The sequence below is a fragment of the Pseudorca crassidens genome, chromosome 3 (assembly GCF_039906515.1).
Source record: "Pseudorca crassidens isolate mPseCra1 chromosome 3, mPseCra1.hap1, whole genome shotgun sequence".
Classification (NCBI taxonomy): domain Eukaryota; kingdom Metazoa; phylum Chordata; class Mammalia; order Artiodactyla; family Delphinidae; genus Pseudorca; species Pseudorca crassidens.
Genome location: NC_090298.1, coordinates 81,753,335 through 81,897,513, shown reverse-complemented (window position 1 = coordinate 81,897,513; position 144,179 = coordinate 81,753,335). Strand labels below are relative to the sequence as shown.

At 36.5% G+C, this 144,179-nt stretch overlaps 1 protein-coding gene across 1 annotated transcript; it reads left to right on the top strand.

The window, feature by feature from the left end:
• Positions 1-28,970: 28,970 nt before the first annotated feature.
• On the top strand, positions 28,971-136,137 carry ST8SIA4 (ST8 alpha-N-acetyl-neuraminide alpha-2,8-sialyltransferase 4). Its single transcript, XM_067731324.1, has 5 exons — positions 28,971-29,435; positions 35,894-36,025; positions 44,873-45,130; positions 70,996-71,289; positions 131,794-136,137. The coding sequence occupies exons 1-5, from the start codon at positions 29,323-29,325 to the stop codon at positions 132,074-132,076; spliced, it is 1,080 nt and encodes a 359-aa protein (XP_067587425.1). The 5' UTR covers positions 28,971-29,322; the 3' UTR covers positions 132,077-136,137.
• Positions 136,138-144,179: the final 8,042 nt, after the last annotated feature.

Here is a 144,179-nt window from a genome sequence, read left to right as displayed (position 1 = left end):
TTTGGAGTAAGAGCAAAGGAGGATAAATAAAATGAACAGTGTTTCTCCTCTAGAATGTTTGAGAAGTTTAAAAAAATTAAGAATGTAAGATTTTTGAAATGACTCTGGACTACAGGACTGCATTCGACTGACACCAGCACCACTGGAGACTGAACCAAAGTGATTGCAGCTTTTCCATCTGAGTCAGACATGCTCAGGGCAGAGAGACCGAGACAGAGATAAAGAAATATAGTATACATTATATAGCATATACGTACTACAGAATATACTAAGTCTGTTTCATTCATGTTAAAATAAATGGATTCAAAGCTAGAAAATAATAAAAACTTTTCTGTATAATAAAGAGAAAACTTTAAAAAAAAAAGGAAAAAAGTTTTCAAATGTCTTCCTATTTCCTCAAATTCTTTCAATTTGCCCAATGTTTGTTTGGAAATTAATAGATTAAGTTCCTTCTTTCTAGGGAAAATAAAGGCTTAAAAGTTATACAACCATTATTTCAGTTATACAGAAATGACTACAACATTTTTGTACCCCTGAGTTTGTGCCACTGTAATTCATTATGAGATATAAACTGTGACATTTAAAGGGAACTCAGTAGCTTTCAAAAGAATTGTTATGCAAAGCATAACTTCACCACAAAACACAACAAAGTTAAACAAAACAAAAAACGTGTACATAGAGATAAGTTATCTTGAGTCTTGGTGATGTATAGTCTCTATCTGAAAGTCTGAAGAGCTAACGGAACAGAATGTCTTAATAGAAAAGAAATACTAATTCTAAAAAAACGATTTCAGATTGTAAAGTTGGTGACTTTGGGCAAATTGGAAGAGACAGTACTTTGAGGAAACAGCAAGACCGTGGGAGAAGAACCCACGGCCATACAGCCAACATTCATGATGGTTTGGAGCTCCCAGGACCAGAGACTGCAGACCCCTGTGGAGTCCATGGGAGCAGAACATTAGCCAGTACTCATATCGCTCTCAGATCTGGATGATTCAGCACAAAAAAATTTGTTTTTGCTGTAGACCATAGCCTGAAGGAGAATTTATGGTAATGTGAGGTCATTTTGCCAAGCCCAAAAGAGAAAATAGCTTGACATGTGGCAAGAGATTGAGGATCAAAGTGGATGTTCATACAGAAAGCAAACTTGCATCTCCCCCTATCCTTTGGGCTTATTAGGGAAGTAGGTTTCAGGAGATAAATCCATATAATTTTTTAAGGATTCTGGGTAAAGAAAGGTGTATACCATGTGAAAATTGAGGAAACAAAACTAAAAAGCAAATAAAGCAAAACAAAGACATTTTAAAAATTCACTCTCACCTATCACCACCACCATTTCCTTTTGAATCTGAAATAGCATGGGAGAACATCTCCAAGTATTCTGCATCCACAGGACCTGGGTGAGAGCAGAAAAGTAGGCATGAAGAGGCCTCTCTATGGGTAAAGGTAGCCGCACTGACATGGTAACTGGAGAACAAATGTGAGGACAGTTCAATGGCTGGCATGTAAGTCCCTGCCCACCTCACTCACGTTCCAAACTCGGAAGAGAGGAGAAAAAATAATGAAGGAGAATGGAAAGTACTGAATTGACTGATTGTCTAATCTCTAGAAGAGAGGGACGGGGAGGGAGGGGAAGACTTAGACAGAGAGAGACACAGAGAACTGCTTTTACCTTAAGTGGGCACTAATTTTTTAATAAAAGCAGAAATTAGGATGCAATACCTAAGGACATTTATGAAAAACAAAGTTTTACTTTGGCAATTTGTCTTGGCAGACTACGAACTTTGCACCTGTTCTACCAGTGAAGACATCTCAATACAATAATGGTCATCTTATATTGACCACATAACTTATAAAGTTAGTACCATTATATGACAGCAGTACTGACAAGTTGTTCCTCATGTTTTCGGAATGTTTGGACAAGAGAAAATACTCAGCAAGTATGCCTAAAAGAAGGAGGAGGAGAAAAAGAAGTAGTTCTTTGTCAGTATTTAAATATTGGAATAGGGTAACTTGTGACATGGTGGAATGCCATCCATGTCGGCTTGAGTAAAAGGAAAAGATAAAAATGTATACAATAGACTTACCTGGACTGCAGTTATTAACCTTTTAGGAGAGGGATTAAACTAGATGATTTCTCAAAGTACAATCTAGGGCTGTCATTTTATCATTCTATAGCCCTTTGATGTCAAGATGCAATTCAGAGCTTTTGAAATACATTTAAAAACCCAGTATAACTTGCTGTATCCTGGGCCACAAGCCAACACGAGTCTTATGAAAGAAAGTATCAAGGATGGCATTCACTAAGGATGCAAAAATCACCCAAAGAAATAGATGAAAGAGGGAATGAGATAGTGAAGGATACATTAGGAAGCGAAGTAAATTGTGTAGACATAAGAAGCTCAGGCAGAAACAACCTGAATTAAGATGGCATATATAAAGCAGTAGTGCTTATCTGGTTTTATCCATTTCAGATACCTGAATTTTGAATGTTCATAGACAAGTATGTTTCAGATATAGAACAGGAAACTATCAAACTCTGTCTAGAGGAATTTCTTAAACAGTGTGCTGTGAAGAAAAAAGGTTTATTGAGAATATCTGAAATCCTAGAAATAAATTATGTGTGTGGTAAAATACATACATATATATGAGGACACTGGTATCATTAATCTTTCAAATAAATATTTATGAGCACCTGCTGTGAACTAGGCACAAGGCCATATTCTGAAAATCAATTAGGAAACAAGGAAAACAGTCTTTCTGCTCCCAAAACATACAGTCAGTGCTCATCATTTGTATCCCCTTTCTTCCCCTCACTCTCTGTACCACAGTGGGGCTGATGCTCTCAGACAGCATCTCCCTGGCTCCCACGTCACCAGTCTGGGTCCCGCCACAGAGAAGCACTGGTGGGAAGTAGGAGGGAGAGAGAAGATAGGATATTCTTTGCCCTCGTACTCTACCTCTATTGCTGTTATTCTACCTCTTCAGTGGTTCCCACTTCTTCCAAGGGCCACTCTGAGCATGGTCCCAGATGAGACCATGGACTCATGAGAGCTTCCTCTGCATGTTTTCGGCTCTCAACTGGTCATCCTGGATTTTGAGCTCTCCTAGCACCATGTTTTCCTTTTGTTCCTCAAGATTCCAGTTGCTACTAATATCTTGTTAGCTTTATTATCCTCTTTTTGTCTTCTCAGCTCTTCTAAACCTCCATAAATTGTGTCATGTAGATTCTTTTCCTGACTTAACCCCAAATGATCCACTGATTAATAGAATAATTAAATAAGATTATAGAAGACTCAGGATGCTAAGGACACATTTCCTCAATGGGGACTACCTTATTCTTAGGTCAAGGAAATGTCTCTCAAGGCATCTGACATTAATGCTGGGACCTGAAGATGAGTGGGCATCATGCCGTTAAAAGGAAAGGAAGATTTCTGACCTGGCAACAAGAGCACCCTCAGAATTCCCATTTGTGAGTGCATATGTGTTGAGAACACTTAAGATCTACTCTCTGCAAATTTCATATATGCAACAGATTATTAACTGTAGTTACCATACTGTACCTTAGATCTCTAGAACTTATTCCTCTTAAAAGTTTGTACCTTATGACAAACATCTCCCTGTCTCCCCCAAAACCCCCAACCCCTGGAAACCAACATTTTTCTCTCTGTTTCTCTAAGTTCAATTTTCTCAGATTCCACATATAAGTGATATCATGTAATATTTGTCTGTGTTTGGTTTATTTGGTTTATTTGGACTTAGCATAATGTCCTCCAAGTTCATCCACGTTGTCAGAACTGGCAGGTTTTCCTTCTTTTTTCTAAGGGTGAATAATATTTAAATTTAGCTATCAGGTTTCAAGAATTGTGGGGATGTAAGACAGGACTGGCTGAGTGCTAGAGAGAGTGCAAGGTAAGCAAGCGAAGGGATTGAACAATGAGAAGTGGGTGAGGAATGGACAGGTAAGGAGCTCTGCATTTCACCTCACTATGGAAGTAAAGAGATGTTAACCCATGTTATTCACCATAAAATCTCTATTATAATCTTTTCTAAAACTCATTTTTCATTTTCTTTCCCCAGATAACTAGATGCTTCACTCTGTCAACTCATTCAGGTGTTAACTCAAATATCACCTACTCCTTCCTTCTTCATCCTGTTGAAATCCCAAACTCCACCCAGAATTACCTATTTCTTTTCCTGGCTTTGTTTTTCTCCTTAACGTTTCTCATTAGTAATGAAGAAGATTTTTATTTTATACTATGTGCATTGCCTCTCTGTTCCCAGCATCAGAACAGTGCTAGAAAAATATAGTAAGAATTTAATAAGTATTGCTTTAATTGAATTCAATTAAATTATCCTAACTCTGCTGATCCTTTTCCTTCTAACAATGATTTTATGAGCCATTACCACTAAAAATTAGCCTTTGAAATCATAAAAGACCACAGTTCACTTTAAGCAGAATTTACATCAGTTGATTTCCACAGGGACTTTGCTTCCCCCTGAGATGTTCTGCAATATGCCGACTAACAGCCTGACTTGTTTTCCACAGGAATAGTGTCTGTCTGGCAGCTTTGGCTGCAGCTCTGTCTATTCTGAAATTCCCTTCCTATGTTAAGTGTGAGGGCAAGAGAAAGAGACTTCTCTCATGAGGGATTTGAACTGAAAATGGGCTCCTCTTCTTATATAGGGCCTTACATTTCCCAATAAATTATTCCCTGGAAGCAATTCTGTATCATCAGTTTGACATGTTCTCTGCAAAATAGACCCAGACACAGAGATGTGTGAGCGGTAACTGTATGGGGCCATGTTTTGAGGGACAGTATTTGTGAGGAAATACATGAGGCAGGGTTGGGAAGAGAAGAGGGAGCAACTGGATGTAGAAGGAACAGAAGCTTCAGACAACCCAACAGGGAACCTGAGACGGGGAAGGCCCTTGAGAGAAGTCCTGAACCAAGGCACAGGGGCTGGCCACCTGTAGCCCCACATTAGCCATCATTGGACTCTGGCCATTCCACGGGAGGGCTCGTCAAATCTTGGGTGGCTCAATTCTCTTCAAACAAAGGCATTTCTGAGGGAAGTGCTCAGCTGCCAGTAACCGTCATGCAACACTCCCTGTTTCTAATGGCGTGAGTCTCCTGGGGCACACCCAACATCTACCACAAACTTCATATGCATTTATGGGAGTAACAAGAAAAGACAAGATAGAAGAAACAAGAGGTAAAAGAAAGAACAGGATTCCTTTCTTGGAGGTATATAGAAAAATAAGTATAAAATGGAGCAGATGAATCTAGGAGTTATAATTTTAAGATATAATAATATCTTATTAGTAATTGGTTAATATTTGTGTCTATTTTTTCTGTTGAAATAAGCAATTATTAGTATAGTATGTATTAAATAGTTAATAACAATTTTTTACAATCATTAATGAATACTTCTCTTGCAATTATCACTGTCTTATTATAATGGTCATACACATTCATAATGAAAACTTTAAATATATTTTAAAAGCATGTGAAGGGAAATAAGAACGCATAACCCCACTACCCAGATGATGCTTGTTACCATTCAATTATCATTCTTTCAGGATGCTAACTAGCAGTCTTTCTCTCATTTTCTACATGCACTCTTCATGTACATGTACACACACATACTACATTTACCCATGCTATTTTTGCCATAAGGTACATATTGTTTTATACCAACTGCATTTTATTTAATACATCATGAATATTTTAATAACTTAAGGTATTCTTATACTATTCTACTGGTTACACATTATTCTTTTACACAGATGCATCTTAATTTCTATATTTCACAAACTTACCATAATTCATTTAAGTGATGAGCTCCTGCTTTTGATGTAGACAGATAACACTTTAAACTCTTTTATTTTTTCCTTAAGCCTTGGGCAGGTTTTTCTGAAACCCACTTACTGCAGAATATGTGACAACATACTTTACACGACACCTTTATAATTCTTCAGTATGTTCCTCAGCATGTAAGGAGGCTTTGAGGCAGAATGTATCTTTGAAGGTAATTAACACACTAAAATGTTGAAACACTAAAATATATGATTATTTGTATTGTTTAAATTTTGTTGAATCCAATTTTTCATTATTAAAGAAATTCAGCAATTGCTATCAAGTTCCCTAAGAGAGAATATGAACTGCTTTAATCTTCATTCATATAAGTGAGGCTTATTAGATATAAAGTTACTTTTGCTTTATTTAAATACTTCCTTTAATAAAAAATGCACAATTTCATTTAAATATTTAATTCTGGTAGCTTGTCTGCACCATGTATTGCTATTGAAGGTACATTAACAGTAGGTAATTAAAGAAATTGGTGATGCACTAGATAGAAATTTTTAACATTCTTTTACAGTAAATTCATTTTGTAGAGTAATCAGCTTTGTCACTGCAAATGAAAGGCACCACCTGGCACAATTAGTGTTATGCCTCTTATTTTTTTAGTACATCTCAGAACTGTAGTACAGTGTTATAATTTGCATTGTTATAGCTCAAACAAAATGCTAGAACTTGATTCAAAATATGTCTTCCATACCAGGGTCTGAGGTCATTTAATATATCACTTACCAGTTAGGTGCCATGAAATTTTTACAGACAGCACAGTGTTGGTAAAATTATGGCAAAAATTTATATATAAGTAGCTAAATCTTTTAGGAAAGAGTACCTGACTCATGTAATCTAGTGAAAATGAGAATGTCATATTAAAATGTAACATAATACAACTAATCATGTAAGTATATTAAACAATCTAAAAGTAAAATTGTAATAATAATATGCAGCCAGAGCATACAGATTACCTTTCCAACATGCTGTGGGAAAATGGAAAGAAACCTAAAAGGAATGGTCTGTTTAGCAGACTGGACCTTATTAACTTGAGAACAGTTCTTAGTAGGATGAATATAGCAGTGTAACCATTAAATTTAAGACAATGATGATGCCAATAAGGCAACTATCAAAACTACATGTAGTAGGTCTTCCCTGGTGGCACAGTGGTTGAGAGTCCGCCTGCTAATGCAGGGAACACTGGTTCATGCCCCGGTCCAGGAAGATTCCACATGCCGCGGAGCGGCTGGGCCCGTGAGCCATGGCCGCTGAGCCTGTGCATCGGAGCCTCTGCTCTGCAACGGGAGAGGCCACAACAGTGAGAGGCCTGTGTACCACACACACACACACAAAAAAAATATATATATATATAGTAAATCTCTCAATTATGAGGTAGGTTACTAAGAGTATTTCATTCTCTGTCTTCCAAATTCCATTTAAAAATCACTATGGAACATATATATATATATATATAAATGAGAATAAAAATCACAAGCCCTGACATCTAAAGATAGAAATAGGAAACAAAAGATCGATAGATAGAGATAGAGATGTATGCTAAATTAGAAACACAACTCTTATATAGTGCCTTCAAAGTATGCAGATGGACCCCTCTCAGGAAAAGACTGGGAGGTGGGTGATTTTATCTGTTCCCTCTACACTGAGCCCTGGGTGGAGCCGGGAAAGCACTGAAATGAGAGTGCCTTTGCCTTCATTAACAACTGCTCCCTTGTTTGCTATAGCCTTGTAGGTTTCATGGACACAAAGCTCAGTGAAGGTGGGAGTTGGGAGTTCCTTCCCAGTTGTATGGGGCTGTGCTGGAAGACCTCAGTCTTTCCTACCCATTTTGAAGTTATTTTTTCATTCATCCATGGGAAGAGTGAGTTTGAGAGCTTCCTACGTTGCCATCTTGATCAAAACCTGAAAATTGTTTTGATTGGATGACAGGCATTGTAAATTTTAAATTGTTGGTTGCTGAATTTTGTTGTCTGACTTTTAATAATGTTGGACTTTGTTCTGACAGGCTGTTGAGTTGCATGGAAATCATGAAAATTCTTTTTTTTTAATTTTATTAAAGTATAGTTGACTTACAATATTGTGTTTAATTTCTGCTATACAGCAAAATGACTCAGTTATACATAGATATATTCTTTTTCCATTTTTTTTGCATTATGGTTTATCATAGGATATTCAGTATAATTCCCTGTGCTATATAGTAGGACTTGTTTACCCATTCTATATATAATAGTTTGCATCTGTTAATCCCAAACTCCCAATCCATCCTTCCCCCAACCCCCTCCCCCATGGCAACCACAAGTCTGTTCTCTATGTCTGTGAGTCTGTTTCTGTTTTATAGATAAGTTCATTTGTATCATATTTTAGATTCCATATATAAGTGATAGCATATGGTATTTGTGTTTCTCTTTCTGACTTACTTCGCATAATATGATAATCTCTATGTCCATGCATATTGCTGCAAATGGCATTATTTCATTCTTTTTAATGGCTGAGTAATATTCCAAAGTGTGTGTGTGTGTGTGTGTGTGTGTGTGTGTGTATGACAACTTCTTTATCCATTCATCTTTCGACAGACATTTAGGTTGTTTCCATGTCTTTGCTATTGTAAATAGTGCTGCTATGAACATAGGGGTGCATGTATCTTTTTGAATTATAGTTTTGTCTGGGTATATGCCCAGAAGTGTGATTGCTGGATCATATGGCACCTCTATTTTTAGTTTTTTGAGGAAACTCCACACTGTTTTCCATAGTGGCTGTACCAATTTACATTCCCACTAACAGTGTAAAAGGGTTCCCTTTTCTCCACACCCTCTCTAGCATTTATTATTTGTAGACTTTTTAATGATGGCCATTCTGACTGGAGTGAGGTGGTACCTTGTGGTAGTTTTGATTAGCATTTCTCTAGTAATTAGCAAAGATGAGCATCTTTTGCATGAAAGTTCTTTTGATCAGGGTAATTCTAGAGGAGGAATCAGCAAACTTCCTGTAAAGAATGAGACAGCATCTATTTTAAGCTTTGCAAGGCCTACGTTCTCTACCTCAGCTAAACAAATCTGTTGTTGTAACACAAAACCCTCCATAGATAAAATATAAATGAATGAGAATATCTGTGTTCCAATAAAACTTTATTTAATAAACCAGGCAGTGGGTCAGATTTGGTTCTTTGTTTGCTGAACCTTGGTCTAGAATAATCTATTCTGTAGGAGTAGTTCAGCCCAATTACTAAAGCATGGCCTTTCTTGTATCTCTACTAAATGGCTCATGTATTTAATAAGGTTTCTTCCTTTGGTTTCTGGGTTTTGGAAGGATCCATGGACCTCTTTAATGTATAGCAATTGTTTGGCTTATGAGTACCTGGCAATTATTCTTTCCTCTGGATTTTTTCTGTGTCTGCTCTCATGGAGTTTCACTGTACACCTGCAGATTGGTATTCAGCCTAAGACTCCAAGAGATCCTTCTGTAGATCTCCAGAGCTCTTTCTCTATGTAATTCCCTCTTTCTTCCTTTTCCGTTTGCCATTGCTGTTTTTGAGATTTCAAATATTCAATAAACTGCTTTTATTGTCACTTTCTTGAGAGAGATAGCTGTTATGCAGTCATAAACCTGCCCTGGCAATGCAATTAGCGATGTAATATCTCCATTAAGCAAGCTCTGCTATCCAAGCAGACAGTATTTAAGGGCCTAGATGTAACCATAGAGAGAAGCTAACAATGTAATCACAATTAAATTTCTGAAATATACTTTTACCTAAATTTGAATATCCAAGTTTCATATGATAGCTCTATTAGTCAAGGTTTTCCAGAAAAGCAAAACCAATAAGGTATATATGTTCAGAGAGAGAGAGAGGTTGATTCACTATAAGGAATTGGCTCACACAGTTATGGAGGCTGGTGAGTCCAAAATCTGCAGGGTGGACCAGCAGGCTCAAGGCATGGGTGAGCCAGTGGTGCAGATGAAGTCCAAAGGTAGTCTGCTAAATATTCCCCCCCTGCTCAGGCAGGCTATTCTTTTTACTCTATTCAGGTCTTCAGCTAATTTGATGAGGTCCACCCAGGTTATAGAGGGCCATCTGATTTACCCAAAGTCTACTAATTTAAATGTTAATTTCATCCACAACACCTTCCAAGTTGACATATAAAAGTAGCCATCACAGTAACATTTATATTAATCCCTTAGGCCTATTAAAATACTAACAAGATAGACAACTTACAATGAAAATTTTTGATAAGCTAACAAAGACATGCTCATTTTATAGGATGAAATGGAGAAGAGGTGTTGCGAGGAGGTAAAGGTGTGGATTAAAGAAAATGCATTAGAATGGGAAATACTCAAGAGGTTGTGATAAAGGAAAAAGTGGTATATTTGTTGTATTCTATTATTGAATGTCTATCAAGTACCTAATGTCCCAAAGCCTTACATGCCAGTGGCATAGAAGGAGAGCTGTGAAGACTTGTGAGAACTAATGACAGCAGATACTTCAAAGAGTCATATGTGAAAACCCTACAATTAATTTATGTGACAATTAATTAGCAGTTTTAATCACACAAGGGCTAAGAGATTTTTTAACCTTAGCCTTTGGTGTAAACATTCCTAAACAGAAAGCAATATTATACACAGCAATAGTTAAATAATTAAACTTTGTTGGAAGAGTTCCTTTTCTGCCTCCCAATCCATAGCAACTGGATTGATTTTTTTTTCTTTTTTGGCTTTTTTGAACCTCTCTTATCAGTCCTAAGGCAAGAACCGAAAAATGAATGTGTTCCTGAATGATTTGTAAGGAGTTTTCCCTGGCTACCTTACTTTCTTTCTTCTTCTCCCAGGATGCTTAGAATGTGTAAAATTCCTATGCTCCCTTGATTGTTATCCTCCACCCTCAAAGATACCTGCTCCATCCAGTGATTAGGAATATTTTAGTTCAACTCTGCAGTCACACTGGGTGAAATGGGGAATAAAGAACAGAATCTTTTGCCTTTCGTGTCAAACACAGCACTCTCCCAAGTACTCAAAGGTAATTGAGCCACCTCCATTATCACAAGGTTCTAAACAAAATAACACTCTCTCTTTAATCTATGAAAATATCATAAAATGGCTCCTAATTCATTTGTCATTTTATTTCTTCATTCTTCAGAATAACCTGTAAACTATTCTTATAGCTTTTATACAACATTTTATTTTGATGTTTGGAAACAATACAAAGACATATGGAAACATTAGAGTGAGTAGGTGATGCTAGGATAATATCAATTAGATCTGTTTTCATTAATCATTCATTCAAATGTGACTTTCAGGCTTTATAGATGAATCTATCTCACACAATATGAAAACATTTAGGTAAGTGTAGCTGAACATTACGTGCAACCATGTGATAATTCATGAACATTTATATGAATCTTTCATTGCTCATCCAAATAAATGCCACATTGAGCATTCAATATGTTTGAACGTGCAATCTCGCACAAAAAATCCTCTTTCTTCAAACCATAATGTTACATATTACTTTACCATGGGGCTTTTAATATATTAGAGTGTGATTCTGCACATATCATCTTTGGGATTTTGTGCTATGAGCCATGGGATGCTCCTATACACCACTGCCTGGATCAGCGGACCTGAGCTTCATTATCCCACTGCAAAGAGAAAGTAGAGCAGAGGTGTTTGTCACTTACATGACTGTCTCTTATTTTGATTGTTTCACTTAGACAGTAAATCTCAGTGTCATTAAGGGTGATCTGAAAGTTAAATATTGTAAAGCATTTCTAAAATTAACAATGGGCTGCTTCCCACAGCAAGATGAACAAAATCCACTTAAAACTGTAGGTGGTGTTTGTTTTTTCTTCACTTCTTTTTATTTTCCTTTAAGCCTCCAAGAATTAATTAAATAGCCAGTTTTTCTAAAGCCTACAGAGATACTGAGCTTGCTGAACTTAGCCTTTGTAAGAAGTGTCAGACATAATCTTCCTTTTTACTATAAAATCCCGGGTTTCTTGAAAGGAATATATTGTCATTCTCAGAGAAATATAAAGTAACAAAACTCCGACATGTGTAACTTAAAATAGCTGTCACATGAATCAACATTAATGACAGTACAGAATAAACCTAAAGAAACCTGAATCAATACTCCCAGAAACTACAGTAAAAATAGGAAAGAATAAAGGTCCTAAAATTCTTAGGAATGAAAAATCAAGAAGGAGTGACCAACAAACACAATGTCATTCTCAATCACTTTCAATAGTAGATAATACGATGGACCACCCAAACTCCCCCTGCAAGACTGAGACACTCATTCCTCCACCTTTTGGGAATGCCAACAGCTGTGTCCCTCTCCAGAAATTTCCTTTAGCTCAAGTGAGCATCTAAGCTCAAGTCAGGTCCCATCCCAAAGTGGTGTCAAGCCAAGGCCACTCTAAAGGACCAACCCAACTCCAGTGCTTCCCATGAAACTATATGAGTTCATCCTTTGTAACTCACTGAAGTTCAGCTTTCCTCTTTGCCTAGTTCTAGTGCCTTTATATCTAAATATTGGTATTGAGGGTGCTGCCCCAAACACTTTCGACTTGCAAATCTCAAAGTCTGTTTTCCAAAGTTCTGACTTAAGACAATCAGTGTCAGCAGTGGTCTAAGTAAATAGTTCTTATATGAGATACTGAAGCCAGATGCCCTGCCAGCAAGCTGGCAAGGAGGACTCCATCACTGGTAGTAGGCCCAGCCCTACAATTATAGCAGTGCATTTGTTAAAACTCTCACCTGTGGTGAATTGGTTGGGTATGCTGGTGCAAATGAATGCATTGACAGGTGCAGTATCTCAGGCTTTTGCATGGCTAAGGGAAGTATTAGAAGGAAATCACATCAGGTGTCTCTTACTGAATGACTTTGATGCATCAGAGAAGACCAATAAAAGGCTGTGGGTGATTAATCACCAATTGACGGTGAAGTGTAAAATTTAGAGGGCCTCCTTTGCAGCTTGCAAAGGGGCTCTTATCTCCTGCAGCTGGAGACAGGAAAATAACTGAGTATTCGGCCCGGGAATTAATTACAATAATAGCCTAGAGCCTTCCAGAGGAGGTTGAATTGTCAGTCTTTCCAGCAAAGACTGTGCCAGTGATGGATTCCTGTTTGGAAAGAGTGAGATACTGAGGCTTGAGCTGGGGACATTTGGGTTGATGAACTCATTATGTTAACTCCAGATCCCTTGAATCCTTTGGACTTGAAGAAGAGGCCTTCTCCTTCCTAATAAGGGCCTGCATGCCTGCATTGCTTGAAAATGATTGAGTGATCACTGCTGCACAAGACAACATGAACACCCTTCAGCACCTGGCTGTCGCTCCCCGTTTAGATTCCAAGCTGGGGAAGTGCTGGGCAGGCTAAAGGAGATAAGGACCTGTGATCCCTGTGGGCACCTCCCAGTAGGCTTCTAGTGGGTCTGCAGGAGCTAGTCAGTATGCACTGGATGGAGTTGGGACAATCTTATTGAGATTGCATCCTGATGATCCTGTACCAAGAATAGTAGAACATGAGTTGGGATAAGGATTCCTTAGTTTATTGATAAGGGAGAACTATCTTGTGATAAAGGGTTTGGCAGCTTGACAAGACCTCAGAAAATAGTGCTGATACACTATTAAGATGGTTCTTGGAAACTTGGAGAAAGTGATAGCCCATAATAAGTACAGTAGAAAAGCCAAAACTGCCATGGCAGACATGGAAAAAAGGAATTTTAAAAATTCACAAAAGTTGCCAAGCTACTGGGTATATTATTTAAGGCCAGAAAACCCACCAGTTAACCATGTTCTGAGGGAGAGCTTGGAATACACCTCAATTACAAAAGCAATAGTAATACACTGGTGAAAGAAACACCATCATCCTTGAGAAGCTCAAGGGCAGCTGTGGTCTATTAGTAGGGCTCGTGGAAATAAGTGCTGTTACAGAACCATGTTTGCTGAAGGTAAGAATGATGATGGAATCTTGAAAACATAGAGGTCAAAGGTAGCATCTAACCATCAGAAGCAAAGCGGGCTGCCATAATGAGTAGCAAAACTGGTGTGGCTGCCACAGGCGCTGCCTATCTGAGAGTTACCTTTCAGACAATGTGAAATAATGCAAATAGTACTGGTATTAACCCCCAAAAAACATGTGATAAGACCAAGGTTTGGAACCCAGCAAGCAGAGAAAATGCAATCCGGAATGCAAGGTGGGACATTGGTGCAAGGTGTGGCCCAACCCCTAATAATCACACCAGTGGTGATCTGCAAAAATGGCCTTGCAGAAGAGAATACGTTTGCAGGTGTGATGATACACCTGTTGCGGGCAGGGAGGAATAAATGTGGAATTCATGTGACCCACTTGGACACTTCTGTTGCTCCTTTCCTCTAATGTAATTGGGAAGAGACACATGCAGCAACCCTGTTCTAGGAAGATCATGATCACCAAGGGGTTGGAGCCCTCATGAATGGAGGTTTGAGTCAAACCACTAGTTAAGCCATCAAGACCTTCAAAGGTGCCTGCTGAGGGTGAGAGGAGGGAGACCATGAGTACAGGATATGGCCCTGTGACCAACAGCAGTGACGGACTATATTTGTTCTACCAACCACTGTCTTCTAAGGGTCCCCTCAGAAAGAGAGGCCCATGGTAATCATAGAAGGACTGCCTCTTGAACATGTGTGGAGAAGTAAATCTTGGGCCAGGGTGGGGGGCTAGGTGGGGATGGGTAGAGGTGAGTGGTCATGAAAATGTCCCCTCACAGCTAAAAAAGAGTGGATACACAACACTGTAAAGCAACTATACTCCAATAAAAAAATGAGATAAAAATAAAAAAGAGTGGATATACGTATATGTATAACTGATTCACTTTGCTGTACACCTGAAACTAACACAACATTGTAAATCAGCTATACTCCAAAAAAAAAAAGAAAAAGAAAATGTCCTCCTCATATATCCTGCTACAGAAAGCATAAATGGTAGAAGACCCCAGGTGCTACACTCTGAATTCACTGCCGCAATCCTGCCAGGACCCCACTTCCTATGGGCTGCTCCCAGCTAATGAGTGATTATGGCAGAAATACTAGTGTCTTCCAGTGGGCAACTTCGTCTTAAGGATTCTTCATATCCTTGACTGAAACTCTCATAGAGTTTTTCTAAAGCCTGACATTTATTTTCCTGCACAGCTCGCCTTCCTTCCCTCTTCCTTCACAGAGATAAGACTTGCATAACAGTCTGATGGACCCCCTGCCTCCTCTGGCTGCCTCCTGGCATTCCTCACAGTCCCTTCCTCCCGTACATCTTTTGCATGTCTAATCCTGTCTTGGCGTCTGCTTCTCAGAGGAAATGAACTAACGCATATGTGATCCCTAAGAGAAGGGAAATGCTTAAGGTGAGCCTCATGTTCACACTACTTTCTGAATGCATGCCACTTTCTGAATTAAAATGCAGGAAATTAGAAGCCAAACAGAATACAGTTTGCTGTAACACAACACTGAAAACTCTCAAAACCAAGTCAGGAAAGAGTATGTACTGCGTTAAGTCCATCCCTATGGAGCTCAAGAACAAGGTAACTAATGTATGGTGAGATAAATAATGAAGAATCATTGCATTTGGTAGATGGAGATTGACTGGAGAGAGGAACAAAGTGCATTTCCAGGAAGATGGAAATGTTCTGTGCTTTGATCAGAGTGTTGGTTATTGCTTATAGACTTTACCAAACTCATCAAATTTTACCCTTTATAATAGTACATTTCACCGAATGTCAGTTATTATGATATATTGATAATGAAATAAAAATGATGCTTGCTAAAGTCCACAGTGGACCATGAGAGAGAATAGCTAACTCATTTTTATGCCTCTATGAACACCTCAATTCTCATAGCTAATTACTTCTTTGTTTAATTAAGTCTTTCTGCCTTGATCAGATAATTATTTAGGTTCGTTGGTTTGATATTGAAGAGTTTTGAAGTCTATCTTCAAAAGATATAAACATTAATTTATGTTAATATGTTTATATTACTCTATAAATGTTATTAATTTACTAAGGCAATATAGTCAAGGGAAAATTTTCTCCAGGTTTAAAATTCAGGAATATGTGTATATCATGTTGGTTCTCTGGAATTACAGGATAGCTACATAGCTGTGAATACATAAATGTAACCTGATTATATGCGATAAGAATGCTAAATAATAAACATGCCAATCAGAAAGGGTCAAGATTAAACCAGAAATACTACAGAAAAGAAAATTGAAGATAAAAGTTTTGGCAGCCCAAGCATAGTCCTATGGAAAGAGGGCTTTGGCCATCAACCTTCAAACACATTTAGCCCACTGGCAAAACCAGCCCTATGCTGAGATGAATAAAACAAGCTGTTAGCTTCTAGGCTTTAATAATGTGGGTCTGTTCTTTGACACACAGAGCATTTGTGTAGTGACGACAAAATTCATATATCAGGATCAGTAAATTTGGTGGCTAAGTGTTGGATCATTAAAAATTTACCATGAAAGAGTTGCCAGTTTGTAAGGGTTTTAGGATATGGACTAGCTAACCTTTCTTTTCTAACAGTATTATTCCCATTGCTTCACCTGCTTTTATTTTCTGTGATTTTTTACAGAAAAAAAATATTGTTGACATTTATTCTGTCTTTAAATCTCCTATCCCTTTGGACCCTGCAGACTTTGTCAGCTTGGATTTCTATCCATGACAGACACAACTCTATCTGCCCAATGTGGATTTATCTCCTGAGTATTCGTCTCTTAATGATTTATTATTATATCTTTTAATCTTGTGTGAGGTATTAGATTTCCCAGTGGTAGATCTTATTTTTCTGCTGAATTTTCACTCTCTTCCTAGTACGGGATTTACCCTGCCTTATTATGGACACATGGCATGCAGGGCCCTACAGTACTGACTTATTGATTTGGGTCTTGGCTACAGTACAAGCTGTAGCTAAAGGAATGTGAGAGAACATAGCATACAGAAATATCTGAGAAGGAACTTTAGGAGGCATCAGGAATTCCTGCCAGCTGTCTTTCTGAATGTCCCAAATAAGGCCAGCTCCCTGAGGCTGGAATCTGGAATGAGAAGACATGTGGAGCAGAACCACAGAACCTGACCCAGGCCACTGACATCTATCATGAGCAAGAAATAAATATGTGTTGTTGTAAGTCACTGTGATTTTGGGGGGGGTCACTTGTTATTAATAAAGCTAACTAACAAAATTCATATGCTGGATTAGGATTATCAAAATGAAATACCGTAACAGCAAATGTGAATCCTTTTTAGATGATGTATCACATAAGAATGAAGAATATACTGTTTAAGCAAAAATATTAAAATGAATACAAATAAGAAAAAATCTTAAGTATGACAGCGTCTACCATCCAGAGTTACTAAAAAAAATGCTTTCTTTGTCTTTTGGTTATAATAATTTAAGGTTAAGTAACTTGTCTCTCATCACTTAATGATTACTTCAGAGCATTTGAGAGGGGGTCTCTCTTTCTCCAACAAGTCCTCACAAGTGAAGGCTGTTCTTCTTTGACATGTTATATAAATCATGGCCAGTAATAGGAAAGATATCCTTTTTGGTTCCCCATTACATATACAAAACATCTCTCCATCTCCTTTGACACATATGCCATCATTGGTATCCTCTTCTACCAACCCTCATGCTGTCATCTACAGAGCACCTACTCACTCCCAGTAATTAAAGGCCTGCTCAACTCATGCAATTTATACTTACTCCTGTTGTCATTCTTGGTGATTTTCAAATAATCGTGTAAATTATCCATCCAAAACTCTAGTCTTTCTCTGCATTTTTTCTCATGTCTAGCAAAATTTGGTTTTACTTCAATCTAGTCTCCCATTCCCATAGAAATTCTGTATCTTGCACTGCCATTAACTTATTTTCCCCTGAAATCCAAGTTGCAAGTACCTCACTCTTTGAGTACTACCTCCCACCTTTTCAGCTAACTTTCTCCTATAGCCCCTTAAAATTATTTCATTGTATTGAAATTTCATCCCATTGGGTTGTAGACTTTATGCATCTGTGCCCTTCTGTTTTGACACCCTTTTCCCCATCTTAGATTTGGTAGCCCTTTCAACTCTTGTTAAATGCTGTCAACTCTCCCTCTGCCATCTTGTCTGGCAAAACCTCAACCCTGGTTGAACTCAAGTATATACATTCTGTGTCTGAAACCTGTATAACTCAACTCAACTGGAAATAGTCGTATAACCATACTGACAGGTCTCTGCTTAAATTCATGAGCTCAGGCCTCAAATAGAGAAGTAACATTGCCTAAAAATAATACTACATGTCCTAAATAAGTTTGTTTTCACAGACTTTGGTATAAATATTTCAGAAATTTGTTTTCCTCAAATACCTTCTTATATGGTATCTTCTATTTCCCTTAATTTATTATGCATGATATAATGACTGCCATTGTATTCTTTATTTTCTAACATTTCTGCCTAGCCGTTTTCTACTTCCTGGCCTTTTGACTTGCTATTCTCTTAGCCTATAATGCTCTTAAACCCAGTTCTGTGTATTGCTATATTCCTCTTATTCTGCAAGTCTCATGTCAAATGTCGTCTCCTCAGAGAGCCCTTGCCTGACCATCTTGTTCAAAGAACTCCTTTATTACCGTCTGTTACATTGCCCTGTTGACTCCTTCACACACTAATCACAGTATGTAATTATTCGATAAATATTTTGACTAGATTTCCAAAGATTCTACTCATCTCTTTAACCCCTTAACTGTAAGTTATGAGTAACTATCATGGGATTAGGTGGGTAGTTGAATACCAGTTGGAGTGGTAGTTTGACATGTCTTTTTGTGCTTGTTCTACCAGTTGTCATCAGAGAACTACATAAGGCTAGTTTTAATGCTCTCTATACATGACTTCATCTTCAAAGGGATCTCAGCATCCATGGACAAGAATCATCAACTGCCCAAACATCTCTGCTCACCTCAACAGAGCTATGACAGATATCTCTAATACCAAAGACACACATTCAAAATCTTCATAGGTTCTAGGTGAGTCTCCACAGGAATTCCATACACCATAAATGTTATAGTCATAATCCACTCACTTCTGAGAATTCTCTGTAAATTTACTACTCCTCTGCCAAAAAGATGCTAAGTGGATAAATCCAATCTACTTCCTTCTTCCTATCTCCATCTAAGACATGTGGTCAAAAGGTAAATAGTTTTACATTTAGGTCACACAAGAGGGGTAAAATCCCCAGATATTTTTGATCTTCCCAGTAGAATTCTAAAACACATTTCTTTATTTTTCTAATGATAGGATCACAACTGTAACTAACATAAGCTATCACAGTTTGCATAAGCTGCCTATTTGTGAGCATGTGGTTAGCCACAATGCCTCCGGTATCCATAGCTATTTACATAAAGTTTTCTGGTGGAATGTAGGGAAATACTATAGTGCTAATGCAGAAGACAGATCATTTATTTATATTGTGAGGCACAGGTCATGCGTGAATTACACTCATTATTTTTCCTTTATTCCCACAGGTTTCCTCCAGTGAGTATCTTGATTCATTCTCCCAGAGCAACTTTCTCCTGCTGACAGGTTAGGCACTTCTAGACTTGGCATTCAAAATTTTAGTTAATAGGGGCTTTATTTAGTTACTTTACAAAAAAAGCTGAAATTATCTAAATTTCAATACATTAGACAGGTAAATCGCGAAGTGTATATCTTCTAATAGAATTACTTACTTGAAGGGCTGCAAACTCAAATACCTGCAGGGGCCAAGAAGCTAAAGTATAAATAAATTTTAAAATTCTGGAATAATCACAAATTACAGAGATGAAACAGCTGCTACTCAACTCCCCCTAATTGTTACCATCAGAGTAGATGAATCTGGTATTAACAAGTCTTCTTATATTTTTGAAAATAAATTTGAAGTACTGGCAACTAATTGTGTGTGTATGTGTGTGTGTGTGTGCATGTGTATGCATGTGTGTGTATTTTATTTCAATCCATTTTGCAGGAAAACAAAATGTCTTCTGCAGGCTATGTCGATCACCAGTTTACCAGTTAGTGATGACCTCAATATTATTTTTCTTTAAAATCTTCAAATGACAAACATTAAAAATCATTTAAAATGCTTCACAAAACTCAATTTACATAGGACTGTTCCACGTTATAACAGTATATGTATATCAAAGCAATATTTTCCAGAGATACTGTAACTATTGTAACTATAAAAAGTTACATAGATATAGATATCTAGAAAGAGATAGATTTACAGAAATAATTTTTAGCCATGAACAAGTTTTACTACTATTTCTCTTTTGCTTTTATTATGATGAATTGAAAATAATATAAAAGGAATGTGGGTTCCATTAAAGAAAACATTAAGTGGGTGATTACATTGGGCAATTTAAGAAAATAAAGAGAGGAGAACAGAAACTGTTTAAATCAGATACAAGAGAGATTTTTATTGTTTTTTAAAATTTATTTTTGGCTGTGTTGGGTCTTCGTTGCTGTACACAGGCTTTCTCTAGTTGCGGCGAGCGGGGTTGACTCTTCATTGTGGCGCGTGGGCTTCTCATTGCAGTGGCTTCTCTTGTTGTGGAGCATGGGCTCTAGGCATGCGGGCTTCAGTAGTTGTGGCTCGTGGGCTCTAGAGCGCAGGCTCAGTAGTTGCGACGTGCAGGCTTAGTTGCTCCACGGCATGTGGGATCTTCCTGGACCAGGGCTTGAACCCGTGTCCCCTGCATTGGCAGTCGGATTCTTAACCACTGTGCCACCAGGGAAGCCCAAGAGAGACTTTTAGAAGGTACACAAAGATTGAAGAAATTACAAACCCCAAACAGTAAATTCCCTAGGTAGTGACACACACAATTGCCTATGAAGTGACCACTATTCAATAGCTGACCAGTTTGGAGTAATATTTAGCCTGATGGTTATTCTCTTCCTACGAGATAGTTTCTCCTGTCACTGTTAAGCACAGAAAAACAGCAAAAGGAGAACACAAAAAAAATCAGTAGGTAATAAGGTAGGGTATCTAGGACTTGCCAAAACATGTATGGGATAGTGTGCCTGTTTATTTTAACATTTCAGGGGTGTGTGCAGTAGGAAATAAAACACCAAGAACTAGGACTGTAGAACTGAAAGAGATAAGAGTTGATAAACAATTAAAATGTGGACTTGTGAGCAGCTGAAGTGCTTATTTCAGAATGAGGCATATTTAACTGGCAGGGGTTACAAGATGTCAGAGGACATTTCAAATGGATATTAAAAATTTTTTAATATTTGACTAACAGTATGTAAGAATTGTCTCTTCTAAGGACATTCATGTTTAAATAGAGATTAAGTATTAAATGCAAAGGATGATGTAAGTGACGTGGGTTAAATAACGGGGAAGAATTGAGAATGGCAATGATAGGATTTTTCCTGTTGTTCCAGAAATTATACTAGATTCATGATTATATCTTGTACCTAAAGTCAAAATCACCCTTCTGCTGTAAGCCTACGATATTTGGTTACTATGGATGAAAAACAGAGTAACAAAAGGACAATGAACATACATACAGAAAAATATGTGACGCTTTTATGAATATTTACATGGGCAAAATGAATTAATTCGGAATAAATTTTTAAAAACTAGATATTTTGTCCAGAAACAAATAAAGAGATTGAGTTGCCTGTTGGTGAACAGCTGAATTTTCGCATTAATATGCTTCTTGTTCTTCTTGATCATTGATTCATAGGTAAAAGGCTTTGTATGAATAATTCTCACTATATTGCTAGGTCATAAACAAGACCTTCAATCAGCTCATCTGTGATGGTTAATCTTATGTGCCAAGTTGATTAGGCCAGACACCCAGATATTTGATCAAACACCAGTCCAGATGTTGCTGTGAGGTGTTTTTTAGATGAGAGTAACATTTAAATCAATAAACTATGAGTAAAGCAAATTACCATCCATAACATGGGCCTTAGCCAGTAAGCTTAAGACCTTAAGGAAAAACAGACAAAGATTCCCCAAGAAAGAGGGATATCTACCCCCAGATGACCTCGGATGTGAGCTGCAACATCAACTCTTCCCTCTTCCCAAGTCTCCAGCCTGCTGGCTTATCCTGCAGAGTTAGAAATTGCCAGCCTCCACAATCGTGTGACTGATTCCTTAAAATAAATCTCTTTATATCTGTATATACACACATTCCATTGGTTCCTTTTCTCTCGAGATTCCTGACTACTACACCAACATTCCCATTATTAAAATATCATGGGTACTAGCAAGGAACATGTGGAATTTGAAATGGAAAAAAACCATTTATATCAGCATTCAAAAAATGAAATACTTTGGTATAAATCTAACTAAACATGTACAAGATGTACATGAGGAAAACTATCAAATTCTGATGAAAGGAATCACAGAAAAACTAAATAAATGAAGAAATGATCCAGGTTCATGGATAGGAAGACTCAATATTGTCAAGATGTCAATTCTTCCCAGCTTTTAACAGATCAACACAATTCAATCAAAATCACAGCAAGTTACTTTGAGGATATTGACAAACCGATTCTACAGTTTATATGGAAAGACAAAAAACCCAAAATAGCCAGCACAATATTGAAGAAGAACAAAGTTGGAGGAGTGACACTACCAGATTTCAAGACTTACTATAAAGCTATAATACTCAAGACAATGTGATACTGGTGAAAGAATAGACAGATAGATCGATGGAACAAATAAAGTACCCAGAAACAGACCCATACAAGTGTATTCAACTGACCTTTGATAAAGGAGTAAAGCAAAAAAATTAAGAAAAAATAGTCATTTCAACAAATGATGCTGAAACACTAGACATCCACATGCAAATATACCTTAGGTATGTTCTTCACAAAAATTAACTCAAAATAGATAATAGACCTAAATGTAATTTGGGAAACTACAAAACTCCTAGAAGATGACACACGAGAAAATCTAGATGACCTTGGATTTGATGATGATTTTTTAGATAGAGCATCAAAGGCATGATCAGTGTGAGAAATAGTTGATAAGCTGGACTTAAACAAAATTTAAAACTTCTGCTCTGTGAAAGTCAAGAGAATGAACTGGAAGACAATATTGCAAAAGACATATATGATAAAGGATTGTTATCTAAAATATACAAGGAACTCTTAAACCCAGCAATTAAAAAATGAACAACCTAATTTAAAAATGAACAAACGATCTGGACATCTCACCAAAGACGATATACAGATGGCAAATAAACATATTGTATGTCATCGGAGAAATGCAAATTAAAACAACAGTGAGATACCACTAAATACTTGTTAGATGAACAAAATTCAAAACACCAAAAACACTAAATGCTGGTAAAGATGTGGAACAACACGAACTCTCATTCTTTGCTGATGAAATGAAAATAATACAGCCACCTGGAAATCACTTCAGGTTTCTTACAAAGCTAACCATAGCCTTACCATCAATCTTACCAGCAACAGCGCTCCTTGGTATTTACCCAAATGTTGAAAACATGCCCACACACAAACACAAAAGACTGTACGTTTATAGCAGCTTTATGATTGCCAAAACTTGGAAGCAACCAAGATGTCCTTCAGTAGGCATTTGGATAAATAAACTGTGGTACATGCAGATAATGGAATATTCAGTGTTAAAAAGAAATGAGCTTTCAAGCCATGAAAAAATACGGAGGAATCTTTAAAGCATATTACTAAGTAAAAGAAGCCAATATGAAAGGGCTACATACTTTATCATTCCAACTGTATGTCTTCTAGAAAAGGCAAACCTATAGGTACAGTAAAAAGATCAGTGGTTGCCTGGAACTGGCTGGGGAGGGGGGCATGAATAGCCAGAGCACAGAGGATTTTTAGGGCAGTGAAACTGCTCTGTATGATATTATAATGGTGGATATTATACCATCATTATATTGGTGGATATCATTGTACATTTGTCAAAGCCCATAGAATATACAATTCCAAGAGTGAACTCTATTGTAAACTACAGACGGTGGGTGACAATGATGCCACTTTCACTGTACTTTCACTGACTTTGACAAACGTCAGCTCCATGTTAGGCCCATAGTCCTACCCATCCCCCTTTCCTCAGGGCTAAACTTTTGTCTACTCACAGGGAATGCACCCAAGCCAGATGAGTTCCCTGTCAACTTTTACTCTTGCCTTCACCTGACATGAAAGCTGAAAGAATGCCTTTTGCTGATGCAGTTGGTTAATGGTCATGAGACCTTGAGGGGAAGGAAAAACCCCTGGTTACAGTTCCAGTTCGTGTGGATGTGCTTCTCACTTGGTAGTCAGATTCTGTTTTTAGCTTTGGCCCCTTTCAATCCCCCTGTACCCCTTCTGGTGGTGCTGAATGCAGCTACAATTGTCTCTGGATCATCTGTGTGGGGGATCCTTCCTGCCTGTATGTAAATTACCCACAATAAGCTTCGTAGTTGCACTTTATGGAGTTGCCTGCTTTGTTTTTTGGTCTCAAAGTTCCTTTTCAGTTTCGAGGATATTATTAGATATCTCCACCTCCCACCTGGGTAAGTGTGTAACTTGCTTCTCAATATCACTGTAAACCTAAAACTGCTCTAAAAAATATCCTATTAAAAAATGTCATGGGCTATTAAAAACCCCACTATGAGATTGCAAGTGTCTATTCATTTCTTTCCAGCTGAAGTTGAGGGCACAGCCAGCAATTAAAACATGATTTACATTAAGTTAAAGGATAAAGTAGCATTTTAAAACCATCTGCCATTACTTGCATTATTTATTCAAAGGGTACTACTGTGTAATTGCAGATTTGTGCTGAATAAAGACAAATGTGTTCTCTTTATTGAAGAACTTACAGTCCAAAGATAGCATGGAAATTTAGGAACAACTTTAATTTTTCAGGATCATCAAAACAGGCATTCTAATGGAGGGAGGTAAGTCCAAAGACACTGCTGTGGGTAAGACTTTTTACCCAACATATATATTTATAGTTCTTGTACCTAATAGCATATTGAACCAGACTGTCCTCAGTTTGGCCATAGTGTTGGTCTATACGTATTTTTAAACTTGGCAAATTGTTATGGATGCATATTTCATGAATCTAATAATATCAAATAAATGACATTAAATTACACTCTCAAAACTTAATTGTTCAACTCTATGACATAAATCACAGCAAGATCCTTTTTGACCCACCTTCTAGAGAAATGGAAATTAAAACAAAAATAAACAAATGGGTGGGACCTAATGAAACTTAAAAGCTTTTGCACAGCAAAGGAAACTATAAACAAGACGAAAAGACAACCCTCAGAATGGGAGAAAATCTTTGCAAATGAAGCAACTGACAACGGATTAATCTCCAAAATATACAAGCAGCTCATGCCGCTCAATATTAAAAAATCAAACAACCCAATCCAAAAATGGGCAGAAGAGCTAAATAGACATTTCTCCATAGAAGATATACAGATTGCCAACAAACACATGAAAGGATGCTCAACATCACTAATCAGAGAAATGCAAATGAAAACTACAATGAGATATCACCTCACACCAGTCAGAATGGCCATCATCAAAAAATCTAGAAACAATAAATGCTGGAGAGGGTGTGGAGAAAAGGGAACCCTCTTGCATTGTTGATGGGGATGTAAATTGATACAGCCACTATGGAGAACAGTATGGAGGTTCCTTAAAAAACAGAACTACCATATGACCCAGCAATCCCACTACTGGGCATATACCCTGAGAAAACCATAATTCAAAAAGAGTCATGTACCACAATGTTCACTGCAGCTCTATTTACAATAGCCAGGACATGGAAGCAACATAAGTGTCCATCAACAGATGAATGGATAAAGAAGATGTGGCACATATATACAATGGAATATTACTCAGCCATAAAAAGAAATGAAACTGAATCATTTGCAGTGAGGTGGATGGACCTCGAGACTGTCATACAGAGTGAAGTAAGTCAGAAAGAGAAAAACAAATACCGTATGCTAACTCATGTATATGAACTCTAAAAAAAAAAAAAAATGGTTCTGAAGAACCTAGGAGCAGGACAGGAATAAAGACACAGACGTAGAGAATGGACTTGAGGACACGGGGAGGGGGAATGGTAAGCTGGGACGAAGTGAGAGAGTGGCATGGACATATATACACTACCAAAGGTAAAATAGATAGCTAGTGGGAAGCAGCCACATGGCACAGGGAGATCAGCTTGGTGCTTTGTGTCCACCTAGAGGGGTGGGATAGGGAGGGTGGGAGGGCGACGCAAGAGGGAGGAGAGATGGGGATAAATGTATATGTATAGCTGATTCGCTTTGTTATACAGCAGAAACTAACACACCATTGTAAAACAATTATATTCCAATAAAGATGTTAAAAAAAAACTTAATTGTTCAAATATGGGCAGGGGAATCTCTTGAGTTCCACTGAACCATTATCAGTCATTCAGAAGTGTTCACTTCTATGTATCAATAAAATGTGCTATGCTTAACAAATTCAGAAGCAGCAGCATTATACGACTGGAGAGTTCTTTTTTTTTTTTTTCCCTAGGCCTTTAAATCTGCCATGTATTCCTATAACTAGTTCTTGGTTTGCTTTAGTTTTGCTGTTGTTGGATTTGTTTTGTTTCATTTGGGCCATGTGAACCGTTTCGCCAAACTTATAGCTTAATACATGAATTAAACCCACTTTGCTCTTGAAGATTTTCATGCTGCAACTTTCCCATTAGAGAAGACAATTTGACATTGTGTAGCTATAGATTATTATGATCACACTGAAGACTTATGTCCACTACTTTCCTTTCCCATTCCCTGTTCCAACAGTACTGATCTACCCCAAAGCTCCTGCATTTTATTCCTCTCTGTGTATATATACTCTTTCCTGTGCTTGCAGTGTTCTACCCTCCCTCTGCCTGGCTTACCCCTTAGCTTTGCAAACCCCAGTTTATGTGTGCCCTTTCCTAGGAAACTCACCTTCCTTGCTCCCCAAGACTTAAACACTCTATCTGCTTCCATCCAGTAGCTTACCCAGATACACGATATGTACTTCAAATGCTGCTGTTAGTTCATGGTGCCATATTGCAACTTATTTTTATTTATTTATTTTTCACAATCTGTTCCCCTCTGAGTGCGTGATCTTTCTGTCTGGTTAGATGCTGTATTTTATTCATCTCTATGTTCCCATGCCCACATGTATTTTCTGGCCCATAGTAATTGCTTAAGAAATGTTGGATGAATTTAATTAAGTGATACATATTACTCCATCAGCAGCAGCAGGTAATGTTTTATTTGAAATCCAGAATATATTTGTTTACTGCTTAAAAATCAAAAGTTAACCTAGAGAAGTTAGCATCCTAACCATGCATTGCCCACCCCCTCCGCACCCCAGTACCCTTTTCACTTAAATAAGAAGCTGTTTTATTCTTGCAGTTTCTGCTAATTGAGAAGGCAGTGTGATTGAGCTGCATTAATGCAAGTGGGATTTGCCTAGACATCAATAAACTCGAAACGCTCCCGGTAGGCCACTTGTAGTGTCAATAAATGTTCATAATTACTTGCTCCTTTGAGTATTTTAGACCCAACCTCCTATTCGCTCTGCTGTGAGCAGAGACCTGAGAGGTTCTTAACTTTCTACATCTTAGGGGAAGAATGTCAAACATTGCCAGGGCTCTCGGGTTTTCAAGCAAAGGTGTTGGCTGTTATCCTTGTTATTTTAAGCTGTCAAGGGACTGGAAATTGGAACAGCCACTCTTGCGCCCCTCCAGCAGAGGACTGGGGGTGAACCTCACCGTTTCTGGGTTTAGGAAGGTGTAAACCCCAGGGGCCAAGAGTGGATGACAGCTGGAGACACCGCTCAACCTGAAAGAACAAGAAAATGAATTGAGAGGCTCTGGGGGAAGGGGTGGAGGTGAAGAGCTTGGGACCTGCTCAAATAGATAGGGGAAATCCTGGCTTCCAGGCACTATGTCACCCGAGGAGTGGCTCCCGACCCACCTCCACCACCCCTCAGTAAAAGCCAAGCCAAGGCATGGTACAACCTGAGTTGCAAGCTTCTCTCTGGGTGAGGGCGGAGATTCAAGACTTGGAGAAGGTCTCTGAAAACTAGAACCTAGGACGGGAAAAGTGCCCCTGCCACACAATACAATAGAAGTAAAAACAAAGAGTAAAGGGGAGGAGAGGGTGAAAATCAGGCTAAATGCACATTACTAAGACTTTCAGAGAAAAGCTGGCTCTTCCATTTTTTCCTTCTTTTCTTCCTTCCTCTCTTCCTTCATTTCTTTTCTCCTTCCTTCCTTCGTGTGTGTGTGTGTGTGTGTGTGTGTGTGTGTGTGTTGTGTGTGTATAGGTGTACTTGCATTTGAAAAGGAGGTCCTACTTTTCTCAGAATCCTGTCTCTCAGCAGGGAAGTTCAAGTGGGATTGGAGTCTTGACTCCTGCGTGAGGAGTTTCCAAATGGCAATGAACGAGTCACATAAATATCCATGAAGTTCCGAATGACACCTCTGTCATCAGTTGTTTCCTGCAGAATCCTGAGTCGGGGTCGTCATCCACCACCCACGCTGAGTGGGCGATCGGCTGATCTGCTCGCGTGTGTATTTGTACTTTCCGGATTGAGCGGTGCACGGAATATAAACTCCTTCCCTATCCCTCCCCGCATTCACTCCACTTAAGAGGGCGTGCGTGTGTGTGTGTGCGTGCGCGCGCGCGCGTGTGTGTATATTTAGCAAAGACGCTTGGAAGAAAGTACCCCTCTTACTACCCACCACCAGCTCTATCCGATAGAGCAGGCATCTCCGATCTGTCCCCAGCTGAGGTGTCCTCTCCACGCTGATACGGACTATCTCGGTGCTTCCTTGTCCACAGAGCTAACGCTTTGGTGTCCCGAGAGGGCGACCTGACTTCTTAGTGCGCTGCTCTCTTCCCACGGTGTGCGAGCACTGGTGCGTGCGTGTGTGTGTGCGTGTGTTTGTACACGACTGTGGGCTTGTGAGCTTCCTCTCTCTGCACAGTTCAGGCAAGGCCGGCGACGTTACTCTCCAAGCAGCCGCCAGCGACGAAAGGCAACAGCAGCCTCCGCCCCTGAGTCCCGTGATTGGCTGGTTTTGTTCATCATTTCCATGCTAGGAAAAGGGAAGGGCCAGTGACGCCCCCGAACCCGGCTGCAGAAGCGGCCGCCACCTCCAATGTACAAGGTGTCTCTTCGGAAAAAAACCTGAGCCCCAGGGAGGCGGCGAGGAGCGACCGGGTTAGGGCTGGCGGGAACCGCGAGAGAGTGCGCTGGGCAGCGCTCGAGGACCAGCGGGAGCTTGGCCGCAGAGGACCCTCGAGACCTGCTTCTGAGATCCCAGCTCCACGCTCTCCTCCCATTTTACAGATCCTCCCCCCCTCCCCGCGACTACATCTCCCCAAAACGGAGCCTTTATATGAAAAGAAGGTGAGGGAGCTGGGGCAACCAGGACTTTCCCGGGCACCCAAGATGCGCTCCATTAGGAAGAGGTGGACGATCTGCACGATAAGTCTGCTCCTGATCTTTTATAAAACAAAAGAAATAGCAAGAACTGAAGAGCACCAGGAGACGCAACTCATCGGGTAAATGCAAAGCTTCATTTTAGGATATGATAAAAAGTCAAGCCATAAATGAAATGTGAATATAGACGACAGAGTGAGGGTTGGGGTAGTATTTGTGTTGATGTCAGCTTGTGAGTGTTTAGTCTCGTGAATTAAATAACAAAGGCTGTTGTTGAGGTGTGTGTGATTCTCTACAGCGGGTTCTCAGTACGAGTTCAACTTGCCCTGTGCGGTGATAGTGACAGTTGTGTTGGTGCTGGGGCTCGCACGCCAAAGAAGTCACTGCAGAAGTGTCAACAAAGAATGGGTGCCCTTGTCCTTTTAGTCCCAGGGCAGAACTCAATCTAGATGTCTTTATTCACCATCTGGTTGCCCTTCCTTTCTCTGCCCTATCACTCTAGGGAGGTACTAGAGAAAGCTGGCTTCCTGAAAGGCTGAAGTTAAAGCTCAGAAAGCAGGAAATGTGTCTCCTCTGTTTCTTTACAATTCTTTGTTGTCGGGTAGATCTGTGTATCATAATTTGATTAGAAACTCCAGGTCAAACAACTATACTTCCTTATTTGCTGTCCGTGGGTAAAACCCATGGGCGTCATGGTTACAGTTTTGGAAACTGGGTGCTGTAGCTTCACACAGACTATATTTCTGCTCTTTAGTTTGTCTAGATGAGTTCAGAATCTTCCTCCACCCCAGTAAGTTCTCTAAATATCACACTTCCTTCCTCCCTCCCCCCTGGCCTCTGTGTCTTTGAAGTTTACCCAGGAGGTGGTGGCAACTTTGTGTTGCTTACATAGCTTGGAAGCGTTTTCTGAGGATGTGAACCTGGTTGTCAACTCTGTTCAAAGTCCTGTTTCGGAAATCCTGCCTCATCCGGAGGCGTCTGCTATCGCTATCGGAAACTCCACACTGGCAGAGATGCCAGCCTGGTTTTTATTTTCCCTAAGATTTATGAAAACCAAGATAGAACCCTTGCCGTTGGGGCGGGTGGGGTCGGGGGTGGGCGGTGGACAGGACTGCTAAAACGTGTGCGCGCGTGCACACACACACAAACTTAATGCACTCCGTTACTTAATATTCCTGCTCCTCCCTAAGTAATGAGAATTTAAGTCAGCAAGACGCCGGCTTAAATTTACAGAAGAAATTGTTATTTTATAGAAAATTAACATAGAAGTACAGTCGAAAGCGACTGGAAGAGAATGAAAAAGCTAATAAGGGATGGGCTGGCTGATTGTTATTCATCAACAAATCTCTAAATGGTCTATGTTGGGGGGAAAAACGCCGAACTGTATGATGTTAACACAGGGAGTGGGTGGGTTGAAAATTCAGCCTAGCTCGATTGTCAGAAAAGAAGGACTCTGGGCGGGGGTGTGGGCACCCCCGGTAGAGACCTGTGCTTCCCAGGCAGACAAAGGGGTCTTCAGGAAGGTGGTGAACCGGCGCGTGGGGGAGAGGCGGAGGCTGGGGCGTGGGGGTCGAGGCTCTTTGTTCCCTTCCCGGCTGGTGGGCTCCGAAGATATGCCTGAGCCCAGACAAAGCGGCCAAGCCTCGCCAGGACTCTGAGGTTCGGGCCCTTGGCTGGCAACCCTGGAGAGCGAGAGTGGGAGGGACGAGGCAGGCGAGAGGAGGCGCCACACGCCACCCAGGCGTCCTCTCCGGGCCTCCCTTAGCCGCCGGCAGGAAGGAGGAGCGTATCCCGAGTACTCCGGGTCAAATAACCGACCTGGGATGCGCCTCATTTCCCGGGCGACGTTCCTCCCGTGGCCTTTCCTGGACGCCGCCGGCCGGTGGGCGCTGCCCAGGGCGCCGAGGAGGAGTAGGAGGCGGGCGCAGGCAGGGGCGCGGCGGTCGGGCCAGCTGGGGGTGAGGGGATTCTCTTGCACCTTTTTCGGGCTGAGCCTGCTTTCCCTGCTCCTTCGAGATTGCGCGGGGTGGGCGCGGGTTCATCAAACAGAAGGAGAAGTGCGCGGCGGAGCAACTGCTGCTCTGCGAGAGCTGGCCGCGGGGGTGGAAGAATGAGTGAGGAGACGCGGAAGCCTTTACTGCAGGAATCAGGCCCCCTTTAAAAATAAAAATAATAATAATAACTGCTGCTCAGTCGGCAACCGGGCTCCTCCTTCCTAATTAAATCCCGCAATTACGGCCGTGCAGGCGAGACAGCGCGCGTCTCCCGGTGCCCCGCAGCGTCGAGGCGGCCGCCGCCAGCTCTTCCCTGAGCCCTTGGGGTTGGCGCTGCCGGGGGCAACGTGAGGACAGGTAGTTCCCCCTGAGCGCTGTTTCGCTTTTCCCTCACATGAAACGTTCAGAGGAAAAGCTTGTGATACCAGTTTATAATTTCGTTTCAACTCCAGAATAGTGCTTCTGGTGGAGGAGTTGACTCATCAAACGGCCTTCTTCTCCTTGACTCTCTTTCTACCCAAGCCACGTGGAGGGACTCGTTTTGAGATGAGTAAACTAGAGTGGCGGTTTGGCCTCAGAACCCAGGCCAGTCATCAGCAGTGAGGTAAACGGCAGTCCCTGACCTTTTGGGGGACACTGCGTGCCTTGCCAGTGGGCGGCGGATTCAATTCTTAGAACATCCTCCTAGATTCATATTTAGCTTCCCTGCTACCATTTTGCAATAGGCAGCAGTTTCTTTATCTATTCGACCTGCCTCCGTTTTAACACTGGAGGCCCCATCTAGAGTCAGTGTAACAAGGTTCTTGTATGCAGTATGGAGCAGTCATTCCACAGAGAAGGAAAAAGAACAGCAGCCCAGCTTTCCTACCAACCATCCACATTCTCGTTTCTCCAGAGGAATATTAGCAGCATATTTGTAATATGGAATTATTGGAGAATAGGTCAAGTAATAATTGGACATTTAAAACTGTTTCCTTCGAAGCTAACCTATCAATTGCCTGGTCTGTTGACTAGTGAAGTTTAACTGAAAGGGCATTAGGGGTATGAAGTGGTCTATTCTTAATTGATATTTTTTTCTTAATGGGAAAAATGGCACTTGTCTCACAACTGGCCTGTAATTTTACTGGCTCTGTGTGCTCTTTGGTATAATTAGAAATATGTTAACTTAAGGGTCCTACAGGTAAAAATATGTGGGTATACGCATTTAATGAAATAATGTATTTGAAAGTGTAACAAACTTTAATACCAAATAGACATTTGCTTTGATTATTATTCCTTAAAACTTGCTACATACTGTTTTCCTGGGTGACTTTAAATGACACTTTAACTTACTTTCCTTACTATCTACAGATTTCATTTTTAATTTGACTGTGTACTTTAGGTTGTCTCACTAGATGATCAGCAGTATTAGTTCTGAAACTTATGATAGAAGTGACAGTGGAGATAAGCATTCATACTTAGAGTATTATCACTGTTAGCAATGGTAGTTCCAGTTTGTTCTAGGGTGGAAACACACTCTTGTAACTCAGGAAACCAGAATCTGCATGTTACTTCATATGTTATATTTGGAATTCTACTAAAAGCCATAGGCTGTAAGTTAAGGTAGTACATCGCATCTTTATTTTTAGTTGTTTGGCACTTAGGGAATGAAAACACAGAATTGCCTGCTGTTTGTGTTCAGGCTTAATTTGATGCAAGTTCTTTTCATTTAAATGACTTAAATTTTTATATTAAAGAGAAAGTTTAACCTAAGGGAACACATTCATTCCAAAGCCAAGTCAAGAAGAGCTTACAGTGGGGTTCATTGCAGGGCTTTTGGGGACCTAATTTCATGAACGAAAATTAATCTTGTGCGTTATGTACTTCAGAATTAATAGAATAAATTGTAGTGATGCCTGGCAACTCATATTTAAAAGAAAAATATTTGTAAAGACTAGTAATATAACTGCTGATTAGCTTCTGTCACTGGTATCGCATAGATGACCATCTAACTGGGTTTTTCTTAGCTCGATATAAGCAGGGATACTTTATAATATATATTGCTTTATTTCTTTTATATGTTGTGTAATTATCCCTTTAGAAGTACGTGTTGAATCTTCCTGTATACAGCCCCATCAGAGAAATGTTTTCAGTGCAGCTGTTTAGCACTCGTCTCTGATCTGGGATGAGAAACTAGTAGGGGGTGGCAACATCCTTCATGCCTTGCATTCACAGGAAGGAAAAGCCTATTCCAGACGGAGTACTACCAAGGTCACAAGCAGAAAAACCCCTTGGGACTCATTTAACCTTATACAAAGAAATTTGCTCCAGAGCCTCAGGTTGCTGGCAGCCTGGCCTTCTCACACATGAATTCCATTGACTTCAAGAAGTGTGACTAGTTGTAAGCTATTTTCATTCAAAATTCTTTCCAGTGGTAAAAGTCTGAAATTTGACTTATCACCAGTTCAAAGAGCAGAGTAATGTGGTAGCATTTCATTAATATAAAACTGATTTAAACTTTTAAAGCACTTTTTTTTAAATCTTAGAGGTTCTGAAAAGCCTCCATACAATATCATAGCAATCATTCTGCCTTATAAAAATGTATCTTTATCTACCTGTCAGTAAAGCAATCTCCCACAGATATTTAAAATGCCAGCTTACTTCTTCTGTAAAAGTTTATTGGTGGTGAAAGTAATTATTTTAATTGTAGCAATCTGTGGTTAGAAAAAGATGATATTGACAGGACAGTTAGTTATTAACAAGATGAAGATGGGGAAGGTCCCTACCCCTAGAAATGGTGAGAGTTTGTGTCCATACTCTTGAAGGCGTATCTCCAAAAGTGTGAAGGTTAACTCCGTATATCCACATTTTCATTCATATGTAATAGTTATTATCATTAGACGTGTAATATAAAAATTGACTCGGGGCTACTGAGTAGTAATTGCACCCTATGTTTCCTTGCATCCTAAATGACCTCTATAAAATGACTATGATTAGCCATGCATAGGCATGCAAGTGTATCATTTTCATCAGTAGGACAGTTTAAAATATTAATTTTTATAGAGTTCTAAATTTCACAGGGAGTAGTTGCATTTGATGCTTTGAGTTGCTTCAAATTGGAACTACATGTTTAAAAAAGAATGCAAACCAAAATACCAAACTATCAGCCTCCAATTACAGAATTCATCTAGCAGCTGTTGCACAGGCAATGTTTCCATTGATAGTAGGGGAGGATTGCCTACATAATAAACACAGATTTAGACTTTGTGACTGAGCAAATAGTCGTGTTACTTTTTTTTTTTTTTTTTTTTTTTAATTTTCGGTACGCGGGCCTCTCACTGTTGTGGCCTCTCCCGTTGCTGAGCACAGGCTCCGGACTCACAGGCTCAGTGGCCATGGCTCACGGGCCCAGCCGCTCCGCGGCATGTGGGATCTTCCCGGACCGGGACAAGAACCCACGTCCCCTGCATCGGCAGGTGGACTCTCAACCACTGCGCCACCATGGAAGCCCTAGTCATGTTACTTTTTAACCATGTTTTTGAGATTCTAAAAAATTGAGGTGACATGTAATGAAATACAGATATTGAAAGGACTATGCCTAGAGAGGTGGCTTTTTTATTCTCTGAATCCGGGTTTACTTGTATAAAGTACCAAGGAATAGTCTACTGAACAATGAAGAGGTTCATCTATAAAGGTACTAATGGTATAAATGCGATCATAGGTGTCTGTCACCTACCACCAACACCCCTGCTAGTAGCATGCAGCATGATATACTTGCCTATTGCTATTAATTGGTGGGGATAGCATAGTTAATTATTTGATATAACAGAAAATACCAGTAATAATGGCTACTGAATGAGTTTTCCCCCCATTGCAATCTCTATCTCCCCACCACCAACTATCAGGGAAGCATCTCATTGTTGAGATGTTTTGAGACCAATGTAATTTTAGAATTAGCACTTCAATTGTGTTTTATAAATTACTTTCACGTGCAGAGCTCCACTTCTCACAAAGTCAAAGCATATTAGATAATGTTTTTGCAATTTTCAAGGTAAGGTAAAGTCACGGTGGCTTTACCACCGTGAAAGAGAATATTGTCAAAGGACATATGGGCTAGCAAGTGATAGAATCACAAACATGCCCAGATCACCTGACATTCAAAGACTTCTTACTCCAAAACAAAAGCTCTTTCCATTATGTCTGTATGTCTTCTGTGACAATCTTAGGAGTCACAGTTACCCAGATGCAGGAGAATTGGCCAAACATCCTGTCTCTATTGTTAAGCACAGCAGGGGAGGGAGGGGCTAAAGGGGAACAGAACTGCGATGAGAATTTTTTTCCTGAAATACTACAAAGGTCTTTTCTTTGGATAAAAAGTTTTATTTCAAAAATAATAAGTAAAATAATAAGTGTAAATGATTCTCCTGATAAAGTCATATTCACCTAATCTTTATAATACCTTTCATCATGCTTACACCTCTTCTTCTAACAGGTAGAAAAAGTTGTATCTACAAGTTGTCACCAGTAACCTAAATCAAATTATGTATTATGCTGTTTATACAAAATGCTTCTTACTTTCACAAAGCTGCCATTGTGATTTGTTTCAGAGATGGTGAGCTGTGTTTGAGTCGATCACTTGTCAATAGTTCGGATAAAATCATTCGAAAGTCTGGCTCTTCAGTCTTCCAGCATTCTCTAGAAGGTTGGAAAATCAATTCCTCTTTGGTCCTAGAGATAAGGTGAGTTTCTTTAATAAGGCATAATAAATTTCATATCATGTTCTAGAATACATTGGGCTTGGCAAACTTATATTGAATGCTTGATTTATAGTTTAAGTATGAATACTTTAGTAAGAATGAACAGGCTGTTAATGTTTCTCACTGAAGGATGTGAAACTATAAAACTGAAATCATTATACAGCCAGAAATATAAGGATGAATATGTGAGTTTTTAATATACTGTCTTTATACTAATGAAATAAAATGTTCGACAGAATCCTAATGTTTAACACACTTTTCTTTATTACTCAGGATGGACGTATATTTTGAGAATTATCTTTAACTTCTCTAAAGTCTTCATACTGATCTTGTGTTTTCTCACACTGGATATAAGTAGAGCCTATTCAACTGCCATTTAGCCAACAATTATAAATAATTTTGACTTATTCTATGAAGGGGTATTTCTATGTGTGCTCCTATAATAAAAGTCTCAATAATTATACCCTAAATAGGTAACAATTAGCAAATAAGGCTTCTAGAGTACAGGTTTATTCTCTGTAAGATTCTGGTATTTTCGCTTAGATAAGCTCTTGAAATCAAACTCAGTGCCTACATATATCCATTATATTTTGTTTTCTTCAATTATAATTCTCTAATAAGAAAGTTAGGGCCAGACCTTCCTAATTATGGAGGAAGCAAGCAGATCATTTTCTCTATAGTTACGTTGCTCTATTGGTTGGTATGTTTAAATCAGCATTTCAGTAAATCAGAACTCTTTAAAAAAGTTCAAGAGAACAGCCGTCCTCTACATAATAAAATCATTGCATTTTTCTAGTATTGGCAAAATGCTAATTACTCCACGATTGGATACGAACACACAGATTTTGTAAGAGTAGGTTAGTGGTTACGAGGGTAAGCTGCTGATCTGCTGGGGTTTCTACCTCCTCACTTCTTGGATCACACGTATGTATAATGTAGATTATAAGCCCCTTTAAGGAAGAGTCTACTACCTTCATCTTTAGAGTATGCATCGCAATTCATAGAATGCATTGCAGCAAAGGCACTCACTACATGTTGAAATATAGTTGAAAGAATGTCTGGAAATTAAAAAGAAATGGGTGCCATGGAAATGCAGGAATGGTTAGACTACTTTGTTTTAAAGCTTTCAAAGTGACTGGAATGGAGACAGGAATCAAACCATGGCAATGTCAAGTGGTGTATGTTTGGCTGTTTTTAGTTTAGGGTGAACTTTGTGTATTTGTAGGCAGAGTGCAAGAACAGTGAAATGAGTAGCGTGTGATGTAGTGCAACTCTGACAGAGTTTATAAGTTGGTGTCTTCTGTGTAGAATATGTTCAGAAAGCAATATTTATTTCAACTGGGTGAAAAGAAACTTAAAGCAGTACTAAAAATTAGCAGATTCCTTATAAAAGTACAGATTTTCATATACTCTTAAGAAATTTTAAAATGTGACAACTCTGGACCTGTGTTCCTCCTGAGAACTCTTTGGCCGAAGCCAACACTAACCACGAGCTCTCCAGTTTGACAGTTTTACACCTGGAGCTCCCTTTTCTCATGATACCTACCTAGTGTCTTCCTCACTAACTCATACTCCTATACCCACATTTGAATTTAGAAACCCTGTAAGGGAGGAGATAATTATGAGGAAAAAGCTACAGGATATGGAACTAGATGGGGCCATAAATACAGTGTGGTTGAGTTTAGCACAGAGTAAGGATTTATGTTTCTTAGAAGTAGATTGGAAAGAGAGAAATATGGGTGATTAAAAAAGAAAATATTTGATCTCTGAGGATGCCTAGAAAGAGAACCTTCAAGTTTGAATGATTTGGCAAGAAAGGTGTCAATTATGTAAGGCTCTGTAGATCAGGTAAAGGAAAGTAATGGAAGAAAGTAAAGTAAAGTAAGAAATTGTAACAGTTTAATATATCTAGCCATGCTAAATAATATATCAGATAAAGTCTAATAAATAAATTAAATACATAATTAACAATAGTTTAATCAATATATCTGGCCATGCCTTCCTAGTATGTATGAAAAAATGAATACTATAGATGTGCATGAGGCTATATCTATTGCTATTTTTAAGATATTCAAGCTAAGTAACATAAATTGACCCAAGCAATTTATTATTGCAACTTTACAAATTAATGAGGGTTGCATTCATATCTTTGAGGGTGATTTATTTTCAATTATAACAGCTAATAATATGAATGAAATGTTAGTACTCTTCATATGGTTCTCCTTAACAGATAAGTAAACAGTAAAACAGTGAGCAAATATTGAATAAGACATACAAAGTTGTCACTTCCTTACAAGGAAATAATAATTTGTAAAACCATTACTGTACAATGTACAAACAGTTCATAAAAATTATAATTGCCTATAGCTGTAGTGACTAGTAAGTATCAATCAATTTGACACCTATAATAAAAAATTTAGAATATAAAAATACCTGATTATTGGCTTAGCTTTCTTTCTAAGTCATACTTGAAACTAATCTTAAAGTATTTTGGTTATTTTCCTTTGTTTTTTCCCCACATCTATAGCATTTATGAAGAACCACATTATTTTGTGTCTATGAGTGGGTATGGGCATATTTTACAAGTGTTTTCAAAATTCTACTTTGAAGCTTTTGATTAAGATGTTACAACAAATCATTTTTGATCTTACATGATTGAACTCTGCTTACAAATCTTTCTCATTTAAAAAATCTCATTAAACTTAATAATGCACTTGTGATATTCCTAATAAATTATTTATCTATTTGCATTAAAATGTGAAACAGTCACTGAAGATAAATTGTTTTTCCCTATATGTGTAGACATGATTTTCTTTCTTATTACTGATTCTTCCAGCCCTATATGCACTCTGCCGCTTTCATAAGCACATCAAGAATTGATTCATATATATTCATCAAACAACTGTACCTCTGGGGAGTTGTCTGAGAGAGACGGTTTCATGTATTAGTTCATTGTACTTTGAAAATTCATCAAGATATAGGGAAGTTCATGAATTCCACAGCTAACTTCACAATTAAACTACTTAGCTTGGTTAAAGGCTTGATGTTATTGGTAGTAGTTCTTTATTATTGTAAGCTAAGAAATGATACACTTAAGATGTATCAGATGTTGTGAGTATATCTGTGAACATTGTACTGAGAAATTATCTAGTCATGTCCAACACTTGTGACTTGACTTTTTTCATCTTCGGGTTGTTTCTTTCTTTCCCCCTCATTTTTCATATGTTGGATAGAAACATAAAGAATTACATACAGTACCAGATATGGATGTATAGAAATGTATGAGCTCAGCTACTCATCAGGACCAGAATAAGCACATCATAATTAGTCAGCAAAAATATTTTCAACTCTTAGTGTCATCATATATTGAAGTTCTTAACCAGATAAGGTTTGCAGGTTGACTAAACATAATTGCAAATTTATATGTGCTTCACCTGTCAAAAAGAATTTGCTGTTGCATGGATTTACTTTAGAAAAAGGTCCACATACAATTCAATAGCACACGTCGTGGGTCACACAGCTTGTTAGTCCCAGAGTCAAGCTTCAAAGCCAGGCCTGACTGTGGAGCCAGAGCTCTTATTATGAGATAAATCTTCTGGAAGACTATTGTTTAATACTAAAAATGAATACTATTAAAATGCATCTTTATGAAGTACAGAGAAGTTGACTTTTTTGCTCTAAAATAATATAAGATAGTATTCATCCAATATTACCAAATGCTGGGCCAAATATCAAATGTCTGTCTGAGGTGTAAACTAAAAAGTGCTTTCTTCAAGCTTTTTTGAGACAATTTTGCCTTTTCATTTGGTTGTGCTCAGGGTTTTTCTTTTAATACTAACTAGAATATTTTTCCTATAACAGCTAAGACCCTTAGCTCAGAAGCCCTAATAAGCTATAGGTTATGTTTTTTTCAGAGCTTCGAGGCATATTGCCTTGCAGAAATAATCTCTTGAGACAAAAAATTGTGTTCTGTCTGCTTTTTGTAGGCATAATGAAACACTTGGCATTTCTTAAACTTTTTTTTTTTTCTTTTTAGTAAACTATGTCAGTAACAACTGAACTGATTCACTGATTTTTGTCTGGAGTCAAAAGTTTGCAAAAACTGATTCCTAATATATGTATCACTACCTAATTTGTTTCTCAACTTGAGATGCATTCCAGCTGTAAGATTTGCCTCACAATACTTGCTGATGGAGTCAACAATGTCATTTAGATTAAATTTTAGTTGCCACAGCACATGTGCTTGTTGTTGACAGGAAACCTACAGAGAAGAAAGAGTGGCACCTGGTGATAGGTTAGCTATATGTAACATTTCACAAGTGAAAACAATGTTTAGAAAATTAATTCCCCAGGACTCTGCAGCTGCTATTTCAAGTGGTGGGTGATGTTGAAAGGGAAGTTCTACTTGAAAATTCAGCTGAAAAGTTTCTGTATAGAATCTATTCCTGTCAGTTTCACAGTCTAAACCAGTCTTTCAGTTTAAGCCAGCATTGCCTAACAAAAAATATAATCTTTATGACTAATTTTTTAGTCTTACCAAAAGTGAAGCATATTTCCTGATTTCTATCAGTTATCTTTATCGTTAAAACAGTTGCTGAACTTAGGTGTTCGCTTTTCGAATAGGGTTTCAAAAGTTACATTATGCTTAACAGAATGACAGAGACCTGTAAGGAATCTTTTGTTGTTACTGTTCTTTTAAGTCACACACAAAAAACACAATCCTCTGCTTTAAAAATCTGGTAGTAACTCAACCACATATTACAAAAACTTATTCTGGTACAGCCTGCATATTAAACATCGGCTTTTGTTGATTCATGCTTCCTTAGAGCCCAGAAGTTAGAGTTTTCTTTCTATCTCTCTCATTCTAAAGTAATTTTGTTTAACTTGCTGTTTTCATTTATATCAAGTACCTTTTGAGCAAAGCGTATATATTCTCCTTGGTAGTACTTAACGTGTTGTTTCAGTTCAGCATAAGTACAAGAGTTTTTCAGGCTTCCAGTGATATTTAGTTAATTACATTTAAGCACTAGTTTTCTTCTTTGTTTTTTTTTTTAATAGATTTACAGTATGAACAACAGTTAGACTTAGCAAATCCATAGAACTTTTACAGTCCATTAAATCTATAATCTAAAAATACCTACAGCCTACTAGGGAGAAAAAAAAACTAACTTTACTGTTACCAGAAAATATTAAGCATTTTATCAATATATTCACTCATAGTAATTATTTTCAGTCTTTCTTGCATCCTACACCAGGAATCTTAGCTCAGATAGTTTTCCATGTATAGATTTAAGCCCTAAAATAGGAACAAAAGTTTGGTTCAATGCAGGATAAAGAACAAACTAGAGACATTCAAGGTCCCCCCACCCTTTTCAGTTTAAAAAAGCAAATTCAACACTAACAATTGTTCTGAGTTTTCTCTAAGAAACTTACATTTTTATATTTTGATTAGACTGGGTGAATTGGTATTTTGTATTCTGTCTTGGAAAATACTTTTACTATTTTTTACTGCTTCCATTTAAAAAGTAAACTGTTGAGCCTGTAAGACATCATTGGAGTAATACATACAATAGTATCATCTGTACTTAATAATTATTTATCACATTAAGCATTATTTTCTTCCTGAACTCTTACAGTCCACTTTTTAAATATCAATTTTCCCTAAGAATGAATAAATTAAAGGTGTTCTCTTATACTCAGATTTAGAAGACATATGTTTGAAAATATTTTTGCTGCTAACTTTCTATAACACAGCAAAGGTTCTGTGATTGCAAAATCCCTCTTGCTATCAGTTGACAAGCATTTAAGTGTTAACTTTATGAGTAAGGGGATTTTCCGTTTTGGATTTCCAAGCTAAAGAGTCTTCTTTGAAATCTGGACCTCTATTCACTTCATGCTTGCAAACATGCCACTACTTGTGAGTGGCATCTTCAAATACTTACAGCAACCCCTTTAAATTATGTTCAAAGGAAAATAACACCATCTAGTTTGGCGATCTGACCACATCCGTGCAGTCTTCATTTTAGAGTCAAGCTTGTCATTTTCACAGGAAATGAAAAAAATTTTTTTGTTGAAATACAGGTGTCAGGCATTATTTAATTTTTTCACCAAACGAGTAAGTGGTAGTTAATTTGTACAAAAGTTGATTGCTGCTCTTGGTGCTAGCTGTTAACTTTTGTGAAGAATCACATGTGCTTAACATAATGAAAGAGTTCTCAATTTTCTGCAATTCATATGCTCTATGGCTGCTGATTTCACCAGCAATTCTCTTCTTATTTAGTCTGTACTTTGTTAAGATTATTATAATGCCTGATAATTTCTATTAATTTTAAAATTTCATTTGTAGGGCATTTATATAGATTTTGCTGTACAAATTTTACTCCTTGCAAACCTGAAATTCCAAACATTTGAGAAAAAAAATTGTTTTTTTTTTTCTTCTGCGGTGTGTGGGCCTCTCACTGTTGTGGCCTCTCTCATTGCGGAGCACAGGCTCCGGACATGCAGGCTCAGCGGCCATGGCTCACGGGCCCAGCTGCTTCATGGCATGTGGGATCTTCCCGGACTGGGGCACGAACCCGTGTCCCCTGAATCGGCAGGCGGACTCTCAACCACTGCACCACCAGGGAAGCCTGAGAAAAAAATTTTTTAAATGGTCTCTTTTTCAGAGAGTTGATGGGTGTATTCCTTGTGTATAAAATCTAGCCAAATAAAGTATTCAATCATCTGGTTTCCTAATTAGATCACACGTTAAAGTGGGACCTATTTAAAGCAAACCAAAATAAAGAAAACAAAAAGAAAGATGAGTTAGTTATTTTACATCCCTCCTTGCTAGTCATGCTTCTGGTTTATGAGTATGATTTGGGGAATTGCCCTTTTGATGGAGTGATAGGAAGAGATCATATTTTGTGCGTAATAATAAAATTTATAAATAGTGATGGAGCTTAAACAATAATAGCATTAGAGGAAAATGTCTATCTATCATGAATGTTATAATAATGACATTGTTTTGAGCATTCTGAAAATTCAAGCTTGCCGTTAAGAGCACTTCAGTAAGTATTATCCAACTTCCAACCGAGAAGACTGCTTTCTCAGATTACTTCTGGGTGGTATATGTTTGGTAGCATGAGGATCAAGCAATCCCAAACTTTTGTAAGCCAGATTCATAGATTTCTTTGTCAATATAATTCTCTCAAAAACTTACTAGGCTCCTGAGCTATTTCTTTGGAGTTTGTTCCTGGTATGAATAACCCCACCTAAAGATTGCTTCTGAACACAGTTCTTTAGGCTTCGGATTCTCCCCTAATTATTCTGACCTAACCCTCCTTTTCTACAGTTTATTGGCAGCTACTCTTAAAACGTTTGAATCTATAGACTTAGGGGAGAAGACAATATCCTTCTTACTGCTGGCGTGGCTCTGATTTATAGTTGTATCTCTTGCTAATTGTATTATTGGAGTCATTTAGGAGGTCCCAGTTACTGGACTCTCACACAGTTTAGATTATAGGCCGTTGCCAGAGATATTCTCCTCCACTCAACTTTCAACTTGGGTATTTCATATCTGACTTTGCCTCTTAGTTCCTTGCTAAAATGGGTAACCAACATAAAACAACATACTAGCACCTTTTAACCAATTATCCAAGAGCAACAAGCTTATTACATATAGGGTATGACTCCTAAGTTATTATAGACCACAGTTTTATAAGGTGCTATTCTGTATCATGCCAAGAGTCACCAGCTTTCCAGGCAGCCATATCTATTTTCTTATTTTCCATCATCTAACTTAATATGTGCATATATGTGTATGTAGTATCTCATATCTTTTATCAGGTTCTTTATTAGTTATGGGATAGGCTAAGCTTCCATAAAAAAGGAGACTTTAAAATACAGTGAATCAAACAAATCAGAAGTTTATTTCTTTCTCCTATAGTGATGCACTTGATCCACTCATATCCTGTTTAAGAAAACCAATTCATGTGACCACACCCAGCTTCACTTGGGTTTGGAAACTTGGAAATGTTCTAGCTGAGCATCAGTGTGGCCAAGTAAAACTTAGAAGATTCAAATAGGAAAAGAAAGAAGGGAAGAAAGAACACTGAGGAACAGTTAGCTATCTCTGCCCTGCAAGGTCCAATGTTCTATCTGTCCATCTTTTCCTCTAATATAGCCATCTTATTTCCTGGATCCTTGAGCTTGGAAGAAAACTTTCATATATATGTATATGTATATGTATATGTGTATATATATATATATATACACACACACACATATACACATATATACACATATATATATAGTGCTGTAGTTTAACTTTACTTCAAATAATTATAATATACACATGATTTCGATAAATGTTAATAATTTTATTAGAAAATTCAATCCTTTTAATAGAGTTAACTAAATTATGATTCTAAACAATTTCAAGTTTTTCTATTCACCTTAACTAGACAACACTGAACAAAATAGATGATTATGGATAATTAAGGCTGGCAGAATACTGTCTAGCTAAGGAAAGTCAAGTCATGGCAATAGTATTTCATTTAATAAACTTTTCTATAAATTTTGATAGGGGGCCTTTTTCACTCCACAGATAGGTGTGTATACTATATATCTATTTACAAAATCATTGAAAAACTATGTACAAATGACGTTTTAAAAATATATTTTATTTCCTTTAGAATCTACTTAATTGGTTGGTTTAGTTACCACCTGAATATTAAAGTTTAGTGATTTACCAATTTATATCTTATCATATGTTACTTTGTAAATGATATTACCAGTCCTTGGACATGTTGTCATTAATGGAAAACTTTGCTTGTATCTCAAATATAGGAAGAACATTCTTCGTTTCCTAGATGCAGAACGAGATGTCTCAGTGGTCAAGAGCAGTTTTAAGCCTGGTGATGTCATACACTATGTGCTGGACAGACGCCGGACACTAAATATTTCTCAGGATCTGCATAGCCTCCTACCTGAAGTTTCACCAATGAAAAATCGAAGATTTAAGACCTGTGCAGTTGTTGGAAATTCTGGCATTCTACTAGATAGTGAATGTGGAAAAGAGATTGACAGTCACAATTTTGTAATAAGGTGAGCTTTCTTTTGTTCCTAAAGATTGTAATTTCTTCAAAGACCCTTTATTTAGGAGTAGAACACTGGCAGAAATGTTTAAATCTAATATTAATATTATGAATTATTGAAATCTCAAACAAATATTTATCTTTTATGTCTTTATTTGTGTAGTATCCAAATTTACACTTATCCTGGCATGTAAAATTAAAATTATTATATCATTGAAAGAAAAGATGATCTCATAGCAGTAAGATTCACACCAGCTTTCCTTTTTGGCCAAATGACAATTTTATTAAATATAATACACAGAAAAACTATTTTATTCACGAATAGAAATAATTATTTATTTCTATTAGTGAATGAATTAATTCACTTAATTAATTACATTCATAATCCTATTTCTATTCAATAAATTGTATTATTTTATTTATTCATAAAATTATGAACATTACTATACAATGATATAACAGATATAAGTTAATTTTAGTTTTTTAATGACAACTATTTAGCATAGTCTAAGAACATAATTTAACAAGTTTATATTTGATACCTTGGACCAAATTGCTTTCATCACTCTTTATACATGGTACTTGTGTATGGTAGTATATTTTAGTTTTTTAGTTTTCTCACAAAATTAAACATAGCTATTTGTTTTTCATTGATGGTCAGCAGATATTTGATGAGTCACGTGTTTAGTTCTAGCTTTTGATTAACTGAAAAAAAGACAACAGTAGACTTAAGGTTGTAATGACAACAGATATTAATTAGCACTTTTTAATTCTCAGTATATCTAAATAGAGTTTTTTGGCTTGTTTTAGTTCTTCAGAAATATTTGCTGAATAAATGAAATGTGTATTTTGAAATATGAAATACTGCAATATAAAGATAGATTGGAAAGTATGCTGATTTGCCATGTTGACAAATAACTTGAAGTCTTGAAGCTATGCTGGAATCCAGCCTTTGAAAGTATAGATCTTGAAAAAAATCATTTTGAACTATAGTATTAAAAATAAATACAATTATATAAGTATTAATCATAAATAGGCAACAGTTTTTTATAAAAGAATAAATAACCATGAAAAATCATAAGAGAATACTCTCAGGGAATACAATTCATAACAATGAATATAACTACAAACATTTTGCCATACTATCGTTTCTCAGTTGGATGCAGGGTCAGAGATTGATTTGACATCAGTTGAGCCTTTAAAAACCTGAACTTTTAAATTGATTGAACTGAAAGAAAACCTTGTCAATATGTAGATATACCAAGAAAATTGTGTCCAAAGAGGAGACAAAAATATTTGACAAGGGAATGACAGTGGAAGTGGAAGTAATGAGCTTCAAACTTTGAAGTCTGTGTGAAGTATGGCTCTGAAGGAAGAGTAAGGCTTCTAGAATTTCTGAAGAGATTAAAATCAGGGGGCAGATTAAGTGAAGAGGAAAAGATTTTAGAGCACAGTAGAAATTGTTGCAAGGTGAAGAAGAGAATTTGTAAGGTTGATTAATCCCGGAGGGCTACAGGATCCGAATGTGACTGACTCCTTGTTCCTACACCCCTTTAAGCTTTAGCATTGGGATCTACATAACCCACTAGATTCAGCCTCACCTTTAACTCTGAAATTAAGACTGTAGTGTCAGCTAACACCTCAATCAGATCACATAATTATCTCCTCTCTTTTTTTGTGATGAGAACAGTTAAGATCTAGTATTCTAGCAACTTTAAAGTTGATAATACAGTATTGTTGGCTATAATCATTAGGCAGTGCATTAGATCTCCAGAAGTTATGTTTGTTGTAAGTCACTCACTGGTGTTTGAGCATAATCAAACTTCAAGAGGTTCTTTATACTTTTCTAAGCTATGATTATTTTAAAAACTTATTTAACAAGAGCACAATAGTGACCAATCCTGAGTCTATAATTGTTATGCTCTTACCAAGAAGTATAAAAAAATGAGGATAAGCATCTTAATGAAGGCATGAAAATTATTGCCATAATTGTTTTTTATTCTTTTCCTCCTATTTTTACTGCTTTCCAAAATTAGAAGTTGGAATGTTGTAGATTAAAGTATATGCTAGGGAAGTGTAGCCCATGATTGGGATTCTGATTTTCCAGGTAAACTTTGGCAGGAGTACATTTTGCATTAGAAACAAATAATCCCTGGAGAAAAACCTTTTTCTTTTGTAATAATACCTAGTTTGGAAAGTCATCCCTTTGAGTCTCATGGACACAAGGGACTTCAATGACATATCACTACCAGACCTCCATCCTTCCTAAAATTCTAATCTTTCTCATGGCATCTGACTCATCATCTGTGTGCCAAATATCTTTTCCTTCCCCAAGAGTATATGACCTTTTGTTTCTGTACATGTGTCCATTCTACTCTAGAACATCAAAGAGGACTTTTGCATTAAACCTCAATCAAAGCCCTATTCCTTGAAATAGTTTGCCATCCATGTCAAACTGGTTAATATTGTTACAAATTTTAGTAACAATCTTTAAAAATCTTTCAAATTTCCCACCTTCCCAGAGCTCTATTGTGTGTATGCATATCAGCATAGGTATAGATAGTTTTGGTTGGTTGGTTGCATGTGTAACCTGTTGTTCCCAGTTTGTTTGTTTCCCATTTTTCTTGTTAGATAGTAAGTTTGTTATGAGAGAGATAACTGACACCTGATCTGCTTGCAGAGGGCACTGTTAATTCAGTGACCCCCTCAAGGATCAGATTCACCCAGGTATTATGTTCAAGTTGACCTCTAACTTTATAAAGCAAAGCATTATCTTTAGATAATATCTTCATTCAGCATTAGTTAGATTTTAAACTTTATTTTTTCTGAAAGTACTTTAAAGAAATAAAATGCTATCTTCTTTGTTTAATGATGTACAGAATGCATTATCATATGCACACAGGAATCTCTTGCTCCAAACAGTTGTGCTATTGAGGAGGAGGGCAAGGTGCAGATACATGGCATTATTGTCCTGTGAAGTGTAGTTCTGGAGAAAGTTATTTTTAATATCCCACAATATTTTTAAATAAGCCAGTGAAAAGTGCTCACGTTGTATTTTTGCCCATGTAATGATAACTATACATAAATGCAGACACACACACAATGTCATGCATTTCCTCTCCTAGAAGAGATATTCCCTCAGTGGCTGTTTGTATCATAAGTTAATCAATTAAATTAAATGCTGGGTTTTGTGGGATATCATACAAAATAGGAGCTTAAAGGAAAAAAATGAGGATAAGAAAATCAATTAAAGCCTTACTTTTATTCTCTAATTACTGATTAAATATTGAACTGATTTGTAAAATCTAGGTTTCATATGTACCTAAATAACAGAAAACTGGACATAAGAGAAATAACTTTATTTCTTAATAAAAAATGCCTAAAATCATAATTCAAATAATAGTGTTATGTCCACTTGATCAGTGATTTTTATATGTGCAACCCTCAAGACAGTTAGTCTATAGTTCCTCAATCAGCGAGTGCCATGTTGTAAGGAAGAGGCCAGGATCGAGAAACATGGGTGGTCAGTCACTCACTCAGGTTGAAAATATCATGCTTTTCTTGACTTGCAATTCTGTCTGATAGGGAAAATTCATAAAGGATAGTAAAGTTCTTGTGATGTTAAAGATCTTGTCATACAGCTCCAGATAAGCAAAAATTTAGTTTAATCTGGCATTGATGTGTCAGTTATAAACCTTCTCTCACCTGGTAAGCATTAGAGACACTGTCCTATTGATATTAAATTCTATATTTTATATTTGGATGGCCTGACATATGCTAAATATTGGAAAGAGATGGAGTCAGTGCTGCAGAGGAAAACCGTCACCCAATATATGTTCCAGGGGTCCGAGGAGAGTTCATTGTAGGTGATATTGGATGAAGTTGTACACCTTGCTGTACTTTAGTTTTCTAATTTAGAAACTGAGATTATTGTATGAACTATTCCTTTCTTCCTTAGAGTGTTACAACTTACCTACTCACAGAAACCACAGAATTGTCTCTACGAAATCTCAGCCCTAAGTTTACCCCATGTATAATTACTTATCTAAAGGTTTGCTATAATATTTCAAGAATCTAGAGTTTTGAAGACATAATATGTCCTTTATATATCACTGTAGGTAAAGGAAAACAGGGTTAAAAAGCTCCCTTTGTGCAATCTGTTTAAAAGTATCTTTGAATCCTTTCTTGGGTCTTTTTTTTTTTTTTTTTTTTTACTTGGTGTTAGGTGTAAAATTATTGTAACAGTGCATATCTTACATTAAAGAATACAACTATTTAGTGGAGAAAATTGTTTTGGATTTTGCAAAATGATATATAAAGTGCTTTTCAATTTTCCTGCCTTTATTTTTCACATTTTTTGGATATTTTAGTCCCATATATATTTACAAAAATGTACATTCTAATATCTGTATTGTCTATACTCAAGAATTTCATAAACTTAACAATTGTGGTTTTCTAATAAGAACCAAAAAAATCAGATATTTCCTAATTTTAATGCTGAAAGGTGGTGGAGAACAAATTCTCATTCCACCTTCCCTGCTCTTCTCTTCCCCCCCAGGTAAGAATGATGGGGCATTCTTTCCATTCTCTGGGCTGTCTGTGGATAGTAGGAAATGTCAGGCAGCCTGTCAGTACTGGTTTTCCATAGAAGAGGGATCTTGTCCAGCCTCATCTAAAGTAAACCTGGTCCCACAGTGTACTAGCTTTGATGTTATATAGAGAACCCTGGGGGAGGGGTTACTTAACAGTTGCAATTGGCAACTGATATTTTTTGACCATCAAATGCCACTCCTCACTGTGCTTAAACAGAGATACTAGAAATAATGAGTATGACTTGAATAATTCAGAAATGGTTAACTAAGAGCTGCAAAACACTTTGTTGTTGTTGTTCTGGCTGGTTGGAATTCCAAATTTAATTTTGTTTGTTTATTTCTCTCTTTCTACCTTCCTTTTCTGCATTCTTTCTTGTCCCCATCTTCTTCTAGCCTAGACAACTTTGCTCGTTTTTCCTTTGTTAATCAACATCTTCAGTTCCTGCAGTGCTTGACCAATTTCCTTCTAATTTCCTCTTGGTTCATAGTTTTTTTCTTAAAATATAGGAACAGCAATGAAAGATCACTTAAAATAGCCATTTAAATATATACATATTTATATAAGTAAATCCTTGCTATTCAGATTGTGGTTCTGAACTACCAGCATTAACATCACTTGGAAGCTTGTTAGAAATACAGAATGTCAGAACTTGCACCAGACCTGCTGAGTCAGAATGTGCATTTGATCACAGTGCCCAGGTGATTCTTATGTGCATTAAGGTTTTCAATGTTCTGGAATTCTCAATATGCCTAAACAGTATGGTCTAGGGAAGCTGGGACTCCCCACCATGTCTGATTTAGTTAGCCTGTATCTTTAGGACCTAGTACCAAATTTGATACATTAAGGTATGTGCTATTTATTTATTGAATGAAAGAATTAATGTAGGAATTGAGAAAATTTTGGTTTGTGTTCATGTATTCTTGCCTTAGACACTGAATACAACACTGGATTCCAAAATTAATATGTAAGAGGAGTCATATATAAGGTCATTTATGGTCATTTAAACCCTTAAAATTAAAAAGAAAATACAGAAATATGATGAGTAGTATAGTGAAATGTCCTAGATATTGGGAATCAGAAAAGCTGGGTTCCTGACAATTACTAGAATCACTATGTTGTACACCTGAAACTAATATAACATTGTAAATCAACTATACTTCAATAAAAAATAAAATGAAAAAAAAATAAAGCCAGGAAATGTAGTATTGGACAAATACCTTAGGTTCTAAACATGATTATTTCCAACATCCAATGATATTAATAATAATAATAATAGGCCTATTATTTCAAAGTGATTTTCTAAGTATCAGTTGGGAAAAATAAATAGTAAAGAAATGCATAAACTGTAAATCTAAACTAATGTCGACTGATATTAAAGCACACCTAGCTTGAGTCAAATGTTGTAGTTGAAAGTTAAATTTATTACCACTTTTTCTAATAGCCATGACCATTGGCTAGAAATGCAAATTCTCTTTGTCTTATATAAACAAGAAGTCAAACCTTCCTCAAATTTATCAAATATATCAAACGTGTATATAGTTGACACTGAATAACATATTAGATAATATGAAATGTGAAGACACAGGAACACTACTCAGATAGGAGTGTCTATAAAATCTGAGTGTATAAAATTAGAAAGAATTGTAGTGAAGAGATATATTTCTTCAGGAAACCAAAGGAATAAGATAAAAATGTTTTACTTTATGATGATCTAGCTTCCTAAGAGAAGGGATGAGATGTTTCACAAAAGAAAAAGATGGAAGAATTTACTTACCTTGACTGATAGAATACATTTTTATAACTCAATGTTTGATTCTTCACTGGTGGATAATTTATGGCAAACTTTAAATCATCTTTTTTGACCTTCTATGAATGCTAACTCTTTTATAGAAAAATAGACTCTTCTCTGGGAGAGAAAAAATATGCCTACTTTTCTACATGTTCACAAAAATGGCCTTATTTTTTTCCCTTGCACTCTCACTGAGAATGTTTGTGCTTAAATAAAATGTTTTAACTGCAAACAACTAAGTTTCTGGTAGGGAGACTGGTGCAGGCATTAGAAAGATATTTTAAAATTCTTATTAAAATAACCGCTTTATATTTTAGAAATACCAACATTGCTTATGTGATATTTGCTACATATATTTTCTACCTTATTTTTACTTAATGGTTTATTCATATTTTTAATCTGAAATTTTATAGTTTTAAAAAAACTGTTTATCTTTGTTATTTCTATTGATTTTAACCATCAAATTCATATTCTGGGTAGAAATGAGAATTTCTATTTTATTCTAATGATTTATGGTTTTTAAAATTTTACTGAAAACTAAATATGGAATTGTTATGGATTGTGATGTGAGGTAAGGCTCTAACTTTTTCTTCCAATCATGTCACTCCTTGGAAAAAAAAGATTTTATCTACAAGAGATACTTTTTTTTTAAATGGAAATGACAATGACTTGACAAACTATTTTAAAACGTTGTTTTAAAATGACTATCCCATTTTCTAATTTTATTGATTTGAGTCCTCTTCCCTTTTTTCTTGATGAGTCTGGCTAAAAGTTTATCAACTTTGTTTATCTTTTTGAAGAACCAGCTTTTAGTTTCATTGATCTTTGCTATTGTTTTCTTTGTCTCTGTTTATTTCTGCACTGATTTTTATGATTTCTTTCCTTCTACTAACTTTAGGTTTTGTTTGTTCTTCTTTCTCTAGTTGTTTTAGGTGTAAGGTTAGGTTGTTTATTTGAGATATTTCTTGTTTCCTGAAGTAAGATTGTATTGTTATTAACTTCCCTCTCAGAACTGCTGTTGCTGCATCCCATAGGTTTTGGATTGTTGTGGTTTCATTTTCATTTGTCTCTAGGTATTTTCTGATTTCCTCCTTGATTTCTTCGGTGATCTGTTGGTTGTTTGGTAGCATATTGTTTAGTCTCCACATGTTTGTGGGTTTTTTTAGTTTTTTTCTTGTAGTTTATTTCTAATCTCATAGTGTTGTGGTCAGAAAAAATGCTTGATATGATTTCAATTTTCTTAAATTTACGTAGGCTTGCTTTGTTGCCCAGCATGTGGTCAGTCCTGGAGAATGTTCCATGTGCACTTGAGAAGAATGTGTATTCTGCTGCTTTTGGATGGAATGCTCTTTAAATCTCAATTAAGTCCATCTGATCTAATGTGTCATTTAAGGCCTATGTTTCCTTATTGATTTTCTGTCTGGATGGTCTGTCCATTGATGAAAGTGGGGTGTTAAATTCCCCCACTATTATTGTGTTACTGTCGATTTCACCTTTTATGGCTGTTAGTATTTGCCTCATATATTGAGATGCTCCTGTGTTGAGTGCATATATATTTACACTTGTTATATCTTCTTCTTTGACTGATCCTTTGATCATTATGTAGTGACCTTCTTTGTGTCTTATAACAGTCTTTATTTTTCAAATCTATTTTGTCTGATATGAGTATTGGTACTCCAGCTTTGTTTTGATTTCCATTTGCATGGAATACCTTCATCTGTCCCCTCACTTTCAGTCTGTATGTGTCCCTAGGTCTGAGGTGGGTCTCTTGTAGACAGCATGTATACAGGTCTTGTTTTTGTATTCATTCATCCAGTCTATGTCTTTTGGTTGGAGCTTTTAATCCATTTACATTTAAGGTAATTATCAGTATATGTGTTCCAATTGCCATTTTCTTAATTGTGTTGGGTTTCTTTTTGTATATCTTTTTTCCTCCCTTCTTCTTTTATTCTCTTCTCCTGTGGTTTGATGACTATCTTTAGTGTTGTGTTTGGGTGCTTTTTCTTTTTTGTGTGTGTATCTATTGTAGTTTTTGGGTTTGCTGTTCCTGTGAGGTTTTGATATAGCAGTCTATGTATGTACCAGGTTGTTTTAAGTTGCTAGTCTCTTTCCCACCTAGAGGAGTTCCTTTAGCATTTGTTTCAAAGCTGGTCTGGTGGTGCTGAATTCTCTTAGCTTTTGCTTGTCTGTAAAGCTTTTGATTTCTCCATCAAATCTGAATGAGAGCCTCGCTGGGTAGAGTATTCTTGGTTGTAGGTTCTTCCCTTTCATCACTTTAAATATATCATGCCACTCCCTTCTGGCTTGCAGAGTTTCTGCTGCAAAATCAGCTAATAATCTTATGGGAGTTCCCTTGTGTGTTATTTGTCATTTTTCCCTTGTTGCTTTTAGTATTTTTTCTTTGTTTTTAATTTTTGTCAGTTTGATTACTATGTCTCTTGGTGTGTTCCTCCTTGGGCTTCCTGCCTGGGACTCTGTGCACTTCCTGGACTTGGGTGACTGTTTTCTAAAGATGCAATATTATAAACAACTACAGTTTCTCATCTATCAATCTAACAAGGATATTTAACATTCTTAGTATTCAGCATAAAGTTATACTGATGTTGGCACTCCTTTGAAATGCTTTTAAAAATATAGATTGATACAGCTTTTCCAAAAATCAGGTTTATAATGTCCCCCAACCCTTAAAAATAGCAGATTCCTTTATTTACTATTTCCAGTTCTAGGAATCTACCCAAATGTGAACAATTGTTGAAGTATAAATGCATTTTATAACACACAGCAAGAAAGGATGAGTAAATCATTGTACATCTGGATGATTAGTCATTCAACACATGGAAAAGAGGAATCTCAGGCAAAGGGACCAGTAAGCACAAAGACAAATGCTTTCAATGGTCTTATGGTAAGGCAGTGTTTGGGACTACTCTACTATTAGGTTCATATTGAAGGACAATGTGGAAGGGGGAATGACAGGGTATGTTGGCCTTAAATAATGAAGGATCGTTTCACCATGTTAAGGATTTACATGGTATCCTATAGTCCAAGAAAGATCCTTACAGTTTGTTGTTTTATTTGTTTGTTCTTGTTGGAGTTTTGTTGTTGTTCTTATTGTAAGCATAAGAGGAATGTAAAGGTATAGAAGCATGAGCAGATTTGCAGATGGAAGGACCATGGTAATAAATAAATCAAAGGTAAGAAAGAGAAAGAACACTCAATAAGGAAGATACTAGAGGAGGCAAATGTGATGAAATCCAAATCATAGGACAGAGTAAGATGATAAACTTCAGTGGTAAGGTTCATACTAATGTAAAATATGGTAGAAATCATCCTTTCCTGATATGAAAGGAGCATTAGCAAATGGGCAGTTGGTCATTCCATGGATTTTCAAAATATACCTTCAGTTTTGGGTTTAAAGCATTTGTTATTTGTCTACTATTAAACTCATCTGTAAGTGGACATCAGCCCAAAATATGTACTCCAAAGCCAAACACAATTGAACTTTTCAGACCTATTGTTTTCAGGTGATGCATAGCATAGCTTTGGTCTTCCTTATAATTTTTTCATTAATTCCTTCACTCTTTTATTCACCTATTTATCAGGAAGATACAAAAATGAAGATCAGTTCTTTACATCTGAGATGATTGTAGTCCTGTAAAGAAAACAAAGTAACGAACTGATAATGCACAAATTACTTTATTAGAGGTACTCACAGAACTAGGCACTGATAATGAGGCAGAGAGGATACATAAGCTGGATGGTCAAGGATGATTTCCTGAGAGAAGCAACACAAGTTAAATTATGATGAAAACTGAAGAAGTAAGGAAAGGAGAGAAAAGAGAGTGAGACCTAGTCCAAACTGGATCTATGATGCACCAAGGAACCTGGGTATAGGAATGAGTGGCTTTTCTGGGCCTGTGAGTAGTTTCAGTATGATGGAATAGAAGGTTGTGTGGGTCAAAAGAAGCAGAAGCAGGTAAGGCTGGAGAGGGAAGCTGACAGGTTATGCAGAGTCCATTGTATCTTGCTAAGGAGATTGGATTTAATTTTTCAAGTAGTCTGTGGAGCCACTCAGGAGAGGAATGTCATGATCACATTTAAATTTCAGGAAGATTTTTAGGTGATCAATTACAGGGGGACAAAGATGGGAATACTGAAAATAGTCTAAAGATGGAGATAATGAGGGGCAAAGTAGGATAGAGACAGTGGGGATAGACGGTGGAAGGCAATTTAAGAAAATCAAGGACTCTATGAATTATATAATACATGGAAAGGGCAAATGATAGTGAATATAAATATGCCACATTTTAAAGTGTAACATTTTTTGGATGACGGAAAATGAATCTTGAATAATCCAAATTGGTTCCCATTGTTTCCTCTGAAGAAGTTAGGCTTAGGGGTTCCTCTGTAGAAGTTAGGCTTAGGTTAACAAACCACATTTTTCCATAGAACAGAGAGTCTAAGTGACTTTCCTGAGTGTACACAGTAAGTTGAAGAAGGAAGCAGCAACAGAAGTTTTTTCTCTCATACTCAAAGTCCAATACTTTATTTTCAAATGAAGATTGAAAACACTTATCTTTTTAAATTAAAAATAACAGTCAGTGCCGCACTAGAGTGTGAACTTTTTAGTTGTACGTTTATTCTGAAATGTGAAGACCAGTGAGAAATGGTCTTAATTAGTGTACATTTCAAATTTTCGTGACTTAGCATGAAAGACAGAAGAGGGAAGGTCATTTTAATGTCTGACATTTCCACAAACTACCAGCCATTCTTCAAAGTCTAGGCTAACAAAAATTGAACAACAAATAAAATCACACACACACAAAAACTGGTAACTGTGTGAATGGTAACTATGTGTGGCAATGATTTCACAATATGTACATATATAAAATAATCATGTTGTACACCTTAAACATACATAATGTTATATGTCAATTATATCTCAATAAAGCTAGGGAAAAAACAGTAAAAACTTAAATAAACACCAAGCTGACTTTATAATGTTTAGCATTTTCTCCAGTCGTGGTCTGTGGACCATCCTGTGAGAATTCCTTTCTTTAATTAAGCACTTACTATGTGCCAAAAATATATGTCAAAATATTCTAGAGACAGATAATCAAGCAGGAGACTCATTTATCACTCATGTGATAAACGGGGCTTCCCTGGTGGTGCAGTGGTTGAGAGTCTGCCTGCCGATGCAGGGGCGGTCCGGGAAGATCCCACATGCCGCGGAGCCTGTACTTCCGGAGCCTGTGCTCCGCAATGGGAGAGGCCACAACAGTGAGAGGCCCGTGTACAACCCCCCCACCCAAAAAAATGTGATAAACCTTTAAGTCAGGTAAATCTAGTTTCAAGTTCCATCTTTTCCATCTAATTTATATTCAGTCTTAAATGATTTATTTACTTCTCTAAGCCCCCGTTTCTTTATATATAATATGAGGAAAATAGTCTCTATCTTCCCTTTTTTGTGAGTATAGAAGTAAATGAGATAATGTGTGTGAAACTGTCTAGAATAAATCCAAGTACAAATCAGTTATTCAATAAATGTAAATTTTTCTTCCTTTTGATGGTTTAGGATTAACGTATTGGTGGTATTGTATATTCATGGTAGTAAAATTATATCTGTGACCCAGGTACACAGAAGATGTAAATATTTGCACTAAAATGGTCATTGTTGCTAATCAGTATATATTCTCCCAAAGAGTGTAGTTGAAATAATACTCATGAGAGAATTCAGAAACTTGGATCCTCTTGCTGGTATTGCCACTAAATATAGCTGTGTGACTTTGAACAAGTAATATAAACCATTTTGAGCTTCAGTTTTCCTCATATGCCAAATCTAGCCATTGAACTAGATGGACTCATAAATACCTTTCTGGCTCTGAAACTCTATGACTCTATTTCCTTATGATTCAGTAGACATCTTTGGAATAGAGCCTGTCAACTTGCATTGTTGTGTGATTTTTTTTTCCCTTCTGGTTGCCATGTTCTATGAATAAATTTCCTTTTCATCAGTCAACTTGTGGAAATAGCATTCTCTACTTAATACTGTATCCTCTAATCTGGCTTTTTGTTTCCTTTGGTCCAGGAGTGTTGCCTTTCCTCCTGATGTATGCAAGCCAATGTTAAAACTTAAAATCGGGGGAAGGGTATCACTTCTTAGCCAAAGAAAAACAAGACTAAGTTTCTGTCTGTTTGTTTATTTTTAATTTCGGTTGAAATATAGTTGATTTACAATGTCGTGTTAGTTTCAGGTGTACAGCAAAGTGATTCAGATATATAGATATATATATATTCTTTTTTTTTACATTCTCTTCCACTCTAGGTTATTACAAGATATTGAGTATAGTTCCCTGTGCTATACAGTAGGTCCTTGTTGGTTATCTATTTTATATACAGTAGTGTGTATATGTTAATCCCAAACTCCTAATTTATCCCTCCCCCCCTTTCCCCTTTGGTAACCATAAGCTTGTTTTCTATGGAACAAGACTACATTTTAATGATTCATATGAATTATTGTAAGTGTGATGAAGTCAGGGCCTTGGGAAGTCACCATATGAACAAAATATATAAAGAAGAACCAGTGAATACAAGCATTATCAAAAGGGAGAGAAATTGTTTTATAGCAACATCATTTAGTATAGTTTTGGGGAAAGGACCTTGACATTTTTCTGGGAGATAAGATCTCCTACTTCCCATATCTATTTCACTGGCATCCACCAAAATTCTTGGAACCACAGCTTGACTTATGCCATTACTGGAAAATTTTATTTAACATATTAGAAGTCAGTATGGTACCAAATGTTAATAGTGATTATATTTTAGAGGGAGACGTACAAGTGTTCTATATTTGAAAAGTATTTTAACTTCTCTTTTTGTTAGTGTTTGTATATGAACACAAATACTGTTTTTAAATTGGAAATGAAAACAATTTTAATTTTGAAAATTATGTTAAAATTCTGGAGTATAGATGAGAAGAGTAATATATATGGGAGTTAGGAGATTTGGGGTCATGTTACAGCTCTAGCACTACCTGAGTGATATTAAGCAGGAAATATGTTTTTCGTTTAAACAAACACATAAAAATGCAACTTATAGTTTTGTAGTCTAGTTCTGAGTATTCTATCATTAGTGTCAAGTGTAGTGTATGTGTGCATGGGCGGGGGGAGAGGGAGAAAATGAGTATGTATTTTGGACAATGAAAATCATTTGAACCTGTGGTATCGTGCAGTAAATTTTGGATTCATAGTGTTTTAGATACAAAGTTGGATTTAAATCCCAGCTCTGAGGATTTGTAAACTGAATTTTTTTTCCCTCATTTGTAGAATATGATTACTTATACTTAATTATATGGATGTTCTTTAAAGTTTGAATAACTTAGATATGTATAATATCTTGCATAAGGTAGTAACTGATAGTTCTTATTATGTTTAGTGAATTATATAAATGATCAGACTGAACAACATGGTCTTGAGTCAAAAGCATGTGATCCTATAAAGAATTGAGAGGGATTTTTCTATTGTGATTAAGAATTGTTTAGAAAAACAGTTCAAAATTAGGGTCCCATAATTATTTCTTAAGTACTGGTATCCTTTGGCATAAATGTATGGCTCCTAAATATGATGATTTTAAAAAATAAAAAACATTTATTTGAAGTTTAAAAATGGAAACAGTGGTTCCATTAATTTGTAGTCCATTAATTCAACAAGTATTCATTCAACAAACAATTATCAAGCAGCCACTAGATGGCAAGTTCTGAGGGGCTTCATTGGGTATTAAGGATATAAAGATAAATTACATGGTCTGTTCTGTTTGGAGTTTGTAGTCTGATGGAGGAGACAGACATGGAGGGAGGAATAACAAAATAGTACAGTGACAGTAATAAGAACTAAGAACAAAGCATTGCTGCCAGGGAGACAGAAGGAACTAATTATAAAAATGAGTGAAGCTAAGTTTTAAGGCAGTTCAGTTTGGGACAGGAAAATAATTCCCTTTCCAGGAATGTTATATTTGTATGGATATTCTTGCCCTTATTCTTGGCATATATCATTTTACCGAAGTATTGTGTGAATGGGGCTTTCATGCTTTTTAAGCTTCGATGACTGAGATCATTAACAATAATCCTACTTACCTTTTAAACATGTACATACATTCACATTAGTGAAACAGATTGTATTTCTTGTTGTAATTTAAATAATTCCAACGTAAAAGGATGACTTTTTTCAATTTTTGTGTATTTTAGTTAGCACACCTTCTGAGAGTTAAATATTTTAACAACTACAGTTAAAATGCAGTTTTCAGCTTAACACATATTTATTAGTACCTTTTGTGTTCCTTAATTCACCTCCCAAAACACACATTGTATCAACTTTCTAATGAAACATATTTAACATGTTTAACAGAACATACATGTTAAAAATAAAAATTGAAGTGTTTGTACAGGGAATCAGAAGATTTAGTGCAGAGCTCACAAACTGACAGCCTCAGGGCCCAAACCAGGTGGCAGATATGTTTTCTTTCGCATTTTTCGTCACAAGCCCATGAAAGCCTGTCCCCTTTAAATGGGGAAATAGCCCAGCAAAATTGCCCATTTTTCAGAGTTATGTTAACCTGTGGTCCAGGGGCCTGTGAATTTTCAGGACTTGATTTAAACGCTCAGCAGCGCTCCTAGAAGACTGAGAGATCAAATACCATTGTAAACAGGTTCTCAATTCACCTACACAGAGTAACCGTCATTATTATTATGGTTAGCTTGACTAATTGCATTAAAGATATCAACCCTATACAAGCAACTAAATGTAATCAAGTTCCATACATTGTAGAATAAAGATATAAGTAAATATTTTAGAACAGTGCAGCAGAAGCAATTAGTTCTGCCAAAGAAATCATGTGAAACATTGCAATGGATATTAACCTTTGAGTTTTAAGAAAAAGTAGGATTTTTTGAGGTTGGAGGCTAGAGTGTCTTAGGTAGTCATTTCAGGCAGAGGTATCATCATAAATAAAGGGACACAGACAGAAAAGTACATGGAGTAGTCTGATGCCATTGGGATCTAAGACAGGCAAACGTATAGAGAAAAAATTCTGGAAAGTAAGGGTAGGGGCAAATTATGAAAGCCCTTGGACTGATATCACTGAAGGTTTTTGGTTAGGATAGTATCGTGGTCAAATGTGCATATTAATAAGATGATACCATCCTTGAAACAGAGGATGATCAAGCTGGAGTCCTTGTGTTACAGAACTGGTTAGAGCAATGTTTTTCAGTACTGTTTAAAAAAATGCATAGCAAGAAATACAACTTATATCATGATATACTCCTGCTATTGCTTCCTCAGCTACAATTACTACACACACACGTAAATCTGAAATAAATTTCCATAAAATTATGTGCATGGAACACTGTCATTTTCTATTACAGACAGTTTTGTTCTTTTTCATTCTTTAAAAGTTGCAGATCAATTTATGATCCACCAATTGTTCCAGCTAACAGTCTGAAAAATAGTTAATTAGGAAATTATTCCAATGATAGTTCAAAAAAACATGGTGGTACCTAAGCTGAGAAAATATCAATAGAAATAGAGAAGAGAGAGTATATTCAGGAGGAATTTTCTGAGATGAATTTTTAGGGCTTTGTGATGAATCAGATATGGAAGATGAAAGAATTATGGAGATCAAGGGCTTTCCGCCAGTCAAAATGTTATTTTCTACTAAACAGAGTATGAGAAAGATCCACTTAAAATAAATATGATGTAATGAATGTGAAGTTGCCTTGGCCTGCCTTGTGATATTAGAAAATGAAACATTCATTTTTATCCACTCATGATATGATACTTTTCTGAATGCTTGATGGTATCAGAATACCTAACTCTTCTGAACATTATACCAACTGTCTTTCCAGGACCAAGTGTCAAGTAAATTATATATACTAAATTAGAAATCATTTTTCAATCTTGGATTATACTTTCCAAAAAATGAAAAGAAAAAAAAATTTATAATTTAGAGTGACAAATCAAAAATATTTTTGTTTTCTTAAACAAAGAAGTTAAATGTCAACGCACTGTTACTGTGACAGGTTTGCTGGTGTAATCACTAAAAGTTAGAAAACTCAAGTATGTTTCCCACAGCCACTGTGATGACCGCATTGTACTTAGTTTATTAACACCATGAATTGCAAAGAGAAAATGTTATAGTCCTTCTGCCTTGGTTTTCTGGCATGGGTAATTAAAGTATCAGCCATAATATTTCATGAATGCTGTTTCTTTCCTTTTAATGTACAACATAATTTTTAAGACCATAAATTCCATGCTAAATCAGTTCTCTTCCCTCTGTAAAACAGTACTAACTGCTCAGCAACCACTGATCAATGGAGTAGTCCAGTTCCCTGACTAGGACAAGAGTACTTGAAAATACATTCTAAGATCTTGCTTGGTTTCCCACCCCCATGTCTGAAATATCCCAATAATGAATTTTTACCCAAGACAATGAACAGGAAATTTCTCAACAGCTGCCAGAATTTTCTCTTCATACCCTCTTCAGAAAAGTTAAAATGATCCTTCATTTTTAATTACAAAGGAAGGATTTAGAGAGTATCCTTAATATTCCTTTATTTGAATTTTCCAGAAACTTAACATTTATAATAATTCAAATAAATATTAGTCTTGCTACTATATATATTCACTTTTGTGAAAAAGAAAACAATCACGTGCATGCAAGTTTATTTGATTTAAGCACAACATATCCATTCCTTGGCATACCTTTCCCTCTCCCCCCAAACAAACTAAGTTATTGAATAATATCTGTGCAGTTGTAGCAAATTTGCCCAATGACTCTATTTTGATTTTGACTGAAGTGTGGGAATGCCATAGTCTAACATATTTCTTTGGTATTTGGATCTTCGTTTTCTAGAATGAGTTTAATTTTTTTTTCATTCTGTGATTTCCGTAGAAATAATATGACACTGTTCTTCTCACCCTTGCCAAATATGTAAACAAATCTGCGTTTGTGAAAAACGTCTCTCTGCTGTTTAATCACTTAGTTATTTTCATGATATGTGTCATTTTTGTATTTATTTCTATCAACTTGAGGATTTGTTTATTTTGTTTACTACATAATGATATACCACATATAAGTCATCTGTTAACCCTAAGCTTCATATTTCAAAAAGTCACATCAATTAGATATTCAGTCCTTTTACCAGCATTTTTTGAAAATTCTTTCCCTCAAGAGATCTGAAATATAAGTATTATTTTTATGTGTTAGATACCTATTGTTTAATAACTGCTCAGGATTTGGAGAATGTCATGGCTGAATGGCCTTGTATAATATGCTTAAGACCAAATGGTAAGGCATTCCTTCTCTTACAGGAAGGTTGGGGTGAAACATGAACATACAGACATTTTTCGCTGATTCTGAAAGAAATCAATGTATAAGTAGTGTCAATTAAAACTCCTGTCCTGGAGTCATTTTTAAATAGTTATGCTTTTATTTTATATGTGCCATGTCCTTGGACATATTTCCTAATCACCTTGACCTAGTTCCTTACCTCTAAGTGGAGATAATACTACTCCTTACCTCAAAGTATTGAAAAATTATTGGTTTCGGGTCTACTAGCCTCACCTCAAGAAAGTCAAAGAGGCTCATAGGTTGCATGTTTCAGCTTCCCCTAGAAGTTTTGAGAGGGTAACCACAAAGCCTAAAACAAAACCAGGTATTAGAGATTCTTTGTTCTCTTTCTTGGCTCTTCAAGCTCAAAAACAGGATGGGAGCAGATAGGAACCATATGCTTCCTCTGAGGGCAGAATGGAGAAGAGGTTATCTCTCATTTCATAGTCAGTTGACAAATGTGGTTCCATTGGCAACGATGGTTTGGGCTGAGGGATTTCAGTGTTAGTACAGATAAATACACAATGAGATTGGCCAACAAAAAAAGGATGTGTTTGGAAAATTGTGTGATGGGAACTTGTCTGAACATTAACTAATGGTGAGAAAGAATAGAGATAAGGCTGTAGTGCACTCAGTATTGTTCCCTTCTCATTTAATCTATGTTGTATGTGTAAAGAAGTAATTAACCACCTCCTATATCACAGTACATGCTGTCGTACCTCAGTATCTCAGATGACTAGTTCTATAGGTAGCACAAATGTGGGATACATAAACATGTAGCTAATTGAATGAGTATTATCTTATCGCTATTACTAATAATAATTGTCAAGATCATGTTTTGGCCAGGTTATATCATTGTAAATTAGCACAAATAGTAAGATAGCTGGAAAAAGAATTCTGAGTACTGTGCAGTATTTGCGCAATGAACTCTCAAAGCATATCTGTTGAGCTATTGAAAGAGGGACCTCCTAGCTGCTTAGACTGTTGAGCCATGATTTAAGGGACATGCAGAGAATACTAACAAATCTAAGAGATATGTCTTGCTAGAGAACTGAGTGGTCTTGAGCTATTATACATGAAATAAACACATCTTTCCTTAAATAATTAAGTGAATTAAAATTTATTAAAAACATTTTATATGGCTGTGAAATAAATGAAAGTGCCTTCAGTTCTGCATAAAAGGAATGTTGAGAGGCAATCACATCTAGTTTGAGATCACAGAGGAAATTTCAGAGGTCTAGAGCAGGGGTCCCCAACCCCTGGGCCGTAGACCGCTACTGATCCGCGGCCTGTTAGGAACTGGGCCGCACAGCAGGAGGTGAGTGGCAGTTGAGCAAGCAAAGCTTCATCTGCAGCTCCCTATCTCTCCCTATCACTCCCCATCACTCTCATTACCGCCTGAACCATCCTCCCCCCCACCCCATCTGTGGAAAAATTATCTTCTACGAAACCAGTCCCTAGTGTCAAAAAGGTTGGGAACCACTGGTCTAGAGTACAAGTGGAGCTAGCTGCCTTCCCAAGGATTTTTAATCAGTGATGGAAAATAAAAACAAACAAATTGAAAATCGGGCAGCTTAGAGTAAACAGGGAGTTTGGCCATCAGACCTAATTCTGTGTATATGTTTTCATGTTTTTGATATGTCAAAATAGTTGGTCAGTACAAAAATTTAATTTGGCTAAAGAAACAGAACTTGAGTGTATTAAATATTCTGGTGCCCTCAGTAGTTTTGACTCACAGATATCCATCATTTAAAAATTGGGAACTTCACTTTTATGAGATTAAGAATAACATGTGAAATAATGCTTCATAAATGCTTGCTACACATTCTGGATACTTCTGATGATTGTAATCCCTGAGAAGATTTTTTAAAAAGGAAAGTTAAGAATGTGTGATTGCAAATCTATTTATAATCTTGCTCAATCAGCAGTATTGCTACTAGTAACGCTGTGAAGTTCACAACAAGTCTACTGAATTGCTGGAGTGTAACACAGCTGGTTGGTTATTTTGGCTTCCTTAATGCTTGCCCTGATTATGTGACATTCAGCTAATTATATGACTAGATATCTAACTCAACTACAGAGAAATTAATTTGCTGGCCACATGTGGACATGATGTTAATCTTTCCTTCCAGTGAAAAATTAGACATAGTCACTCCAAGGAAAATGAACAAGCAGGCTGTGGAGCCAGCATAGTTCATATTTTACAGTGTGTCCTTCTGTCATGCTATTTATTTCCTTTACCTCTGTTTCCATCCCTCACAAACTCTGGTTGGGCTGTGCTCAGGTCATAAAAACTTTATAGTAAAGCTCAGGTGGATTGATTACTCTTTGATCTCCTGGTGCTCTTTCAGTTTACATCACAGCCATTTAGCATTCTTTGACTACATCAAATATATTGGCTCCTCTCCTAGATCCAACCCTATTCTCCAGAAATATTGTTATTCTGTTCGTTTCCTTTTGCTTCCAAGGTGGAAAGTCCCTGTCTTTCAGCACCCAATTTTATTGATGACTATCTTATTAGCTCTTTTTTTTTTTTTTATTTTTTTTTTTTATTTTTTTTTTTTTATTTTTTTTAAACATCTTTATTGGAGCATAATTGCTTTACAATGGTATGTTAGTTTCAGCTTCACAACAAAATGAATCAGTTATATATATACATATGTTCCCATATCTCTTCCCGCTTGCGTCACCCTCCCTCCCACCCTCCCTATCCCACCCCTCCAGGCGGTCACACAGCACCGAGCTGATCTCCCTGTGCTATGCGGCTGCTTCCCACTAGCTATCTACCTTACGTTTGGTAGTGTATACATGTCCATGCCTCTTTATTGCTTTGTCACCGTTTACCCTTCCCCCTCCCCATAGCCTCAAGTCCATTCTCTAGTAAGTCTGTGTCTTTATTCCTGTTTCACCCCTAGGTTTTTCATGACATTTTTTTTCTCTTAAATTCCATATATATGTGTTAGCATACGGGTCTCTTGTAGACAGCAAATATATGGGTCTTGTTTTTGTATCCATTCAGCCAATCTGTGTCTTTTGGTGGGAGCATTTAGTCCATTTACATTTAAGGTAATTATCGATATGTGTGTTCCCATTCCCATTTTCTTAATTGTTTGGGGTTTGTTATTGTAGGTCTTTTCCTTCTTTCGTGTTTCTTGCCTAGAGAAGTTCCTTTAGCAGTTGTTGTAGAGCTGGTTTGGTGGTGCTGAACTCTCTCAGCTTTTGCTTGTCTCTAAAGGTTTTAATTTCTCCATCAAATCTGAAGGAGATCCTTGCTGGGTAGAGTAATCTTGGTTGCAGGTTTTTCTCCTTCAACACTTTCAATATGTCCTGCCACTCCCTTCTGGCTTGCAGAGTTTCTGCTGAAAGATCAGCTGTTAACCTTATGGGGATTCCCTTGTGTGTTATTTGTTGTTTTTCCCTTGCTGCTTTTAATATGTTTTCTTTGTATTTAATTTTTGACAGTTTGATTAATATGTGTCTTGGCGTATTTCTCCTTGGATTTATCCTGTATGGGACTCTCTGTGCTTCCTGGACTTGATTAACTATTTCCTTTCCCATATTAGGGAAGTTTTCAACTATAATCTCTTCAAATATTTTCTCAGTCCCTTTCTTTTTCTCTTCTTCTTCTGGAACCCCTATAATTCGAATGTTGGTACGTTTAATGTTGTCCCAGAGGTCTCTGAGACTGTCCTCAGTTCTTTTCATTCTTTTTTCTTTATTCTGCTCTGCAGTAGTTATTTCCACTATTTTATCTTCCAGGTCACTTATCCGTTCTTCTGCCTCAGTTATTCTGCTATTGATCCCATCTAGAGTACTTTTAATTTCATTTATTGTGTTGTTCATCGTTGCTTGTTTCATCTTTAGTTCTTCTAGGTCCTTGTTAACTGATTCTTGCATTTTGTCCATTCTATTGTCCATTCTAGCTCCAAGATTTCGGATCAACCTTACTATCATTATTTTGAATTCTTTTTCAGGTAAACTGCCTATTTCCTCTTCATTTGTTAGGTCTGATGGGTTTTTATCTTGCTCCTTCATCTGCGGTGTGTTTTTCTGTCTTCTCATTTTGCTTATCTTACTGTGTTTGGGGTCTCCTTTTTTGCAGGCTGAAGGTTCGTAGTTCCTGTTGTTTTTTGTGTCTGTCCCCAGTGGCTAAGGTTGGTTCAGTGGGTTGTGTAGGCTTCCTGGTGGAGGGTACTAGTGCCTGTGTTCTGGTGGATGAGGCTAGATCTTGTCTTTCTGGTGGGCAGGTCCACGTCTGGTGGTGTGTTTTGGGGTGTCTGTAGACTTATTATGATTTTGGGCCGCCTCTCTGCTAATGGGTGGGGTTGTGTTCCTGTCTTGCTAGTTGTTTGGCATAGGATGTCCAGCACTGTAGCTTGCTGGTCGTTGAGTGAAGCTGGATGCTGGCGTTGAGATGGAGATCTCTCGGAAATTTTTGCTGTTTGATATTATGTGCAGCTGGGAGGTCTCTTGTGGATCAGTGTCCTGAAGTTGGCTCTCCCACCTCAGAGGCACAGCACTGACTCCTGGCTGCAGCACCAAGAGCCTTTCATCCACAGGGCTCCTTAATTTGGGATGATTCGTTGTCTATTCAGGTATTCCACAGATGCAGGGTATATATCAAGTTGATTGTGGAGCTTTAATCCGCTGCTTCTGAGGCTGCTGGGAGAGATTTCCCTTTCTCTTCTTTGTTCTCACAGTTCCCAGGGGCTCAGTTTTGGATTTAGCCCCGCCTGTGCGTGTAGGTCGCCGGAGGGCGTCTGTTCTTTGCTCAGACAGGACGGGGTTAAAGGAGCCGCTGATTCGGAGGCTCTGGGTCACTCAGGCCCGGGGGTAGGGAGGGGCACGGAGTGTGGCGCGGGCCTGCGGCGGCAGAGGCCGGCGAGAAGTTGCAGCCTGAGGCGCGCCTGTGCGTTCTCCCGGGGGAGCCGTCCCTGGATCCCGGGACCCCGGCAGTGGCGGGCCGCACAGGCTCCCCGGAAGGGCGCGCGGCCAGCGACCTGCGCTCGCACACAGGCCCCCCGGTGGCGGCAGCAGCGGCCCTAGCGTCTCATGTCTGTCTCTGGGCTCCGCACTTTTAGCCGCGGCCCGCGCCCGCCCCTGGAGCTCTCCCAAGCAGCGCTCCCAATCCCCTCTCCTCGTGCACCAGGAAACAAAGAGGGACGCAAAAGTCTCTTGCCTCCTCGGCAGTTCCAGACCTCCCCCCGGACTCTCCCCCGGCCAGCCGCGGCGCACCAACGCCCCGCAGGCTGTGCTCACGCCGCCAACCTCAGTCCTCTCCCGGCGCTCCGACAAAAGCCGGAGCCTCAGCTCCCAGTCCCGCCCGCCCCGGCGGGCGAGCAGACAAGCCTCTCGGCTGGCGAGTTCCGGTCGGCCCGATCCTCTGCGCTGGAATCTGTCCGCTTTGTCCTCCGCACCCCTGTTGCTGTGCTCTCCTCCGCGGCTCCCAAGCTCCCCCACTCCGCCTCCCGAAGCCTCCACCCGCGAAGGGGCTTCCTAGTGTGTGGACACTTTTCCTCCTTCACAGCTCTCTCCCGCTGGTGCAGGACCCGTCCCTATCCTTTTGTCTCTGTTTAGTTTTTTCTTTTGCCCTACCCAGGTACGTGGGGGGTTTCTTGCCTTTTGGGAGGTCTGAGGTCTTCTGCCAGCGTTCAGTAGATGCTCTGTAGGAGTTGTTCCATGCGTAGATGTATTTCTGGTGTATCTGTGGGGAGGAACGTGATCTCCGCGTCTTACTCTTCCGCCATCTTCCCGGAAGTCTCTCTTATTAGCTCTTAAATGGCATATGGCCAGACAATCCTGTTTCAGAAACATGCTGAATCAGTCCTAAAAGAGTGGGTGTTAGCAAACATGGGTGTGGAGGGGCTTTTAAATATGTCATAAGAAAAAGTAATGAAAAGCATAAAGTAATTAAGTGATTTTTTTTCCTGAAAAGATAATTCAGTGGGATGTTATTTTGGCTTTAACAGGGTTGGCTCTGATTATTTTTATAATTATAGAGAAAATGAAGTATAGATATTTTTTCCTATGGTGGAAATCCTCTGAAAAGAATCACTGAGGAATTATTACAGCAAACAGATCTGTCTGAAGCCATCTCCCCTGACAGGAACGTGTTAACTGTCATGTTAACAAGTGTTGTTTATTTTTTACCTGAGGAATGAGAAGTGTTTGTACCAATGTTGTTCAGAAAGCATTTCCTCACAGTATCCAAATTCATCTTATAATCAGCTTGCTTAGAATTTTAGACTATTTTTAAAGCTGGTGTGGAGCACATTTTAGGACTTCAAAAATTATCATATCCTCAGTCTTCCATGAGTTCCACTATAAGATGTTCAGTTTGCTTCTGTTCACATGTAGCTGTTGTTTCCCAGGGCAGTCCCATTCCTAATATTCTTACTGTGAGGTGAGTGAATAATAACTAATCTCCAGTAGTGCATGGATCATGGATAGAGACAAATAAATACTCTATCATATAATATAGTGGGTATAATTAAAGTTATATAACTTGAAATGATTGTTTCTAAATAATATGTGTTAACTTTTATTTGTTATCTCTCAGTAGTGCATGGATCATGGATAGAGACAAATAAATACTCTATCATATAATATAGTGGGTATAATTAAAGTTATATAACTTGAAATGATTGTTTCTAAATAATATGTGTTAACTTTTATTTGTTTTCTCTCAGTAGGTTATCCTAGATAACATAGACTTTGCTTAATTGTGTGAGATGAAAGATACTTGTTGCGTTAGATAAATGTTGTCAAGATCTAGGAAGTAATAAGATATATTAATTAAGAGAGATAAGGAAGGATATATAAACCAGTAATTTTAATAGCAGAGCACACACTTTACTTTCTAACTAAATTTAACTTGTTTGAGAATTTAATTAATGTGGCAAAATGCACAAGGAAGAGAAATGTGAGAAACTTTCATAATGCAGTCAAACCTGCAAAAATGCAGAAAGAGGAAATTAGTTTCTCTTCCCTTCCCTTGAAAGGCTGATATAAACAATGAAAAAGAAAAGAAAAAAATCTGTGTGTGTGAGTGTTTTCATGAATGTATAGATTCAATTGGTTTTTCTCCAAATTAGTAAAGTCTTGTTTGTTAAAAATCTAATTTTTCACTTATCAACTAATTAAAATGTGCCCTTTTTAGCAAGTTAAAATATTGTAAAATTAAAAAGCTATTTTTTAAGTTACATCAAATCCAAAGGTCTATGTGACAGAATCAAAGAAGCATCACAAATTGGTTGAAGGCAAAATTCAAGGTGCTTTCCAAAGCTTTCTTGTAATACAGGAATGAAATCAGGTTACGAGAATAAAATCTGACCCAGGTACTTTCTGAGGCCCTGGAGCTTTGGTAGTGAGAACAGGGCAACAAATTCTGTCCCTTCTCCACAAACGCACATGGCCTCTTAGTAGGGAAAACAGGCATTTTGAGGAACAGAAAGATATTTGATCCTATAGTAGAGGCTTTTCTGCATTAGCTAACATCTCAAAAAGGCATATTAAATGTGATAACTCCATTTTTCTTCCTTTTCCTTCACATTTAGGCCTATAGAAGGCAATTACAAATATGTCTGTGGAAAACGTCATGAGTTATATTTTTCCCTTAACCTCAGGGTACAGAAAAGCCATCTCCACTTACTTATGTTCATAAGCTTGTCGAAATGACTTAAGCTTGACAAGTGGTGCAGATTGGAGTATCAGGTCAAATGTGGTTTACTTACTTATGGAACAGCATGTGGTTTAGACTGCCTACTACGTGGCAGAGCTCTTGTGAATTTACCATCATAAATTCACCTATTAGGAATTCATATCATGTGGTTTTATGAAGATAACAGCAATGAGTATTCTTCGACAGCAGAGTGAATTAATATAAATGACAATTTGAGCCCCATTACTAGGAGTGCACATCTTTATTGAAGACAGCATTCCTGAATGTGTGTTGACTTACTGAAAATGTAATTTTACCAGGCAGATTATCTTTTTTTTTTCCACCTGGTGAAAAAAAAAATGCTCATTCCCCATTCTTCTCTTCATGCACACCATTTTAGGAGTGACGGTTTCATATTTACTTTTCATTTGTCCATTAATTTTTTCCTCTTCAGGTGTAATCTAGCCCCTGTGGTGGAGTTTGCTGCAGATGTGGGAACTAAATCAGATTTTATTACCATGAATCCATCAGTTGTACAAAGAGCATTTGGAGGCTTTCGGAATGAGAGTGACAGAGAAAAATTTGTGCATAGACTTTCCATGCTGAATGACAGTGTCCTTTGGATCCCTGCTTTCATGGTCAAAGGAGGAGAGAAGCACGTGGAGTGGGTTAATGCGTTAATCCTTAAGAATAAACTGAAAGTGCGAACTGCCTATCCATCACTGAGACTTATTCATGCTGTCAGAGGGTAAGTGTCTGGAAAGGACCAGTCTGTCCTTGGCACATGGTACACATAACTACACATTTTCCCTAGACAGGAAGGAGCCTCAGTAATTTCCCAATGGATATATGTTTCCATTGTTTTATAATGACTGCTCTGTTTACCAACTTGAATTTCGTTTATGTGCTGTATTATTTTAGCTCATTCTCTTTCTTGAAAAAGCAAATATTTGAACTTGGCACTTATTTATATCTGCTCATGAAGAAACTACTGATTTTTATATTTTGCTACGTTAAAGAGTAATAAGAATTCATAGTATAATTCATGAATTTGGGGTAAAAACTACAAACAGAAGTGCTAAATGGCTAGTGGGCAATCTTGTGGAAGCTTAAACGTTAGATGTATTTAAGGAGCAATTAAGTCCCATCTGTAGTTAAGAGGCCAACTAGTGGTAGAGAAGGCTGGCTGAGATATGCCTCAATGCTTCCCCCCAGAAGTCAAAGATGACATTTTTATGAATTAAGTCAACATTTCCCTTTTATTAATACAAGCTCAAAAGAAAGACCTAAGAAGCAGACTCTTGTTTAAAAGTGGTAAATGACCAAAAGGCTAAATTCAGTCATGCATACATATAAGTGTGTGAGATATGTAACACAAAGATAAGCAATACTGTATATTTATTAGATATCTACTTAATGTCAAATGCTGTAGATTCACAATGGAAGAGCTGATCACTGCTTTAAAGGAATGCATAGGCTTTATGGTAGAAACAGAGGCATGTATAGCTAGGTAAGGTATAAACAAATGGTAAGGGGGTATATTGTCCGAAGTGTAGAATTTGTTCCTCAGGTTAGCAAAGAAGTCCTAAAAATCTAAAATTTGAACTAAACCTTTAAAGCAGAAAATGATTTTAAAGAACTTTAAGCGATTCTCAGGGGGCAAAAGACAGGGAGAGAGAAAAGAAACCAGAAGGAAATGTATTGCCTCATTAGAGCAAACTGATGCAAGAAAATAATTAAATTCACTGTAGACTTGTGGAATAATGGAGTCCATTGTGGTGCATTGGAATACAAAGTTGGAAAAATAACTTGTGATCTGGTTGGGAAGATAATCATGAAGCACAATTAGATATGTGAATTTAGGAGAGTAAATCTTGTAACTACAGACTCTGTTGACAAGCAGAGATGCTAGAGATATGAAGGCCATTTAGGCTTTTGATTAATTTACTCATAAGATGATAAAGACATAGGGCAAAATCAGTGGACCTAAAAAGGATTGGGCAAGTTCAGGGGACCAAGTAAATACAATGGCTAGAACTCCTAAAAGGAAAAGCTGTCAAAACCCAGAGTTAAAAATAGTTTGCTTTATATACTGTCACTGGGACTGGACTAAAGTGTTTTCATTTTGTTTTGTTTTGTTATTGAGATATTTTCCTTCAAGGATTTACCATTTCCTTGTTTAAACCTTGAGACAGTTTTTTGAATTGTTATTCTGCACGCAACTAAATTGCATTCTTATAATTAGATCCTGGTTATTCAACATTCATTCTCTTGACATTTGGCATGAATTTCCAACAAAGTAACATAAAATAATGCATTTGGAAGGTAAGCAATTTTTTTAAGCAACAGAGTCCTGAAATTACAATTTGCGTCTGAAAAAAAAAAGATGCGTTCTTGATAGAGAGCAGGTTCATAACATGTTGTTCTAAGAACACATCTTTTTAATTTTTTTAAGTTTTTATTGATTACAATGTACTGCAGATATTTTTCCCAGTCTGTGGTGTGCCTTTTCACTCTCGTAATGTTGTCTTTTGATGAACAAGAATTTAATTTTAACAAAATCTAATTTGTCTATAGTTTTGCTTCTTTTAAAAACTGTGGTAAAGTTTACACATAACATAATTTACCATCTCAACCATTTTTAAGTGTACAATTTAGTGCTTTTAAGTACATTCATATTGTTGTACAACTATCACTAACATCGATATCCAGAACTCTTTTCCTTTTGCAAAACCGAAACTCTATACTACCTGTTAAACAATTACTTCCCATTCCCTTCTCCCCCTAGTCGTTGGAAATCACGATTCTACTGTCTTTATGATTTTGACTACTCCAAGTACCTTATATAAGTGGAATCATACGGTATTAGCCTTTTTATGACTGGCTTATTTCACTTAGCATAATGTACATTGTTTCTTGTGGGTTTTTTTAAATTTAAATTTTATTTTGTTTGACATTAGTATAGCCACTCCTGTTCTTGTATTACCATCATTTTTTTTTTTTTTGGTTTTGTGTATGTGTATGGTGAAACATTTGAATTTCTTTCTTTCTTTAAAAAAATTATATACTTTTTGAGATATTTATTGTCTAACAAATTGGTTTATTATTATGGTGAACCTAAAAAATAACATATCTGACATAGTGAAGTGTATTTTTTTATGTTTCTTTTTTCTTATCAGTGATCCATTTTATACACATCAGTGTATACATGTCAATCACAATCGCCCAATTCATCACACCACCACCACCACCACCCCCACTGCTTTCCCCCCTTGGTGTCCATACGTTTGTTCTCTACATCTGTGTCTTAATTTCTCTCCTGCAAAACAGTTCATCTATACCATTTTTCTAGGTTCCATATATATGCGTTAATATACGATATTTATTTTTCTCTTTCTGACTTACTTCACTTTGTATGACACTCTCTAGATCCATCCACGTCTCTACAAATCACCCAATTTCGTTCCTTTTTATGGCTGAGTAATATTCCATTGTATATATGTACCATATCTTCTTTATCCATTCATCTGTCGATGGGCATTTAGGTTGCTTCCATGTCCTAGCTATTGTAAATAGTGCTGAAATGAACATTGGGGTGAATGTGTCTTTTTGAATTATGGTTTTCTCTGGGTATAGCCCAGTAGTGGGATTGCTGCATCATATGGTAATTCTATTTTTAGTTCTTTAAGGAACCTCCATACTGTTTTCCATAGTGGTGGTATCAATTTACATTCCCACCAACAGTGCAAGAGTTCCCTTTTCTCCACATCCTCTCCAGCATTTGTTGTTTGTAGATTTTCTGATGATGCCCATTCTAACTGGTGTGAGGTGATACCTCACTGTAGTTTTGATTTGCATTTCTCTAATAGTTAGTGATGTTGAGCAGCTTTTCATGTGCTTCTTGGCCATCTTTATGTCTTCTTTGGAGAAAAGTCTATTTAGGTCTTCTGCCCAGTTTTGGATTGGGATGTTTGTTTTTTTAATATTGAGCTGCATGAATGTTTATATATTTTGGAGAGTAATCCTTTATCTGATGATTCATTTGCAAATATTTTCACCCATTCTGAGGGTTGTCTTTTTGTCTTGTTTATGGTTTCCTTTGCTGTACAAAAGCTTTTAAGTTTCATTAGGTCCCATTTGTTTATTTTTATTTCCATTACTATAAGAGGTGGATCAAAAAATATCTTCCTGTGATTTATGTCAAAGAGTGTTCTTCCTATGTTTTCCTCTAAGAGCTTTATAGTGTCCGGTCTTACATTTAAGTCTCTAATCCATTTTGAGTTTATTTTTGTGTATGGTGTTAGGGAGTGTTCTAATTTCATTCTTTTACATGTAGCTGTCCAGTTTTCCCAGCACCACTTATTGAAGAGACTGTCTTTTCTCCATTGTATATCTTTCCCTCCTTTGTCATAGATTAGTTGACCATAGGTGCGTGACTTTTTCTCTGGGCTTTCTATCTTGTTCCATTGATCTATGTTTCTGTTTTTGTGCCGGTACAGTATTGTCTTGATTACTGTAGCTTTGTACTATAGTCTGAAGTCAGGGAGTCTGATTCCTCCAGCTCCGTTTTTTTCCCTCAAGACTGCTTTGGCTATTTGGGGTCTTTTGTGTCTCCATACAAATTGTAAGACTTTTTGTTCTAGTTCTGTAAAAACTTTGGTAAGTTGATAGGGATTGCATTGAATCTGTAGATTGCTTTAGGTAGCATAGTCATTTCCACAATATTGATTCTTCCAATCCAAGAACATGGTATATCTCTCCATCTGTTGGTATCATCTTCAATTTCTTTCATCAGCGTCTTATAGTTTTCTGCATACAGGTCTTTTGTCTCCCTAGGTAGGTTTATTCCTATGTATTTTATTCTTTTTGTTGCAGTGGTAAATGGGAGTGTTTCCTTAATTTCTCTTTCAGATTTTTCATCATTAGTGTATAGGAATGCAAGAGATTTCTGTGTATTAATTTTGTATCCTGCAACTTTATCAAATTCATTGATTAGCTCTAGTAGTTTTCTGGTGGCATCTTTAGGATTCTCTATGTATAGTATCATGTCATCTTCAAACAATGACAGTTTTACTTCTTCTTTTCAAATTTGTATTTCTTTTTCTTCTCTCATTGCCGTGGCCAGGACTTCCAAAACTATGTTGAATAATAGTGGTGAGACTGGACATTCTTGTCTTTTTCCTGATCTTAGAGGAAATGCTTTCAGTTTTTCACCGTTGAGAATGTTTGCTGTGGGTTTGTTGTATATGGCCTTTATCATGTTGAAGTAGGTTCCCTCTATGCCCACTTTCTGGAGACTTTTTATCATAAATGGGTGTTGAATTTTGTCAAAAGCTTTTTCTGCATCTATTGAGATGATCATATGGTTTTTCTTCTTCGATTTGTTAATATGGTGTATCACATTGGTTGATTTGCATATATTGAAGAATACTTGCATCCCTGGGATAAATTCCACTTGACTGTGGTGTATGATCCTTTTAATGTGTTGTTGGATTCTGTTTGCTAGTATTTTGTTGAGGATTTTAGCATCTGTATTCATCAGTGATATTGGTCTGTAATTTTCTTTTTTGGTAGTATCCTTGTCTGGTTTTGGTATCAGCGTGATGGTGGCGTCATAGAATGAGTTTGGGAATTTTCCTTCCTCTGCAATTTTTTGGAAGAGTTTGAGAAGGATGGGTCTTCTTTAAATGTTTGATAGAATTCACCTGTGAAGCCATCTGGTCCTGGACTTTGGTTTGTTGGAACATTTTTAATCAGTTTCAATTTCATTACTTGTGATTGGTCTGTTCATATTTTCTATTTCTTCCTGGTTCAGTCTTGAAAGGTTATACCTTTCTAAGAATTTGTCCATTTCTTCCAGGTTTTCCATTTTATTGGCATACAGTTGCTTGTAGTAGTCTCTTAGGATGCTTTCTACTTCTGCGGTGTCTGTTGTAACTTCTCCTTTTTCATTTCTAATTTTGTTGATTTGAGTCCTCTCCCTCTTTTTCTTGATGAGTCTGGCTAAAGGTTTATCAATTTTTTTTATCTTCTCAAAGAACCAGCTTTTACTTTTATTGATCTTTGCTATTGTTTTCTTTGTTTCTATTTCATTTATTTCTGCTCTGATCTTTATGATTTCTTTCCTTCTACTAACTTTGGGTTTTGTTTGTTCTTCTTTCTCTAGTTCCTTTAGGTGTAATGTTAGATTGTTTATTTGAGATTTTTCTTGTTTCTTGAGGTAGGCTGGTATAGCTATAAACTTCCCTCTTAGAACTGCTTTTGCTGCATCCCATAGGTTTTGAGTCATCATGTTTTCATTGTCATTCGTCTCTAGGTATTTTTGATTTCCTCTTTGATATCTTCAGTGATCTCTTGGTTATTTAGTAACATATTGTTTAGCCTCCATATATTTGTGTTTTTTACATTTTTTTCCCTGTACTTGATTTCTAATCTCATAGCGTTGTGGTCAGAAAAGATGCTTGATATGATTTCAATTTTCTTAAATTTACTGAGGCTTGATTTGTGACCCAAGATGTGATCTATCCTGGAGAATGTTCCTTGCGCACTTGAGAAGAAAGTGTAATCTGCTGTTTCTGGATGGAACGTCCTATAAATATCAGTTAAATCTATCTGGTCTGTTGTGTCATTTAAAGCTTGTGTTTCCTTGTTAATTTTCTGTTTGGATGGTCTTTCCATTGGTGTAAGTGAGGTGTTAAAGTCCCCCACTATTATTTTGTTACTGTTGACTTCCTCTTTTAGAGCTGTTAGCAGTTGCCTTATGTATTGAGGTGCTCCTATGTTGGGTGCATATGTATTTATAATTGTTATGTCTTCTTCTTGGATTTTTCCCTTGATCATTATGTAGTGTCCTTCCTTGTCTCCTGTAACATTCTTTATTTTAAAGTCTATTTTATCTGATATGAGTACTGCTACTCCAGCTTTCTTTTGATTTCCATTTGCATGGAATATCTTTTTCCATCCACTCACTTTCAGTCTGTATGTGTCCCTAGCTCTGAATTGGGTGTCTTGTAGACAGCATATATATGGGTCTTGTTTTTGTATCCATTCAGGAAGCCTGTGTCTTATGGTTCAAGCATTTAATCCATTCACATTTAAGGTAATTATCGATAGGTATGTTCCTATTACCATTTTCTTAATTGTTTTGGGTTTGTTTTTGTAGGTCCTTTTCTTCTCTTGTGTTTCCCAGTTAGAAAAGTTCGTTTAGCATTTGTTTGTAGAGCTGGTTTGGTGGTGCTGAATTCTCTTAGCTTTTGCTTGTCTGTAAAGCTTTTGATTTCTCCATTGAATCTGAGTGAGATCCTTGCTGGGTAGGGTAATCTTGTTTGTAGGTTCTTCCCTTTCATCACTTTAAATATGTCATGCCATTCCCTTCTGGCTTTTAGAGTTTCTGCTGAGAAATCATCTGTTAACCTTATGGGTGTTCTCTTGTATGTTATTTGTTATTTTTCCCTTGCTTCTTTCAATAATTTTTCTTTGTCTTTAATTTTTGCCAGTTTGATTATGCTGTGTCTTGGCGTGTTTCTCCTTGGATTTATGCTGTATGGCACTCTCTGCGCTTCCTGGACTTGGGTGACTATTTCCTTTCCCATATTAGGGAAGTTTTCGACTATAATGTCTTCAAATATTTTTTCTGGTCCTTTCTCTCTCTCTTCTCCTTCTGGGACACCTATAATGCGAATGTTGTTGCGTTTAATGTTGTCCCAGAGGTCTCTTAGGCTGTATTCATTTCTTTTCATTCTTTTTTCTTTATTCTGTTCTGCAGCAGTGAATTCCACCATTCTGTCTTCCAGGTCACTTATCCGTTCTTCTGCCTCAGTTATTCTGCTATTGATTCCTTCTGGTGTAGTTGCCATTTCTGTTATTGTACTGTTCACCTCTGTTTGTTTGTTCTTTAATTCTTTTACATCTTTGTTAAACATTTCTTGCATCTTCTCGATCTTTGCCTCCATTCTTCTTCCAAGGTCATGGATCATCTTCACTATCATTATTGTGAATTTTTTTTTCTGGATGATTGCCTGTCTCCATTTCATTTAGTTGTTTTTCTGGGGTTTTATCTTGTTCCTTCATCTGGTACATAGCCCTCTGTCTTTTCATCTTGTCTATCTTCCTGTGAATGTGGTTTTTGTTCCACAGGCTGCAGGATTGTAGTTCTTCTTGCTTCTGCTGTCTGCCCTCTGGTGGATGAGGCTATGCAAGAGGCTTGTGGAAGTTTCCTGATGGGTGGTGGGTAGAGCTGGCTGTTGCTCTGGTGGGCAGAGCTCAGTAAAACTTTAATCTGCTTGTCTGCTCTGGATGGGGCTGGGTTCCCTTCCTGTTGGTTGTTTGGCCTGAGGCAATGCAACACTTGAGCCTACCCAGGGCTCTTTGTTGGGGCTAATGGCAGACTCTGGGAGGGCTCATGCCAATGAGTACTTCCCAGAACTCCTGCCAGTGTCCTTGTCCCTTGGTGAGCCACAGCTGCCCCCCGCCTCTGCAGGAGACCCTCCAACACTAGCAGGTAGGTCTGGCTCAGTCTCCTAGGGGGTCACTGCTCCTTCCCCTGGGTCCTGACACGCACACTACTTTGTGTGTGCCCTCCAAGAGTGGAGTTTCTGTTTCCCCCAGTCCTGCCGAAGTCCTGCAGTCAGATCCCACTAGCCTTCAAAGTCTGATTCTCTAGGAATTCCTCCTCCCATTTCCAGACCCCCAGTTTGGGAAGCCTGACGTGTGGCTCAGAACCTTCACTCCAGTGGGTGGACTTCTGTGGTGTAAGTGTTCTCCAGGTTGTGAGTCACCCATACAGCAGTTATGGGATTTGATTTTATTGTGATAGTGCCCCTCCTACTGTCTCATTGTGGCTTCTCCTTTGTCTTTGCATGTGGGGTTTCTTTTTTGGTGAATTCCAGTGTCTTCCTGTCGATGATTGTTCAGCAGCCAGTTGTGATTCCAGTGTTCTTGAAAGAGGGAGTGAGAGCATGTCCTTCTACTCTGCCATCTTGAACCAATCTGGAAACATTTGAATTTCTTTCTCATTTCCTTTGTGTGTATTGTAGAGCTGTTTTCTTTGTGGTTACCATGGGGATTTCATTTAAAATCCTAAAGTTATAACACTCTTATTTGAATTTACACCAGCTTAACTTTAATGACATACAAAATGTTCTTTCCCCACCCCTTTCCATTGTTGACATCACAAAATTATGTTTGTATATATAGTGTGTCCCAAAACATAAACTAATAATTTTTTTAATGCATTAGTGTCCTAAATTATGTAGAAAACAAGATTTGGAGTTACAAACCAAAGTTACAGTAATACTAGATTTTACACTAACGATTTTTTTAATGTATTAGTCTCCTAAATTATGTAGAAACAAATGAAAAAATAGTTATGAATCCTTGTTGCAGTAATACTAGCTTTTATAATTGCCCATGAATTTACCTTTAGTGAGATGTTTATTTTTCCACACATCTTCTTTTTTGATATGTTAAAAGTTGAGTATCATTGATTCATAGAAAAATAAAGAAGTCACTTTGTCCTATCTTACACACACACACACACACACACTCACTCTAACACACACATACAAATATATATACACACATGTATACACACTCCAGTGATATTTTATTAAGGTTAAAATAAATATTTTGAAGTACTCCTTGACTATAGGAAACTAATAAGAAAATTTAAGATTACTGTGGATTAGTACTTTTTTAATAGACTATTTTTAGAACAGTTTTATGTTAACAGAAAAAATTGAGAAGATGGTGCAGAGATTTTCCATATACTCCCTGCCTCCACACATGCATAGTCTCCCACATTGTCACCATCTTCCACCAGAGACCTACATTTGTTACAATTAATGAACCTACACTGAAACATTATTATCACCCAAAGTCCATAATTTACACTACAGTTCACTTTTAGTTGTACATTCCATGTGTTTTGACAGATGTTAAATGACATGTATCCACCATTATAGTATCTTACAAAGTAGTTTCACTGCTCTAAAAATCCTCTGTGTTCAGACTCTTCATTCCTTTCTCTCATTAACCCATAGCAAGCATTGATCCTTTTACTGTCTCCATAGTTTTGCCTTCTCCCGAATGTCGTATTGTTGGAATCATACAGTATATAGCCTTTTCACATTGGTTTCTTTCACTTAGTAATATATGTTTAAGTTTCTTCCATGTCTTTTCATGGCTTGATTACTCATTCCTTTTTAGAGTTTAATAATATTCCATTGTTTGGATGTACCAGTTTGTTTATCCATTCACCTATTTCTTCCAAGTTTTGGCAATTATGAATAAAGCTGCTGAAAACATCAGTGTGCAGGTTTTTTGGGTGGACATAGTTTTCAACTCATTAGATTGCGGGACCTTATGATGAGTATGTTTAGTGTTGTAAGAAATTGATAAACTGTCTTCCAAAGTGGCTGTACCATTTTATACTCACGCTAGTAATGATTGAGAGTTCCTGTTGCTCTGCATCCTCACTGGCACTTGGTGTTTTCACTGTCGTTTTGGTGATTTTGGTCATTCTAATAGGTATATAGTGATATTTAATTGTTTTAATTTGCATTTCTTTTATGACATATGATGTGGAACATCTTTTAATATGCTTATTTGCCATCTGTGTCTCTTCTTTAGTGAGGTATATGTTGAAGTCTTTGGCCCATTAATTTAGTCAAGTTGTTGGTTTTCTTACTGGAGAGTTTCTTGTATATTTTAGGTAACTGTCCTTTATCAGATATGTCTTTTGCAAATATTTTCTCCCATACCATTGCTTGTCTTTTCATTCTGTACACATTGTCTTAATGAAGTCCAGCTTATCAATTATTTCTTTCATTGATTGCACCTTTGGTATTGTATCTAAAAAGTCATCACCAAACCCAGAGATATCTAGATTGTCTTATATATTATCTTCTAAGTGTTTTATAGTTTTGCACTCTACATTTAGATCTGTGATCCATTTTGAGTTAATTTTTGTGAAAGGTGTAAAGTTCTTTGTCAAGATTCATTTTTTTAATGGGAATGGACAATAGTTCCAGCACCATTTGTTAAAAAGACTGCCTTTTCTGTATTACCATTACTTCTTTCTGAAACATCAATTGACTATATTTATGGGGGTCTATTTCTGGGCTCTTCATGTGTCATTTGATCTATTTGTCTATTCTTTGCCAGCACCATATTTTCCTGATTACTGTAGCTTTATAGTAAGTCTTGAAGTTGGGTAGTGTCAGTCCTCTGATTTTGTTCCTCCATCAATATTGTGTTGAGTATTCTGGGTCTTTGCATCTCTGCATAAATGTTGAAATTAGTACTTTTGTTCCTTAGATTCTGGTTTATATTTCTCCATTTACTACCAACAGCAAAACAATAAGAAGCATGGTTGAAATAGAGCATTTTCAGTAAATTAGAATCTAGATAGGATTATATATGATTAACAACCGTGAATTCATATTGCCCTTTTACATTTATTTTAAATATAGAAAGTGCAGAACCTTTTACTAATTAGTTCATCAATACTCTCTTATGTTTTGTCTTATTTACTTTTCTTCCATAAACATTATAAATATAAACTGTTTCACTATTTCCTAAACAGTTTATTCCAAAGAACAACAGGGCCAAACTTCTGACTACTGGTGAAGTTAATGGTATGCTTTCTTTTGATTACTATATTTTCGGTATTTTTGAGAAGACTTATTTTGAATTCTCCAGAAAGAACTTAACTTGCAACTTTCCTGCTTACACATCTACATCTTTTCCCTAAAGGTCAAGTGATTGAGTTCTAAACGGTGGCCCAGGGTATAAAAAGTAGCTCTAAATTTGCCTTTCACCTTTCAAATACGTTGGAAATTTGTACTCATGATGTATGTGAAAGGTAATATCATTTATGGAACTAGTGAAATTAACACATTAATACATGCAAATGTAGCATTTCAACATAATGTTTAAGCTACTAAAACTTAGAAAGAAAATAAGGAAGTGGGAACACTGATGAAACAAAGATGATTCACATGATATGAAAGCAAGAGCAAAATCCCCAAAGATCTATTCTTTAAGTATCTTTTTTACGTCTCTGAAACCCTGTGGTTAATACAGTTCAGGAAAATAGTTTAGAGAGTTTCATATCCTCTGTTGATTAGTAGAGTTTGTTGTCTCTCGTGACAGATCTTCGTGCAGTCCATGCGTTTTACAGTGCACGTAATCACAATGTTAAAATGCAAAGGTCCTTCCAAATACTGCAGTTACAAGTAGAAAGTTTAAGTGATTTGGAAAGCAAAAAAGTCCTTGAACACTAGGAGAATCCTTTAGTTTTCATATCGTCAAGCCTCATCATTTAAACTTTTTCCTCTCCGAAAATTTTGATGGCTTACCAACTTTAAGCATCCATTTAATTGTAGAGTTTTTCAAGCTCTGAAAATATAACCATCAATCACAAAACTCAATGATGTTTTTTAATGTATGGTCATTCTTCCCAAGCCATGTTAAGTGAAACAGGAAGGGAAGGTATTGCAAGATTCTAATTTTAAAACAATCTTACCAAATAATGAAAGAGTAGCCTAATGGGGACAAATTTTAAAAACTATAGTTACAAATTAAAGTGAATACATCAATGTATTACACTGGTTTAGGATTGCAAGCTTTTCATTCATATTTATTCAGAAGCCCCACATGTCCAATATTAATATTATTATTTTGTAATTTTCTTGTGAAGAATGGAACAATTTTCCTAAGACTTTAAGAGTGAAGAGGAGATTTTGAAACATTAAAATGATTTGTTGAAACTTTAAAAATGTGTGACTACAAGATATAAAAATCAAGGTTTTTTCTTTATACATTGATAACAAAATTATCAACGTATAACCTAAAATCTGAAAAAAACATTTAACCCAATGATGTCATTTAATATGCAATTAAATTATTATATAAGATGTATTAAAATATATTTTTACAAAATATATAATGTTAGACAAAAAAATTATAGTTACTATAATTTGATTCATAATAGTCAAGTGCTGTTTTTTTTATAATGGGATGATTATATTTTATTTTCTCATTTTTTTAACATGGTGTAAGAAAAATTAAACAGTGCACAAAGTAGATCATCAGTTCCACTACCAACTACCGTAGATAATTTCTTAAGAATTCTTCCAGGGGTCACCTTATCTTTGATACAGGAGGCAAGAATATACAGTGGAGACAAGACAGCCTCTTCAATAACTGGTGCTGGGAAAACTGGACAGCTACATGTAAAAGAATGAAATTAGAACACTCCCTAACACCATACACAAAAATAAACTCAAAATGGATTAAAGACCTAAATGTAAGGCCAGACACTATCAAACTCTTAGAGGAAATCATAGACAGAACACTCTATGACATAAATCACAGCAAGATCCTTTTTGACCCACCTCCTAGTGAAATGGAAATAAAAACAAAAATAAACAAATGGGACCTAATTATACTTAAAAGCTTTTGCACAGCAAAGGAAACCATAAACAATACCAAAAGACAGCCCTCAGAATGGGAGAAAATATTTCCAAATGAAGCAACGGACAAAGGATTCATCTCAAAAATTTACAAGCAGCTCATGCAGCTCTATAACAAAAAAACAAACAACCCAATCCAAAAATGTGCAGAAGACCTAAATAGACATTTCTCCAAAGAAGATATTACAAATTGCCAACAAACACATGAAAGAATGCTCAACATCATTAATCATTAGAGAAATGCAAATCAAAACTACAATGAGATATCATCTCACACCAGTCAGAATGGCCATCATCAAAAAACCTAGAAACAATAAATGCTGGAGAGGGTGTGGAGAAAAGTGAACACGCTTGCACTGTTGGTGGGAATGTAAATTGATACAGCCACTATGGAGAACAGTATGGAGGTTCCTTAAAAAACTACACATAGAACTACCATACGACCCAGCAATCCCACTACTGGGCATATACCCTGAGAAAACCATAATTCCAAAAGAGTCATGTACCAAAATGTTCATTGCAGATCTATTTACAATAGCCAGGACATGGAAGCAACCTAAGTGTCCATCAACAGTTGAATGGATAAAGAAGATGTGGCACATATATACAATGGAATATTACTCAGCCATAAAAAGAAACGAAATTGAATTATTTGTAGTGAGGTGGATAGACCCAGAGTCTGTCATACAGAGTGAAGTAAGTCAGAAGGAGAAAAACAAATACTGTATGCTAACACATATATATGGAATCTAAGGAAAAATAAATGTCATGAAGAACCTAGGGGTAAGACGGGAATAAAGACACAGACCTACTAGAGCATGGACTTGAGGATATGGGGAAGGGGAAGGGTAAGCTGTGACAAAGTGAGAGAGTGGCATGGACATATATACACTACCAAACGTAAGGTAGATAGCTAGTGGGAAGCAGCCGCATAGCACAGGGAGATCAGCTATGTGGTTTGTGACCACCTAGAGGGGTGGTATAGGCAGGGTGAAAGGGAGGAAGATGCAAGAGGGAAGAGATATGGGAACATATGTATATGTATAACTGATTCCCTTTGTTATAAAGGAGAAACTAACACACCATTATAAAGCAGTTATACTCCAATAAAGATGTTAAAAAAAAAGAATTCTTCCAGGAAATAGACAAATAAGCATTTTTAAAATTATATTTTATATGCATAAATATATTATATGTAAACTGTTCTAGATTAGAATCATGTGTACTCATCTGCATTTTTTTTGAAGTTTGTACTTTGGGGAGTTTGCTCTTGTAGTTCTCATCTCTATTCCCTTATATTATAATGCTCTTATCTCTACTCAGGTATCTATACTAGAGCTTAATTGATTTAAACTTTAGATTTCTTTATAATTAGTTCTGGAAAAAATATTCAAACAATTCTATTTGAAATCTTTGCCCCTTGGCAAATATTATGAACTATTATTAAAGTATTTAAACCAAAGATAAAATATCTCCCTTAATTATTTTATAAATTTTTATGATCCATTAGTTTTATTATTTTAATTTTACTGTGACAAAAATGATGTCTTTGCCCTATTTTGTCACCACATTCTAATTATTAATTTGTTTTAATATAAATATTCCTATAATAGGACCTATACTTATTAAAATGACAAGCTAATACTTTGTTTTAATCAGGATAAATACTTGGATTGAGAATTCACTGGTCATCATTGAGATTGATAAAAATACATAGTGTTCAGTGATGTCACCTCCTTCATAGTTAATAATTCTAGAGTTATTCAACAATTTTGTAAACAAACATCTTCACCAAAATGAATTTTAAGGAAAGGATAAATTCAATTCTTATAGATTTTTAAAATTTCTATATGAGTTCTACTTCTTTCTTCTTTATCTTTTAGTTTAGAATACATATGCTACCCTTGTATTTGACAAATCTTCCAAAATTTTTTTTATTAGAGGGATAATTTTACAACTACAAAAGAAATGTGCAAGTGTGAGATAAGTTGACTATATGACTGCTTTAAATTTCCCTGGAATTAAGAATTTCATTTGAAATGCTTGATATAACCCTCATGACTTACAGCAATGTTTCTCAAATTGGAGTTCACAGATGTATTTTGCCGGTTCTGAGAAAAAATATTCTTACTCCCTTTAAAACGTGTTTTTACATTGATCCAAGCTGAGAACACTGGCTTACAGAATTTTTAAGAATGACTTAAAAGTTTGATCAAAGAAGGTCAGAACAAACCCTTCTTATTCTGACCATAGACAAGACTATTTACAATCTTGAGTCTCAGATTTGTAGCCTTTGAATTGTGGGTATTGACATAAATAATCATTTAGATCCCTTGGGCTTTGAGTTTCACTTGTTCTGTACTTTAGTTGTTCTTACTCACATGAATATTCAAAATGCCACAAACATTTGTACTTAATTTTCATAAACGTCCTCAGGAATATCTTCTCTATAACCTAAAGGAGGTTCATTTAACTTTTGATCATCACTAACTGAGGTAGCTTACTAAAATATTCCTGCTTTAAAGTCTGGAATTTAAATATTGTCTAGGAATTTGAATATTCTTCGCGTTCTTCAAGACCATAATTAAGCTAACGCACCCTCACTAAATGTTTCCTGTTTACAGTAAAAATACACACAGGCAAACACACACACATATACACACACAAATATGTATATGTGCATGTGTATATATATATGTATATAAGTAGGTATGGAAGAGATAAGTATATATCTTTGTTATGGGGCCATTCATTCTATTGAAGTTATTCTTTCTTTGGATTTCTACAATTATTAAGTTTTTAAAAAGCATAGATCTTTCTATAAATGCAAATTATGGAAAATTATTTCTGGAGAAGTGTTTATTTGTTGCATATATGAAAAGTAAAAGCGTACACATATGCTATATATTACTCACAAAATACAATATTTAATATACTATTCGGATCTTGCATATATTTACAAACTATATAATGTATAATACACAGTTATATAATACAGTATACTAGTGATATATATATATATATAACAACTTATTCCATGCAAGTTGCTCTGCTAGACCATGAGTGTATCAAACAATATTCAATAATACATTGTCTTTTTTTATAATGATGATACATTGTTGATTTATATTCAACATGTCCTCGCTTGGATTTTCAAAAATTTATTCACCATGCTTAATATACAGCAAATCTCCCACTCTATATTTATGTTTTTGGCTATCTTGAATTTATTATTTCTAGTAATTTCATCTTGTATTGGGAGACTGAGTATTCTTTTATACTATTACTGTGTCTAAATAACTTGAATTTTTTCCTCTTATTCAACATATAAGATAATATTCTAATTAATCTGAATATTTCATGTCCAATGTACTCATTTCTTCATTTTTGTTATTAAATAAAATTATGTTGAGCAATGGGATATCCCTTAATGTAACCTCCTAAGTTTTCCAGGGTTTTACTGAATCACTGATGTTTTCTTTTATCATTCAGCCTGTAAACTAGCTGAGTATTTGATTCTCAATGTAATGATCAAGTTCATAATTCCTAGCTTGTAGATGTCAATGTAGGAACAAGCCTTACAGAAATTATATCCAGTGACATCTCTAGCTCACCTCCTATCTATGTAGCTGTCAGTCTGTTGTAAAATATTTTATTGGTCAAGTATACTTTTCTATTAAAAGAAAAGAAGCACACATTAGTTTCTTTGTTACAGCGCACGATTTTCTATATGGTTCTTACAAATAAACAGGTTGTATTTTCATACATCTTCCAGCATCAACTTTTATTCCAGTTTTAAGACTAACACAAAAATACCGTATCTCAGACTTTAGTTTCTGAACTTATATTTCAGATGTGAAAATTTGCCACTTTTAAATGAGTATAGAGATAAAAGGCTGTATAAAATTAGGTTGATCCTCTGCAGGCTAAATTCATGTGAATGGCATGTACTTGCAGAAGAAGTTGAATCAGACCAGGCTTCCAGTAGAATCCCTGGTAAAAATATAAGCTGAAACAGACCATTAGTAGACTTCAGGAAATTTGAGTAAATTACCTCTGTTATTCAAGTGGATTATTTTAGAGTATTGAATCAACTCAAAGTTGCATAAGGAAAAGCAATTTTAAAAAACAACTTTGAAAATGGAGAGATTCACTCCAAATGCTTTCTGAAAATGGCTTACTTGTTTTAAATTTAGTCTTATTCCAAAAACATTTCCATATGGTTTCCATTTTGACTAATGAGCAACACAGCTGTAATACTTCTTTATAAAACATGTGTCCTTCATTAATGCTTTTGAGTAGCTAGAAACTGCTTAATAGGTATTTTAAACCTCATGATATTTCCATGATGGAATATTTCTTCCCTCACTGGGGACTCTGATATCCACCCTTCTGCACTGCAATGTTTCTTGATATCTTAATCTAGTTACCCTTGAGTCATGGTATTATTTTCTAGCAGCTCCCATCATTCATATTTCATTGTGGAATATGAAAATACAAATGGCTTGCATCTGAGAAGTCATTCATAGGTGTATGGCCCAAACAGGACCCTGTGGGAAACAGACCTGCCAGGCTGCCCTTAGCCAACATGTTTCCCAATTCTTGGTTCTCTCTCATTGAGATGAAAAGCTTTTGCAAAGTATTTAGGGTGTCTTCTGAGGAGTGGGGAAGCCTTCATGGCACTCAGTGATATTGACATATCCTGGGGTTTCTCCTTGGTATGCTTTATTTTCTCTTCTCTACCTAGATCATTCCTACTTCTTCAGTTTAAAGGTTAGTTCCAGTTGGGCACAGTTCCTCACTCTCCTTCCTTTCTCTGAAATTAACCTGGGTATCCTTTCTCTGTATTCTCTTCACAAGGGATGTATGTTTCAAACAAACAGACAAACAGAAGCACAGGCTCCGGACGCGCAGGCTCAGCGGCCATGGCTCACGGGCCCAGCCGCTCCGCGGCATGTGGGATATTCCCGGACCGGGGCACAAACCCGTGTCCCCTGCATCGGCAGGCGGACTTTCAACCACTGCGCCACCAGGGAAGCCCTGTTCCATAATTTAATAACTTAATGTTATTCAATTATTATCTTTCAAAATCTCTCTCTGTATATATATTTATTTATTATGATGCTTTCTAGAAGAAAATGGTTATTTCAAACATGTTAGCCGAGGAAAGAAATTTATTTTCATCATTTTTTAAAATTCATATACTGACATTTAGTATTCAGAACAAAGGTTTATACTGCTATATTTAAGAGCTGCAGGAAAAATTCATGAATTTACTTCATGGATTGTATTCATTACATGCTTTTTGTTCTTTTATTGCCTTTCTACTCTCAAGACCCAATCTTGTAATGAGTGGTAGGAAGTACATAAATAACTTTAGAAATTCCCTTGTTTCTCTGACCTTTAAGGAAAAAAGACTAACACTGATCAGTATGCAAAATGTCTTGAATTGAATTCAATATGAATATCTTGAATTAATCTGCATAAAGCTATTGTAATTTAAATTCAAGTGATCTGGAAGTGACCACATTCAGAGATTTCTTATATACATTAAAATAATTAGTTGTGAATTTAAAATAAAAGGCAAATATATAATAATAAATTTTTAAACAGTGCGTATGACTAGATACAGTCTAAGTTGGCTGAGGAATTGTTATTGAATCAGGTATCCCAAAAATCTTTTAAAATTTACAGTTTCTTAGCTCCTCAGAATAATTTAGATGTGGTTTAGCTTGAAGGAAATAGTTTAGGTTAAGTGTTTGCATTTGTTTGATCATAGTCAGCTAACTCTAGCTCCTCATATGGTTGATCACATGATCACAGCCTCAAGCTACAACTTCCAAATTATGCTATAGATCTTTGAAATGACACCAGGTAACAGTAATGTATACAAAGAGAATAAGGCAAGACTTGGGGCTTGACCACTAGAATTATCGTGTGGGAAACAACTTATTGAGAGAGTCTTTTGCATATTTCAAAGGCCTGTGCACCAGCACACCATGATTCCTATTGGCAAGAGATCAAGGAAAAGGCCATCTCTTTTTTTTCTCTCTTCTCAGCCTTACCCCCAAATCATGTAAAAATTTGGGTGAATAAGTAAGGATGTTGTACAAGAATAAGGACTTTTGACTATATTTTTAAAGTCCCTTGAACAATTCTTTCTGGTTTTGTGTTTATATACAAACAAAGAATTGGAAAGCACATAGGCCAGGGGCAGACTGGAAGTTCTGTTTCCTACGGATTCCAGTTGCAGCCAGATACCTGGGATTGACTTTTCAGAAATGACATTTACATTTTCACACCTCATGGATGAAATAAGTGAAGAAGAGTGCTCACAGAGACAAGAGAAAAATCAAAACCATAGAACCCTAGTAACAACCCATATTCAGTGGTAGGCAGGGAAATCACATGGCAGTGATCTGAGTCTGATACCTCTGCCAGCTTGTCCTCATCAATGCATATCCCAAGAAGCCAGGGCTGTTCTTTGTTCCCCACTAATATGCTGAATGGTGTTCCTTTTTATGTATTAATAAGTGAGTGTGCTCTCCCTTGAAGGTAGGGCATTCGTGGTTCAATATGGTTTTCTGAAGACTGTATTTAAACACAATGTATATGTGTTGATAGATGTGGGAAATATTGTTCAGTAGTTTATTTTGAAAACCAGTCAAATCACATTATATAAGTTGCAAATTCTTACACTTATTTTTTCAGATCAGTGTTCACTGTCACAATCCTTTCCTCCAAATGGTATTATACTGGGACTCCCACTTCATGGGCCTAAGTGAAGGTAAAATCCTAAAGTATTTTCTCCGTTCTTAAGGACGGATAGTTTTTATCATATCTTAAGAACTTTAGCCTTCTGATACACCATTGTTACGCCTTGTCCATAAATTAAGTTTCCGTCTATATGGTAGAATTTTTGTATATGCCATGAAAGATTCCTGATTCCTCAAAAGACTTTACTTCTGTACAATATGAGCAGATTTTTGTCTCAATGAGAAATAGCCACCTAAACTTCACATATTCAGGAGAGAGAGCAGCTTCGATAAGCAGTAAGGTACACATAACTGATAAGTAATTTTTACTTAATGGCAAATAGGTTGTTGGGATTAAAAGAAAGTAATCGTAAAGGCCCAATGAATATACATTGGGAGCAGCAGTACTGCTGATTTCTGTGCTAACGTTGCTCTTACCCTGTCTGTGCGTCTTTATCCAGCTGGATCATGAAGTTAGGTCTCTCAGATAAGGTCAGTACCAAAAAACTGTAGGTGACAAGTCACTGCTCTGTATTGGTTAAATGCCTGCTGTATTCTTGCTTTTACATGAGTTTTCAGAATAAGATCTCATTGCCACAGCAGTGGTATTATTTAGCTATATTCCCTGATTAATGTTCCTGGAGAGAATATCAGTCGAATGTTAGTGTATTAAGAACTCAGTTACAATCACTCAATCCTACCCTGCTTTAATTTTTATCCTCCAAACCGTCATCCAGTGGCCATGTTGGCAGTCAAATGAAATGTGTTGCAGAGAGATTGGGCTGGCAGTTGCTATCTTATCATTAATTCCTTACTAAAAAGAAACAGGTTTTATTTCAGGCAATATACATTTTCATTGTCAACACCAAATTGTTTTCATAATGAAAGTATGGGTCATATTGCTTGTCCTAGTCTCTAATTACTCATTGAAAGCATGCTTTTGAAGAAAATATTGTCCTTTGATGTCAGTCTAGAGATAGCAAAATCAGTGGGAGAATTCATTTCTTCTTCTTTAAAAAATAAAATGTAATAAAGTAATAGTGCAATAAAGTAATTAGGAATTCTTGGATACTTAGCTTGTATAGATTCCACTGAATGAATTATATGGACTGAGTTTCCTTGGCCTTTGCAATAAAATCAGAGAAATTGGCCAGAATTAATAAAGCTGTAGCACCAAGCAACTGAGTTCAGATTTAGAGCTTCCTTGTTTCAGGTATCCAATGGTATTTGTGCCAGTCTCAGACTTGGATGAAATTAAATAGCTAAAACAATCATGTGACATCTGGATATTCTTACATGATCTAAAGTGCAAGGGATTCTGTACTACACTACTAATATTTTTTGATGATTTAGTCTAATAGAATTTAACTTCATTTTTTTCCCTTTGCTCCAATGGATCTTACTTAAAGTAAAATTATTACTTACAGCTAAAGTTATAATTTTGCATTTTATTCCATTGATCATCTTACTCTTCTCAAGAGAATTCTGCAAACTTTCTGCAGAAATTATTTTACAGCCATATATAAAATTTTTGCAATATGACAACCTGATCTTGCATTAAAATATCTGTTTCTCTGTAGTGCTTGGGAAAATGGTACCGTCATAAATAGCATCTATTTTAAAATAATAAAAATTAAAGGAACAGTGTTGGGGTGGAATATGGGCACTTTCCCAAAACTCTCATGTTTGTTTTTGCTCCTTGGTAGTCACCATTAACGAAAAAGGAATTGATACTTTGTGAATTCACAGTGTTGTAGTCATATAATCCGTCAGTAGGTCTCCGTTAATAAAAGTCACTTCTAGGCAGAATCAGTGCTGCTAAGCACATTTTGTAGTTTATTCAGCTGGCAAATATTGTCTTTCTTTTTTCCCTAGAACAGATGCCTACAACAGTATTGCTGTCAGTTTCCAAATTAGTAAGCTAATTATTTTATGGGAAATAATTAACACAGAATATGTTTCATACAAATATTTTAGTAATGCAGAAAGCATGGCATTCCTATCAGAGTGCACAAAAAAATGAAATACAAAGTTTTTCATTAAAAAGTTTATACTGAAGTGGAAAAATACTTTAAATTACTTAATTCCACATTTGGAAAATATGAATAGATGTGTTTCTGCATGTTTACCCCTTCAACACTTATAGATGCATCCTGTGCCAGGAGCTGGGCTAGGTCTGAAGCTTGCAGAGAAAGTAACAAAAGCATGGGCTTCCTCAAGTGGTGGAATCCCCTCCTTCATAATCCAGAGATTCATTTAAGGAAGAGACAAGGTAATTTGGAAATGCTAGCCCAAGGGATTTGGCAAATGCCTAGAATATCTCCAGTGGGATATATGAGCTGAGCGGGATCACTGAGCAGAGATGCACAAAACAGTTTCCAAGCTGGATTAAAGCTTAGCTAGGCGTATAGACCAAGAACTCACAGTAGTGCCTGTTCTCTAATTGTATCATAGCTAAATACTGCATAATAGTCCTGGTTTTTTTTGTTTTTGTTTTTGTTTTTGCGGTACGCAGGCCTCTCACTGTTGTGGCCTCTCCCATTGCAGAGCACAGGCTCCGGACGTGCAGGCTCAGTGGCCATGGCTCACGGGCCCAGCCGCCCCGCGACATGTGGGATCTTCCCGGACTGGGGCACGAACCCGTGTCCCCTGCATCGGCAGGCGGACTCTCAACCACTGCACCAACAGGGAAGCCCAATAGTCCTCTTTTGAAAGAACTAAACAGAATGACTTCGATACCTTATGGCTTGATTTTTAATAAAAGACTATACATCAGAATCCCAATTTACAAAAAGCTTCAAGATCTGAACAGTGATTCCACATGCTAAAATTTATTCTAGAAAGGGATGGAAGGTGATAAAAGGAAACAGGTATACAACTACTAAAATGAGTAACCTGTTTAGAAATAATTCAAGGTAACAGAACAAAATTTTATTCAGATGGATTTATGAATCTCTCTTCTTTGTCCACCATGATATATGGTGGGTTTGACATTTCCCTTGTTCTGGTTTTCTCATTTTACTTGGTGTGCACAGGAACTAAGTCCTTGGATTTTTCACAGCGTGTGAGACACTGAATATGAAGAGGAGGCATACTGGGACTGCAAATAGATTAGGTGGATGGCAGGGATGTACTGGAGAATAGAAGAGGAAGAAACAATTACAAAAGAAAAAGAAAAAAAAGGTGACACACCACTATTTTCATTCACTTTATTCTTTTGGATCTATATAATAGGAAAACTTTGGAGACTGGCTTTCTTATATCCTTAAGAAACCTGGGGACAGGAAAGTCACAAGAGCAAGCATAGGCTTTCTGGGAAGGAGACTGAAAGGCAGACCAGACTATTCAAATGTGATGCTGCCCTGACTGGCCAGGAGATGATGGAGGCATGCAGTTTCCTCTCCAGCAGTTAGTGTGCTAGGAAATGACTGCATTGCTCAAGCCTTGTGACTCACGATGAAATGACCTGCTTGGGGAATTTGGCATCCTCACTCAGTGTTCTGGACCTTTTAACACTTAGGTTTGATTGGGGACTTTCTAAACAAGCTGATGGTTGATGATATTAGGGAACATTTTCATAGCTTGTTCTTCATTTCATTGTAGTAATACATTGAAAACAAGTTTGAAAATCCCCCATCTTTAACCCTAAAGGAACCTCTAAAATCACCATGTATTTATGTATGTTCATCAAGCAAGTATATACTTTGCTTTGGATTTCTTTAAAAATAGCACTATATTCCTCCCTAAAATAAGTAGAAAATATTTGAAAATGTTAAAAAAGGTGCAAGGAAGTTCATAACTGCTTAGAAAATTTTAACCCATTTAAAAAGCATTGAAGATTGTCATTTCACAATCAGAAAATTTTGCTGTGTCTCACTGATAAAACCATATATAATATAAAGTTTGGGATCAGGAATAGTTAAAAAAAGATTTGAGGTGTAGTGAAAATATTTAAAGGATATAATTTTTAAAATATATAAATATGTTATGCATAGCTAATTAATATATCTTGAAGGGACTGTAGTGATCCCTTGACATAATCGAGCTAAACCCCTTATTTTACAAAGCAGGCTATTGAGAGCCAGTCTGATCTAAGGCTAGACATGCAGATAGTAGCAGAGCCAGAACTGCTGATGCCAGCAGCTCACTTTCCACACATATCTTTATAGAAAAGTGTAGCTTTATATTAGTATGATAATATTTGTTCCATTTTATCATTCCTTTTGGATGTATGATTTTTCAATATAATAAAACCTATTAATTTATGTAGCCTTGTACTCTTTACCAAAATGATATTCAGAAAGTGAATTCATTCCTGTTTATATGTTATCACAGATCTTGAGCTGTTTCTGGCCTGTGTTTCCTGGCAGGAGATAAAAGAAAATTATTTTTCATAGACAAGAAGAGGAAACAACCAAATAAACTGTGTCTAGCTAAGGATTTATACCCCAAACTTCAGGCACAAGTTTTAAAGTAATTCTAAAATAGAATTCCAATTTTTTTTCCAACTCCAAAAGAGATAACACAAATCTTATAGGAGGGTTCTGAAGCATTTCATTAAATTTAAGTTCATTTATCTGCTCAGGCTTTCAGCTGACATCTGCAGAGCAAAATCAAGATCTCTTCTAGGAAATTGATTGATGGTGTGCCATATTATTTGTAAAACTCAAACCATCTAAATTTGAAATATTTTATTTTAAGTGAAATTTGAAATACCATAAGGAACTTTAAAATTATTTGTCCAGAGAACCAGTGAAATTTGTATTATAACTAAATATCAATTCTTGCACATTCTAAGTTGGTGAAAGGCTATAGGAATAAAAAATAATCTGTTTTAAGAACTAGCTTTGTCAACATAGTTTAAACAGTTTTGCTGGGAAGCTTAATGTGGATGACATTGTTTCACAATTTGCTGAAATTACCTAGTGACAATTATGTTTTCTATCGTACACGTTTATTAGTCCATACAAAGCAAATGTTCATGAAGATATACCTGAGAAAAGTCCCAGAGAATATATTCTAACTAGCTACAATGTTGATGACTTAGACTTGAATCTCTGGACTCAAGTCTTTATTTTAAGTATTTATTTTTAATTCAGATTAAACTAATTGCATTCTTATAGGTAAATAAGCAAACAACTTGTTATACTGTTTTATCTTAGTATTTAATTTAACAGGTTTTTTTCTCTAGTGCTCCCTGTAGTATTCCCAACATAATCAGGTACTAATGTTTAGACTGGAATGAGAAAAGTATAATTTAGATATTATTTCTGGTCAAGACAGATTCTTTTAAATATATTGTTTTCGGCGTCTATTTGGCACTCATCTCTTTGTTAGTGGTATAAGTAATATAATGTTGGTTTTCATTAAAATACCTGATTTCTTTCATTTCTCTTGTAGAAACACCCTATTGTTATTTCTGTTCCTCTTCCTGTTTATGGAATAGGGATATCAAACTGATGACTGACCAGTCCACTGACTTGTTTAACAACACAGATATTTAAAAATGAAATTTTTCGCTAATATTTCAGAGCCATGAGCTTTCAAATAAAATTTTCTATTTCTGTTGATTCTTTAAATATCAGAAGATCTGGCAATACTGGACCTTCATTTCTTCAAGATAACTGTGAGCCAGAGCTGAGTTGTCCTGTCTTCTGTGTCTAGGCGTTGTTGAAGACATCCAGTCTTCACCAGACACACACCCCTTTGTTTCTTCCATCCTGACAATTACCCTAATTAACTTATCTTGGTTCTCTGCTTTATCCAGTTCTTAACCATTAGTTTCATTGTTCTACTCATGGGGAGGAGAATGAGATATAAACATATATGGCAATTGATTCAGACAGTCTTAGAACTGGAGAAAACTGCGTATTATCTAATCAAAGGTCTCACTAAAAATAATGACATTAATGCATATTTGGGCAGGTTAAGTGACTTACTGAGACTGTACATACAGTAGCTTAGTCTCAAACATCCATCTTTTGATACCAAATGTCATGTTCTTTTCACTATCTTAAGAAACTGGTTGTGGAATAGTTGCAGAAAATTACTCAGCATTTCACCAGTAGAGGTTCTTTTCAGGCAGTGTGTGCTAATAAATGTTTAATAATCAGCTCTCTAGGAAAACAGACAAACCTGGATTATAGCATTTGCTGATTTCCATAGTGTAAACACTCCCACCATGTCCAATTTCAGCCTACTTATGAGACGTCAACCAGCTCATAAAATTCAAGAAAATTTAACAATGGCTCTTGTGAATCATTAAGAGCCACCTCCAGCAAACCAGAATACATGTATGATTCAAGGAGAATCTTGTGTATATTACAGAGAAATTCAGGCCACTAGCAATACATGCTTATTAAACAAAATCCTTTCTGTCACACTGGCAACTCTATCAGGAATGTCTATCTCACTTACTAGAATATTTTCTTTTTATTGTATCTGTCATCATTGTTTAGATCAGCTAATGAAAATGCACTGACAACACTGATATATATATAAAAGAAAAATCAATCACTTTTATATAATTCATCTCTTTAGTTTATTATTCTAATCAAATATAAGCATGCATAGTGGATCACTTATATGATAATTTCTAAAGTGGAGTCTCTGAATGTTATTGACTAAAGAAAAAGTACTCAACTTCTTTTCCCTGCTATTGAGTTTGGCCTGGCTAAATGCTTTGAATGGCATTCAATTTATGATGTTTCTCAGAAATGAATATGTACTCTAAACTTATTATTTACCTACATATTGTTCTTTTTTCTAAAATGTAGGAACTCCTAATCTTATTAATGATAGTTATGACATGACAAAATTCTTATGTTCTAATTTCTCTATTATAAAAGCTTGAAAGCATTTTGACAAGAGTTAAAATTTTCCATTTTATCCTAGAAACTTGGTAGCTTTGACATTGATTCTCACAGGTAAGAAATATGTTTACTTACATAATTGGAAAATTTTGATTTCTTAATGACATAACCTAAAAACAAAAATAACATGTAAAAATGACAATAACCTATCTGAGAAAGTAAAATTTTATTGTCATTTCCTTTAGTCATAACTAAAAATATAGGGAAAAAAATAGTTTTTGATAAAAATGTTATAAAGAAAACAGAGATAAGTTTTAATACTTGATAACACATGATTAAAATACTATAACAAATTTATATATTTACACATTTGTATATATGTGTGTGTTAATGTACATCCAATTCTATATTAGGTACTAGATATTCCAGAACTCTAATGGAGTTTTCTATTGAACTAATTGAATTAATTGTTATTACAGATTAAGATTCATTTCTAAATAGAACGAAAGTATGTGTGCAAAGTAGCAGTTCAGATTTATAGGAAAAATATTTCATTTACTGTACGTTTTACTATAACTCCTAGTTATTTATTTCCGAGATGTTTTAGGTTAAGAAACTGAAATATTGTTTCCTCCTTATTCCATAAGAAAGCATCTCAGCAAAGAGAATTAGAACCAAACCTTTTACAGAAATACTTGAGATCATACAGAATTCATCATTACTCTGTTTTTTAGCAGTTTTAACCTTATAATTGAGGAGGATGACTTTTGTCAAGAAAACTGATTTTATAGAGCTGTACAGACAAAATAGTATCATGGACATTGCACCTAAAACCTCTTAAATTCATTCCATGGTTGAATGTCGTTCCATTGTAACCATTGCATCTACAATATTTCACCACTGGTGCTGGGAGATGGCTTGTCCAATGCCACAGAACCAGTAAGTGTTATAGACAGCAAATCTGTGCCATTCGTTTCCATTAATTGTCTTACCTGATTGAGAGAAGCAATAAGAAACAGCAAATATAGTATTTGATTTAGGAAAAACAAGAAAAATAAGTTTTGGATTTGAACAATTAAATCCTAGTGAAAGGTTCCTGCTGCTTACAGGACCTGTGAACACCATTTATTTTATTTTGTCTGTGAGAATACTGGCAAAATGGAAGAACATGTGTGTGCGTGCACATGTGTGTATGTATATGTGTGTGTTGTGCTGGGAGAATCACTTGGCACAGTTGTTGAACTCTATCTTCTGTTATTTATAGTTTTTCACCTATCACATAAAGGAAATCATCTCTTTTTCCCAGTGGTTTGGAGAAGGTTAGGACTTTGAGTTTGGGGTGAGCAGTGAAAAAAAAAAAAGAACATAAAAGTAAAATTTCCTATGTTTTAATATTTTAGAATTATCCTCAAGACAGAATTTGGGTATAGAAATGGGTGCATAAGACTAAGATATAAATTGGCTTATGATTTTGTTTTATGTGTTCTCCCCAAATTTGAAGAAAATATGGAAAATAAAGCTGCAGGAATCTATCTACTACATACCTACCTGTCTATCATATATCTATGTATCTAGCTATGTATCTACCTATCCATCATATATCTGTCCTATCTTTTTTCTTTCTTTCTTTGTAAACCAATTCAGCATTGACTCCCGAAGTACCTCTGACACTTACGATGACTCGGATTTTACAAGTGAAAGTAGAGCTAATAATCAGAATGGCCTCTTATTTCCCTCAGGTATAATGAGTATGCGTGTGTGTGTGTGTGTGTGTGTGTGTGTGTGTGTGTGTGTGTGTTTTAGCACTAACGAGAAAATTCCCTAAACTTCCATTAGAGCTCCTGTGAGTAAAGTCAATAGTGATAATAACTGACATAGGAGTGTTTTTGACCTGGGAATTGGAAAGTTGGTCTCCAAAGTATTCCACTTTAATGTCAGCACAGAACAGTAGCAATTTTCTCTGATGGATTTTATTCTTTCCCAAGTATCAGTGTTATTTCTGCCAAATCTAAGTAGAAACAGAATCCAGAGATGATAAAATACTTTCTAGAAATGTTTTTTCTAATCATGCACAATTCAAGTTGATTGTTTAAATTATTTTTTATTCCTAAAATTATTTGTCCCCTTCAGAGATTGAGAATGATAACTTTGACAAGTTAAGTTAACTTGGGATTTAACAAGTTAAGAAGTCAACTTGGGATTTAACATTTGCCATAGAAAAGTGAAAGTTGTTTAATTTCAGGTTATACTTAATAAGGAGTACAATCGATTTAACTGAGAAAAGCGTGTTAACCTTTTTTTCTACTTTAGATTTTAGAAGTATTTCTACTTCTCTGCAATATTTATTAGTTAATCAACATGCCCAATAACTAATCTCAGAATAATGGCCATGAAAATTAAAACATGGATTATTGGACCCTCAGTCACATTTTACTTTTTAGTAATTTATTTTTTAAATTTCAAATTGAATTCATGTAACTAAAAACATCCAACTAAAAATGGCATGGCCAAATTAATAGCATTACTAAGATTCAGCTCAACATAATTTTTAGGGCACAGACTCTGGAGGGAGATCATTTATTATTTCCCAGTTCCACAGCTTACCAACTCTTACTTTGGACCAGTTCTTCATGCTCATTATGCTTTAGGTTTCTGATCTGTAAAATGGGCTTATTAAGAATATCTACTTCATAGGGTTGCTGAGAGGATCATTTGAGTTATATGTAAAGCATAGAGATTAGTGCCTGACACATTATAAGTGCTCAACAAGGCTTAGCTCTAATTAATGCATCACTGAAAAACAGGTTCAATAAATTACCCTTTGGGTAATTAAGAAAAGCTTATTTCTTTTTTTATTGAATTATAGTTGACTTACAATATTGTGTTAATTTCTGCTTACAGCAAAGTGATTCAGTTATACATATATATACATTCTTTTTCTATATTCTTTTCCATCATGGAAAAGAATATCCTATGGTTTATCATAGGATACTGAATATAGTTCTCTGTACTATACAGTAGGACCTTGTTGTTTATCCATTTTATATATGATAGCTTACATCTGCTGACCCCAACCTCCCCCTCCATCCCTCTCCTAGCCCCCTCCCACTTGGCAACCACAAGTCTGCTCTCTATTTCCATGAGTCTGTTTCTGTATTGTAGATAGGTTCATTTGTGTCATATTTTAGACTCCACATATAAGGGATACATATGATATTTGTTTTTCTCTTTCTGACTTACTTCACTCTGTATGACAGTCTCTAGATCCATCCATGTCTCAACAAATGACCCAATTTCATTCCTTTTTATGGCTGAGTAATATTCCATTGTATATATGTACCACATCTTCTTTATCCATTCATCTGTTGATGGACATTTAGGTTGTTTCCACGTCTTAGCTATTGTAGATAGTAATACTGTGAAGACAGGGGTGCATGTACCCCTTTCGGATTAGAGTTTTGTCTGGATACATACCCAGGAGTGGGATTGCTGGATCATATGGTAGTTCTATTTTTCATTTTCTGAGGAACCTCCATACTGCTTTCCACAGTTGCTGTACCAATTTACATTACCACCAACAGCATAAGAGTGTTCCTTTTTCTCCACATCCTTTCCAACATTTGTTATTTATGGAGTTTTTAATGATGGCCATTCTGACTGGTGTGAGGTGGTACCTCATTGTACTTTTGATTTGCATTTCTCTAATAATTAGCGATGTTGAGTATCTTTTCATGTGCCTATTGGCTATCTGTATTTCTTCTTTGGAGAAATGTCTATTTAGGTCTTCTGTCCAGTTTTCAATTGGGTTGGGGTGTGTGTGTGTGTGTGTGTGTGTGTGTGTGTGTGTGGTTGAGTTGTATGAGCTGTTTGTATACGTATTTTGGAAATTAAGGCCTTGTTGGTCGCATCGTTCGCAAATGTTTTCTCCCATTCTGTAGGTTGTCTTTTTGCTTTGTTTATGCTTTCCTTTGCTGTACAGAAAAGCTTATTTCTCTCTTCAGATATTCCCCCTCTCTCCTGGCAACCTCCCCTTCTTTCTGTTGGTTTATTTAAATTAAGAGCACGTGCTTCTAATAAAATATATTGACATAGATAAAACCTTTGGCTAAAAAAAATCCAATAGGAGACCAGTAATTACATCTTACACCTTACCCTGTTGTCAGAATGTACTGTACTCCAGATGTCTGAGTTTATCTTCCTCTTCACTTCTATAGCTCCATCAGTTTGGTTTGAAGTTAACTGATGTTTATCTTTCCATTCTGGTGAATATTAATAATGGATAAATATGTCTACTGCATACTAAAAGGGGAAATATGTCTATTCTAAACCTGGCAGGTGAAACAGCTCTGCATTAGTTGTTGATAAATCTCTATTGTCTTTTACTACGTTATTTCTGAAATACTATTTGGCAACCACAGCATCCATAATGTCTTTTTCCATTGTAAACTTTATCTTAAACGTTTCACATGAGTGACAAGTAAAACTTCTGGTGCAAAATTTGGTAAGACTGAATATGAAATATATTTCAACTACCAATAATTTCAATACTGCATGAAGCAAATTGTCATGTGTTTACCTGCTGTAACATACATGTTCTGATTTCAGCTGGCCACATTTATTGGGACTGAAAGACATTTTCTTTTTTTTAAAATTTTTTTTAATTTATTTATTTATTTATTTATTTATTTATTTATTTTTTACGCGGGCCTCTCACTGTTGCGGCCTCTCCCATTGCGGAGCACAGGCTCCAGACGCGCAGGCTCAGCGGCCATGGCTCACGGGCCAAGCCGCTCCGCGGCATGTGGGATCTTCCCGGACCGGGGCACGAACCCGTGTCCCCTGCATCGGCAGGCGGACTCTCAACCACTGCGCCACCAGGGAAGCCCGACTTTTTCTTTTAATTAATGTTTTTCCCATGTATTTTCCTATTTCTTCAACCACATAATCTGGTTATGTTTGGGGAAAATGGCAACATCTTTCAAAATAAATAGAATATCTAACATTGGCTGTCAGAATATCTAACATTTCCATAAACAATTGAATAACTCCCCACACAATAATCTCTGGAGCGCTTTCTAATACCAAGGACCAATTCTCTAATTCTCTGGACGCCAACTGTGTGTCCAACAATTCAATTCAATTTTGACAAAATCTACCCAGAGTTAGCATCAGATCCCTCAAGTTGAACGGCCCAGTTCCACACACCTCCCCACTACAGACACCAATTACAAGTCTCTGGTCTTGTGTATTTCTGACAGACTGGCAGTAAATCAAGGGTTCCCACAACCCCTTCCTTGGGCTTGATAATTTGCTAGGACACATATATAACTCAGGAAAGCACTTTACTTACTAGTAATGATTTACTATGAGGGATGTAACTCAGGAACTGCCAAATAGAAGAGATACATATGGCAAGGTATGGAGTGGGGAGTGGGAAAACTGGGATGACTGGGAGCTTTCAGCACTTTGGACTGTATACCAGCCAGGGAGCTCTCTGAATAGCCTTGTTCAGGACCTTTTATACCCCAGTGCAGCCCCACTCCCCTTTCTAGAGGTCAGGGGTGGGCAGAAATTTTTCACCCTCTAATGAATTGGCCTTTCTAATCACCAGCACTAGTCTTGAGGTATCTAGGGGCCTCACCTTAAGTCACCTCATTAGTACAAACTTAGTACTAATGTTAGTAATCTTTATTTAGAACAAAAGACACTCCTATCACTCAGGAAATTCCAAGGTTTAGCAGCTCTGTGCCAGGAACTGGGGGACAAAGACCAAATATAGTTCTTATTGTAACACATAATCTAAGAGAGAAATGTCACTTTGTATAGTTAATGAAATGACCACTTGCTAATAGATCTAAACCTATGGGTCTCTTAGAATTTGTGATGAGAACTTTGTGTACAAATTGAAAAGACCAAGTTAGTATCTTTAGTATCCCTTTTGGGATGCAAAAGTGCTATATAGCTATAAGTGTAAGAATATAAATTGAAAGACTTCTTCCCATTTTTCTTTGTTTTATGGCTTTGAAAAATTAATTCAAGAAAGATAGGTCAATTTCATTAAGCGTGACAACTTGAGAAGGAGAAAATAAATTTTTAAGCATTCAGAAATTCAAAACCATCAAATTAAAGTAAGTCACAATAATTCCTTCCAGCAAATATGTTTTAATGTCCCCATTAGATACCAAATTACAGGCGTTGTCAAAAGTAAAGACGTTTCTTTTTTATGTGAGATAGACAACCATGAGGTTACTGTGTTTAATATCCAAGTGAAGTTTTAAGAAATGCTAAATCCTAAGCTATTCTACTCTTTATTTATTTATTTATTTTTTTTTGCGGTACATGGGCCTCTCACTGTCGTGGCCCCTCCCGTTGCGGAGCACAGGCTCCGGACGCGCAGGCTCAGCGGCCATGGCTCACGGGCCCTGCCACTCCACGGCATGTGGGATCTTCCCAGACCGGGGCACGAACCCGTGTCCCCTGAATCGGCAGGCGGACTCTCAACCACTGCGCCACCAGGGAAGCCCTATTCTACTCTTTCTAATCCCCACAAATTAACAGTTGCTCCTTTTGTCACTGTAGGATTTCATGTTTTATTTCTACTTATTATTCTTTCCTTTTTCGACTTCTCTAATTTTATTGAAAATAGACCTCAATATTATATTCACATATACATTTTGTATATGTTTATATATTTAGATTGCATTTTATACTAATATCCCTTATTATTATATTAGTACTCACTTGACTAAGATGATTTCCTAAACTTTAATTTTCTTTACTAATTTCACCCATTCATTCAACTTTTATTGAACATATGCTATGTGCCAGGTACTTTGCAGGTCTGGGGTTCCAACTTGGACTTAAGACACGTTTCTCACCTTCATTTGGATGATTATATTAGTAGCAGGAAATTACAGGACAGTATAACAAATGCTATGATAGGGGGAGGCAAAGATGCTGTGGGAGGATCTCTTCTAAAAGAAATGAGAATGGGAGCTCGGTTAAAAGAAAAAGACCTGCTGGAGAAATGGGTGTTTTAGTTAATGTAAGGAATGGGGGAAAGTGGTACAAGCAGAGAAAATGACATGTGTAAAGGCAGATGCCTTTTTGCAATCATTTCATTGTATGATATTATAACACTCATGTAACACTATGTACCAGTCACTATTACAAGTGATTTTCACACTTTGTAAACAACCCACTAAGCTAGTTCTGTGGTTTCTTTCATTTTCCACATAAGGAAACTGAGGAAGTAAGTAACTTGACCAAGTTTACACAACTAGTAAAAGGCAGAGCCAGAATCCAAGCCATGCAGCTTGATTTCATAATCTGTACTCTCTAGTGCCTTTTACACTAGAAATGCATTAAAATAAAAATTTAATTTAGTATGCTAGGTATTCACTTTGGAGTCTAATAAAACCAGTAAGATTATTTTAGAGACCACTCACCAGGGCTATAGTAATATGAATCATCAAGAAGCCCGTGTGTCATTTATCATGAATCAGAAGTCCATAATAGACTAGGAATTCACTTCACTTCAACGAAGATCTACTGCCTTCCTCCAAATGCAAGTTCCCTGTTAGGACCCAGGGATATAAAGATCAATTCGTTTGATCTCTGCCCTCCAGGGGGTTCTCAATTTTGTTGGGTAAGGTGAGATATTAACCAAAAACAGTATATAAAACTTACAACAAATAAAACCAAATAGACGCCTGGGTAATATGAGGGCAGAGAATTTGCCTTATTCACCTTTGAATTTATCACACAGTGTCTAGCACCTGATTAAATACAGAATGAATGCATGAATATACAATGTGTTGTAAAGGGAAGAATTACTTTCATCAATGTAAATCATGAGCTATTTTATTAAAAGGGGGCATTTTGGGCCCTGAAATGTGGATTGGATTTCCCTATTTGAAGATGGTAGATTAGCAAGGTAAAAGAAAATTGCTTGACACAGAGAGGAGATGAACAAAATTATTAGAGTAGAAATAACTGAGTAAGAACAGTGAGAGAATAATTGAGTAAGAGAGTGAGACAGTTTACTAAAGAGTTTGACTAGTGTAAGATTCTAGAAAGCTTTGAAACGTGTAACAAGGAACTTTATTCTTTTGAAAGTAGAGAATCAGGAGAGGTTTGTGAGCAGGAAGTGATAAGATCAGAGCTGTATTTTCATAAAATTAGTCTTGTATTGGGTAACAAGGGCCTATAAGATTATTTTAAAGGCTGATTTGTTAAACTGTGTGCAAATTACTGATGGTCTAAAGCAGGCCAATAAAAACAAGAAGAGAAGGGAACAGAAAGATGTGGAAGTTAGCTAAGGGTATATTATATTTTAGAACGCTGTGATACGTTTTAGTGCACTAACCTACATTAACTGAAAAGGGCGAGTCACACTGACAGTAAGAACAATTTCCTTCACTTCACTGATGGGAATAGCAAATCTTTCTTCTTATTATTATAGTTGCTGTGGTCCAAAGCATATTTGAAAATGAGACATCTGTGTTACTGAAATGTCTTTAGTAATGAAACATCTGTGATACAGAAATATCCTCAATATTTTTTAAGAATTGGGAAGGCTTCCCTCAGACATATGTCCCAGATATACAGTAGCACATTTTAGGTCTAATTGCAAAAACTGTGGTATGCCTACAGAGCCTCGAAAGGAAAAACTAGTCCATGTGGGTTAAGTTAAAAAAAAATGATAAAACCTAAAGCATGGACTGATTTGTATCTGAGCTCTTACTTCAAGAATGAATGAACACAACATATTTAACTTATCTAGATATGAAGTCTCTGTTATTGATAATTGGTATCTATTTAGACCAATATGAATAGTGTTGTATTTAAACAAAACTAGTTTCTGTTTAGAACTCAGAGGTAAATGCTAAGTGTTTTCAAGAATCAGTGTTTTAGACCAAATTATGGTACTAGATTCTGAGAGTATACTCCAATATTTTTCACCTGCATATACAGATTCCTATTGTGTCTCAACTCCTAAGTCACCCATCTATCCCCCCTGCAAAAAAAAAATGTAGAAAAGTTAGATCGAGTCAGATGAGAATTTTAAAACTAAAATGATTTTTTGGGGTGGTCCCCTCAGAAATAATCACATCTGACCCATCTAGGAGCACTCTAGCTAATAACTGGACTCCAACTCCAGTGGAAGTTTAAGTAGTAGAGCAGAAGTAGTGGAGACTGAAGGAAAAAAGAATACGATGAAGCAGGATGCAGATTGGAAAATACGCTGGAGAAGAGTTGTGTGTCTCTGCACAGGAGGAAGGACGATAGCAATAAGAATAACTCCATTTACTGAACATTTATTCTTTCATTTAATCCTCCTAATAGGTGGATTTTATAAGTCTCTCTCTTTTTTTTTTTAAGTCTCTTTTTAAGATAAGAGCATGTCCTGCTCTGCACTTGCTCCCCAGCAGAGTACCTGGCGGATAGTAGACCTTCAAAGTTAAGTGGTTGCTGAAGGACTGGAGCATAAATGCAAAAAAGAGAAATATTTCTAAAAGTAATTTATAACATATAAATATATTTATGTAATGTAGCTAATGATCCACTGGTAAAACCAGGAACTTCAGTTTCGACTCATATCGTTAAAGGGAGTTGTCAGTGGACACTCAAAGTCAGTCCTATATGTATTTACAGTAAGATTTATTTTGAGAAACTATGGGTCTAAATTTTAAGAACTGATGTGTTGGTCATACTATATTTTCAGCAATTTGTTCTTGAAACACTACTTATAGTTACAACCTAAGCAAATGTAATAAAAAATAATACATAGATTTGAAGTCATATGCAAGTATGGTTATGTAAATACATATGACTATGTACTTAATCCTCTAGAAATCATTTGTCTGTATCTCTTTTAAAAATTAATTTTAGTTGTATTTGCACACATATACTTTTTGCATGTCTATACACATGCGCACACACGTACACACACGTAGACAAATATAACGCAATCATTCTAAAGGATATCTTTGTCTAAATAACACAAGCAGTAATTCTCCATATCACTCTTGATGAAGTGTCCTTGACTGCTTGCCTAAACTCACAAACATTATTACAATATATTACCACCCAGAGATATTACAAGACATAAAATAGGTCTCTTAAGACTTTTTTTTTTTTTTGCAGTACGCAGGCCTCTCACTGTTGTGGCCTCTCCTACTGCGGAGCACAGGCTCCAGACGCGCAGGCTCAGTGGCCATGGCTCACGGGCCCAGCCGCACAGGCCCAGCCGCTCCGTGGCATGTGGGATCTTCCCAAACCGGGGCACAAACCTGTGTCCCCTGCATTGGCAGGCAGACTCTCAACCACTGTGCCACCAGGGAAGCCCCGAGGTCTCTTAAGACTTTGAAGGGGTTTCTTGGATTCAGAAGAATAAAGTCTTTGTTTTGTATAGATATCTGCTGCATATTCCCAGTTTCTAACTTAAAAATGGATTGAGCTTTAAAAAGTTGCTTTCTTATTTTTATTATTTTCAACAATAAATAGTATAGTACTATGTGCCAGGCATTGTTTGTGCTACTTTACAAACTTTAACTTATTTAGTCTCTATAACAAACCTATAAGGTAAATATTACTGATGATGGAGTGATGATGATGGAGTAAGACACAACAAAGTTAAACATCTTGTACAAGCTCATACAGTAAGTTCTAGCAATGGGCATTGAACCCCATCAGTCTGGCTCCAGTGTGCCTGTAACTACTGCACAGTGATACATCTTGCTAAACTCTGCTGCCTTTCACTTGTTTGTCCCTTGGAACAAGTCTTATCCAACATTTTAAAAATTTTTATAAAGAGCTAAACTCTTAGACTGAGCTACACGTGCCCCTTATCTTTAATGTTTCACATTCATGGCCAAAGATTGCAAAAATATCACTGTTGTACTCAATAGTATAGCATAAATAATAAACAGATAAGATTTTGTATCTCTTTATCCTATTTAATTGTACTTTAGAAAAATCAGTTTTGCTTAGCAGAGACTGTTGCTAGGTGGAAACGTTGTGGTAATTCTAAAAGATGTTCAAGCACTTTAGAGGTTAAGAACACAGGTGATTCATTATGTCCATTTTCTGTTTAACTTATATGACTTTCCCTATTGTAGATCTATCACTGTCAGTAGCCTTTGTTTTTCAACCTTTTCTTTATTACTCTAAAGTACAATTAAGGCAAAGAAAAACTTCAAGTAAATGAAAAGATTTATCAAAGCATTTAGGCAGCAGCTGGGAGGAGTAAAGGAAAAGGGATCAAACAGGACATACGTATCTATGTTTGAAAAAAGATTAAGGTTTAATTTCTAATCCAGGAGAAGAATAAAGACAGGAGAGGGCATCGAGCCTAAAGGTGATTGCTTTGAAGGGGAGAGAGAGACAGTGCTGGGCCAGAGCCATTGGTTCACAAGCTCTCATCCCTTGCTCAGTTAGGGAGTGCTATTAACCAAAGGCCTTAACCTCTGTTGACTTGAATTGACACCTGCAGACTAAGGATCTTCCACACCCCATGCAAATTGCTGATCCTCCTCTATTAGAATGCTGGAAACTTTTACCTAGATTTTCCACAGGCGAACTGCAGGTGTAATCGTGAAACATGGCCCTAGATGTCTCTGGAGTCCCGCCAGTGAGAAAATCTAGGGCACAGTCTAGGCTTTTGGCCTGAAAGGAGTCTTTTTGCAAAGATGTGCTTAGAAATCTGAAATTCAACCTATGTTCCCATCTAACAGAAAAATGTTTGACTCCATTACAAGCTGCTTTCAGAAAGGTTTTCAAAGAGGTGCTGCTTTCTGAGGTTTCAGGGAGTGAAAAGTGGAGCTCCAAGTGTGCAAAAGGAGTAGCAGAGATTTGCTCTCTCATGTGCTCTGGGCGAATGCCCTGAAAAGCTGCCTGTCTGGCACAACAGGGGGACTGAAAAGCTGAGGGAGATACTCCTTACTTCAGCACATATTAAATGTATCAGCTTATTGGGATTTTGCACCATGGTTGGTTTATGCAGGCCCCAGTTGGTAATGAACTCAAGGAGTGAACACTCACCCCCAGAAGGAAGCAAGGACTCACCTAGGACAGGTAATTCACCTTCCAGTGAATGGGAGTGGACTCATGTTTTGTTGTTATGATCACAGATTTGCTCTGGTTGGCAGGGTATCCCAGAATTAAATTAAGATTTTTTACTTCAGTTTATACATCTGTACAGACACAGATAAATGGATGTAGATATAGATTTCAGCTTGAAACTTGAACCACTTAACCAGTGTTTACCAACAGTGTGCATGGGGCTGATGCTGCATGTGGCATCAGGGAAAAGTGCTGCAAGGGGACGCGGGATATCTGTGATCTTAAAAGGCACTTAGCATGGTTCTTACAGAGCTGCAGAAATTGCTGCCGTGAGTGTCACTGCTATTTAGGGAGTGACAAAAGTACATCTTGAACTTATCAGAATGGCCTGTAGCCACACGTGCAGCTTGTCGCTGAAGCCAGGGAGACCTGATTAAATACAGGGCCTACCCATTGTGAGAAAACTCTCTGGTATCCCAGCTGCCATTCAGAATGTGAAATCCAGGATATGACCTGTCAAGATGAGCCACTTCAGCATATTGTGGCAATGCAGCTGTCACTGAGATACATAAGTCTCCAGAGAAAAGCATTCAAACTGGTTCCATGGTGGAATGAATACAAATGCACAGCTCAGTCACATTTGAATGTGATTTTTTCCAACAGGATGGTCTACCCTAAATATTCAGATGACTGGAAGTGACCCCAGTACCTCTTCTCATCTTTGATTGCTGAGCATTTTCTGGAGGCAAACTTGTTCAGTATTTCTCTTGGTCTATATTTGAGGCGGGTAGGGAGTATTGGGAAGCCAGACAGATTTAAAATATGCCTTGTTGTCCTTCTCTTTCCTCAATGAAGATAAAATTGCTATGGATCCCCCAAGGTGTTTTAAAGAAATGTTTGAAGGAGAGATGGTTCCATAACCCAGATTTAAAAGAATTATTTCATGTTTATTCCTTGATACTGCACTTATTCTAGTCAACATTTTTATCTATTTATAACACTAAAACCAAAATGTATAATAGGGTTTGAAAACTTCTAACTTGTACCATTAATGTCAACAGAAGTTCAGAGAGTAAGATTTGTGATTATATAAGCATTTTCTTAATAGGAAATTAACATACATGGTCCCTCAGGTGTGTCCACATAGGTGGCAGTAAATCAACGTTAGAGCAAATTTCTTTTCTTTATTTCATTTTTAAAGCTTCTGAAAAGTAGGAAATAAAGTCAGGTACCAAATTCAACTATGAAACCTTGATAAAACTGGCTGAAACGAGTCTCATAGCAAAAATGCCAAAGTTTTATCCGGAATTATACAGATCTGTATTGTCAGCCAACTAACTTCATTCTAATAGCAAAAAGGAAAGGAAAGAAACATTTGATTCAACTAACACTACAGTTCAAAACACTTGTTATTCCAAACTATTTTTGATTTTAAGGCAATATTGTCAACTATGTATTCTGAATTTAATATACCTGTGAGATATTTGTGTGTACACATATTTGCATACCAAACTAGTGATAATTACATATATTTATGTATATAGTTTATTTACATGTACATTTCTACATATTAATGTATTATATATGATTACATATGTAAATATAATGTGCAGCATATAACTATATATATTATATAGCCATACTTAATATTATACTTATAGAGAGATTCGCTTTACTAATTAGAATGAAATGTCCTATTTCCTAATCATAACCTATAGTAATTTGTTTCACTTGTTTATTTCAGAAACTCTTGCTTCCAATAACTCGTTATTTTATTTAACAAGTATGTCCATACTTACTATGTAAAATTGTTTAGTAGATAAATGTTTGTAGTTTGTGTGTATACAAATTCAGGGCTGAAAGCCATCACTGAACTATGAGGTAACCTTGAGACTTTCATACGTGTCATTTCTTCACTGCACTGTGACGGATTTTTTGTCCCCCAAATACCTGTCACATTCCCCAGAGGGCTTAGCCGTTATCACTGGCAGATTATGAATAATGTTTTAGGTTAAACAGATGTAAGCAGTTTGTAAGTTTTCCCCTTTCTGAACCAGCTTCGTTTTGATGAATCAGCTGGAAATTGAAACTTAATGTAGAACTTTAGTTTGAAAAGGAACAGTGTTTTCCCACATTGAAATATGTAGTCAACTCTTAAATGTGAGCAAGAGACAGTCAACAGGGAAACTGGCCAGTGTGTGACTGAAAACTGGAAGATCACCACTTAGCATTGCAGTGGAGTTCCAATTTCTTTAATCTGTAGAACCACATATAAAAAAATAGGTTTAAGTCATTCCAAACCAACCAAACTTCCATTGCATTTTGAAAAGAGCGTTTTTAACTAGTGTAAAAATTGCCTGTTTTTCTCTCTCATCAAAATACTCTTCAAAGAACTAGAGTTCTAGAAATACAGAAAGTGCTGACGAAATGTTAATAGAAAAGGAAATGAATTATTCTTCTGGCAAGGATTTGTTTATTCTGCCAAATTATATTTTAAGTAAACTATACAAATTAAAATTCTATTTTTGACCTTCATAGAGTCAACTTAAATTGAGCCTTACTGGCAATTCAGTTTCAGGGAAAGCTATCTACAGGCTATAAATTAGTTAAATACACTTTTGTTTTAAAAAATGATTTTAAAAATCTACCTAAGACAGATAGCTCTTAATTCGATAGCTCTAAAATGCACATTTATATGTACATTGATAATCTACTTGCAAACAATATAATAATCAGTTGCCAGGCCTAAAAAGCCCTTTTAATGTCTAGAATTCAGTCACTGACTTGTACTTCCGGAGCCTGTCTCTGACCTGATAGCTCTTTCCAAAAGAACAATCATAATGAGTATTTTTAGCTTTCTTTAAAGTCTGTGAGACTAAATTAATTAGAAATTGGTCTAGATTAGAGAATTGAAAATATTTAAACACTTAAGAATTTGGGAGCTTCACATGCTACAGACAGAATTTAATAACCAAAATGTGAACTATTAAAGACAGTCATCAATGCACTTTTTGTGTCTGTGCTTATTACTACATTTCAACATCACTGACTTAGAAAGCTTAATGCTAATATTATAAAATATTTTAGGTAGAATTTACAGACCATCCTCAAAGCATTTTTAAACTTTGTCACCTTTGAAAACCCCAAATTTCCATGCCCTTTAATTATATTTGCAATTTCAAAATAAATTAAATAGTATGACTTAAACCCAATCAAAAAAACTATAGTATTTATTAATCTTCTTCTATTTCTACTTCACTCCAGAAATGTACCTGTTTCCCCTTCTTCAGTGAATAATCACTTGTTCTAATAAGCTGGGTAAGGATCTTATTTACCAAGTCTCTCATGTAGGCAGCCATTTTAAAGAACTCATTAGGTATGTTTTCTTACTTAATTGGGGAACTCTCCAGAATGGCCTACATTGGCTCCTTTCTTTCACTTAGGGTCTATAATTTAATGTTCCTCAGATACATTGCTCTGTCCCTGAGTTCCTGAGTTTGCTTTCATACACAATTGTTAGACCAAAGATAAAAAGGCTTGTTTTTATGCCTGTACAAAATGAGGGACCCTCTGGACAGCTCTTACAGAGTGCCCACGAATTTTAATGATTTGCAGCCTTTTGGGTATTTCATTTCATTTATCCTCTGTATTTGAAAGGATGAATAGTAAGATAGCAACTGAGATATTTCAGAGATGTTTTATTTGTTAAGCAAGACCATTAGAGATTCAGTGTGAGATTTCTCAATATTTTAAGCCTGATCACTCTTATTCCAAAATTTAAATGTAATTTATTCTCAAGTAGGGCATACTCCTTTTCCAAACCTGTATATTCCCCAGATTCATCTCTTGCTTTCTGCACTCTATGTGTGTTTCATGCATTATGGAAGTTTATAAATGAAATTCAAGTCAGCACACAAAACAATATTACGTGAATGTTCTAACACAAAGAAAAGCAGATGGTCAAGAATACTGTACACATGCTTTGTAAGCTAACTCCCACAGATTGCTTATCTTCAGATTTTTTTTCCCAAGTAGAATCAATCATCAGACAAGTGATTTAAGATGCATTATTATGGAAATATTCCTCTTGAAGAACAACAACAACAAAAAGCCATTTCAATTACATTTTCATTTTAAAGAGAGTTATGTTTCACCCTCTTGATAAGTTTATTGTTATGAAGTCTGAGCTAATTATCTCCATCAACTTATATTCTTCTTCAAAGAGCCTGGAAAGAAAGTTTTGTGACTCTCATTCCTGAATTTCTATTATATCAGTATGGCTAAAAGAAAACAAATCGTATGAAATAAATGTTTGTCTTAGGCAGTGCCTCTAAATTTATGTGAATTTTATGATTGCTATATTCAGTCGAATTGTATAGTTCATATTCTAGATGGAAACTTAATGCTCATTGCTCCTTGCCTCTTAAAATTTATCAGGTTTAAAAGAAGTAACTATTGGGTTTTTTGTTTGTTCATTTATTTTGTTTTGCTAGATGATTTTTAAGCCCTAGTTGCATAATGCAGGCAATAGTTCAACAAGTTCTTTAAACAAAGAAAGAACTAAACTAAACTGAACTCAGATTCACTAGTTGAGTGTGACATAGGTGTGTGCATAGGTAATGTGACTGATCTTACCTAATGAAATTGCATCAACATAATATATTAAAATTTATTTATATGTAAATTAATAGTTCACAGTGAACTCTTATTTGTATCTTATTCAATTCCTCCAGTATTCCCAGAAGGTAAGATGTTTTAGCCCAAATTTAGGATAGGAAACAGAAACAGAAATAACAAGGAGCAACTAGGTCTCACAAAGGAAATTCTAATTTGAGCAGAGCTCACTCTGATAGCTGACTCCATTCTGAGTCCTAGGATTTTCCATTGTACCAAAGCTGCTCAGTTGTACAACATAATAAGGCCAGTTTCATACTTGCTTCTGCATTTTTTCCCATTTCTTGTTTTGATAAATGCTATACTATTGAAGAAATGGTTCATACAACTGATGTATATAATAGATGACAGATAGATAGATAAATAGATGATAGATAGCCTAATTTTAAATTACTTGTTGTTTAGGTCCTGTAAGGTTATAATTCTCTATCCTTTAATTTTTGAGAGTTGTGAATAATTTATAACATTAAAGGAAAATAACATGTTTGACTTAGGAGTTTATTTCCTTACCAGTGTGAGGTATAAATGTTTGGTATTACATTTTCTTTAATATAACAGCTTTACTGCTATGTAATTCACATACCATATAATGCACTCTCTAAAGTATACAATTAAATCAGTATTTTGACAGAGCTGGGCAACTATTATCACAATCAACATTGGAACATTGTCTTCACCCGAAAAGAAACCCCAGCATTAGCAGTCAATCCTTATTCCCCCCGAAACCCTCAACTCTAATTCTTGGCAACCACTCATCTACTTCCTGTCCCTATGGATTAGTCTATTCCAGATATTTCCTATCAATGGAATCACATAATATTTGCTCTTATGTAACTGGCCTCTTGCACTTACCATAATGTATTCAAGTTCATTCTTGTAACATGTATTAGTATTTCATTTTAATTGTCATGTAATATTCCATTGTATAGATATATCCACATTTTACTTATCCATTAATCAGTTGATGAAAATGTGGGTTGTTTTCACTTTTTGTCTATAATGAATAATGCTGCTATAAATATCTGTGTACAGGTTTTTGTATGATCGTATGCTTTCAGTTCTCTTGATAATTATGAAGGAGAAACAGAGCCAGACACTGGCTAAAAGTGGTAATGACAGATTTTAATCAGAAACTATTGCGGCAAGGGAAAAGAGACTTCAGTGTAGAACTGAGTTCAATTCTGAATACAGCAAAAAACAAGTAGAGATCTACAGCCAATGAGCAGAGTAAGGGATGGAAAATTCTAAGAGAAGACATGGGGGTGGGGGAGGTGATTCTTAACTGAACAGGCTTAACAAGATTCTGCTAAAGATAGGCCAAGAACTTAGACATCAAAGTTGGGGTATGGGAAATTTGATCAGATATCAATGGTGGTCAAATATAAAGAGTAGAGGGATTCTCATTAAACTAACTTGGCAGGATTTTTGCTGAAACTGGACTCAGAAAGGATGGACACAGAAGGCCAAAAAATAGAGGCCTAGTTGAGAGAAGGGCTCTGAGGAATCTAATTAAATTTTGGTTGAGGAGAGAATCATTTACCTAGGAGTGCAGTTGCTGGGTCATAGGATAACTCTATGTTTAACCTTTTGAGGAACTTGCAGACTGTTTTCCAAAGGGGCTACCCCATTTTACTCTCAGACACAGGCACCAGCAATGTATGAGGGTTCCAGTTGTTCACATCTTCAACAGCAATTATTATTTGTCTTTTTTATTATAACCATTCTAGTTGCTGCAAAAATTATCTCACATTTCCATAATGGATAGTGAGGTTTGATGTTTACTGTCTTTTCAGGTGCACGTTGGCCATTTGTATGTCTTCTTTGGAAAAATGTCTATCCCTTTGCCCATTTTTTAAACTGAGTTTTTATCTTTTTATGATTGAATCATAGAAGTTATTTATATATTTTAGATGCAAGTCTCTCATCAGATATATGACTTACAAATATTTTCTCCCATTCTGTGGGGTTTTTTTTAACTTTCATGGCTTCATTTGAAGCACAAAAATTTTTAATTTTGATTAAAAATTAAATTTTGAAGTCCAATTTATTTCTTTTGTCGCTTGAGTTTTGCTTGAGCTTTTTGTATCATACCTAACAAGGCCTTGCCTAAGGTCATGGCATTTTACTCCTGTATCTCTTCTAAGAGTTTTAGAGATTTAGGTCTATGATCCATTTTGAGTTGTTTCTTTCTGTTTTTGTATGTGGTGTGATGGAGGGATCCAACTTCACTTTTTCAACATTGCATTTTCGCTGAATATTATGACAAACATCATAATAGGGGCAAGTCTTAGGCAAAATACAATTTTGTTGCACAATAGCCTGATTTTGTAGTACTATTTTCACTTCCATACTTTTCCATTGCAAAGAATAGTGTTTACATAATATAATTGCCTTTACAGCTGGGTTTCTGATTGTTTTATTTCCTCAGAAGAGCACTATTTTTTTAAATATCTACTAATGGTCTTCCATTCAGCAACTATTTAATAAATGTGATTTATAAATTGATTCTGCCTCAAATATGTTGAAGGGATCAGCATTAAGTGAGACTGAAAAAAAGAAAAGGGAGGAAAATTCGCATTGATTCCATTAGATTGGATTTTCATCAACTGCACATTGACGACTGGAGGGAAAAAAAGCCCAAATATTTATTAATATTTGACATAATGAAAAATATTATTTACCACCCATTGGCCTTCAAGGTTTTAAAGATAAAAATTTTAAATTACCCCCTAATTAACCTTGTGGAACAGAATTACAGCAATAATATTTCTAGTGACAGGTAGCTTTAATATATGATACAGATCCCAATGCCTGCATCCGTGGCATTGTCTTGGCAATATTCCTTAATGGGACTTTTCTCTCAGCTGGAAGCCCCTTTCTCGACTTATATGCTCATAGAAAGCCCTTACTGAGTGATAAATTCATGGCAAGGACAAGACAGTTTTCTAAATGGGCAGTCTCTTCAGCATCACACACTTTATGACAAGAATAAAAATAGAGAATAATCTATATTTGACTAACCTCCCCAAATGTTGTTTTGATAATTGCTGAGAAAGCTTAAAATAACTACTTTGAACTTGTTTATGATTGTTTTGATTCTGTTTCTTCACTGGGCTTTGAAGAGAACTCTGATCTTTGGCTGATGTTTAGTTTGTACACTTTGCTAGCAAGCATTTTTCATTATTGAGTGGATTATAGATCACATTATTAGTGAATGGATTATAGATCACATTTGCTGGTCCTTACTCCTCTTGAAATAGATTTTAGCACAACTCCTGTCTGGAAGGTTAATGTACCTGACTTAATGATGTAAACTGGGCATATCCATTTGTAAATAGTCCAGATGAAGCTAAAATAAGATCATCAGGCCATTAGAAGGATCATTTACATTTTGTTATTATAGTAAAATGGACTTCTATTGAGAAACTGCCCTTATGTTGGCTGGGGAGTGTGGAAGTATAATCTCTAAGTGCCTCCTTAGAATAAATGTTTATGTAAAGGGAAAAATTACATAGATAAAATACTGCTAATATTTTCATCTGCCAATATCTAAGCCATTCTTGATAAGCTTTAGGATTACCTACTCTACTTGCTCTTAATTCCTCTTTCTTTTCTTGTAAGACTCCATGTCTTATGATAAATGATTTCACTGCTTCCTTTTAATTTTAATAGGAAAAATGTAAGGTTTCCATATTTTTTTATTTTCAAAAAGTAACCCAATCTCATAAAAAGGATCGTTCACAAAGCTCTTTAGCATTAACCTCATTTAATTCCTTCATCATGCTTCAAAAGACCCATACCCCTTCTATGTTGCCAATATCTGGAAATCGCTACTTCCTCATTCTGGCAGTTTAGATTATACATTTCAGTTGTCTTTCAGAATTCAATTGGGTTAAAAGAGAAACTCATTAAAGCCTGTGGCATTATGTCTATTTTTTTGCCATAGCCTTCATGTGCCAGTTCAAGTTTTTAAGCATTATCTTCAAGAAGTCCCCAAAGGGGCTTCCCTGGTGGTGCAGTGGTTGAGAGTCCGCCTGCCGATGCAGGGGACACGGCTTCGTGCCCCGGTCTGGGAAGATCCCACATGCTGCGGGGCGGCTGGGCCCGTGAGCCATGGCCGCTGAGCCTGCGCGTCCGGAGCCTGTGCTCCACAACAGGAGAGGCCACAAGAGTGAGAGGCCCGCGTACCGCATAAAAAAAAAAAAAAAAAGAAGGGTGAATTCAGAGTTAAGGTCAAAGCCTGATTCCTATAGTAGATATCAAGTAACGTGAATAGGTACCAAATAGAATGTAGAGAATTTTAGGCCTAAAGTAGTATCTCTGTTCCTTTTCCCATGCCGTGAGTCCTCTATGCCTCTGATAAATTAGGCTTATGAAGGTGGATAAAACATTTTCTGTATGTAGACTACGAAGGGCTTCAGCAGAAAGAATTTTCTGTCTTCTTTTTGTCACCTACTTCATACAGAGCTCTGCATATAAAGGACACACAGAAAAAAATATTGATAGATTTGACCTTTTGGGGTTACAATTTCCTGCTTTCATTTTAATGACACTTCAAAATACTTTAAGAAGTCTTATTCAAATCTGCATGGAAATCCCTACCCTTTGATTCAATATCATTGCCTTTGGCATTTGCAATGTGGTTAAGTTACATGTTGAAACTACAAAATCATCTTCTGACTTCACTTTTGAGAGTGTTCATGGGAAAAGTGGGTCCTTTATACTGGTCAGCTCTTATTTACCTTTGAAGAAAACAAAGAAAACCGAGAAAGCTCTGTGCATAAAACACATCATTATTGACACTAGACTGTTAGTCACCAAACACCATACAGATGTTTATTTTTCCCCATGTGAACTCTGTGTTGCAAATAGTCCTGAGGACTTGCTATTCCTAGCTGAATGCTCTGTAGAAGCTAAGGAATCCAATTCTTTTTAAGTTAAAACTGAAATCATCATAACCAGATAGATGTGGGCTTAAATACTGGTCCCATCATCTACAAATTCCATGACCTTAATCTGTTTATTTAACCTCCCTAGGCCTTGGTGTCCTCATCTGTGAAATAACATCTATTCAGAGGTTTGTGGTGAGGATTAAATGAAAAAAACTACATACGTAGAGTTCTTAACACTACCATTTAATAAATTGCTTATGTTTTTACTCCTGGGTTTACTCCTAGCTTGCCAAATCACATTAAATATGCTACTCTGTCCTTTTGTTTCCTCACACAAGAATTGGATGTAAGATCTATCACTTTTTGCTTCTCTGGAATAATAGAATAACTCATGGTGGACTGAATTATTCTCAGTGAATACAGTGCTGGAAGTTCTTTTTTTTTTTAAAGAAATTATCTCCAACCCTAGTTTTGTGACAAGATAAGCCATCTCATAATCTTAAAAGGTGTCATGAATGTTACCACAACAGTTTTTTTAAAAAAGTAAGTTTTATGCAATTTAAAAAATTTTTTTAATTTTAAAATTTAAAAATGAAGTCATGTTATGTAGTATACCGCAGACTGGGAATACAATGAAAGGACGATTTGAAGAGTTGAAAATAAAACAGCAGAGATATTCCATCATTCCAGGGATGATTGCTTTTAAGTTTTACACTTTATAACCTGTACACACATTCTCTTCCTAACAGTGAACCAACATATTGACAAATGTGGAAGACAAAATCCCAGAATATAATACTCATATATAATATTCAGATATTATAAAAGAATTAGTTTTGGGGGGTGGAGTGTAGAATTGGGAAGATGCAAACATCTTCTGCAAAGATGTATTATAGAAAGCTAATTCTTTTATAATATCTCAAATTTCTGTAGCTATTTTACAACCAGAAGCCATGTTATTTACCTTTAACAGACTCTTCCTCTGGAGCCAAGCACAAAGCTCGGTTGTGGGAAGATAAATACGGGAGGAGAAATAGAGAAGACTCCTGCGGAAGTAAGAATGCACAGGCACAATATGCTGTGTGCTCCATCTCCCATCCCAGAGAAGAGAATTTCTGGACTCATGAATGGAAACTTTGCATATAGTATAAATACTAAATTAAAACTCTTGGCACAGTGGGATTTCATACTCTGTATTCAAATTCTTCTAGACATTTTCATGGTTGATTTTAAGAAGAATGATAATGTTTTAAGAGGAAAAAATATTATATTACTTCTAAACGTTTTGGCTTCTCTGTTTAAACATAAATACAAATTAATATTCCTTGTTTGCCAATGTGTTGAGTATGAACTGTCATCAGTATATTAATCACTACTTTTGAATATAACATTTTTTGCTTTTATTTCTAAAACATGGGTTTCTTGAAATCATTTATTTTGGCTCATAAGGTGATTATTTAATTTATTATGAGATAAAATTGAACATATTGCAGGCTTTAAAAAGCACCTATTACGTATGTTAAGCAAAATTTTAGAAATGGAGACCTGTTGGAAATAAAAAGGTGTTTATTTGGGGTTTGTTAGGATTGTGGCCCAGGAGACATATATTCAAGAAGCACTTGAATTGTGTTCCACAGGACTATACAATAGGGGAGGCTTATAAAGGCAAAAAACACAAGGTTGCAGTTAGTTACATGAGTTGTTTATCAGTAATTATAATTGGAGCTGGGAAGAAATATGGGTGTTTGTTAAGTAAAGAGATTGGTTGGAATCCGAAATGGTTGCATCGTTACAGGGAGGGACCTTGAGACCGTAAGGCTGCAGCTGGCAGGTGTTGTTCTGAATACGGCTGGTGGTGTGCTTGGGCCTGGTACAGTTCAAAGACAGTTCAGGTTTTCAGTGGTGCAGAGATGTGTCTGAGACCAGATCCTCAATAGCCTCCCAGCTCCATTTTGTATGCCTGCCTGTGATTACCCATTATAATATCAACTTGTCACCAAGTACCTTTGCTTTGCAGTATATTAAAAACTAAAAGAAGGTAAAGGGAACAGAATGGGGAGGAGGAAACGGAGCAGTAGCAAGAGAGTTTCACACAGCTTCAGGGAGCGTGCAGTTTCGTGGAGAGATTTGAAACAGCAATAGAATCTTATAGATAGAGGAAGCCCCAAAGCCATACAGTCAGATGGTTCTGTTTCTCACCTAAGGAAACAGACCACTGAAGTGAAACGACATGACCACAATTGTCCAACCAATATGTAGTTATAGACGGTGCCAGGAGAAAAGTAGGATGTGTGAGTGGGATTGAAGAATGGGTTGTGTGGGGTATGTTGAAGTTCAACTACTGTTACTATGTGTCAAGCTTTATGATACGTTCTTACATACTTACAATCTCTTTTACTTTATCATAACAATCTTGTATGTTAAATATTATTAACCAAGTTCCAAGGAAGTGAAGTAGTTTTCCCAATGACTCATGAGCATTATATTACAGATTCACATCCACATCTTGTAACCATATATATGGCCTTCTATACCTCACCGATTTGGTGAGTAAAGGCATTCCAAGTTGAGTTTGTTTGCAGTAAGAAATGGGACTGATATGCTGGAGGAAGAGTAGATAAGACTCCTTGTTGGGAAGCTGTGAAACCTAGGGAGAGTATTGCATCTATAAAAAGAAATGTTCAAAAGCTTATATAGCAAATCCAGGGTGAGTTTTTTCATACAACAAGACAATTAGAGTATTAAAGCAGAAAGGAAGGGAGGGAGAGAGGGAATTAATAATATCTGAAGTAAAACTGAGCCTAGCTGATGAAAAATATTCTGTGTATGTCTATGAATGATTGTAATATATATTAAGATCCAAAACAGCTAGAAAAACAAAAGGATGCAGCACATTGTGGCAGTAATTATCTCTATGTGGTTGGATTTTAGGTAATAGTTTTCTTCCTCATTCATTTCCTTTTGCTTCAAATCTTCTACAGGGAGCCTGCATGGATTTTATGATTTTAAAACATCGATTTCTATAAAAAGAAATACATACAATGGAAACTAGATTATTTGCTAAATTGAAAACATTGCTAAATTTTAAAATGTAACAGATATGAACTTGAAATAAAAATTAGAACAGCTTGTACTGACTTAGAGTATGAATAGTTCATTATTTTATCAATGCATTGTTTTCCATTTTTTTTGCTAATTAGGGTTAAAAATTTAATAGTCTATTTTTGATGAATTCTTCACGAGAAATGTGTAGTATTTAAATGTCAGCTGTATATAAGTGGACACTCTCAGATACTTTAAAATTGTACTGTATTCCTAGGGAAATACTGAATCTTGATAGTTTAGGTTAGCCTAAACAATTTCAAGCATGACATTAAAGTTATATAAGCACATAGTAAACTCTTACTGATGGCATTTGGATTAGCTCCTTATGGTTTTTATGGGGGGTTTTTTGTATTTTTTTTGTTTTTTTTTTAACATCTTTATTGGAGTATAATTGCTTTACAATGGTGTGTTAGTTTCTCCTTTATAACAAAGTGAATCAGTTATACATATACATATGTTCCCATATCTCTACCCTCTTGCATCTCCCTCCCTCCCACCCTCCCTATCCCACCCCTCTAGGTGGTCACAAAGCACCGAGCTGATCTCCCTGTGCTATGCGGCTGCTTCCCACTAGCTATCTATTTTACGTTTTGTAGTGTATATATGTCCAGGCCACTCTCTCACTTTGTCACACTTTACCCTTCCCCCTCCCCATATCCTCAAGTCCATTCTCTAGTAGGTCTGTGTCTTTATTACTGTCTTGCCCCTAGGTTCTTCATAAACATTTTTTTTTCTTAGATTCCATATATATGTGTTAGCATATGGTATTTGTTTTTCTCTTTCTGACTTACTTCACTCTGTATGACAGAATCTAGGTCCATCCACCTCACTACAAATAACTCAATTTTGTTTCCTTTTATGGCTGAGTAATATTCCATTGTATATACGTGCCACATCTTCTTTATCCATTCATCTGTCGATGGACACTTAGGCTGCTTCCATTTCCTGGCTATTGTAAATAGAGCTGCAATGAACATTTTGGTACATGACTCCTTTTGAATTATGGTTTTCTCAGGGTATATGCCCAGTAGTGGGATTGCTGGGTCATACGGTAGTTCTATTTGTAGTTTTTTAAGGAACCTTCGTACTTTTCTCCATAGAGGCTGTATCAATTTACATTCCCACCAACAGTGCAAGAGAGTTCCCTTTTCTCCACACCCTCTCCAGCATTTGTTGTTTGTAGATTTTTTGAGGATGGCCATTCTGACTGGTTTGAGATGATATCTCATTGTAGTTTTGATTTGCGTTTCTCTAATGATTAATGATGTTGAGCATCCTTTCATGTGTTTGTTGGCAATCTGCATATCTTCTTTGGAGAAATGTCTATTTAGGTCTTCTGCCCATTTTTGGATTGGGTTGTTTGTTTTTTTGTTTTTGAGCTGCATGAGATGCTTGTAAATTTTTGAGATTAATCCTTTGTCAGTTGCTTCATTTGCAAAGATTTTCTCCCATTCTGAGGGTTGTCTTTTCGTCTTGTTTATGGTTTCCTTGGCTGTGCAAAAGCTTTGAAGTTTCATTAGGTCCCATTTGTTTATTTTTGTTTTTATTTCCATTTCTCTAGGAGGTGGGTCAAAAAGGATCTTGCTGTGATTTATGTCATAGAGTGTTCTGCCTATGATTTCCTCTAAGAGTTTGATAGTGTCTGACCTTACATTTAGGTCTTTAATCCATTTTGAGTTTATTTTGGTAGATGGTGTTAGGAAGGGTTCTAATTTCATTCTTTTACATGTAGCTGTCCAGTTTTCCCAGAAGCACTTATTGAAGGGGCAGTCTTTTCTCTACTGTATATTCTTGCCTCCTTTATCAAAGATAAGGTGACCATATGTGAGTGGGTTTATCTCTGGGATTTCTAGCCTGTTCCATTGATCTATATTTCTGTTTTTGTGCCAGTACCATACTGTCTTGATTACTGTAGCTTTGTAGTATAGTCTGAAGTCAGGGAGCCTGATTCCTCCAACTCCATTTTTCGTTCTCAAGATTGCTTTGGCTATTCGGGGTCTTTTGTGTTTCCATACAAATTGTGAAATTTTTTGTTCTAGTTCTGTGAAAAATGCCAGTGGTAGTTTGATAGGGATTGCATTGAATCTGTATATTGTTTTGGGTAGTAGAGTCATTTTCACAATGTTGATTCTTCCAGTTGAAGAACATGGTATATCTCTCCATCTATTTGTATCATCTTTAATTTCTTTCATCAGTGTCTTATAATTTTCTGCATACAGGTCTTTTGTCTCCTTAGGTAGGTTTATTCCTAGATATTTTATTATTTTTGTTGCAGTGGTAAATGGGAGTGTTTTCTTGATTTCACTTTCAGATTTTTCATCATTAGCCTATAGGAATGCTAGGGATTTCTGTGCATTAATTTTGTATCCTGCTACTTTACCAAATTCATTGATTAGCTCTAGTAGTTTTCTGGTAGCATCTTTAGGATTCTCTATGTATAGTATCATGTCATCTGCAAACAGTGACAGCTTTACTTCTTCTCCAATTTGGATTCCTTTTATTTCTTTTTCTTCTCTGATAAATGTGGCTATAAATTCCAAAACTTTGTTGAAAAATAGTGGTGAGAGTAGGTAACCTTGTCTTGTTCCTGATCTTAGTGGAAATGCTTTCAGTTTTTCACCATTGAGGACAATGTTGGCTGTGAGTTTGTCATATGTGGCCTTTATTATGTTGAGGAAAGTTCCCTCTATGCCTACTTTCTGGAGGGTTTTTTGTCAAAAATGGGTGTTAAATTTTGTCAAAAGCTTTTTCTGCATCTATTGAGATGATCATATGGTTTTTCTCCTTCAATTTGTTAATATGGTGTATCACATTGATTGATTTGCATATATTGAAGAATCCTTGAATTCCTGGAATTAACCCCACTTGATCATGGTGTATGATCCTTTTAATGTGCTGTTCGATTCTGTTTGCTAGTATTTTGTTGAGGATTTTTGCATCTATGTTCATCAGTGATATTGGCCTCTAGTTTTCTTTCTTTGTGACATCTTTGTCTGGTTTTGGTATCAGGGTGATGGTGGCCTCATAGAATGAGTTTGGCAGTGTTCCTCCCTCTGCTATATTTTGGAAGAGTTTGAGAAGGATAGGTGTTATCTCTGCTCGAAATGTTTGATGGAATTCGCCTATGAATCTATCTGGTCTTGGGCATTTGTTTGTTGGAAGATTTTTAATCACAGTTTCAATTTCAGTGCTTGTGATTGGAGTGCTCATATTTTCTATTTCTTCCTGGTTCCGTCTGGGAAGGTTGTGCATTTCTAACTATTTGTCCATTTCTTCCAGGTTGTCCATTTTACTGGCATAGAGTTGCCTGTAGTAATCTCATGATCCTTTGTATTTCGGCAGTGTCAGTTGTTACTTCTCCTTTTTCATTTCTAATTCTGTTGATTTGAGTCTTCTCCCTTTTTTGCTTGATGAGTCTGTCTAATGGTTTATCAATTTTGTTTATCTTCTCAAAGAACCAGCTTTTAGTTTTATTGATCTTTGCTATCATTCCCTTCATTTCTTTTTCATTTATTTGTGATCTGATCTTTATGATTTCTTTCCTTCTGCTAACTTAGGGGGTTTTTTATTCTTCTTTCTCTAATTGCTTTAGGTGTAAGGTTAAGTTGTTTATTTGAGATGTTTCTTGTTTCTTGACGTAGGATTGTATTGCTATAAACTTCCCTCTTAGAACTGCTTTTGCTGCATCCCAAAGGATTTGGGTTATCATGTTTTCATTGTCATTTGTTTCTAGGTATTTTTTGATTTCCTCTTTGATTTCTTTAGTGATCTCTTGGTTACTAAGTAGTGTATTGTTTAGCCTCCATGTGTTTGGGGTTTTACTGGTTTTTCCTGTAATTGATATCTAGTCTCATAGCATTGTGTTCAGAAAAGATACTTGATACGATTTCAATTTTCTTAAATTTACCAAGGCTTGATTTGTGACCCAAGATATGATCTATCCTGGAGAATGTTCCATGAGCACTTGAGAAAAATGTGTATTCTGTTGTTTTCGGATAGAATGTCCTATAAATATCAATTAAGTCCATCTTGTTTAAGGTATCATTTGAAGCTTGTGTTTCCTTATTTATTTTCATTTTGGATGATGTGTCCATTGATGAAAGTGGGGTGTTACAGTCCCCTACTATGATTGTGTTACCTTCGATTTCCCCGTTTATAGCTGTTAGTATTTGCCTTATGTATTGAGGTGCTCCTATGTTGGGTGCATAAGTATTTACAATTGTTATATCTTCTTCTTGGATTGATCCCTTGATCATTATGTAGTGTCCTAGTTTGTCTCTTGTAATAGTCTTTATTTTAAAGTCTATTTTGTTTGTTATGAGAATTGCTACTTCAGCTTTCTTTTGATATCCATTTGCATGGGATAACTTTTTCCATCCCCTCACTTTCTGTTTGTGTGTGTCCCTAGGTCTGAATTGGTCTCTTGTGGACAGCATATATATGGGTCTCGTTTTTGTATACATTCAGACAGTCTATGGCTTTTGGTTGGAACATTTAATCCATTTACATTTAAGGTAATTATCGATATGTATGTTCCTATTCCCATTTTCTTAATTGTTTTGGGTTTGTTATTGTAGGTTTTTTCCTTCTCTTGTGTTTCATGCCTAGAGAAGTTCCTTTAGCATTTGTTTTAAATTGGTTTGTTGGTGCTGAATTTTCTTAGCTTTTGCTTGTCTGTAAAGGCTTTATTTTCTCTATCAAACCTGAATGAGATCCTTGCTGGGTAGAGTAATCTTGATTGTAGGTTCTTCTCCTTCATCACTTTAAATATGTCCTGCCACAGCCTTCTGGCTTGCAGAGTTTCTGCTGAAAGATCAGCTGTTAACCTTATGGGGATTCCCTTGTGTGTTACTTGTTGTTTTTCTCTTGCTGCTTTTAATATGTTTTCTTTGTATTTAATTTTTGACAGTTTGATTAATATGTGTCTTGACATGTTTCTCCTTGGATTTATCCTGTATGGGACTTTCTGTGCTTCATGGACTTGATTAACTATTTCCTTTTCCACATTAGGGAAGTTTTTGACTATAATCTCTTTAAATATTTTCTCAGTCCCTTTCTTTTTCTCTTCTTCTTCTGGGACCCCTATAATTTGAATGTTGGTGCATTTATTGTTGTCCCAGGGGTCTCTGAGACTGTCCTCAATTCTTTTCATTCTTTTTTCTTTATTCTTCTCTGCAGTAATTATTTCCACTATTTTATCTTCCAGGTCACTTATCCGTTCTTCTGCCTCAGTTATTCTGCTGTTGATCCCTTCTAGAGAATTTTTAATTTCATTTATTGTGTTGTTCATCACTGTTTGTTTGCTCTTTAGTTCTTCTAGGTCCTTGTTAAACATTTCTTGTATTTTCTCTATTCTACTTCCAAGATTTTGGGTCATCTTTACTATCATTATTCTGAATTCTTTTTCAGGTAGACTGCCTATTTCCTCTTCATTTATTTGGTCTGGTGGAGTTTTTCCTTGCTCCTTCAACTGCTGTGTGTTTTTCTGTCTTCTCATTTTGTTGGGCCGATCCACGGCTGGTGGTGTGTTTTGGGGTGTCTGTGGCCTTATTATGATTTTAGTCAGCCTCTGTGCTAATGGGTGGGGTTGTGTTCCGGTCTTGCTAGTTGTTTGGCATAGGGTGTCCAGCACTGTAGCTTGCTGGTCGTTGAGTGAAGCTGGGTCTTGGCGTTGAGATGGAGCTCTGGGAGATTTTCACCATTTGATATTACGTGGAGCTGGGAGATCTCTTGTGGACCAGTGTACTGAACTTGGCTCTCCCACCTCAGAGGCACAGCCCTGACGTTGGCTGGAGCACGAAGAGCCTTTCATCCACACGGCTCAGATTAAAAGGGAGAAAAAATACTGAGAAAGAAAGAAAGAAGATAAAATAAAATAAAGTAAAATAAAATAAAATAAAGTCATTAAAATAAAAAATAATTATGAAGAAAAAAATTTTTAAAGTTAAACAAAAAAACGGACAGACAGAACCCGAGGACAAATGGTAAAAGTAAAGCTATAAAGACAAAATCACACACAGTAGCATACACATATGCACTCACTAAAGAGAAAAAGGGGGAAAATATATATATATCTTTGCTCCCAAAGTCCACCTCCTCAGTTTGGGATGATTCGTTGTCTATCCAGGTATTACATGGATGCAGGGTACATCAAGTTGATTGTGGAGATTTAATTCTCTGCTCCCGAGGCTGCTGGGAGAAATTTCCGTTTCTCTTCTTTGTTCACACAGCTCCCGGGGTTCAGCTTTGGGTTTGGCCCTACCTCTGCATGTAGGTCACCTGAGGGCGTCAGTTCTTTGCTCAGACAGGATGGGATTAAAGGAGCAGATTCAGGGGCTCTGGCTCACTCAGGCCGGGGGGAGGGAGGGGTATGGATGTGGGGCAAGTCTGCGGCGGCAGAGGCCAGCGTGACGTTGCACCAGCCTGAGGCACGCTGTGCGTTTTCCCAGGGAAGTTGTCCCTGGGTCACGGGACTCTGGCAGTGGCAGGCTGCACAGTCTCCCAAGAGGGGAGGTGTGGATAGTGACCTGTGCTCGCACACAGGCTTCTTGGTGGTGGCAGCAGCAGCCTTAGCGTCTCATGCCCATCTCTGGGGTCTGCGCTGATAGCCGCGGCTCACGCCGTCTCTTGACCTCCTTTAAGCGGCACTCTTAGTCCCCTCTCCAAACGCACCAGGAAACAAAGAGGGAAGAAAAATTCTCTTGCCTCTTAGGCAGGTCCAGACTTTTTCCCGAACTCCCTCCCAGCTAGCTGTGGCACACTAACCCCCTTCAGGTTGTGTTCACGCAGCCAAACCCAGTCCTCTCCCTGGGATCCGACCGCAACCTGAGCCTCAGCTCCCAGCCCCCGCCCGCCCGTCGGGTGAGCAGACAAGCCTCTCGGGCTGGTGAGTGCCGGTCTGAACCGATCCTCTGTGTGGGAAGCTCTCTGCTTTGCCCTTTGCACCCCTGTTGCTGTGCTCTCCTCCGCGGCTCTGAAGCTTCCCCCTTCCACCACCCGCAGTCTCCGCCCGCGAAGGGGCTTCCTAGTGTGTGGAAACCTTTCCTCCTTCACGGCTCCCTCCCACTGGTGCAGGTTCCATCCCTATCCTTTCGTCTCTGTTTATTCTTTTTTCTTTTGCCCTACCCAGGTACGTGGGGAGTTTCTTGCCTTTTGGGAGGTCTGAGGTCTTCTGCCAGCGTTCAGTAGGTGTTCTGTAGGAGTTGTTCCACATGTAGATATATTTCTGATGTATCTGTGGAGAGGAAGGTGATCTCCGTGTCCTACTCTTCCGCCATCTTGAAGCTCCTCTCTCCTTATGTTTTTTTAATTTCACAGAATGTTACTACTTATGACGGTAGTTCTTGACCTGCTTTAAGATTTTATTTCAATTTATCTGTTAAATATTGATGCCATTTGTTAAGGCCTATTTTCCTCTGATTTCTTTTTAGAAATCAATAAGAGCCATTTATTTTGCATTGTTTCTCCAAAAATGTCCTGACAAATGGGTAGTTTATTTTTCTTTGAAATTATTCAAACTGTTATAAGCCAAACATCACAAAGCTTATTTATAATGTGATCTTGTAATTACATATAATGTGACCTTGGAATACCATACAAATGATATAGCATTACGTTATATTCTTCTAGCTATTTTTTCCCCGCTTTAGAAATAAGATAATTCAACATGACCTTCATACTGCCAAACTATTTCCAATAATTGACATTCCCTGATGGAAATAATCATTTTTTTGACTGAGTATGAATTTGCTTCACTCACTTTAAAAATTTATAAATAAATGCACTTTTTTAAACTAACCAACTGCCTCAGCTGGCATTTGTAACCACACACAAATCATGCTCACAAAACTTTCCTATAATAACCATTTCATGTTAAGAACACCTGCTTTCTCAGAGCTGAGAGAGCTTCAGGCTGTATCAAAGTTTCTTCAAAGCCTTCAGACTGTGGTTTTACTATTCTGCTTGCATGAAATCTATGTCTGTGATTTCTTCAAGATGCTAACAATATACATGCTATGGCTTTTGCTCATACCTTTGGGTTATGAGAAAATTGTTAGATATTCTTCTCTAACAATTCCTTATGAATCCTCTTTACTGAGAATATGCTTTCTCAAAACACTTGTGATAACAAAAGGCTCATAATGCATTTCACATTGCTCACAACATTTAGCACATGGCCTTCACCCAACAAGAAAAATTAAAAATGTGAAAGGTCAAACCAGGTTCAAAGGAAGGGTGAGAAAGAAGGAAAAAAATAAACAGCAATAATAATGGTTAAGTATATTTTTCCCTTTTTTTGGATGTTTGTAGTGAGGTTTGAATATTTCTTTACCCAAATGAAATAAAACAAAATTTGGGTTTTTTCATATTCAGTAGTCTACATGTATTTGATACAGCCTGGAAAGCTTCATAAATTATTTTTTTTAAGAAAAAGGAAATAATATTATGTAAAATCTGAGGCAAGTATTTAAGCACAGCAATGACCAGAATTGAACAATCTTGCCATCATATTTGGATCACCATGTATATATTTCCCTGAATAGGAGATAATAAAAATAAAAAGACCAAACAATTTATTGACTTTATTTATAACTGTACAACTTTGAATGTCAGAGAAAATCCACGCTCTTCCTTAACTTGTAGCTGATTCCACATAAGATAATGAATGTGCCAGTAAGTATTGGCCACCTCCTTCCCTGCCAGAGGTAATGATTAAATTGTGAGTGTGCATGTTTTTCAGGTGAAGAAAGTTTGGCAACAGTGGTGGATCAAACATTTTGGGGTATTTTATTGCCTTTTTTAATGAATAGTATAAAATACTTATCAGCATTGAAATATGTTTGCCTGTCTAACAAAATTTTAAATGGCATAAGTGGTGAACTATTTACAAATATTTGTTATTTGTGTTATGTTGTTCTGCAGGTTGAGGCAATATTCTTAATTAGCTTTAGTAAAATGTGACTTAGAAGTTGGAGTTGAATAAGTCAGTATAATACAGGCAAAGCATTTATTTGTTTGGATTTTTAATTGAAATATTAAAGATTTTGAAAACCTATAGGCATAGTTTCAAATCCTCTTTATCTAGGAAAATTACTTAATCACTGCCCAATTACTTTTTGCAGTCATATTTAACCCTTTCTGAGAAGATTCTACTCTGTAGGTTATATAAATGTTTTGTTCTAGTTCTTTTTGAATACAAGATTCCACAGTAATATTTACTCACATTCCAGGTCCCTTGGCTATTCATATGACCGCAAAATAAGCAAGAAAATAAAGGATAAGAAAGATAAAATAAATGCATTCAACTTTCTAAATTCTTAAGAAATATATTATTTCTTCAGCAGTCTTTTGAATGTCATTCATACAGTTACTTTTCAAATTTCATTTACTTTAATTATACAAAGTGTACTTGCTGTAGGGTATGTTGAACGTTTCTCTAAATTCTTCTCTTGTGTGTATGTTTTTTTCCCCAGTTACTGGCTGACAAACAAAGTTCCCATCAAAAGACCCAGCACAGGTCTGCTCATGTATACCCTAGCCACAAGATTCTGTGATGAAATTCACCTGTATGGATTCTGGCCATTCCCTAAGGATCTGAATGGAAAAGCTGTCAAATATCATTACTATGATGACTTAAAATACAGGTACTTTTCCAATGCAAGCCCTCATAGAATGCCATTAGAATTCAAAACATTAAATGTGCTACATAATAGAGGAGCTCTGAAACTGACAACAGGAAAGTGCATAAAGCAATAAAGCACATCTGAAACATACAGACAGACTGAATATGCACTTCTTTTCTTGAAGATGCTTCCTAAGATTTGAAAACAGGATCCAAAACGAGACTGGGTTTCAGCATCCACCACTTATCTGAAAGGTGATAAAGGACGTTCATGAGAAATGCACTACCAACTGATGAAATACCTGCAAAGTGCTCTGAAAATTAAGTATTTTGACTTCAAGCGTCCTAGTAAGTGCCACTTCCACTAAGAACACAGTTTGAATGTATAATCAGTAGTGTTTACAAGATCCAACAATGCACTCGTCATTAGTTAATGAAGCAAAAATGTTCATCACTGTTGGGCTGCCACTGCAACGCCAAGCACATGAGAAGAGGAACCCAGGAACACAACTCAGCCCTTGGGGAAACTGAACAGTCCTGTCAGCAGAAATCAAGATGGAAACAGTTTGAGCAGTGAAATCCATAAGATTAAATAACTCAAATAAATGCCTTCAGTCAGGATTCTGAGTCTGATCATGAACTTTATGTTTTTGTTTCTGTTCTGTTTGCCTTCTGGAATCTCTTTTGGTTTGGGTATTGGGGTGCTTCGAAAATCCTTCTGAGATAAAAATGAATGAGATGAATAACCTTCAAGTGATCATTTTTAAAGTTCTTGTATTTTTAAAGGGTTATCACACAATGACTTTGTAAAAAAAGTTTTATTTTGCACAACTCTAAACCTCCAGATTTTTTCCCAACAGTGTAGAAGGTACCAGATAAACTGTATCACTCAGTAATTTTGAGCCATTCTAAAGGAAAGATAAACTCTGTCATTTGAGATGGTAAAATTAGCAGGAAAAAAATGTTCTTTTGGTACCAAAGATTATACTCATGTGTCTACACAACAAACCATTTTCCTTTCATGAAAATAACATATTAATATATTATTTACGCTACTAAAGCTAAAGTTGTCTCTAGGCATTTTAAATTTTCCAAATTCAAACTTTATTTTTATTTGAAGGAAGGTTCCACAGCTTTTACATTTCATAATGATTTTGTGGAAGCATTTTGCCCATTAGAATAAATGTTTGATAGGGCTGAAATGTGACTTTTCTTTGATATCCCCCTTGTTATTCAGATGGAAAGATTGGCATGCTCTCTAGATTATTGTTAAATTTTCTTAGAGCAGAAATAATATGATTAATAGAGTATTGTTTTCATCACGGAGATGATTAATTTTAAGAGGTTTAACAATGAAACTGTACATCAGTATTTTGCACTTCAGATTAATTAAATTGACCAATATTTTTTCTACAGTTAAATTTATTCACATTATCACATTAATGTGTTTTCAGAGAAACACATGAAATTCTTTATAAAGTGATTTTTAAACATTTTAACACATAATAGAATTGACCAATAGGCCAATTTCTGGTAATTACTATGCTGGTAGGTAATTCTGATGGTAAATTGTTTCTTTAGAAAGCAGAAATACTGCGTTCCCATTTCTACTTTTGACCTGAAACAACATAGATTACTTCTTGTTTCTTAGGGAAGGCAGTCTGAGAAAAGAAGAAATAGCATGAGGAGTATGTATGTTTTGTTTCTTAGGGAAGACCGTCTGAAAAAGAATGAATAGCATAAAGAATATATATATATATTTGTTATCAAGAAAAAGGATATTCACAGTAACTACAGTTCTCAATATATTAATAATATGTGGTATTCTTTTTAAAAATATGATAGAACCTTGAGATACAGAAGATTATATTTCCTGAGAATTTATGTGTCTCTAAGAAAACAGAATAGAACCCATAAAATAGAATCCATAAAGACACATAGCTAAAAATGGATAGAATATGATGTACTTTTATCATTGAACCTTTTACCTCTTGGAAGTTTTTAAAGTACTAGATAAATATTTTGAATGTAAGGTTGAAAAGTCTGATTTACCCAATGAATCAAAAGTAGGTAATTACTTAATTTGGACTATTTGCAGACAAGTTGTTTGAGTAGCCTTTAATTTGAATTCAATAAAAATTTTGAAGTCATGAGTAAATTCTTGTAGATAAAATACATGTCAGAACTCATTAAAAGTATGTCTTAAAAAGCAGCAGCAAGGTACCTTGCCATTTTTACTGCATTTTCAACAAATGTGTTTAAACAATTTTAAGGCCACAGCAAAAGCATCCCAGACATTCACTGTTCTGTGCATTGTTTATCTCATAGATGTACATAGAGTAGTGCCTTTTTAGCTTCACATTGCTTTGTTACCCTATGCTTTGTGTTCTCTAAATACAGTGCCCAGTTCTGAAAATGCTCAGCATATAAAAAGGGCTTCAGTATCGACTGAGACTATTTTTGTTCATCTCAGGGAACTTTCAATACTCAAGAATGAATTCAATTAAAGGCATTTAGTGTTCAAAGAAGACAAACTGTACAAGACCAATTCATTCCCTGTTGTATACCTTTCCATCTCCCCTTTCCCTTCGTGATCCACTGTGGCCTTCTTACGGGGATAGGGCAAGGAAATCACTGAAGGCTAACAGCAAGAATAAGAAAAAGAATTGAGATTTAACCGATCAGGGGGCAAAAGGGATAATGATGAAATCAAATTATAAATACATATTTGAAATATCTGGGGGTTTTTTTTCTTTTAAGACTATCATACGTTCACTTCTTTAATATTTTATTTCCTTTTCACGATTTAAACCTGTACCTGGCAATGCTCAGGCAGCTGATTGTGAAATATTCCTGTCCTTTAGAGAACATGGTTGTTACTGTGCTGTTGACATGAAGAGGCCATGGAAACATTTTCATCATTATTACCCAGCCTGTTCTATACTTAAAATTAAGTTGCTGGAATAAAAATAATAAATCAGTAACAGACTTTTCTGGGCAAATCTAATGATTCAGCCCACAGGACTGATGAAATGACTGTGGAAGTTTTTCTGTCTGAAAGAAGGTGCTGGGCATTCAAATGTCTTTATGTATTGTATATCATACGAAATATATATCAGTTGCTAATGGGAATTTCTACATATATGCTTACAAAAACAATTTATTTAAATAATGCTATAGGTAGTGTACATACCAACTAGTTATTAAGCTAGTACACAGGAAAAGGGTGAACAAAGTAATTTATTTCTAATTGAGCCAGTTAGTCATAATGCACACAGTGTGGTATTTGGTTCATAAAAGAATTGTTTTCATGTGGTTATTGTTGGAGTATCTATAATTGTGGAAGGGGTGTAGGAAGAGTTATGTATAGTTAGTTGTTACCTCTACAAGTTTGAGAGTTTCCCCATCAGACATCAATATACCAACGTTTGACAGATTGAGCTAGAGAGGGTTATTGTTCCTATTTGATGGAAGAAAATCCAAATAAAGCCCACCTAGAAATAGATATTTTATTATATATGTGTTATAGATATATCTACATAGTACAAATAGACATGTGTGATGCGTATATACAATGTTATATATGTGTGTCTGTGTGTATACACACTTAGTCTGTAACATACACACACTAGATTTGTGTTATGCTAATGTCTTCGGGGCCTGCACTGTGAAGCACTCTGGAGATAAGACCACTTTAGAATAAAGAAGTTCTTTTGAAACTTCAGTTGCTAACCTGCTTTAAAGGGATCTATTTATAACTGAATTCTACATTGTTCATACCTAGAGTTACAATAAGGGTCTAGTGTATCCAAATCTTTAAAAAAAAAAATTAAAAAAATGTCTTCAAGCTGGCAATGTATTTGAATTGCAGTTTTCAGATTGTGGCTCCAGACTCTGTGTCTCCCCATTTAAGTAGCACTTTTTAATAAATACTGTTTCTTTGTGTAGGCAAAAGCACAAGTGTTTCAAATGTATATAGCAGGGGGAAAAAAAAGAGTTTACAGAGATAGTATTGCTGCACAGGATAATTGCTACTGAGTATTTCTTACATCATTTGTGGAATTGAAAGATGAGGTTTATTCTGTCAAGTTCATTCTGTTCAACACTGTTTTTCCTTTTGTTTATGTATAGCAATTGGGTGTTACTGTTTTATCATTTGTAAAACTGTAAAATAAATTAAACCCCCATTTTTTTTCAATTTTTCTCTTATCTCTTATATCTAAGACCTCTGTTCCACTTTACATGTCAACATATGGTAGTGTAAAGCTTTAACAAGCTTTAGCTAGTGCTTCTGTTTTCTCTCCCCCTCAGCCCCACCCATTGGCAATTTGGCAAATTATTTATTTAAAGTGTATACCTGGCAATATGAACAATATCAAAAGCCCATGAACATCAGGAGATCCTTGACAGTTTTCTGTGTAGTGCATTCTGTTTGTGGTTGAGGGAATGGAGTGTTACACAAGTTACAGTCATTTATATCCAATTTGTATTCCCACTGACTGTTGTCAGTGGGTCACTCCAGCTTCGTGGCTGAAGAAGCCAGTGGCTCCTTACACATTGCACATTCATATGGCTTCCCTGTGACTTGTGATGTTGACTGCTATTCCACTCACTTGGTGCTGTTTGCAGTTCACCTTCCAGGGGGTGATTCTGAAAACCTCATATTTAAATCTTCCATGGCTTTCTAGAACTGGCTAGTCTATGTTTTCAGACTGCACTATTTTCTCCAGAAATTATTAACTTTGTTTTCATGAGGTCACTTTTAACCTTTTGTAATTTTGAAACATTTGCTAGAGACCAACAATGAACCATTAACAATGGTTGATGAATATCAATCTTATTTGTATTTGCATAATTAACTTTTACTTTCAAAAATCTATATACAGTGGGGAATCCCTTTGTATTCTTGGGATATAATCAGACCTCATCATGAGCCTGTGAGATGCGAGCTGTAATATCCCATTTTTATAGATGTGAGATTATGTGATTTGCTGAAGGTCACAAAGGTCAGAAGTGAGAAAACAAGGATTTGAATCCAAGTGGTCTGTCTGACTTCAGCGTCCACCTCCTTAATGATCAGATTTTTTTTTTTTTTTTTTTTTTTTCTGTACGCGGGCCTCTCACTGTTGTGGCCTCTCCCCTTGCGGTGCACAGACTCTGGACGCGCAGGCTCAGCGGCCATGGCTCACGGGCCCAGCCGCTCCGCGGCATGTGGGATCCTCCTGGACCGGGGCACGAACCCATGTCCCCTGCATCGGCAGGCGGACTCTCAACCACTGCGCCACCAGGGAAGCCCGATGATCAGATTTTGATGTCAATACTTTTTAACTGGCAAGAAGTTTCCTGGGAAACTTAGTTTGCAAATAAGTCATTATTTATGGAGCACAGATTAAAAGTTGAGGTAAGTCTATAGGCAGGGTATATCATATAGACTTTGGGGCAGTCTAATAAGTGAAAAACAAATGATTATCTCTAATAACAAGAAGAACTATGCCTTTCAGGGCAGTGTCTCTTGGATGGTTCTGCATAAACACTGATAATTCTTGCTCCAAACTCTTCCTGTCTTTTTTTCATGCAAGCTGGATTACTGTTACGTTAGAATCTGACTTTATGTACCACAAAATTGATCATACTGCAGTCATTTTAGAGTCTAATTATGAGATTTCTATACAAACATTTTAATTGAATCTGGGTGTTTCATCTCCATTAGCAATTTAGCATTAGATGATATTTACAGAAATATCTTAAGGTTGAAATTCTGCAGATGACTAAGTTCATCCATTTTATATTGATTTTTTTTTTACTAGTTTCCTTCTTTTCCTGAGAATGGAAGTAACCTAATCTCCAAATTAAGGAGCAGTTTAAATGATTTCCCCTATATACTGGCTTCATCATGCATGAGTTCATGAAAGCAAAACAAACAAATAAATAAATACTCTCAGAAGACTATAAGTATTATTCAATCCATTCTTAAAAGATAGACTTCCGTCACTTAGGTACTTAATTTCTGGAATCTCAATCAATAAATTATGTGAAAGAATCTAATGCTAACATAAATATCTCTTTTAAAAATATTTTTGCTTCCAGATTGCTGATTTCTGACTCAGTCCCCAAAGTGGAATTTCTCAAGTGAACACAAGAGAACACTGGTCCAGGACAGGCTCCAAAAAATGTGCTCAGTGGATGACAACTCTGTATATCTCTTCCTTGGAGATTCAGAAAATACATTAACATAGAAAAAGATCAGAGAAATCTTGAGATAAAGAGAGATATTTCTATTGTTTAAAAAGTCATGGATAATTTTGTATATAACTTCCATTAAGTATGAAATTATGTTCTTCAGAACAGATTTTGGATAACACTTCTGAATACAGCAAACAACACAAAAGAAGAGAACAGATAAGAAGCTTCAGTTAGAAAGGTCGATGCTTACTTTATTCAGTGTTTTCTTTTCCCACAGGCCAAAATATTTTTTGAATAATATTTTCAAATAGGAAAATATTTTAAACATATATTTATTCTCTAAACTTTTTACATTAATTTTTACAGTAACAATTACTCTCTTTTCTAAAATAGTAATCATACCATGACTACATTCCTAAGAGCAGTCCCAAACCTAAACTTTATTGCTTATACTGGGCAATACACAAATTAGTTAGCTTTAAAACATTAATAACACAGGAAGGAAAAAACATGCTATGAGGTGATAATTTGCATTTTCCGGAACAACTCAGTGTATTATAGTAAGCTGTGTCTCTGCTGTCTGTCCAGCCCAGCTTCCTTCACTCCAGCCTCCATCACCACACAGATGGGCTGTCTATAAGCACATCTGCCAGTGCTGCCAAAATGTAAACACACTCAGCTGGTAGCAGATGTTTTCCAGGAAAGATCACTACCACCAGAGTTGTGCTGCTTTGGATTCTGTGTTCGTCCATCTCCATGATTTGGGCAGACGGTCATTGTGTTCAAATAGATCGTTTGTCTCTCAGGTAGAAAACAGTAACAGGGTAGATGCAGGCTCCAATGTGTAATATTTACCATGTACATATATGAAGAAATGTTTCTGAAGGCTCTCCTAATAAGTCAAGGATTTTCTTCTTTAAAATACGGGCTTTTATTTTAAGACTGTATTTGCTGAGTTCTCAAAGGTAAAACATAGGCTTAGTAAAAGAAAAGCACGAATACTTTCTGCTTTTCTACAGACATTGTAATTGTTAGTGTTCTTGTGAGCTGTAAAATAATCATCTGTATTCATGGTTCACAGTCCTACTCTTTATCAATATACTGGGCATTCATTTATGGGGTAATTTTATTTAATTCTATAGACACTGATGGCATGTTTTCTTATGTGAGTTTATCAATTCTTTTAACATGTATGTGCAAATCTTGATGGCATGTAAAATCTAAAAATAATTTATCTTATAAAATGGTTACATTTATTCAACTTTTGTAAAGTAATACTACCTATTAGGCAGTATTATGAAACATGAGGAATACCTTTTCTAATGGTTATAAAATTTTAGATGAAAGAGAAAAACATGAAAATAAATAATCATATCCTTTAGTGGCAAGTGCTCTATTCCTAGAGTGCCCAGAGAGTTAGGGCAGTACAGAAGGGGCCAGGCAGAGAACACAGGCTACTTTGAAGGTGATTTGTAGTCAGGTGGTAAAAATCAAGACAAACAATACTCCATTAACACAGAAGACCCAGTGGGGGTTTTTTTTGTTGTTTTTTCTTTTTTGTTTTTATAATCTAATGAGTAGGGTTTGAGAAACTATTATCCTAAAAAACTGAAATATTAAACAATCTCTGCTTATGGAATTTACACAATTTCCACCCCACTCCTGACCATACTTCCCCAGAATCATTGTTGAATTACAAGTTTTAATAAAGCTGAAATTCACCCTAAACCAAGCACTTACTACAAAGACCAAGTAACCGCAGACCTATTGAAATTATCCACTATACAAAACCCTCCACTTCCAAATGTCTCTGTCTTAATATTTACTTTGTATTTCCAACTTGAAGGAATGCACATAAAAGAAAGCATCTTGTGCTTACTTCCAAGTAATGACTTTTTAAAGTGATTTATTTCTGTCACTTCAATACCTGTTTCCAAATTACCATGACTTTTAAGTTTGATTTTGTGATGATTCCAGAATATGAAAATCCATATGCCCAAACTTTCCAAGAGGTGGAATGGGAACCTTCTAATACTACTTCTCATTCAATGACCATGCCTTCTCTCTTCTCTGTGGGCTCCTTTTCTTATGTCCTTTCCTAAAACGTGTTTCGATAAGATTTTTCTTGTCTTCTTTTATCATCACACCTCTAGAGATCTTATCAATTCCAATGCTTTGTAAAGTGGCAGATGTATGACCATGTGGAGATAATAAAATTAAGGAATCTATTCATAGAAAAATGTGCATATGTATGTCATATTCACAGTATAGGTTCCTTTTAAAACACAACTCAAAGGGGTTTTAATGTAAATACTCTATAGGGCAAATGCTTCCAGGAAACAGAAGTGTGGAACCAGGGTACCATAGACTGAATATATGTGTCCCTCCAAAATTCCTATGTTGAAACCCAATCCCCAATGTCATGGTATGTGGAGGGCCTCTGGGAGGTGATGAGGTCATGGGGGTGGAGTCCTCATGAATGAGATTAGTGTCCTAATAGAAGAGACCCAAGAGAGCTCCCTCACTTCCTACATCATGTGAGGACACAGCAAGAAGATGGCTGTTTTTGAACCAGGAAGCAGACCCTCAAACCACACACCAATCTGCTGGTGGTTTAATCTTGGACTTCCCAGTCTCCAGAACTGTGAGAAATAAATGTCTGTTGTTTATAAGCCACCTAGTCTATTATATTTTGTTATAGCATATTGAGTGGGCTAAGACATGGGGAAAGTGTAACAGTAAAGGAGAGAAAGCCTATATAAAGATATGTTTTCCAACTGACTGCTTCTGTGAATACTGAGTGTGCAATCCCACTTGGACTATCTGAGGAAATTTATGATAAGGATCTCAGGATTCAAGGGGTGTAAAAAGGAAGCAATTATCCATCAGATCCTACCTTCCATTGAGAGTTTCTTTATGAGTCATAAATTCCCTGAACTTCTGAGTTGCACATATGAATTCTAAGCTAGCTCCCACAGGTGTCCCAAAGCATATGCTAGAAAAGCACCCAAGGAGCACGCAAGGAGGACAATGAACACTTGACACGTCTGCACAATACAGTTTGCTGAATTAGTGATTAAAATGAGAGGTGAGGCAGAGAAGAAATGAGATACTACCCAAGGTGTTTGCTATAGTCCTTCCAGGGCACCATTTGCATGGGCTTGGGCCCTCCATTAATTCCAATCCATAACCAACTCTCCAAATTGTTAGTTGGCTGTAAACTTTACAGAAGAATTTATGTGTGAGGATTAGTTTGGCAGCTATAGTTCCATCATCTGTAAATCATTCCACGTCATAATTGGTATTCATCATCTCCTTTCCCAGAGCTCCCTCACTACAGCTAGTGTGGGTTTCTTACCCAACGTGTGACCCAAATCTTCAAGGAGTCTGAGCACTTAGTTGACTTGTCTGTGGCAGACCCTGATTGCTGCAATCATCCACCCAGATTTATTTCTGGGCCCCGAAGCACCAAGACACACCCAGTGAATCTTCCTGGTCCCAGATATACCCTCCCCCTTCCCCATCAAATAGCACCCACTCTAGCTCTTTGTCATGATCAGTGTCAATACCCTGCCAGCATCAGAACCTCTTTCCTTCCTATTGGTTCATTGGCACATGAGCAGCCCAATTTGATAAGGCAGTAATTCTAGCTTCCAGTTCATTGAGATCTTTACTGTGTCCCCTGGAAAAAACATTCCCACAGTAGAAATCAAGGCTTATAAGCTAAAAGAGTCTAAACTGTGAGTACATGAAACACAATTTTCAAATGGATTGACAAGGGTAATGGGAAGAGGAGCCAATGGTACCTTTATTAGTTGGTTACAAAACTGATGTTCTAGATATTAGGGACACAGCACCAAATATTGGACATTAGTTTAATGAATATTGCACATCTTAAAGAACAGCATACCAAACCTGCTCTGGCTCTGAGCTGACATTTTACTGAACAGATAGTTCCATTATCACATTAGTCTGGCACTTTGTGGTGATAAGGTGTGTAATGAGACAAGTAGATTCCATGGTAAGTCACCCGTTGCCTCACCTTTTTTTGCCATAAAATTGTCTTGTTCATCTGAGGAAATTTGCAGGATCCCATCCCAATGAATTAGGTATTTTGTAAGAGCCTGGATGGTAGGGTTGGCAGAAGTACTCTATGTAGGAAAGCAAATTCATATCCAAAATTGTGTCAGTTCTGGTGGGATTAAATCACTGCCTCCTCTAAGGTTGAAAGGGTCTAATTTCAACATGCTTCCAACATGCTTCAACATGCTTCCAAATTCAACTTGAGGGCCTGCACTGGTTGCTGCCATTGACAGTTTATCTATCCAGCAGTGGCAATAGCTAATCAGCCATAGGGAGAGGGAACCCACATTGTTGGGTCCATGCACAGTTCCATCTCAGCCACCATGGACAATCTGTTCATCGGCCCATTGCACAAACATTGTGCTGGCTGAGAAATGAGCTTACTGACATCAGCAGGATGGGCCATCTTGTTCACTTAGCAGTTGAACATCTCTTCTGTGATAGAGGCTTTATGTCTCTATCATACATTAATATGAGATGCACAATAATCCACAAACTTTGTGCCTTCCCCAAATCCATCTGCATATAATACTCCAGCCTTGCTTTTTTTCTGTCTTCCAATCTTTGTCTGTCTAGGTCCCAATTCAACAAAGTGAATGCCCAAGGATACTACTCCAAACTCTGCTCACTGGAAGGATTTTCTCTCACCACTGTCCTGTAGGACCATACCTAGACTGGCTGAAGTGCAGCAGGTGTACATTTTCAGCTTACATCAAGCTATTAAGCTGACCCATCTGAGAACCAGACCAGAATTTTCCCTCTCTGTCACTTGGTCATAGGGAACTCCCTAAGAGCCCATAGATGTGAGTTGAGGGATAAACAACAGTTCATTAGAAGTAGTTGATATGGGACTTCCCTAGCCGTCCAGTGGTTAAGACTCCGCCCTCCCACTTTAGGGGGCTCGAGTTCCATCACTGGTTGGTGAACTAAGATCCCATATGCCGGGTGGCAAGGCCAAAAAATAAATAAATAAAAATAAAGTAGTTGATATGGAATTCTGGGCCACCCAGTGAATTCAGATGGTATACTAACCCCAGTAACAGGTAAAGGGGAAATGGTCATTTTAAGGACAATGGGATTGAATGGCTATTGTTAAGCACCATAACTGATGCCCTAGAAAAACATAATAAAAAGCTACTACTAATTGACAGGTAACTGAAAAGTAATACAAAAGATAAAGAAAGGGACACCCTGGGAGATCACACAGATGCCTTCTTCTTTTGAAGTCAGAGAAAGCTGAGGACCTGGTCCAAAACTTAAATATCTGACTACCCCAGCTGCAAAGACGGTAAAACTCTCAACCAAGGAAGCTTGTTTTTATCAAAATCAGGGCCCTGGTTGGGAAAAACATCAGGGACACATAGGTTGATGTCTCCCAAAATATTGAACTCATAGATTTTCCTGAACCACTTTTAAAGTGTTCAATAGCAACATAGAGCTAATGACTATTGACTTGGCGAGCACAGCCTCCCACAGTCCTTCTTTGATAAATTGTGGGGGACTTTCACAGTCAATAATCGGGTTGTGTCTATTCAGGAAGGATCCCAAGGCTATAGACAAAAGGCCTGGCGTGGCCTGGCCTGGCTTTTGCACTTGCTGTGAAATCTCTGCTTTTCAAACTATCTGTTAACCAGAGAGAATAATCATACCCTCGTATAGTCAGACACCTAGATATGCTAAGATGTGATAATTAATAGAAAATAATTTTACTGGCGAGAAGAATTTGTGATGTACTGTGTACTGAGGGCACTAGATGTTAGAAATGTTGCAAAGGAACTAGTTTCTCATAACAAATAACCTTATTTGTTAATAGAAACCTTAACATATATATTAACGTATGTTCATAACAAAATAAAATATAGAACCCTTGATTTCCCATGATAATTTTACTGCATGTTTATATCACTAAATCATATATGGTTTATTGTGCATGGTTTTAATCTGAGTAAAAGTAGAATCATACTTTATCAA

Bases quoted from the DNA above. Each gene is read 5' to 3' on its own strand.
- ST8SIA4 (XM_067731324.1), top strand. From the start codon at position 29,323: ATGCGCTCCATTAGGAAGAGGTGGACGATCTGCACGATAAGTCTGCTC. The intron at 29,436-35,893 runs GTAAATGCAAAG...GATTTGTTTCAG, and splicing joins CAGGAGACGCAACTCATCGG to AGATGGTGAGCTGTGTTTGA. The intron at 45,131-70,995 runs GTGAGCTTTCTT...TTTCCTCTTCAG, and splicing joins AGTCACAATTTTGTAATAAG to GTGTAATCTAGCCCCTGTGG.